At 49.4% G+C, this 136,548-nt stretch overlaps 10 protein-coding genes across 15 annotated transcripts; 8 read left to right on the plus strand and 2 right to left on the minus strand.

Annotated features, from left to right (window-relative positions):
* Positions 1-2,839: 2,839 nt before the first annotated feature.
* On the minus strand, positions 2,840-6,190 carry LOC309599201 (specifically androgen-regulated gene protein; the record flags this gene model as incomplete). Its single annotated transcript, XM_082330462.1, has 3 exons — positions 2,840-4,065; positions 4,557-4,734; positions 6,098-6,190. 3 exons carry the CDS (start codon positions 6,188-6,190, stop codon positions 2,840-2,842), a joined length of 1,497 nt encoding a protein of 498 aa, XP_082186588.1.
* An 8,515-nt stretch (positions 6,191-14,705) lies between these two features.
* Positions 14,706-18,584, minus strand: YOD1 (YOD1 deubiquitinase). The gene is made up of 2 exons (XM_082330105.1): positions 18,362-18,584; positions 14,706-17,848 (listed from the first exon to the last, which is right to left on the minus strand). The coding sequence occupies exons 1-2, from the start codon at positions 18,567-18,569 to the stop codon at positions 17,142-17,144; spliced, it is 915 nt and encodes a 304-aa protein (XP_082186231.1). The 5' UTR covers positions 18,570-18,584; the 3' UTR covers positions 14,706-17,141.
* Positions 18,585-18,781: 197 nt separating this feature from the next.
* Positions 18,782-35,955, plus strand: PFKFB2 (6-phosphofructo-2-kinase/fructose-2,6-biphosphatase 2). Of its 2 annotated transcripts, XM_082330179.1 has the most exons (15): positions 18,782-18,894; positions 19,569-19,694; positions 19,789-19,885; positions 20,294-20,360; positions 20,515-20,589; positions 20,729-20,785; positions 21,281-21,405; positions 21,777-21,984; positions 22,185-22,331; positions 22,917-23,021; positions 23,696-23,825; positions 24,657-24,719; positions 25,667-25,740; positions 27,471-27,662; positions 32,556-35,955. In XM_082330179.1, the coding sequence occupies exons 1-15, from the start codon at positions 18,819-18,821 to the stop codon at positions 32,577-32,579; spliced, it is 1,566 nt and encodes a 521-aa protein (XP_082186305.1). In that variant the 5' UTR covers positions 18,782-18,818; the 3' UTR covers positions 32,580-35,955. The 2 variants fall into 2 exon arrangements, with proteins under 2 accessions (XP_082186305.1, XP_082186306.1); XM_082330180.1 differs by lacking the exon at positions 27,471-27,662.
* Positions 35,956-38,949: 2,994 nt separating this feature from the next.
* Positions 38,950-46,663, plus strand: LOC309598896 (complement component receptor 1-like protein; the record flags this gene model as incomplete). The annotated part of the gene is made up of 13 exons (XM_082329923.1): positions 38,950-39,037; positions 39,555-39,746; positions 40,290-40,389; positions 40,931-41,016; positions 41,425-41,637; positions 42,237-42,419; positions 42,982-43,170; positions 43,659-43,856; positions 44,686-44,868; positions 45,273-45,461; positions 45,819-45,998; positions 46,153-46,322; positions 46,508-46,663. The coding sequence occupies 13 exons, from the start codon at positions 38,950-38,952 to the stop codon at positions 46,661-46,663; spliced, it is 2,127 nt and encodes a 708-aa protein (XP_082186049.1).
* Positions 46,664-47,883: 1,220 nt separating this feature from the next.
* LOC309598897 (membrane cofactor protein-like) lies at positions 47,884-53,440 on the plus strand (the record flags this gene model as incomplete). The annotated part of the gene is made up of 7 exons (XM_082329924.1): positions 47,884-47,959; positions 49,561-49,740; positions 50,919-51,101; positions 51,629-51,817; positions 52,127-52,306; positions 52,822-53,021; positions 53,276-53,440. 7 exons carry the CDS (start codon positions 47,884-47,886, stop codon positions 53,438-53,440), a joined length of 1,173 nt encoding a protein of 390 aa, XP_082186050.1.
* A 2,024-nt stretch (positions 53,441-55,464) lies between these two features.
* LOC309598898 (complement decay-accelerating factor-like) lies at positions 55,465-61,430 on the plus strand (the record flags this gene model as incomplete). Its single annotated transcript, XM_082329925.1, has 10 exons — positions 55,465-55,600; positions 55,869-56,057; positions 56,587-56,778; positions 57,444-57,543; positions 59,416-59,498; positions 60,001-60,195; positions 60,406-60,465; positions 60,588-60,716; positions 60,826-61,014; positions 61,339-61,430. 10 exons carry the CDS (start codon positions 55,465-55,467, stop codon positions 61,428-61,430), a joined length of 1,365 nt encoding a protein of 454 aa, XP_082186051.1.
* Positions 61,431-64,724: 3,294 nt separating this feature from the next.
* LOC309599062 (uncharacterized protein) lies at positions 64,725-74,573 on the plus strand. 3 transcript variants are annotated; one of them, XM_082330183.1, is made up of 15 exons: positions 64,725-65,590; positions 66,648-66,839; positions 67,486-67,677; positions 67,915-68,011; positions 68,181-68,266; positions 68,706-68,900; positions 69,494-69,565; positions 70,155-70,181; positions 70,888-70,951; positions 71,128-71,238; positions 71,521-71,712; positions 71,990-72,082; positions 72,812-72,928; positions 73,823-74,034; positions 74,195-74,573. In XM_082330183.1, the coding sequence occupies exons 2-15, from the start codon at positions 66,761-66,763 to the stop codon at positions 74,197-74,199; spliced, it is 1,542 nt and encodes a 513-aa protein (XP_082186309.1). In that variant the 5' UTR covers positions 64,725-65,590; positions 66,648-66,760; the 3' UTR covers positions 74,200-74,573. The 3 variants fall into 3 exon arrangements, with proteins under 3 accessions (XP_082186309.1, XP_082186310.1, XP_082186308.1); XM_082330184.1 differs by lacking the exon at positions 64,725-65,590 and adding an exon at positions 65,653-66,030; XM_082330182.1 differs by lacking the exon at positions 64,725-65,590 and adding an exon at positions 66,049-66,422.
* A 1,617-nt stretch (positions 74,574-76,190) lies between these two features.
* LOC309598986 (C4b-binding protein alpha chain-like) lies at positions 76,191-85,662 on the plus strand. Its single transcript, XM_082330030.1, has 12 exons — positions 76,191-76,299; positions 76,446-76,634; positions 77,325-77,421; positions 78,165-78,247; positions 79,017-79,208; positions 79,644-79,826; positions 80,389-80,574; positions 80,711-80,804; positions 81,164-81,249; positions 82,046-82,252; positions 82,648-82,671; positions 82,912-85,662. The coding sequence occupies exons 1-12, from the start codon at positions 76,239-76,241 to the stop codon at positions 82,953-82,955; spliced, it is 1,446 nt and encodes a 481-aa protein (XP_082186156.1). The 5' UTR covers positions 76,191-76,238; the 3' UTR covers positions 82,956-85,662.
* Positions 85,663-86,531: 869 nt separating this feature from the next.
* LOC309598900 (complement receptor type 1-like) lies at positions 86,532-112,693 on the plus strand (the record flags this gene model as incomplete). The annotated part of the gene is made up of 45 exons (XM_082329927.1): positions 86,532-86,604; positions 88,516-88,698; positions 89,416-89,598; positions 89,772-89,951; positions 90,143-90,325; positions 90,973-91,155; positions 91,329-91,508; positions 91,700-91,882; positions 92,174-92,398; positions 92,696-92,887; positions 93,142-93,241; positions 93,588-93,673; positions 94,644-94,838; positions 95,238-95,417; positions 95,522-95,713; positions 95,866-95,965; positions 96,132-96,217; positions 96,774-96,968; positions 97,218-97,400; positions 97,750-97,929; positions 98,447-98,629; positions 99,857-100,039; positions 101,017-101,208; positions 101,384-101,483; positions 102,184-102,275; positions 102,584-102,778; positions 103,178-103,267; positions 103,462-103,653; positions 103,806-103,905; positions 104,072-104,157; positions 104,714-104,908; positions 105,051-105,233; positions 105,469-105,660; positions 105,911-106,010; positions 106,582-106,667; positions 107,428-107,607; positions 108,034-108,081; positions 108,248-108,334; positions 109,434-109,556; positions 109,862-110,044; positions 111,348-111,527; positions 111,761-111,790; positions 111,955-112,030; positions 112,301-112,385; positions 112,682-112,693. 45 exons carry the CDS (start codon positions 86,532-86,534, stop codon positions 112,691-112,693), a joined length of 6,435 nt encoding a protein of 2,144 aa, XP_082186053.1.
* Positions 112,694-114,054: 1,361 nt separating this feature from the next.
* LOC309599082 (membrane cofactor protein-like) lies at positions 114,055-127,259 on the plus strand (the record flags this gene model as incomplete). Of its 3 annotated transcripts, XM_082330222.1 has the most annotated exons (12): positions 114,055-114,226; positions 115,327-115,512; positions 115,723-115,819; positions 116,590-116,675; positions 117,074-117,280; positions 118,094-118,273; positions 119,251-119,442; positions 120,070-120,246; positions 120,579-120,605; positions 121,317-121,383; positions 123,225-123,330; positions 125,244-127,259. In XM_082330222.1, the coding sequence occupies 11 exons, from the start codon at positions 114,055-114,057 to the stop codon at positions 123,313-123,315; spliced, it is 1,482 nt and encodes a 493-aa protein (XP_082186348.1). In that variant the 3' UTR covers positions 123,316-123,330; positions 125,244-127,259. The 3 variants fall into 3 exon arrangements, with proteins under 3 accessions (XP_082186348.1, XP_082186349.1, XP_082186350.1); XM_082330223.1 differs by lacking the exon at positions 123,225-123,330 and having other exon boundaries at positions 114,077-114,226; XM_082330224.1 differs by lacking the exon at positions 119,251-119,442 and having other exon boundaries at positions 114,077-114,226.
* Between the last annotated feature and the right edge of the window lie 9,289 nt (positions 127,260-136,548).

Genomic DNA, 136,548 nt, shown 5'->3' on the forward strand with positions numbered 1-136,548 from the left:
CGTTGCTGTTTAATCCTGCAGGCAAAATATGACGTTTTACAGGCTAGATATGTTTGCAGCCATTAGAAACGAAGGTGTTTACCCCCGCAGGCGGCGTGACTCCTGGGCTGGGACCTTACGAAAGAGCAGACACATGACTGTGCTTGGTGCCACCCAGAGGCAAGCCCTGCTGCCGATGGACGGATCCTGCTCTCGCAGAGAGCACGGCCACCTCTCAGCTTCGCGGAGCTTTTTGCAGCATCTGGGAGTGGTTTCCTAAAGCCAAGCTGCTCTTTCTGCCTCCTGCTTCAGCCAGGGTGGCCCCTGCCCCAGGCACAAGCAGGCAGCTGGGGAGGAGCGGGGCAGGACAGCGTGGATGCGAGAGCCCAGTTTGTAAGTGCGGAGCAGCCCCCTTGCTCTTTGGCCACGCGTTAGCCCAGAGGCACCTTCCCAAGGCCATGTGGACCAGGTTGCACAGGCGGGACCTCAGCTCTGGCCGTGTTTATTGTGACCCACTCGTGCTGGGACAGGCTCTCACCCAGACCGCGGCGTGGAGGGCAGTCTCTGCACCCTGCCCAGCTTTCAGTGCTGCCTTAATCCTGCCTAACCTCCGCAAACCCCTTAAACCACTGGCGATGCCCCAGGCTTCCCCAGCGGCGCTGGGTTAGAGCCATCCCCGTGCCTGGGGAAGGGGCTCCGGGCTGCGGTTATCGCCCACGGCGTGCAGCCACGCAGCAGCTTGCCAGTCCTGCCTGGCCGCTGCTGGCCCAGCTCCAGGCTTGAAATGAGGCGCTGGGCTCAGGCTGGGGGAGTTAATAATGACTTTCCAGGCTCCTTCTCCCTTTCGGAGCCAACGTACCTGCAACAAGGTGTTTGCTGAGCAACCTGCTGAGTTTTCGGTCAGACCTTAGCCCATGCGGCTTCTCCTGTTTTCCTCCCTGATCTACAGGTTTGCATTACTGCTGGCCAGCCCCAAATTAATTTACTTAATTGCTTAACTACAAAGAAGTATTTCCCTGCTTTCATGAAGTGTAGCTAATCAGACATCATTTTCTCATGTTCCTTGGATTCTTTACGTGGGTCAGTACTATTCCCTCCACTTGTGCACACCTTTATTACGTGAGGGTTTGAGAAATGATGCAGCTTTTGCAGAAGGATGCCCTCCCCTTCTTTCCATGCAAAAGCAAAGCTCTGCTGATGCCTGTTTGGAGAGGAATTAGAAGCCTGGCTCTGGGTTTTGTCAGTATGAGCCTGTTTAGTATTCACAACGCTGTCTTTAAAAGCTGATTGTACTGCAAGGTCAGTGATGAAAACAATTAAGTGCAACTGTATGGTAATGCTGCAAGCAGTTAATTAACACCAGTAAATTGTTTAGTGCAATTGCCTGCATGGGTCAGCCCCTCTCTCGAAAGCAAGCCGATGTTAGATTCCAAATTAAATTGCCTGTTAGGAACAAAGGCGCTTGCTTTATTAGCAGAGGCTCTCTCTAGATGTCCGACACTGAAAGCCGGGATTGCATGAAAGATTTTTTTTTTTCCTGGTGAAGAAATTAAAATGGTCCTTTCAAGCTAAGTTGTTAGCGTGGCTTTTCAACTAACGTGGCTGCTGGGGGAGATGTCCCCACAGACCCAGGAGATGGTGCAGGTTGGAAGGGATTGACTGGAGCAGCGGCAGGTCCCATGTCACCGGTTCCAGTTTGGCAGTGCCGTGGCAGACTTTGCTTCTGCTTATTGTACTGGAAGCACTTATATGAAATCCCATCTCGTGCGGCTCCTGGGTTGCAGGAGGCCCAAGTCTCTGGTTCAGACCTCATCATTTGCAATGCCTGGCTGCTGTCTGGGTCACTCACTCCTCAAATCAAGGTTATATTGAAGGTTAAAACTCACTATTTAGCTTTACCAGAGCTCTGACTCAACACAAGAGTAAATCTGTATTACACAGTCACTTTCTGATAATATACAAGTTTATTACAGAGATAAACCACCTCTGTTGTAAAAGGTGCACAGCATAAACATTGACAGCATCAGCTGGGTCTGAAAGATGCGATGAGAATTTGAAAGGGAATGAAATGGTGGTGTCTCAGATTTGCATCTCTCTCGTTTTGGGCAGCATTTCTGTTTTTCCCACCGAAACGCAGTCTATCGCTTCTTACCTGTCACTTCATGATAAACACGGATGCATGTATGTCTTAAGTGCTATATCCAGGCTGTCAGGGCTGGATGTGAGAGCAGTCTGGCGGAGGAGGCAGCGGGATGTCTGTGCAGCCATCCAGCCTCTCGCCTGCAGGTGCTGTACGAGGAGCACTTGTCCACGGAGGGAGCGTTGCTTGAGCCCCCTCCGGTTCCCATCAGCCTGGCAGTTTCGTATGTGGCAGTTGTGGCTTTTGGGAGGCACTTGCGTGGGCAAGTGAGTGCTCAGGCCTCACAGGCTTTGGATAAAGTTAACAAAAAACCATAAAAATCCTAAAGGAGCAGCAGAGTCTTGCAGTTCTTCCCAGAGAGGCTTTATCCACAGGCAACCCCTTTTAAAATAAGCCAAACCCCCAATTCCATGGCTTCCCCACTGTAATGAATCCACAAATGCATTAAAGACCTTGTAGGAGAATATGCCCCATCCACATGCTGAGTGATGCTTTATATAAATAGCTCATATACACTTGCTATATACAACATATTATGTACATGTGGCGTTACTTTATTTGGCGTGAAGCTCTGAATACTTCTCGTGGTACCCCTCCCAAGATGCTGGAGCAGGAGATCACAGCAGAAGATGCTTATGGTTGTGCTGCCTGAGGACAGAGAGTGAAGGCACCTGGATCCAGGATGAAAAGCCCCTTGTCTTGCAGCCCTGCCACCCGCAGTTATTCCTTCAGCAGACCGAGTTTCTTCAGTGCCTCTCGCCGGTTCTCATCGGTTGCGCCCTTGGGGGAAATCTTCACGCTGATGCAGGAGCGGGACGGCCTGGGGAAGCTCTGCAGCGGGTGGGATTGCCGCTTGCTGCTCTTCTCCTGCTCCACCTGCCCAGGCTCCTTCAGACCAGCAAAGTCCTTCCCTGCCCCGAGGGATGCCGGCCGGGGGCGGCTGCTCCTGAGGAAGCTTGGGGCAAGCCGCTCGATGAAGGACATCTTGCCCAGGGAGCTGCTGGTCTTGACGCTCTGCTCCTTGGCACTGCTCATGTAGCTGCTCAGCCCCACGCCGGAGCGCTCCAGGGTGTTGGATTTGAAGTTCATCTGCCGGATACCTGGCACCGACCTCTCTGCTGCCCCGCAGCATGCCTCAGGCTCCCCAGCGACGGGGAATGCCATCTCCCTTGGCTGGGGATGCACGGTAGGTTGAGGATGGGTGCTGGGCTCCCTCCTGTCCTGTGACAGTCCAAGCTTCTCCAACGCCTCCCGTCGGGCTTTCTCCCTCTCCTTGGGGTCGAGGTGCCCCGAATTTGTCTTTTCGGCAGCGGCATCACCGGCAGAGCCAGGCTGCGAGCCAGCTGAGGATGGAGGTGGTGCTTTTACCTTCTGGCCGGGCTCTGTGGTGAGTGGCACTGGGCTGTTTTTGCTGGTTTTCAGGATAATATTTGGTGGCAATTTTCGTGGTTTGGGGGCAGTTGGAGGCCCACGCTTGGCATCTGGGTCCTGAGGGGCCTCTTCTAATGTGGATTTCTCTGGCTGGCCCCATGAAGTCCAAGTTTTGGTCTCCTTGGCTGTTTCCCTCTTGGCATCTGAGCGATTGCTACGTGACCACTCATGGCTCACCGGGTCATCCTGGAAGGGATCTGGAGGTTGGATAATCGAAGACCCCAGGGGCTTATTCTGGCTTCTGGCATTGGCTTGGTCAAGCCTGTCCTCCTTGGCCATCTCCTGTGAAGATTTACTTACTGGGTCCTCCATTGTGCAGACAGTCGCTTTGCCATCAGAAGCTCTGTTTGATCTTTGTGCATTTGCTACAGTGATGCTCCTTGGAAGACTGTAATAGCCTGGGCTTGGAACCGCTGCAGGAGCCGAGCTTGAAAAGGCAGAGATGCTCTTACTGCTCTTCTGTTCAGCTGCATGCTGCTGACCTGCACTCGGAGGGGGAGCCCCATTTTCCAAATCTAAGCAAAGAGAGATGTGAAGTCATGCACTGTTCTGCAGACGGACACGGGACACCTTCCTGTTGAAAAGACTCACTTCTTCGTGCCTGCTGAACCAGTGCAGAGTACTTGCACCCAGAGAGTTTACCCTGACCCCAGCTAATATGCTGTCACAGCTAAGAAAGTCAGACACTTTGGATTTGACAAAGCACACAGTGAATGAGGAGTCTTGTTAATCTGAGCAAAGGTGCTCTGCCCTGCCCTGCGGTTCTGCTGACCTTGCTGGCAGCTGCTAGCAGCTCCTGCATGCGAGAACTGGGAAAATGCAGCTGGTGCCCTACCTATCTCGCTGCCTACAGCCACCTCTCAGCACAGAGTGACGAAAACAAGCTGGCTTTAGCTTACCACGTGCATAAAACTGGGGCAATGCTCCTTCCCTGCCTGCCACGGGAACGCACCCCAGCGAGAAAGCCCCTTTGCAAGCAAGGCTGGAGCACGGATTTCCAGCTTACCCCGGGGAATGGAGTCTCTCTTAGGCCACGTCCCGGGCAGCCTGGAGGGCTCCACGTAGTCGGTGTCGTCAGTAGAGACCCCGCTGTCTGCTTCTGCATCCAGTGAGCCAATAGTTTCTTCTAAGAACATCAAACACTCTTTCTCTTCCACAGATAAGTAGTCATAACTGTTATCACTCTGAAAAAAGAAAAAAAGCAGTACAGGTAGGAGACACAGGTGTATTACTGTTCACAGCCCTGGCAGTTAAGAGGAGACCTGTGACAGCTCCTGGCCAGGAGACTTGGCCAATGACTATTCAAAAATTGGTACTTACAGAAAACAAAACAATTTCCTTTAAAAAAAAATATATATACATAAGGCCATTTTTATATTACCCTACTATGACCATCAGAAGATGGGTTATTCTTAATTTGGAAACTTGGCCTCCACCTTTTAGTTCTTTAGCTTACTTTGTATGAGCAGATGGGTAACATGGGTGGTCTATAGGTACAGACGTCTGTACTGATCAGCAATGCTGGACCTTAGAAGCTTGTCTAAATATCATAACCACTGAAGGCTTATCTGTGGGTGGTGGTCCCTCTCCTTCTTCTCCCATTCGTACCCCAGCAAGATCCTGTTTAAATTTGGTTGTAGTTCAAGTATCATGAGATATGATTGCTGTGGAAGTGCCAAGTTAACAAGGTGATACATGGAAAATGTCATGAAAAAACTGACTCGGGAAAGGATGGAGTGTGCATCAGATCAACGAGCACAGAGGAGAAATTGTCCCAGGTGGAGCTGTTTTGCAGGGAGACTCCTATCCAAATCTTTTACCATGCAATATTGCAACCAGTTTTTCCATCCCTAATAAATTTCAGAGGGTTTGGTTCTGGTTTGCAATACATCAGATGGAAAACCTGTTCAGGACTGAGCGCTGCACTTACACATATCAATTATGCTCCAAGTCAGACAGGATGTAATTAGTCCATCAATCTTGGAATCAGTGTTTGGAGACAAACAAGCTTTAATGGACAGATAGTGAAAAATGACACATCTACACCCATGGTCCACACTCATCTCTGCCTTAATAGGAAACTAATCTCTTGTCAGCTGGGAGGAGTATGGTTCGCTGTCTTCTCCAGGTGAAGTCACCCTTGTTGGAGCCAGTCTGACCCAGTTATCCAACTGGTCTAATCCTCCACTGGGGAACTCGCCAGGCTCCTCCTGCCAAGTGCCTGCACTATTTGCCTCTGCATCTTCAGGCAATACAGGAGCCACTGGGCTCTCAGTATCGTTTCCCCGAGGAGGCCTTGGAGGAGCTCAGGCTCCTGATCGCTGCCACACACGTGGCAGGATGGAAAGTCTGGGAGTGCTTTGGGGCAGGAGTTAATTCGGTCCTTGTGCTGCCCTTAGCACGGTGCTGTATCAGGGCCCCCTGGTGCTTCCAAAGCACTGATGGAGAGTGGTTTCGAGCAGAGATCTGGCCAAAATCCTTCCTCAGCTGCCAAGAGGGGCGAGTTGAGCCTGCCGTGCCTGGACTGGGTGCAACAGGGGTACTTACATGCTGTGAGTGGTTGGAGGCCGTGCTGACCATGCTGTCGCAGCTCCCGGAGTTGCAGCCAGCCATCCCCAGCCCCAGCTCCTCCCTAGGCATATCACAGGCTGCTGCGGCGTCCGGCGCGGGGGGCAATATCCCGGCTGAAGCAGAAGAAAGGAGAGGCGTTAAGCTGCGAGCCCCCGCCGGGGTGATGCAAATGCGCTGGCTCAGCCGCAGCGAGGGCAGGCGGGCTGTGAAGCTGCCGGGTGGATGCAAACACGTTCGTTCTTAGGCGGCGCTCTCCAGGAGAAGGGGCAGCTGGGCTTTTTTAAAGCATCCTTGGAACTGAAGATTTCCGCAAAAGAACTGGAAATAGAGTAAGCTCTGGACCGCCTAACCACAGCCATCTCACGTTGGTGGTTATTTAATCATCTCGGAGGTGTGGATAAGGTGGTTCCTGAGTGAAGCAGGAGGCTGTAAGCCCACCGCAGCCTCGGAGCTCAGCAGCAGTGATCCCGTCCCAATGCGAGCCCCAGCCCAGCTCTGCCTTGTGGGACCTCTTCCCTCTGCCGCACCCACCGCTGCCAGCTACGCAGCTGAAGTTCTCTCAAACTTCTGAATGCGCTGACCCGAAACGCTGCCGGTTAGTCACAGCCTTGCCCTGCCGTGAGCTTCCTCCTGGCAAAGAGCTTCCTCGGGGGCCACGGAGGTGGCGTGGCCGTGGGGAGGTGCCCGGGTACCTTCGGGGCACGCCTGGGTGTGTTTGGGCACATGCCTGGCATCACTTGCGAGGAGCAGGGCAGTGCTGGGAGCTGTGCCCAGGCTGCAGCCGTGTACCAGGTCTCCAGCCACCCCGGGGGTGTTGCAAACAGCACCCAGTGTCCCCCCCTGCTCACAGCAATGCACCACTGCTGCTCTGGGTGCAGCCCGTACCCCCGACACCGGTGGGACCTGAACGCGGTAGCAGCTGCCTGACAAACAACCTGCCGTCGGGGTTCCCAACAGCCAGACCTTCCCAGGCGGCGGAGGGACCAGTTATGCTCGCAGGGTGCGTGGCCAAGAGAGCTCTGCCGCCGGCAGGGAGAGGCTGGGCAGCCTACAAAAGGCATAATTACTTATGGATGTAAAGCATTAAGCTTCCAAAATTTACTGACACCGCCAATTACGTGTTTTCTTCGTGCGCGCCGCCCATTCTTCCGGAGAGGAGGCTAATGAGAGCGGCAAAACAAACACCCCCTCCAACACACACGGACCCACGCAAGAGGATTTGCTCATCGGAAGACAGAGGAGCTCTTTGTGCTGTAACCTGGCTGTGGCACGCAGAAGCACACTGCTGCTTTTTTTTTTTTTTCTTGTAGCAGGATCAGGGAATTAGATCTAGCGATAAGTGAGCAGAACTGGCTGCTTGTTCAGAGTGTGAGACCCTGAAAGAATCCCTTTGTAATTGGAATATGCTGCAAAAATCAGATTTCAACACCCACGCCCTGACAGATCCGATCCTTCCATGCAGGAGGAATTTAATATTTCAGTCTCAGCTTTGCCTTATTTACTGCTTAAATTACATTTCAGTAAGTGGTGGTTTTGGAAGAGCAATACCCTTGATTCTTTGAATTTGGGTAACTTTATAGCCAGAGTTTTTAGCTGTCAGGAAGCAGAGACACCAGCTGAGTTTGGGGGTTTTTAGGCTTCCACAAGCCACACGGTTTTCCTGTGCACCCGAACGTTTGCAACATGAAATAGGAATCTACTTCTAAGCAGCAAGAGGCTACCGCCTGCTCGGTCAGGATTGCTGCAATGCTCCTCACTGCCTCCCGCCCTGCCGCACAGTCGAGAGAGCAAAACACTCCCAGGGAAGCGAAAGTCTTGCTCGAACTTGACGCCTGCAGCTTGAGCAGCCGGTCGGAGCCAGCGTCTGCTGTTGCAAGGCAGCCCCACGGGCGGGCGAGCAGCAGCGCGGCCCAGCTCTAATTAGGGGTCTCGACAGAGCTAATTTCTCCGTGAGGATGCCCACCATCGTCAGCCCATTGGAAGAAATAATTTGCTTTTGGTCAAACAGCGGTTGCAGAAACATAAAGCAGCTGCCAAGGCTTTGGCACCCGTTGAGCCCCAGCTCACGAAGAGGCAAAGTTCAGCCCGGAGCTCCTCGGACGCTGGAGAGGATCTACGCAAAAACAAGAAGTTCACTTTCCTGCTCACTAGTTCTCTGATGCGATTATGGCTCTACCGCGTTCATCTGACCCGGGAAAGGGGAAAAAATCAGTGTTGAAAAATCCCAGTTTTTACAATTCAGAAGGATTTTACAGTTCCTTCCTTTTGCTGAATAACACGGCGGTTCAGCCACAAACTAAAAATATGACTGAGCATTTAAATGAAAAGACATGATACTTGAAAAGCTGTTTTTCAACAGTGTATATATCTTCCCCCACTAAAAATGCTTTTAGAAGAAGCTATTTTTTATCTAAAATAAAAGGCCAGTTCACACAGCTTTTGTGACAGCTGCCATAACTGTCCCTTACAAAGCTCACCAAGCCCTCAAACATCAAAGAGGTGCTGGGTAGCAATTAATGCTAATTGCTGTATATGAAGAGGCTACTTTCTTTTAAGCCCAGTACTACTACAAGCACTCTATCGCAGCTCTCCAGCAATGTTAAAGAACCTTGGTATTTTTGCTGTCTAGGGTAGGGCAGCCAGACCCCCTCTGCCTTACAGCTGCTGGCAAAGCGCTTTGTCCTGGCCAGCTCAAAACACAAACCCAAGCAAAACCCCGTTTGCAGGTACCATCCCAGCTGCTCCCACTCTGCAGCGGCACAGCGGGACGGATCCCACCTCAAGGTGAAAGGAGACGATGGCAGCAGATCTATAGTTCCTCCTATTTAAACAAGTCAAGCGCACGTAGCAGTTGCCTGAGCCGATTGCTGTCCAGAGCACAGCTTTCCCAGCCTCTCCGCCGGCAGCAGCTGGAGCACCCCAGCTTTCCTCCCACCACCACCTTCAAACCACCTCGTCCATCTTTGCTGGTGCCACCTCCCGTGACACCTCCACACCTTTCCCCTTCCAAAGCAAAGCACGTCCGTAACCCCGCGGGTGCCCGGAGCCCCGCGTCCCACCCGGGCAGAGGCGCTCAGCCCCTTGCCCGCAGCCCATTCAGCAGGAAAAGGACAGAAAGCAAAGGACAAGAAGGAATAGAGATTTTTTTTTTTTTTTTCTTTTTTTACCAGGACGTCCGTCGTTCCACGCTGCTGAAATCCTTGTCCCGGCCGTGCCTATCCTAGGACTTCTTTACTTTTCTGGGCTAACCAAACAGAGCCGGGTTACACATTAACTTGCTTCCCCAGCAGAGATAAGGCTGCGCGGGTGCTTGGCAGGTGGGTGCTCGGCAGGTACGCGCTCGCGGGCGAGCCCCCGGCCCCTCACCTGCAGCCTCCTGCACCGGGGCGAGAGAAACTCATCTCGCACCCATGCAAGGCAGGTTCGTTACCGCTCCGGGCTGGGGTCACAGCACGGCCGAGCCCCTAAACCAGCTCCCTGTTCTGACCTGAAGCAGCCGGGTCCCCGCGTGCTGTGCTCTCTCGCAGCCCTGCCTGAGCAGCTTTGCTCCGAGCCAGCGCGGTGCAGGCAGCGCAGGCAGAGGCGCAGGCAGAGGTGCAGCTGCAGAGGCAGGCAGCAGCACCAGCACCCGGTGCCCGGGAGGCTGCGGGCAGCTCCGCTCGGTACCACCCAGCTCACTCACTTCCCGGCTTGGCTGGTGTCCTCTGATGTCCTCAGCACGGGTTTTGCCGGAGACTCCTTAATCCGACAGCCTGTTCTGCCGCATAGCTGCTCGCTGACATGCAGAGGAGCCGAACGCACAGCCCTGACCAAAGCGCCTTTGTACACAGTAATTAAGTCCTTTGCTGGGTGTTTGTGCCGTGTGCTGCTGAACACATTGCCCCACAACAGGTTTATTCTCTTAGGTGGTTTTGTGCATGAAGTCCTTCAGCTCAGGGTAGGACGCGGTTCCTTCTCGGCTCTAAAAACACAGATTGTTCCTAGAACAGGTATATACTTGCATATCACCAAAGCTTTCCCAGAGACTGAGAGTTTGCCACCTGCTGCTGTACGCTGTAAGGAGATTCTTGTAAGGACGGGTAAAAAACCATTTTAGATGGGAAGCTTCACCACTAAGCTTTATTTGCGTGCTAGAGGAGGGGGTGCCCAGGCTGTGCGCAGCTCTGGGGCTTGTTCTGCCCAGCCGCAGCTCCCCCTTCACCCCTCCTGGCATCGCTCCCTGCAGGCATGGAGCCCCTCTGCAGGTTCACTCCCCGGCTCTCTAATGCTGGAAACTCTTTCCTCCTCCCTAGGCAGCTTGAGGTTGAGTCCTAGAGCCTGGGTGAAGCTAAAGCCCCCGAGACGCCCATCACACCCCTCTTCACCGCAGCCGCCCTCCTCACTCACACCGAAACTGCTGCCGGGGCATTTCCTTCGGCAGCATCCCCTCCTCCGAGGACGAGGGTTTACCACCTCCGCCGCCTCTCTCCAGGGGAAGGTAAAGAACCCCCCAGTTATTCCACCTGCAGCACCCTGTGCAGCACTGGGTGACACCGACCCCCAGCACCCGATCTGCCCAGCTGGTGCTGCAGAAACAGCTGGAAGAGCTGCAGTGGCTCGTTATTACCCTGACTCTGGGGTCTCCTATTAAAATTACAGCTTTTCTCTCTGATAAACAATGCTTGGGCCATTGCTCCCCCTCCCACACACGCACAGCATAGACTTGTATCTGCTCTGCAAGGTGCTCCTCACCGAATAACTCGAAATATCCAAGGAGAAACCCTGCAGCAAGCTTCCAGAACTGATACAGCCACCAGATTCATTCAAGTTTTCATGCTTCAATGGTTTTATTTTTTTTTTTTTTTTAGAAAAAGATTGTGTTGCAATGTCTGTTCCCAGCTGCACAGAACAGGGAAGTGGAAACATCAGTTATTTAAAGCCATGGTAGGATGGAGAGAAAGCAGAGGAGCCAGGAAGCAGAGGTTCCTACCAGCGTCGCTGAGCCCCAGCTGTGCGGTGTTACGAAAGGCAACATGTGCCTTGGCGAGCAAACCAACAAGCCAGAGGCTCCCGGGAGCCCCAGCCAGCCCCGCTCGCCCAGGCTGGCCTGCAGCAGAGGTAGGAGATGCGAACGCGGCACGTTGCGAGCAGCAGCACCGGCCCCAGCCGCTGCCCGAGCATTGCAACAGCCGGGGACTGCAGAGCTGAGCGCAGGACTGGTGCAAGCGCTTCGGGAAGAGTTACCTGGCGGCGTGCTGGATGGTGCTGCAATTTAAATAGAGTCAGATTCATGCTAGTTTTGTCAAGTTGCACTTAGTTCTGAGCCTGCTTTAAAGGAGGGAGCAAATCAAACCCGGCGCGATTTCCTTATTGTACACACAAACCCAGTGGGAATGAGCAGCCAGCCCAGGACAGGGAACTGGGTCCCGAGAGCCCCGTGCCGACAGCACAGGGCCTGCAATCTGTGCAGTAGGTAGAGGTTGGTGCCTGCAGGGCTCTGTGTAGGTCAGGAAAATGTCATGATCCATTAAGGGAAGTCTTAAGCTTCTGTGAATCAGATGCCCAGAAAGAACCTGTTCTTTTTCCACATTCCTCTTCCTCCAACGAATATAAATAGCTACAACCCAAAATAAAGCGTGATTTCATATATATGGCACGAAGTATATGCAAGTAGTCAAATGATGCAGAGAAAACTACACAAAGCCGTGAAAGGACTTTGGCATGTTAACAGCCCTGTAGTGCCTCACCCTGTTCATAAACAAAAGAACACAACCGCTTTCGTCCGGGCCCTGAAGGAGACGCAGCCATACGGCGTCACCGATAAGATACCGGTTAACGTAACGACGTTTATTTGCCTCTGTAGGCCTGTTGGACACTTTCCTTAGACCAAATTGTCTGTACGGTATGTATGCTGACAAATCAATTATGAAAAATACCAGGTAGTTAATACCTAGTATTACACAGCAGTTTAGAGAAATAATTAAATGTTAATATGGCTGGGAACTAAGCAAGGAACCCTATTTATTATCCCTGGTTTACAGAAAGGAGGTAGAGAACTGAGGTGATCTGTTTCCATAGCTTGGTTAGCATCAACTTTACATCAGGAATGAGGAGTCAGCTCTCAAGGTATAATACAATTCCCCAACATTTCCCCCAAGGCTTTAATTACAAATAATAGACAAGGACACTGCAATCTTGGACAACCTAATTTTGTTAACTCCCCTATTGCATTCTTTTGTTACAGAAAGCATTCAGGTGCTCAGACTCAGAGGAGTAGAAAAACAATATTGATTTCAACCAATCTGAAGTCATTTTATTCCGCCCAGTCCAGAGCAGAGCAAAACCTGATGGCAGTTTGCAGCTGGATGCATAGCTTCATTTAAAACGCAGGCAGACATTTGATTTGTACAATAAAGAGCTGTAATTTTCAAAATAGCAAGCTGAATTTTTTTTGTTCTTCTTATTAAAGAGTTTCCCTGCCCGGGAGAGGTTTGCAGGGCTTACCCACGGCTGGGTTCGTGCAGGGCAGGAGCCAGCGCCACAGTGAAATCTGCCCGACGCAGATGCTTCAGCAGTTGTGTGTCAGTCTGATTTCTCAAAAACTCCATCGATACGTGGATATCGGTGTTTAAGGCAGAGAAATTCTGCGTTTTCTTCATTCGTGCCTGTCCCCTCCTCCTGCTTCCTCAAAAGTCGAGAAGGGCAAATAGATAATGCTGCTTAGGTCAAAAATGTGTATGAAAAAATGAATGCTGTGTTCCTGTGCGGGGCTCCGTCGCCCCAGGGCGGATCGCGATTGCAGCACTGTTAGATTCTTGAACAGGTCTCTGGAAAAAGCGGGCTGGGCAGAGGAGCCACCGCTCCCAAACTGTCCCAAGCGGCCTCTGCTGTGACCGCGCACACGACAAGGTGCAGATTTCAGAGGCTGATTCTGTACCGTGAAACAAGATGTTCCTTTTCTCAGTCCTCTCCCCAGCAATCGTTCTCTTTACGTACCTTTATCCAGAACCAAGGAATTAAGTTTTTCCTTCAGAAACTGCAGAATATTACCGGCTCACTACCGAGACCGGTCTTTCAGGCAACTGCATCCATGAAGCAGATACGCGTGCTACTGAACCCACCTCTCCTTAAAGTCTGGGTACTTCATGATTTATATCTTTAAATGCAGAAAAGATTCCGCAGGTATGTAAATCTCTTTAGAGTTGTTCCTCTTGAGACCTGACTCTAATTACACAGAGGAAATATTTTACTATTAAAAACAAAAGTTATTGTTGAACGAGTTGAAAGTGAAGCAGCTTCATCCCGAACAGGTTGGGAGGCCGCGTCCCTCTCGCCGTGACTGTCTCTTGGAGTCCAGGAAAAAAAGGGAATGAGAGAGAGGGAAAGCTGATGCAAACTGCTCAAAGACTGCATTGCATAGATGTGAAGACCTCGAAAACGCGCTGGTGAACAGCAGCAAATAGAGCACAAACCTGAAATTCAAGAAGCGAGGCACGGACTAGGCCAGACCAGTATGCGTGCACCGGTCACGTTTACTGGTGCATCAAAAATCTTCGCAATTCAGGGCACACATTTAAGGAAATACGTTACGGCAACTGCCCTGTACTGATGAGACGCAAAGCGAACGCTATGCCACCGAATTACACTGGTGCCCAAGGCTTTCAGAAGCCTTTGCTAACGCCGCTCGTTTTCCTGCGATGGGAGCACGCGCTGCCCGCGTCGGTGAAAATCCCTGCTCAACGGCTGTTCGGCGTGTGACGAGCTTCTGAAGTGCTGTTATAACCACGGGATGCGTATTTCTGCATACCATAGAACGTCTTTGTGAAAGGCCGCGATTGGAGTGTGTTAGGCTTTTCTTTAATTAAAGAAGGGATTTAGTGCTGGGGAAACGGCCAGACTGGCACCAGGAAACCGGAATTCCTTATTTCATTCAAGACCCAGAACTGCAGAGATGGATAAAACAATACCAGTAGCCCAGCTTTTAGTAAGCACACCTCCAAGGCAAAAATTTCAGTTTCTGGGGCCCATTTAGTTACCGACCTCTGTGCTGAAGTATTCAGCAGGGAAACGAGTGCTCATATTAAATGGGAATGGGAAGAAGTGGTAAGGCGTAACCCGTACCGTACAAGCTTTCTGCATTGGTCTGGAGAGGCGACGTTATTCCCTGCCAGTACCTGAGCCTCCGTCCCGCACCACCTCTACTCTGAAATACTTGCAGCTACCATCTTGCTGGATAATTAACGACAGGTGAGTGCAAATGTACTAGTGATGTTCAGCAGTTCATCCCACTAGTACCAGCATGCCATTTTTGTGATACTTCCGTAATTGTATCATTAAGGGCAGGCAAATGCTGGTAAAAAGATATTCAAAAAAACCCTAACGTTTACAACATTTAGAAAAAAGGGAGTTGTACTTTAAATGTATCCATATCTTACATTTTCAATAATGTAGACACTTTCTGTGTGGGAGAGTTGAGGAGAATCACAGGTTTTCCAGCTCACAGGCAACACCACGGGTTATTTGCTCTTTGAATGAGTTTGTCAGTGTGTAACGGTATCAGCTTTTACAAAGATGAATTACAGCAGTTCAGTTGACATTTTTTAAGCAAAGAGATTTTATTTTCTAGGCAACGAAAGAAAACATCCAAGCAGTGATTTTGACACGTTTCCCTCAAATGGAACGGATTCTCTGTTAGCAGATTTCCAATGCAAACATGATATAGCAAAGCTAAACACTCTGGATTAAATAAAGCCAATTTTCAAAATACTGCAACTGAGAAATACCAAAAAAAAAATATTTCTACACACTTTCAGAAATCCTTCCGGGATACAAAGCTAAAATCTAAGTGTTGCTCCCCAAAGTCAATGCATTTGCAAACATGGCAGACAATAAATATGTATCTTCCACTTCTGCTTCAAAGACACCCAAAGATAGTCGCCTCGTACACCTCTCTGAGGTAGGTATTATGTCCATTTTACAGATGGCAAACGGTGAGGATCGGCTTCTTGTCCAAGGCGTCTCACCGCTTCAGTGTGAAAGCTGAGAATACACTTAGGATCGACAGTCTCTTGGTCTCATTCCTAGACAGTATTTCATCTCAAGTAGTTATAACACAGTGTAATCTTCATGTTCCTTTGAACTGTCAGGTATTTCTTTAGGTTTATAAGCTTCCAGGGGGCTGGTTTTAATGTTGGGGTTTGTTATTTTTTTTTTTTTTCCTAATGATAGGCTAAAAGCAAAGTGGGGTTTAACACTGGAAGCTAAGTGGCTTTCTACAGGAAACTCCCAACAGTGCTAACGGGTATTTTAATACTGAACTAAAAAGAAACCTGGTCCATAGTGCTCGTGGTGATTCTATTCTTTATACTTAATTATTCATGCCTCAATTCAGCAAAGCACTTATGTAATTATGTTCCTTCTTCAATAAGACCCTCCTGTATTTCAAGGTCCAAGTGGGAGCCTCTGCTGAGAACTTACAGTGAAACGTGCTTTTTACAGAAAAGAAGTTTTTGCTGCATCAGGAGTTTAGCCAGATGCCTTAACGAACGGAGGCCTTTAAAACTGTATCTTAGGTTCCACTGGGGAAGCGGGTTTATTTCTGCCTCAGTCCGAAGATGCACGTTCTTGCTCCCCATTTGCAAAAGTGCAAGGAAGGTAACTCAAAACAGAGTAACAGAAGAGTAGCAGGCTAAGAACATTTTAAAATTCAGTAAAACAAGTATGTGTTGCAGGCATTTCAAAGAAAAAAAAAAAATCCCTTTCAGTAATATGCACCTTTACAGCACCTTTTAAAAGACCTCAAAAGCACTTACTGTTAAAGCCTCACAACCCCGCTGTGAGGTAAGATATATTAGACCAATTTCAACTTCCCTGATTCTGAACAGTACGAGAACTAGGGCAGTTTACGCAGCTTATTTTGTTCTGACAATTAAACTGCACCCTTCATTATCAGAATTAAAGTCTTGCTCCTGAACAGTCATCGGTGACAAATCAAACACATTAAGGCAGAATGCAGATGAAGAAACTTCAAGCCTCCCTTCTGGGTTAGCACTCTGTCCTTCCAAAAAGGGCAAAACTTTTCACCGGCAGAGAGTGAGAACTACACCTTAAAGTGCTAATTTACAGTATTTGGAATCTGGTACAGCTTAGTAACACTGTGGCCATGAGATGGGCTATACCCAAGTCAAGTCTGCTTAAATGTATTTAACAGATGCAAATTAAGTCACTTCCCTAACTACTGCATTTCCCTCTTGCCAGAATTTCAGATACTATTATGAAGAAGAATCCAAAGTATTTCAAGAAACATGCCTATGTTCTGATGCAGTGTAAACACCGGGGGGTTGATAGTTATTTTTCAAGCAACTAAAAACTACCTACAGAGGATTAATAAGTTTATTCAACACTTAACCATCTACTCATTAATTTAAAGAAGGCTATCTTAAAGCTTAGAGGCCATTTCTTTCTCTAAAGCCATGACTTCACACAAACAATACAGTCTACTTCTGATGGTAACAGTATAGGGCAGCTTTGGAGACACTCTTTCCGTTAAAAACTGTGCGCCAAACGAGCAGTTTCCCCTGCAAGGACTGCTTGTATGTGCAGCCTAATTCTTAGTATAAGTAATGCTGATACGTGTGTTTCCCAAATCCTTAGATTAATTTAATTACCCTGAAAACATAATCCAGAGAGATTAATTCAGCAACTTAGAGGCTAGATTTTACACTAATGTTGAACAAGCCTGATTTTGTATGTCCGCTCAGATCGCATATGCAAAGAGAAGATTATTTCAGGAATCAAGTTTTAGCTGCCAGTGTATACCACCTGCCAAAGTACTATAAATTAGCATGCGAGAAGATACCTATTTCAAATCCCTTGGAAAAGTCACTAACCATAACAAACCTGTGCGTCTTGGCCATCATTAAGTTAATATGCTTTTCAAGCTTTGTGAACGGAATTTTACGATTACATACAGCTTATCGGGAAATCCAGAATTTTATTCTGGATCAGTGAGGTAGTCGATGTAACCATCCTCATGCAGACGTCACACTTCTCCGAAGTTGGTGTGTCCGGTCTCCTTGGCGTGTTCTCTGGCTTCCAGTTGTCCAGTTAGTCCCTTCTGGCACACCATGCACCTCAGCGTAAAGCGATTCACATCGGTAAACTGCCTCTTCCGCCTGGCTTCGTCTGCCAGCTCCAATGCTTGCGCAAGAACAATATCATCAGTTGTGGAGAAAATGGTCTGGGGAGGAATGTCCGAGTCGGGGATTTTACGCTCAAGTGGATCGTAATGAATCCCATCATAAATTAAAAGGACCCGCTTAGTGTAACCGGCATCTTCCCCAAAACGGTCAATTCTGACGGTCTGCGTGTCCACCACGCAGATTTCGCACTGGTAAAATTTGGATAAAATGGACACTTCGATGGCTCCTCCCCAAGTCTCTTCTCTTCTGATCCAGTCACAATACTCCCTGTTAGTTTTCCCTAGAACTGCCTCACAGTAAGATTCAGGATCACTTGCTACTATCTGGGCTATAAGGCTGCGCATCTCTGGAGCGCAACCCGGGTCGTAAACGCCTCCCTCCACCACATAGTACACACTGGTGAAGAGGCAGGAGTTATCTGCCGGAACAACCCTCCTCGCAAGCACAGGCACGGCTTCCCTGACCGAGTTAGACATCGTTCTTTTTGCAACTACAGGCGAGTCGGTCTTGGGTTTGGACGTATCCTCTTCAACTATTAGCGTATCACCTGTCAAACAGAAAAGGAGGAAGAATTGAGAGAAATACGCAGGTGGGAGTTAAAGCTGATGCTCCTAAAACAGAAGAACGTGCTTGTATTGTTACTATTAAGGATCGCACTTCTTTTCCCCAGCAGCTCGGTATCCTGATGGAAAACGGCCTCAGCCAAAGCAGCCGGGAGCTCCACAACTCGCCGACCGAGCGTACGCGGCGGGCTCCGGCGTACTCACCTGCGCGTCCCGGGTCCCCGTCCCCTGCCAGCCCCGCCGAGCCCCCGCTTTTGCCTCCGCGGGCAAAGCCACCACCGGCGCTACCGGCGAGCAGGAGTCAGCCCAGCCGGCTGCTGACAGCTGCCCCCGGGAGGAGGAACCGGCCCGACAGCCGGCTGACGAGGGGCGTGCTGGGCCGCAGCCTCTTTTAATTAAGGTAATTGCAGCCGGCGGGGCAGCAGAGGCCATAAAGCGCCGGTGCCCGCCCCCCCCCCCCGCACCGCGCAGGCCCGGGTCGCCTTCCCGGCCCTCACCCGAGTGGATGCCGAGGTCGCCGAGCCGCCGTTCGCCGTCGCTGAGGTCCAGGCTCCTCGGCGGGAAACCCAGAAGGAGGCGCTGGGCCGGGGCGGGCACGCCGGTGAGGGCGGCCAGGGCGGCCTGCATGTCGCGGAGGCGGGAGTGGGCCGTGAGGCCGGGCAGCGGCTGGGTGCCGCTCCGGGCCTTGCAGCGCAGCCGCAGCATCCTCGGCGGGGCCGCGCCGCCGCCGCCGCCCGCCGCTTCCGCTTCCGCCCCGCCCGCTCTCGCGAGACCTCCCGCCGCGCCCCACCATTGGCCGAGCTGCGGCCAATCAGAGAGGCGGCGAGGGGGGCGCCGATCTCATTTGCATAGCGGAGCGCGCCTGTGACGTTGCGCCGTTCACCGGGGCGCGATTTGCGTGCGATTTGCATGCGATTTGCATGCGATTTGCATGTGGCGCGGCGGCGCGGAGCCATGTCGGCGGGTCCCCGGCACGGCGGCCCCCCCCGGGGCCGGAGCGGGGCCCTGCGCGGCGGCGAGAAGAAGTGCTGTGAGTAACCCCGGCCCGGGGCGGGGGGAGGGCGCTTAATATAGTTAAGAGAAAAAAAAATATACATATTTGGGGGGATAGCGCTGCTCGTGCCGCTTAAGAAGGCGCGTGTCTTCCTTAAAACGCCTTTCCATCCCGCAGGCTGCCCCCTCCCCGGCCGCCCGGCGCTGCTCACCCCCGCTCACCCCCGCCTCTCATTTCCCCAACTTCTGGATGCTGTCACCATCGTGCTTTTCCCCCCAAACCTGCCACCCCCCCCCCCCCCCCCCCGGGCGTTTTCTGAGCTGGCTTTGCCCTTTTTCTGAGAGAACGTGACCATTTTGTTAAAAACATCTTTCTTGTGTCCTTGACAGCTCCTGCCCGAGCGGTAAATGTTTTTAAGGCTAAAAGACGTGTATCAGTCCCATTAGGCACGGCGGGTGCGCCGTGGCTGATCCGCCTCATTAGCTGCCGCCCGGGAGACCGCAGAGTGGTCCAGCGGCTCCCGGCGCTTCGCTAACGGCGAGGACAGGGTAGCGAGCCCCTCGTGAGATGCGCGGTGGCGGTCTGTCCGTCTGGGAGATGGGGCACCTCTGCGTGGGGGATGGCTTTGCGTTGGGGCTGGCTCTTTGCTCCTAGCTGCCCTGCGATGCTGCTGATGCTCCTTGTTTCGGTTTTTTTGTTTTATTTCACAGCATGGGCTTCCTACATGACCAACTCCCCGACCCTGATCGTGATGATCGGTCTCCCCGCGCGTGGCAAGACCTACGTGTCCAAGAAGCTCACCCGCTACCTCAACTGGATCGGGGTGCCCACCAAAGGTGTGTGCGGGGACGGCTCTGCCCTTCCCCGAAAGCGCTGTGAGATCTCTGCGAAACGCCGTCAGTCTCACGCGCTTGTCTCTTGTGTGTCAAGTGTTTAATTTAGGGGTGTATCGCCGGGAAGCGGTGAAGTCTTACAAGTCCTATGACTTCTTCAGGCATGATAACAAAGAAGCCATGGAAATCCGCAAGTAAGTTGGCGTAACGGGACCCAGCTGATCCGCGGCGGTCTGGTTAGTCTCAGGTCTTGGCAGCCTCTGCATCTGAGAAGCACAAAATAACATTTAATGCCTGGGAAACCAGGGGAGGAGGGAGGCAGCGCAGCCGGTGTGGGGTGAGGGGCTGTGCGTGGGAGCTTTGCCATTGACTTTGGGCTGGCACAAAGAACAGAGTCTGTGAACGCCCGGTGATGAATGAAATACGAAGCAAGTTGTAGATACAGATGCCTTCTGACCTCTGCAGAGGCTCTTGGTAAGACGGAGGGGTGGGTGCCCCGTGGGCAGAGCGAGAAGGTGTTTAAATCTCTCCCCAGTGGCTCAGAAGCCTTGCCGGCTGAATGCTTTCTGCCAGCTCTGACAATGCCCGTTTCTCTCCTGCAGACGATGTGCCTTAGTGGCTCTAGAAGACGTGAAGGCTTATCTCCTGGAGGAGTGCGGGCAAATAGCTGTAAGACTTTTCTGGACTAAACCTGGTTTTACATCTGGGTAGTTCAAAGCTGCCCAGGGCATTTGGGGACCTAATTGGAATCCCAAATGATTTGGGGCTGGTTTCAAAGTCTTAGCTAAACTTGCTTATTGCTACTTATTCATTTTTCTGGTAGGTGTTTGATGCAACCAACACAACTCGAGAAAGACGGGACCTGATCTTAAATTTTGCTAAAGAAAATGCTTTCAAGGTAGCGCTCCTGTATTTAATTTGTAGTTGGAGTTGTTGCACCGAGGGGCATTACTGCTCCCTTGGGCAGGAGCTCTCGAGTTTTGATTCACGGCAGAGATCTTGCCTCTCTGAAACATGCTTCCTTGCCTTCTTTGTAGGTGTTTTTTGTGGAGTCTGTCTGTGACGATCCAGAAGTCATTGCTGCCAACATCCTGGTGCGTGCCGCATTTTCCAGGCTCGGCTGCCAGTGCTTACCGTGGGAGCTGGGGTGCTCGGTGCATGGTCGCCTCCTGCAATAGCTTATGGCAGCGTCTGCAAGTGCCTTGCTCTTACGTTTCACCTTGGAAAAAAGCAGCTAAGGTTTGCAGGTTTATAAAAGCTGGAGATGCAGTTAGTTATGGGAGAAGGTGGAAATCAAATGAAGCTGAGAAACGTTTGACCTTGAAGCGTGTGCTCTTGTCAAGGGAAGGCAGGCAGCGAGTGGCTCGCGGGGACAGCTAAAAGCGAGCCAGCTGTGTCTGTCGCGGGGCCAAGCGCTACAGCGCCTTCAGAGCTGCCCTTTGTTTCCTCTCCAGGAGCAGGTTTTTCCACAGGGCGGCATTAAACAATGCTCATTTGTTTCAAAAGGGAAGAATAATGTTATTCAGCATTGCTTTTGCTCCCTGTCGAGTTTGCTTAACTCTCACAAAGCATCGCTGTCTGTTGATCAGGAGGTGAAAGTTTCCAGCCCCGACTACCCAGAGAGAAACAGGGAGAATGTGATGGATGATTTCCTGAAGAGGATTGAGTGCTACAAGGTCACTTACCAGCCTCTTGATCCTGATGCGTATGACAAGTAAGCAAAGCCCTGGGGTGCATTTTGTCCTTGCAGACATGAGCTGCTTTGCTTTGTCGCTGCTGTTCTCTGGCTCAGGATGCTGCAACGCGTCTACTGCAGCCTCTGCTCCCCCAAAGCGCAATTGCTCGTGTGAAGGTGATATCCTCGGGTCCCAAGTGATTTGAAAGGATTTTTCTCTAGTGTACCACAGTGTAATGCCGCTCCGTGTTTACGCACGGCAGTTCAGTGTCTCATCTGTCTGCTGGAGCGACCCCGTGGTAGTGCTGATGCCTTTACTAGAGGATAACTAGCTAGATTACACCCGCAGATGCACGTGCTTCATTTTTAAAACCAGTCGTGTGGGTGTTCTTATTTTATGTTGACTCCAGAGATCTTTCCTTCATTAAAGTGATCAATGTGGGACAGCGGTTCCTAGTAAACAGAGTCCAAGATTACATCCAGAGTAAAATCGTCTATTACCTAATGAACATTCATGTCCAGCCGCGTACCATCTACCTTTGCCGACATGGTGAGAGTGAATATAATCTTGTTGGCAAGATTGGTGGGGATTCTGGTCTGTCACCACGCGGGAAGCAGGTATGTGTTTGGCAGCACCTGGGTTGCTGTATTTGTAAAGTGTTGTGTGACCAGGGTCAGAGCCGGGCTCTGCATCCGACTCCTGCGAGGCGCAGCCCCGCAGCTGGATCTTGCTGCGACAGCCACAGCCCTTGAAATGATGCTTTTAACGGCGGCGGCAGCTCCTGCTCCCTCCTAACCTCCCCTGGCTTTTTTTCCAGTTTGCTCAGGCGCTGAAGAAGTTCATCGAAGAGCAGGAGATTGTTGATCTGAAGGTGTGGACGAGCCAGCTGAAAAGGACGATCCAGACGGCCGAGTCCCTGGGGGTCACGTACGAGCAGTGGAAGATTCTCAATGAGATCGATGCCGTGAGTGAAATGCTGATTGAAGCCTTTAGCTTTTCTAGATGGAAAATAATGCTTAAAAATAAATTCATCACGATAAACTTGACTATTTCCTGTTAATTTATAACCATGTCCACGTATAATGTACTCCAGCCATCACCATGAGGTTTAGGATGGTTTGGTACAGGGCTGACAATGCCAGGAGCTGGTAGACCTTGCTGTGAACGTATCCAGCTGCTGTCGAGAAAGAAAATAACACTGAACATCCCAGGCGTTTGTCCGCCCGGCTGTAACACCGTCCTGGGTGGACAAGGGTTCCTGCTCCTGCTCTGGTTCTTTCAGGCAAAAGAAATTGCAGGGTTGTTGCTGTGGAAATGAACGCTCGTTTTCATCCCTGGCAAACAAGGGGTTTGAAATAAAACCAAAAGCTCATCCTTTGCAAACCACCCTGGACGTGCAGTGCACAAATGCTGGTGTTTGGCTGTGTCAGTTATGATACCTAAAATTTTCGCCAGATGAAGAGATTACTGATCTCAACCACTTGCTGGTTTTGCGTTGTTGTACCTCTGTTGAAAGGAAGTCTGGTGTAACAAGTTCTTCTTTCCGCAGGGGGTATGTGAAGAAATGACCTATGCAGAAATCGAAGCCAAGTATCCAGATGAGTTTGCCTTGAGGGATCAAGAGAAGTATCTTTATCGCTATCCTGGAGGCGAGGTGAAGACCCTTAAGAAATAACAATAAGATATAGTGCATGTAAAACAAATAGAATGTGTAGAATTTTTTGTAAGACTTTACTTAATTTTAACTTTTTCTGCCAATATTCGTATAAGAAACTGAAAACATCAGGATCCCCAATTCTGAAAACGTTGGGATCCCCAATTCTCTTGTAGAGGAAAGGTTTATTGATTTCCTTTATTGTGCTGTGCAAATGATGCCTTTCGGCCATGTTAATTGGGCCACTCGCCGAGCCCCTTGGTGCTCCCCTCAGACAGAGGGGTTTCTGCCTCGTGTTCGTACGGCCGAGGCCTGAATTGTCACTATGAAAAAACATCTTGGAAAGAAAATGACTGTGGGTGTGGTATGGAGTCATTTCTGGTTTTACTTCACAACCTTGTTGAAACATATAATTTACTATTTTATTTGTTTTTCTTACTGCACTCGTTAAGAGTTACCAGTAATCTGAATCCTCCTGTAATCTGAGGGTTGCTGACATTAAATTTCACCTTCTGCTGTTTGTTTTTTTCCTTGTATTTACTGGATCATCCGTAACTTCTGCATTTTGATATTTTAACTGATATTTTCCTGAGTGTGAAGCTGTGGTAATTGCTACTTCTGCTTTAGGCCTCTGTTTACAAAACCCCTTGAAAAATTCCTGTTTTGTTTTTCAGTCCTACCAGGACTTGGTCCAGCGCCTGGAACCGGTAATTATGGAGCTGGAACGGCAAGGCAACGTCCTCGTTATCTCCCACCAGGCGGTTATGAGGTGCCTGTTGGCTTATTTTCTTGACAAGAGTGCAGGTACAAAAATAAATGTATGATGTTAGGGGCTGGCTTCTCTTGCTGCTTCCTTTACAGAGCTTTTGGGAGGGTGGCTTGTAATTACTGTTTTGATTTTTCACAAGGGAAGAGCTGCTTAAAAAAGAAAAAAAGAAAACATTTCTGAAACACGTTAACCATTGCATTTCAGCGGTGCACGGAGCTTAGCAAGAGGCTCTCGTTGCGAGAAATGCAGATGCGTGCGCTGCTGGTTTTCGGCTCAGCCATTGTTTCTGGAGCTGTTTCCACCAGTAGCATTTACGTGATCTCTAGGGGATCATTTTTTAATGTAAATAACAAGTTTTCTGATGCATCGGTAGCCTGGGAAAGGTTGGCAGTAGTGCTGCATCTCAGCGAAACGCTGATCCCTTGCATGGCATGCTGGCCTGGAAGCGAGTTCCAGCCTGCTGCAAGCTCCTTTAGGAAACTCCAGCGAGTGGTACGGGAGTTCAATAAAACTTCTAATGAAGTTAATAAACTTTTAGTAAAGTTTTAAATAAAACTCCCATGGGTCCGTGGCAGCTGTTGCTGCAGCGCTTTCGCACCCGTTTGCTGCTGGAGAGGTTTCCTCTGGCCGGCCCCGTGCGTTGGAAATGGTGGGGATGGTCCCGTCCCACTGCTCCTGGGCCGGGGAGGGCGGTCGGGGGGTCCGGGGGGGCTGCGGCACCGCCTGCAAGGGCCCCAGGCGCTTGTGCGGTTGGTGCCCGATATTTGCGATGGGAAAGGTCCCACCTGAAGCCTGGGGGGGGGTGGCTGGCGCGGGCAGCCCCAGCGCAGCCGTAACGCGCCCCGTAACGCCTGCCTCTCTCCTAGACGAGCTGCCCTACCTGCGCTGTCCCCTCCACACCATTCTCAAGCTCACGCCTGTGGCGTATGGTAAATATGGTCTTTTTTTTTTTTTTTCCTGGTTTGTGTTTGCGTAAATCTGATGTGCAAGTTCGTGTCCATGTGCGGCAGCAACTGGGCTTGCTGTAAATGCTTCTGGTAATATTTTTGACATATAAAAAGGTTCTGGAGAGCGGGAGGGTTTTGGGGGAACAGCGGGAGGGGAGATGTGGAGCAGAGGAGGCTGAGGGGAGCCCTCATCACTCCCTACAACTGCCTGAAAGGAGGCTGGAGCCGGGGGGGTCGGTCTCTGCTCCCCAGGAACAAGCGATGGGACGAGAGGGAACGGCCTCAAGCTGCGCCAGGGCAGGGTTGGGTTGGATATTAGGAAAAATTTCTTCCCCGAAAGGGCTGTCAGGGCCTGGCCCAGGCTGCCCGGGGCAGGGGCTGAGTCCCCATCCCTGGGGGGATTTAAAAGCCGGGGAGATGTGGTGCTGAGGGACATGGGTTAGTGGTGGCCTTGGCAGTGCTGGGTTAACGGTTGGACTCGATGATCTTAAGGGTCTTTTCCAACCCAAACGATTCTGTGATTCTATGTCTGGGTGCAGGGGTGTTCTCCCGTGGCCTCTTTTAAACACGAGAGAATTGGCTGTGGGTTTCCCCTGGTGATGGAGAAGGCTCTTTGTGCCGCCAAACTGGGATTTGGCTCTGGGGTGCAGTGCATTAAAAATGGCTTTTCTGTGTAGACCTGTATTCCACATAACACAGGGCTGCACTTCTGCAGTGAAGGTCAAAGCCAGAAAGTAGTTAAAGTGTAAAATGCTGTTAATAGGGTGAACTGTTTATTTATGAGCTGTTTTATTTTTAAAAAAATAAAAAAAATAACAAATTTATTCCTGCTCACTTTCCATGCTGTTTTCAATATTTAAAAAAAAAAAAAAAAGGCGATTTAGTAAATTACCCTTCCTCATGTAAACTTCTCTTTCTTTTTGGTAAAGGTTGTAAAGTGGAGACTATTACCCTGAACGTGGAAGCAGTGAACACCCACCGCGACAAACCCTCCCTGAACTCAGTAGGTCTTGCTGCCTAGCTCTGGCTTTTTCCCTTTTCAAAACGAAGTACCTAAACCGAAACACTCTTAAATACCTGCTAGAAATGGCCGATTGCATTCAGTGACCAGAAAGACTTGCTTCAGAAATAATCCCCAAAAGCAGAATTAATTGTAGGTTGAATTAGTGTGCTTCCCAGGCCCAGGGGGGGATATTTTTCAGAGCTATTCTAGGAAGCAGAATGGGCAAATTTAGGACATAGATTTAAAATTCCCGGTCTTGTTCTCAGTTTTCAATTAAGTATTTGTTGTTGATGCTCGTTTGCATTAATTGCGATAATTTTGAGAAGACTTGCCAAAACGTTTACAGTGAATTTTTCTCATTATCTTGATGAGCTTTCTCTTTCTGGAGCTGCAGCCAGGGCAAGGCCGGGCTCTGGGGCGGGTTCTGGGTGGCCCTCGCGGGGCCTGGCTGCCCTGTGCCGGTGGCTGGCAGGAGTGGCGGCTTTTCCCTTGCCTCCGCAGATTTCATGTGCGTTTTACAAGTATTTGGTGCAAGGCAAGACTGCGGCATTCCTAAACTTTGTATATATCAGAGGGGAAGGAGAGGAGTCCAATTTACCTCCCTTGCACTGGGCATTTCGTACGGGAGCAATGGAAACGCTTCAGACTTTGACTAGCTTTATTTATGAAATCCTGTCTCTCCCGTGACTTAGATAACTGGCCATCTACCTTTTTCAGCAGAGCACATAACTGTGTGCTAAATCCATGGAAGTTGCTGCTACTTCAGGTGCTAGCTTTTGCAAACGCTGTTTTGCAGAGGGACTGATGTGTCGGGGAACGCTGCGTAGCGATTGCCTGCAATTAACTCCCCCAATTTAAAAACCAACTCTCCACTTTCCTAGCTCATGGCAAATCTAAGTGCATTGCATTTTAAGTTCTTTTGGTACGTTTAGGCTTTTAGCTGCCTCTTGTCATTGGATTTTATAGACAGCTATTGGCTGATTGCCTGCGATGTGGTTATTTTTGTGTCCCAACGTAAAGGAGTCCCTATGCTGAGGGACCATAAACACGGGGTGGAGAAACTGGGTACCTGCATCTGTGGCAGGAGGGTTTGCGGAGCTAAATCCGGCTGACTGTAAAATGCTAAACTGAGGATATTCGGCAAGATTTTTGTGGCTGGTCCCATTCTGGTGGTTTCCAGTCGGGCATTTATTGCTTGCGACTTCTGTGCGATGCCTGCGTTGAAATCGTTGCTGCCCACTCAGAGAAGCTGGAGGCCGTTTCTGTTGTTCTTTGCTTTACTTGGGCAGAACGGCTGCTTTGGAGGAGAAACACAAAGAAGGGAAAGTTTTCTATTTGATTATTATTCCCCCCCCCCCCCCCCAATTGATTGCGGGGAGAAAAAAAAAAAATTAAAAAAAATAAAAACCAAAAACAAACAAACAAAGCCACCTAAGCAAAAAAATCGCAAAGGGAAGTAAAACTGCTAAAAAAGCAGACTTTTTCGTGGACTCTGAGCCAGATTAACCGACAGAGCGGGTCATTTCCCACCACTGGTGCTCAGCCAGGGAAGGCACGGAGCGGTCGTGCCGGCACGGACCGACGCGGGGTTCACCGAGCCGCAGCCCCGGCTGCCGGGAGCTTGGGGGTGCCCACGGGTGGGGATGCCGGTGGTGTGCGCTGGTGTGCGATGTGGTTTTAAACTGTGGTTCCCCTTTTCGTTCCTTGCGATACCCTCCGCCTGGGATCAGAACAACCTTCCCACCAGCCAAACCCCTGTAAGGATGAGAAGAAACAGCTTTACGCCGCGGGCCAGCGCGGACACAGTAAAGCGCCCACGACATTACAGCGTTGGGAGCAAACCTCTCGACCTGCTGGGGCCTTTCCCATCCCTGGAAGCTCGAGATGGGGCCGACCGACCGCAGCTGCAAGTCGGTGTCCAGGTGGTACCTTCCCTACACTCCCCATCCCCACCATCACCCGTGGTTGTCAGTAGTCCTCTCTGAAATACAGACGCTTCCCAGGGTCTTAATCATCATCTCTGTTCCCACAGGAAAACCATTCTGGATTAGATTCCCTTAAAAAAAATGAAAAGAAGGGGGGAGAAAAAACCCACCCCATAAAAAACCTCCCCAGTAACCAAAATCTGTCCCGTTAAACTAGAATTGTGGTGCCAGAGGCTTTCAAAAATCAGGCTCCATGCAGGCGAGTTTCCATCAGTGCAATAGGATTTTGGTAGGGTGGTTAATTCTGGGTGACATCTTGCTTTCCAGCAAAAAACTGATTGGAAAGAGTTTACAAATACCCTCTTTGTCCTAATTTGATGCTGCAGCCAAGTGTTGCTCTAGCTCCAGAGCGACTGGGTAGGAAATCTTTGCGTCCATGATTTTGTTGGTGCCCTTTTCCCTGCAGATCCCAACGTCAGCAGCTGGTTGAACAAAGTTTGGGCTCTTTGGGTGCCCAAATTAAAGCAGCTTGGGTTTTGGTGCTTGGTGTTTCTTTTAGCTTAGAAGCACGTAGGTCCTCATCAGTGTTGGATGCGAAGCCCCGTTTGTTTCTTTGCTCATTTAAAATTGTTTCTCTGCTAAATTAGGAGTTTTTCTGTGCCTGGGAGACCGCAGGCAGAGCGGGCTGCACGCTGCTGCCTGTCAGCGAGGCGGAGGGGAGGTGTGTGGTGGGCTTCGAGGAGGTCTTGGCTGGGCTCCTCGTGCAGAGACAGCCATCGTTACCAAACCTGTTTAAAAATAAAATAATCTTGGATACTTTAGAGGTTAATGTTTTCCAAGTTTTTCAGTGAGCCCAGCTTCTTCTTCTCCTCCTCCCTGTTAGCAGAGTAAGTGGCCAGAGAGTAAAAGAAGGGGCGATGCAGCACAGGTGAACGTCGCTGGTGTTTTCATACTCAGTGAAGGAGCACGAGGCTTAGGCATCCCCAAAATCCCAGGGCTCCAGTGGGAACCAAACCAGGCAGGGCTTTGCCTTGGGGTGGGTTTGGCCTGCAGCAGTTCTGGATGACTCTTCATCAGCTGGAGAGGACCCTGACTGCCCGAGGTCTTGATTTGTGGGTGTCTCCAGCTGGGCAGCCCCAGGACGGGGATCCCCACCCTGACTGCTCCCTGTTTGTACCTTCATAATCATAATGTCGAAGCACTGACAGCTCTGGGATGAAGGAGCATTTGGAAACCCTGGGTGCTGGGGCCGTGCGGGCGGTAGGGAATCGTGCTGTCCTGAGTCCTCACCCGAATGGAGCCCTTGAGATGAGCGGCAGTAGAGGAGGTGGCCGGGCACCGCAGCACGCGATGTCCATGCCTTGTATCAGCTCCTGCTGTGATACAAGCCTGTCCTGAGCTCCCTACCATGAAATCTTTGGGGTTGCTTCACTTCTTTCCTCGCTTGCTTTGCTGCTTTTACTATTATTTTAAAAACTCCTCTGAAATGCACTATGAGCTATCCTGTGCTCTTTCTTTTTCCTTTGCAGCCTCAAGGGGGAAATGCTTGCCTGTGAGTACCACTGACAGCAGCTTGTATGTACTCTCTTTTGGTTTAGTAAGTAGGACTTCTCTTGATTAATGTTGCATGGAAACTACTTTGGGGAAAGACAAACGCATGGAGCAGAAGGAAGTCTTTTGCTGGATAATAACCTGTCATTAAGGGGGACCTCAGTGGGGGAGGAATATGTTACCAGGCTGAGCCCACTGATCCAGGGGCTCTAGCTGGACTTACTGGCGACCGTGCTTCTGCTGGCTGTCCACAAAAGTGCGTTTCACCCCGAGCTTGCTCCGTCCCTGGACTGGGACGTGGGAGTGCTCTGTGCTGGTGCTGCTGGGCTGAGCCATGTAGCTTGTACTGAGCGGGTCCCACTTATGTCTCCTCTCCGCCTGGGATGGGGTGCGGTGACGATACTTATCGCAGGGATTTTGCAGGAGTCATTGGATCCACAGCCTGGATGGGAGTGGAGCTGCTCAGCCCCAGCTCCTGGTGACTTGAGGGAGCTGGGTGGGTTTAGCACGTGCTTAGAAAGCAGCTGGGGGGGGTAAACCTTTCTGTGTTGGTGGCACTTGTCACCAAGTCCTCACCATCACGTCCCCTTGGAGGCATCTTTGAATGGGGGCAAAGAGAGCAGGACTGTCTTTCTCCCACCCTAAGGGGAGAACATGTCCTTGTCTGTCCCCCTCTCCAGGGAGCCAGCAGCCAGCATCACCCCCGAGACCTTGGCCTCCCTCTCGGCCTCTGAGTAGGGGCTCGGATGAGACCTTGGCTGCCGCCCCGCGCAGAAAGGCCAGAGACGCCCTCGCTTCACCGTGCTCCTGCCGGCCCCGAGGCCCATCCCTGCGCCCCTGCTCTGCCGGTGGCTGTGGCAGACCCTGCTGCAACCCCTCGCTTGGCTTATCGGGTGTTTCGCCTCATGTCGCCTCAACAACGCTGATGTTTTTTGCCTTGTAAAAGACTTTGCAATTTAGATGCTCTGTCTGGGGGCCCGGCTGTACGGCACAGTGCCTGTGCCGCATCCTCCGCGCGGTGCCGTGCTCGTCCCCGTGCGCCAGGGTGACCCCCAGCACCCGCCTGCTTCCACCCACCTTTGGGAACACGGTGGTCTCCCCCTGCGGAGCAGCAGGCTGTGCCAGGGAGCACCCAAGGGTGGCGGTGCCTAAGGGTGGGCTCAGAGGTGGCACAAGCTGCGTCCTTGGAGGCTTCGGTCACTGTGTGTGGGCTGCCGGGGTTGTTACTGACCTGCTCTGGCTCTCAGTAAAGCTCTGCTCCCTCCTTGCCTCTGCCCTGGGGCTTTGGGCAAATCCTCTTGCTCCTGGTGCTCTGGCATCAAAGGGAGAGCTGGGTTTAGTGCCAGGCAAGTAAAGCAGTAGTTCAGTTTCCAGATGCCGAGTGTTAAGAGAGGATTCAGGTTTGGGTGGGGAGCTGGCTCCCGTTTCGCTGCGGCAGGGTGGTCCCCGCAGGTCTCACCGCCGTAGGATGCGGCTCATCTCTTCAGGTGGGGAAGGCGCAGCTCCCACCTCTGCCTGGGCAGCAGAGGTCCTCCAGGCCTGAGAAACTCCTGCCTGAATGTATTTAGCAATTTGGATGTGCAGCTTTTTACTTTAATTGCACTTTATCCTTGAGTGAAGCTCTTGCAACAATTTTCTCAATGAAGCTGCCCTGTCTTTCTACATCACCGACATTTACGCACATTTCGTAGGATATAAAGGTATGGGATTGATCCTAAAGTTACATGTCTCTGTCTCCTGTTCTCTAGTTTGTGATAGCATTTTTAATAATGCTGCGGAGTTTTCTTACTGACAAAGCAGCGTGACTCCTGCCGAAGCTGCGGAAGCGCACAAAGCATCCAGCTCGGATCTTGCTGTAGCGCATTTCCCACGTCGGGATGGCCGACTTGGGAATGGTCCGACCAGCAGCAGTGCAAAAAGGGCACGTTTCTCCTAAAGCTGCTCATGGGTTTCAGGGGCCTTAATGTTCAAGATGAGGGGAAAAGGAGAAAGAACCTGAGCCGGGGGAGCTTGTGATAAATCTGATAAATCGTTATTCCTATACTGGGTAATATTAATTTAGAATCAAATCAGAGGAAAATTATCCACAGGCTAAAAATCAAAGCCTTGCCCCTTTGGATTTGCCTTTACTCTGAGCCGAAAGGAGCTGTGTGTTTAGAAAATGCATGTATGTGCCAGCTTTGCAAAAGTACTTTTCTAATGCTGTGCTTCAAGTGTTTCTTTTTTCCCCTATGTTTAAACAAATAACACAGAATTCGTAGGAGGGTTTGCAGATAAACGAAGGGAACTTGGTCCAACTTCCTTGATTCCGGTACAAACCTTTCTTAGTGCTGGTGTTTTGCTGGACGCAGTAGCATGTGAGCAGCTATTATGCATTACCTCTGTCTGATGATAGTTACTTTTTAAGTGTCATTGTCAGGAAAGCTGTTTAGATTTTTTTTTTTTTTTTAATTAAAAATGGAAAATGTGTAGGGTTTGGATTTCCTGACTGTTGGATTTTAAGTGTTGATGCCTACTGTTAATTGTCAGCAAATTGGCTCGGTAGCTGTACCATTTTCTTATTGCAAAACAGTGCTGGTTAGGTAACGGCGCGTTGCACAGATGTGCAATCATTACACGTCCGTTTGCAGTCTCCAAAAGGGCCGCAGCTGAGCAGAGCGGGCACCAAGCACCGCGCAACTCGGAGCCCTTCCGAGCGTTTCTGTGCTCTGAGACATTGCATGAACGCAGCTGTAGGAAATCCTGGCTGTCAGGTTTTGACTTTTGTGTATGTGCATTTGTAAATACGTAATTCACTTGTACTGACCTGAGTGTGCTCCTGTCATCTGTCGGACCCTCGGTGGGGCAATGGAAGGAGTTTTGTCAAAACTATAAGTATTTATTGTGGTTAATATGCAAAATGTTACTGTAATCTTTCTCGTGTTTGTCCTGGAAGTGTACTTTCCTATGGAGAAGATAAATAAAAGCGCGTAACCCTGAGTAACCAGCCTGCTTTGTTATCGCCTGCCGTCCTATGAGACACTCCAGTAATGCTGAGCTCGCGTGGTCTCAGGCTGAGGCTGGGAAAGCCTTCGTGCGGGGCTTGGCAAGAGGCTAAAGGACGATGCAAAATGTGAAGCAGCTCAGTATTTGCTCAGGGAGCGGTAAATAAGCGAATCCTCAGATGGTTACTGTCACATACACCAACTCTGTGGAGCTGGTTGTAACCTCCTGCCGCTGGCTGCTGCAAAGCGTCTGTCTGTCTGTCCCCCAGCACTGAGCTGAGCTCTGCTGTCCCCTGCTTTACCATCTCCTGACTTACCCGTGTTATAACCTGTACCATTTATCTCTTATTTGTAGAGGATGGCCGGTTTAACGGTGTAGAGGTTTGTGCTCTCTGGAATTCAGCTGGGATTTCCGTGGCCGGGAGGAGCCCTGCGGATGGGACTCGAGCATCCCCGGAGCAGAGTGAGCCGCGCACCGCTTTGGCCAGTACTCTCCTCTGAAATGTGTTTTTAGAGTCTGTCTGTGTCTTTTCTTTCTGAATGCTGAAATGTCTGTCAATGAGATTGGAGAAAATTTATTATGGCGATTTTTCAACCTGCTTTTAATACGTGTGAGCTAAAGTATCCTTGGTCTTTCTGAGGCGCTAAAATAGTGTCTCACGCCTTTCTTCCCGGTTAGATGGCACAATTAACCGCAGCGTATGCGAGGACAAAATGGTCATATCCGTACTCGCTGAAGCAGCTTTTCTTTGGAAGACATGTTATCAGACCAAATCCCCAAGTTTTTATTTAACTGTTACCATTTCCAGGTTCAAGTGCAGTTATTGTGTTATTTAACCATCGAAAGAGCTCCAGGTATCATTTGACTTTGCTTTCATGACTGCTGATCTGAATCCCCCGATCGGAGCCTGTTGCTTTGCTCTGGGAAGGCTTTTGCACATGGTGTAAGACAAGGCAGGTCAGCAAATCCTGCGGGACGGCTCCTGCGAGGGGCAGAAGGGAATAAAAGCTCCTGTGCTGGGAACAGCGTAGCTACCAGTGCTGTTGAATCTGAACTCAAGTCCTGCTTTAGCTTTGCACCCTGATCTAAGCCTCCTCCTCTCACTGATTTTTTTTTTTTTTTTTTCCCCCTGGGTTTTATGGACACTTTTCTCTATTATAACAGAAAAAATCAGAGCACCGCTTCGCTCGGTGTCTGGGAACAATGGGGCCGTGTGTGCAGGATTTGCAAGAAGCACATGATTTTTACCAGTTGTCTTTTTAACGTACCAAATTTTAGGCCCACAAGAAGTTTTTAAAGTTGCCTATAAATAAGCTGTGAATGTTACTGATGTATAATGCTGCCTTGAATAGAGTTTAAGCTGCTTTAGTATTTAGTGCATAGACTGTGAAACTCCCCGGTGGGGCAGCTCGTGTGATGGCTGTGCGTTACTTAAATCCCCACCGAACCCCCAAACTTAGTTTTCTTCCACAAGTCTCGACTTGTGTTTTGTCCAACTCCATTTTAGCCCACTCCTGTTCTTGCAATGAGGGCAAAATCCTCAGGTTGGGTGAAGAAAGGAGCATTTAGGTACGAAGCAGGAGGCTGTTCTGGACCTGCTGTTTCCAGTGACTCCAGGATTTATACGAGCAACTTCTGGAACCCAAGTTGCTTATTTTAAATGTGTAAATAAATGTTGGCCATGCCTGCAGTAGGGATCTGTGCTTGAGAAACATCAGTGCCCTGGCCCTGGCTGCAGAGGAGCTCAGCAGCCCTGAAGCCTGAGGTTTACTTGGGATTTTGGGCTCAAACCCAGTTGTTTTAAACACTCCCAGAGCTTTAATTTGATAAAGCTGAGACAGAGACGTGCATGGCGAAGGCCCCGGCTCTAATGCTAAGCCTTTAGGGGTTATGCGGAGCAGAAGTGTGTGTTGATCTATAGCAATTGCGCCACAGAAGGAGGAAATTCAGTGGGTGAGAAACTGCGTTTTATCAGTTTTGTTCCTTGGGCTTTTCCCACCGGGGCGCAGGTTTGCTGCAGGCTTCTGTAAGAGCAGCACCATCTTTTCTTTGGTTTTAAATTTTACAGTGCTTAGAAATAAGCTAGAAAAAAAAAAAGGGGGGGGGGGGAAATGTTGAAGGAAGCGATTGATAGCCTGTTGCGTGTTAACACTCACTGTCACTCTCCAGTAATGCTCTGAACGCACAAACCTGCACCGCATCGGGCTGGCGGCTCCTGCCGAGAAACCTCCTGCTCCGCGGGGGAAAAGGAGTACAAATGTACTGTAGGACGTTTACGCACACTATGCTGTAATTACTTGCTAAGGAGTTAATTATATTTGTATCATTGGGTAGTTAATGGTTGTAAGGAGATAAAATATATATTTTTACCTACTGGGATTCATGAATGTAGCTGCTAATATGTTGGCGGTCGTAATTTTTTAATCACTGCTAAAAATCAGGTCTGCAGTTTTGGATCACTGACTGGGGGTCCCTTGTTCCTCTTGAGCGGGTCCTTGCTTTGGCTGCGGTCTGCTGGGTCGTGGGATGGAGCCTCTCAGCCGTCTCTGCAGACGGCAGCATTTGCGCCTCGGTGCTTTAATCAAAGCCCGACTATAGCCTTTTCCTCCTGCGTTTTAACTTTCAAAAGGTGTCGATACATGTGTCTAGAGCAGAGCAGCAGCAATTTTGTGATCATCATCGTTGCCGTGCGGGCGAATCGTACCTGATGCGACAGGTCCCGGGGTCCCGCCGAGCCCCGAGCTCTCGGGGGTGGCCGGGCTGGGGCGATGCCAGCGAGCCCACGCATCTCCCCAGCCCCAGCCAGGCTGGTTGGCCCCTGTGCCAGGTATTTCCTTGAAATCACCTGATTTGCCTTGGCAACCTGCGCGCAAATACCCCAGAATAAACAACGATTGCACAACGTACCTCAGCTGAGGATTAGCAGTGGCTTGTGCTGTCGGTTGTACGGAGCCACCGTCGGGCTGAGCAGGCAGAGGTGGTGAATTTGGAGGTGTGGAAGTGGGCTTGGTGCCTTCGTGACCATTGCACCACGAGTCGGGGGGGGGGCTGTATTTCCCTGACTTTCTCTCTGTTTCTGTCGGCAGAGGTGGTGGTGGCTGCTGTCACCTGCAGTGAGCGGTGGCAGGGCCACCCATGGGACCTGCATCGCTGTCCCTGAGCTGCGGTACAGAGGCTGGCTGCCCCATCAGCATTACGGGTCGTTTTCGAGAAAAATGATTGCTCAGGCAAAATCTGTTCCATCTCTGCTGCCAGCGATGGGGAAAACTGGAAAATGAGGGAAAAGGCTTAAAACCAGGGTAGGTAGCTTGAGTTTGTGTACCCTGGCTGTGACATTGGAGCTGCCACCTCTCTGTAAGGCGTCCCCTTCCCGGCAGCTCGGCGGTGACTGATGGGGAAGCCCAGTCCAGCCGCCGCAGGGCCGGGGAGCGGCCTTGGGAGGAGAGGCATCACCGCCAGCGCTTCCAGGAGCCGCCTGCCCCGCGGTTACGGCCCCAGTTCTCACCCTTGCTCCTCCGAAGGGCGCTGGGTGAGCGCTGCCGTGCCACCTCCACCTCTCCCGCTGCTCCTCTGCCTCCCTGAACACTGTTTGCAAACTGCATCTCTGTATTTAGTGTTTACTAAGATGGATGTTACATGTCTACTTGCAATTTTGTTACTCTACTGCTTTCTAATGTTTTTTTTAGGTTTAAAAAAAATGCAGTGTATGTAAACTTGTGCTGTATGTTGTGTACTCCCTGCACTTGAGCGTAAATATCCCATGAGCATTTATTTACAATAAAGAGATTAAAAAAAAAAAACAAACTAGTTTCTTCTGTTACTTTCCATTATTGTTTGCTACAACTATCTATTGTGTGCTGGTTTTGTGAGATAATGGTGAATTCAGGGAATCTGTGGAAAGCGTTTGGAGGAAGAGGGTCTGCAGGGGAGGGCAGGCGTCCCTGGCGCTTGGGAGTTGGGCTGGAAATGGTGAATCCTGCACCGCGGAGCTGCTGCTGTTCCCCTTCCCCCCTCAGTTTTAAGGGTGTTCTTATTGGAGCTATTGGAATTTGGATTTTCAGGTTTTCTGTGGAGCTGTTAGGGTAGGAACACTTTGTTTTTTTTAAAGAGCATCTCTTTTTCTAGTGTGTGGGGGGGGATTCAAGAGGAGCGACTGGTGTGACTTGTAACTGTGACTTCCAGCATCTGCAGCTGGAAACCAGCTGGTCCCGAAGGGACTCACCAGCCACAGCCTGAAGAGAAAGGGACCTTGCATGTGGTCAAGGAAAACCCTTTTTATCCTGTTTATCCTGCTACAAGCTGTGGGTTGAGGAGGTCTTCAGGCTGTTCAGCAGCCATCGGAGCAGGAGGTGGCTTTCGGTGTGGCTGTGCCCTGGCTGATGCTCATGGCTGCAAGCACCCTGTGCTAAATAACCTCCTGGGTGCCTGCGAGGAAGCTGCTGATTTTTTGGTATGCATATCTGCTTGTTCTGAGTCATCTGGGAAAAAAGAAATCTAGAAAGCCTCTGTTTGTGTTTGAGAATAGCTGGATTCTTGTAAATATTTAGTGGAGGTCAGTGCCTGCTCAGGAGTGACGAGGGGCCTGTTGCGGGCAAGCCCCTGCTCGTGGGGTGAGGATGGGCAGCCTTTTGCTGTGTTTTACAGGGTAAGAACTAAATCTCTTTTACTGCATTTTGGCATGGACTCAGGTGAACTTCAGAAAGGTAATATATCCTAGTCAGTGTAGGGATGTGGTAAATTTTTCTGGCAAAACCCCTTAGATTTGGCAGAACAAATGAATACCTGTGAGAAGCACAACCCGGGGTAAAAAGGCCATTGCCAGGTTCTTGATGGTGTTTGAAGCCTGGATGAAACTGTGCAAAGTGTAAAAGGAGCAAATGGCTACAACTTCTCCCAAAACTCTTGTTACTGGAAAATGACCCGCCAGCGACAGCCGGATTTGGGAACAGCTTTCAATGAGAGCAAGAGCAGCTGGGTTTCCCATCATGGACCTGGGTGTTCAGCTCTGAGCAATGCTCCTTGGCTGGTGTTGCTTTAATGGGATTAGGTGGAGCTGATTGAAGAAACCATATTTTGAATTTTGGCCATAGGCTTTTGAGGTCAGAGGGGATAAGGTCGTGGCTGACATGGCCCGGGGTGAAGCAGTCCTCTTGCGGAGGCCCCCATAGCGAGCCCGAGGTCCCTGGGCATCGCCTGGGGACCAGCACCGGCTGGGTGCTGTTGCTGCAGGGTGGAACAGGCAGCGTCCTGCTCAGCAAGGATCATTTCAGTAAAGAGTTGGCATCTCCACACAGAAAACAAACAATTTCAACATCTGCTTGGGTTGCATTCGGTTTTCTAGTATTTCGCTTTGTGGGTTGAATAAACTACTTCCTTCTTGCTCAGAGGAGCAGTTAATGATTCATGGGTGAACTGGCACAACTCTGGTTCAAACTTTGCTGCACGGAGCCATATCTGAGCATGTAGGCGTATCGTAACTCCTCCTTCAGCGCTGCGGTGCCTGGAGCCGGGGGGACTGGACAAGGACAGTCGTCGCTTCGTCTTGCGAGAGCGGAATGCATCGGGTCTCCATCTCCTGCTGCCAGACCTCCAGGTAAGATGACTCGAGCTATACAGCTTTAGGTGATGTTGCTCTCGGGAACTGGATTGGAGCCTTCTTGCAACTCTAGCAGGCACAAAGATTAGTAAATTAAATCAAATTAAACCAAGAGCTGTAACAAGGACTGAAGGAAAGCCAGAGGAATGAGACAGCTGCGAGAAGTGTTAGGTTTAGGGCAGAAAGCATCAGGACAGACTCGTTTCCAGGAGGAAGAGAGGCACTTGGAGCGTGCATACAGTTGGGAGGGTTTAGGCTCATACATGGTTATCCTGGATAACAAAGTCAGAGAGGACTCTTGCTGATCTCTAGGGGTGCGAGGTTAGTCCAAACTGCGCTTAAATTCCATTTTGTAAAGCGATTCGGTCTCCTGAACGTCCAGTTGATGTTATTTGCACAAAACCGTTGTATCTTTCTGGGTAGATACTTCTCTCTCTCTCTGCATGTAATTCATTGTTAGGCGACTGTATTGACTCCAGCAGGATTTCATCTGACTATGAATTTGCTTCCAAGAGATTTATTACTAAAATAACATGTTTAACCCATAAGAAAAGTGTCAGGAGATTTTTTTCCAGAAGGCATAGATAAACTCACGGCCCTGCAGGTACTAATTTGGCTGGTTGGCCGGGAAGAACACGATGTTGGCAGTATAGTGGTTTTAAGTCGAACCTGACAAGCTACAAAGTATTTATGTTATGGTTTGAGTGGAGCTGTTAGTCTTTCTTTTTGCATTCTCAAAAATGTAAATAAATGAGACTAGTGGAATAAAGCCTATGGGAATTGCTTAGGATCTACAATCAGTTGTCCTGTTTACATTGTATTTTCATGTCTCTGGGTCTGGTCTGCTGGAGCCAGCCTTCCTCACCCAAATCCAGCTCCTCCGCGCTGGGTCTCGGTCCCGTCGGCCGGAGAGGAGCCAGCAGAGGAGCTGCTCCGCTCTCTCGCAGGGTATTGCAATAGCTCCTGCAGCTTCTGGTCCCCAGCCACGACGGTGGGAGCTGCTTAGGGATGGAGAAATGAGACCTGTCTGTATGAGCTACGATTATCCTGACTGTAAATACCTGCCCTGCTATTTTTACAGATATTTGGCCTAGAAAAAGAATGTGATAACTTCTGAGTGATCTCTGGACAGGGAGGCTGGAATAAAGAAAGATGCCAGCTTTGGAGCCGGGGAGGCAGAGGGATCGCACTGCTGTCCTTGCCTTATTCCTCACCGCTGCTCTTGTTGTGGCTGTCCAGAGTAAGTGAACACAAGGAGGGAGCGAGTCTGTCGGGATGAACTAAGATCCCTCTAAGGAAAACCTTCTCCTGGGGTCCACAAAGCTTGCATCCTTCGCTTTTCCTCGTTGCCTTTGCATTTCAAGAACACTGTAAATTTTTGTGGTTAGACTCCATCTCCCTCTGCCTTTTTTTTCATTTCTTTGTAAAACCGCCATAAAATTATTCCAGCTGAAAAAGGTGCAATGATTTATATTAACTGGGGAGAGGAAATGGTTAATCGGGACTTTGCGACCAGCCTTTGAAACTGCTGGACGAGGTGTGAGGAGCAAACAGGACCTCGTGGGGTGCTGCTCCTCCCCTGTCCCCCCCCAGCCTCAGCCACCCCCGGTCACCGGCTGCGCTTCTCCTCTTGGTTTCTAGCTTTAAGGAGTTTCAAGGCCACCGAAGTGTCCTCACCTGGACCTTCAGAGGAAATCAGGCCTGAACTCCCACTGCTTTTCCTCCCAGCGTCTTTCTGATGGAGTTTCTGTCGGTAGGTGTCTGCAACGCTCCGCCACGTCTCCCATCTGCAGAACTCAAAGAGCAATACCATGGCATTACCGCATTTTCCTATAGATCAGTGGTGGAATACGTCTGTCGTCCAGGTTACACAAGAAATATTGATGCCACAAACACCCTTGTTTGTGGAAGGAACGGTAACTGGCACGGAGTAACGGAGATTTGTATACGTGAGTATATTTTGGGTTGACTTTTGATTTTGCTGTTTATTCGCTGATGCTATCAGCTCAGTTTGTTGGAGCAGTATGCAAAGCGACCTCATGGGATGGTGGGAGATGAGTGACCTGACATGAAGGACCGGTTGTATTTCACTAAGTACTGGCAATGATGGCAAAAGCCAAAATCTGCTTCGATGCTGGCTGTGTTTGATTGCTGACTCAAAGGATGTTCTGCTCAGGCACTTTGTAACTCTTGGTTCAAAAAAAGTATTTCAAACTTGCAGTAGGAGAATCCTGTAGCTGTGAAGAAATGCTGTCGCGCTTGCCAGGGTTATTACAAAACCCCCCTTAGACTGCAGAGGCTGGCTGCAGGTCACGATGCAAGTCTTATTCCGTGATTCATGATGCTGTTAATTTAGGCTTGGAGGGGAAATCTGGAGGTCTCTGGTCCATCCCCTTGCTCAGTATTGGAGGAGTCTTCTGCTTTCCTGCTGCATTTTCCCGATTCTTCAAGAAACTGAAATAAGAACTAACTCCAGCCCTGTTGTCCCCCAGCAAAGCTGTGCACCTACCCTGGAGAGCCGGCCAACGGCAGACTCATCCTAACAGAAAAGTTCGCTTTTGGTTCAGCAGTGAACTTCACCTGCAACACCGGGTAAGCCAGGAGGACTCAGGGCTCAGGTCCTCTTCTTCCCCAGTGATTTTTCTGAAGTCTTCTCCCTCTAGATTAAAGCCCGTGCTGTCAGAAGCCTTACCAATGTAGGTAACTGCAGACTGTGACTGAAATATCTTCTAAGCTTTCCTTTGAGAGCTTTAAGACTGACTGAGTTTTCTGAATCTTATACTTCGAGGCAGTTCTTCCTGAACTCAGGTTCACTCTCTTGGCCCTTTCCTAAACCATTTCCAATGGTTCAGTATCTTTTTTGAAGAAAAGGCATCAATACTGAACTCAGAGCTGTAGTGATAGCTACAGCTGGATGATAAGTAGACGTTTTTCCTTAGAAACCATGTAATTTTTTTATTTAAAAAATGGTTTTGTCAAAAAACAGTGTGTCATTGAAAAAATTACATTGATGGCAAATTTCTGATCAGCTGTGGTTATGATAAGGAAGCCAAAACCATCCTGATGGTGATGTTATAGGTAATACATCAAAACTGAGTTTGTCGAGTAATTCTCTCTACCCTGTTTCACACAGGTACAGACTGGTTGGAAATCCTCAAATTCAATGTGTGATTAAAAATGGGGTTGTTACATGGGACAGAGATATTCCCATCTGTGAGCGTAAGTAGAGTTCTTCATTTGATCTACCACTTAAATGTTATTGCGGATGGATAAAGAAGCAGTCGTGTCGCCCTGCTGAGGATTTCAGCAGTTCGATGCATGGTAGAGCCTGGAAAGACATTATTTCTTTGTGTTTTTCTTCCTGCATCATCCTGCAGAAAAAATTGTTTGCTGTCTGGGAGTAAGGCAGCTGCATGTAAGACTGGTATATCCCAAAACTACCCGGCTCGGAGCTCTGCTGCCTGTGGGCTGGTGGGCAACTCCCTTGAGACCTGCCCTTAACTTCTGACCCTGCTGGCACCTCGTGTTTCAATTTTTTTTCTTACCAGACCTTTGGTTCAAAATGAATTAAGTTCTTTCTCTCTTGTTCTTCCCTCCTTCTACCATTTCTCCGCCTTCCCTCCCCAGCAATACCGTGTTCACCCCCTCCAAAAATAGCTAATGGAGAGCACAGTGATGTTGACAAAGAGCTCTTTGAATACGGAGCATCTGTCACTTACCGGTGCCACGCTGTCAGAAGGGGAGAGAGACCTTTCTTGCTGGTGGGAGATGCCTCTATCTACTGTACAACCACAGATAACATAAACGGTGTCTGGAACAAGCCGGCCCCGGAGTGCAAAGGTGAGCTGCTCCCACGCATGGGGCGAGGTGCGCGCTTGCAAGCTCAGCGGGGCACTGCAGCAGCACCAGCCTTAGCCCCTTCTCTGCTGCCTATGGGTCTGCTAATGCCGTTTTCCTCCTTGCAGCCATCTCTCTCCTTTATGTTGCTAGAATTGCCTCTTGCAGATGAGACCCTTTGGGTTTGGTAGCAGCAACAGGATTTAGGGTCTCCCCTCGCAGGGACCATGACTGCTCGTGGTCACCAAGTCAGCAGGGACATGGGAGCGGGATTTCATTAGCGTTCGCAGACCAGATGATGCATCTTGTCTGTCAGCCTGTGTAAAACATAATGTCTGCAAAGAATTCAGCAACCTGCTGTGATACCTGCTGCCTTCCCTGCGTTCTTTTTATGCTTTGCCTTAATAAAAAGCGTGAAATAAAAAAAATGCTGTGAAATGGAGTAAGGTGTACAAAAATATCACGTCAGCCTGATATTGTCATGTCCATTTTCAGCCTTTTTGGTGAACACATCTTATGCTACGAGAATGTTTTTAATACCCCAATCTCCCCTCTTGAGCATAACTGCTAATTTCCTAAGTGATGGCATTTCCCTGATGCAGTGGTCAAGTGTGAGCAGCCGAGCGTGGAGAATGGGAAGCTGGTGAGCGGGTACCGGCCCGATTACACCTACAGAGACACCGTCATGTTCGACTGCAACGTCCGCTACACCATGACGGGCAGCGATACCTCCACCTGCAAAGACAACGGCCTCTGGGACCCTCCGCTGCCGCTCTGTCAGCTCAGTAAGTGCGGTGGACCCAGCGCTGCTCCGCCTGGCCCAGCAGCTTGGCTTCAGCGAAGTTCCCACCCAACTGAGAAAGCGCTAGGTCCTGAAAGTGATGGCTCCAAGATTTAACTTTGGGGATTTTTTTTTTTTTTGCTAATCTCTGTTAGCACTAACGTGACTTTAGGAATTTATGACTTGGGGCCATAGAGACTAAAGCTTTGTCCCATTCAAGCTGATGAGCGTTTCTTGCTAGAATTCATAGGGTCTAAATTAAGCTTTCTATACTTAATATTTTTAAAGTTTGTTGGAAGAGCTTCAAATAGTATGAACTCTACTAGAAATTACATCTTGTTGTAACAGTGAAAATTACCATGCAGTCCAAAATTATTCATTTGTTTTCATTTGTCTCCTTTGCATTCACTCTTTAGCGTTACCAAACTCAGATGATTAAGTGCATCTCAGAAAGAACAATGTGAGCCCGAGATTTTTCCCCAAAATCTCTCTGTTACATTACGTACCGTTATGGGCCTCGCTGATTTATCACTGGCAATGTCCCTAAATTGCTATTTCATTCCTAGGCAGCTGTGATGACCCTCCAGATGTGTATAATGCTGCTAAAACAAAACTCGCTGGCAATTTGTTTCCTGTGGACACTGTCATTACCTACGAGTGCAGGGAGGGCCACCAGTTCAGCCCGGGAGAAACCACGCGGCACATTAAGTGTCTGCCGGATTTTACGTGGACCGAAATTCCACAGCCTTGTGAAAGTAAGTGTATGTTCCTTTGGCTTACTTAGCCTTGTGATTTGGCAAAATTATCACCAAATGAAGAAACTGTAGGTGGTCTGCTGTTGTGCAGATCGCAGGGTGGGGGAGAAAGGGGAGATGCTCCAGGTGCCCAGCTCGGCGTGTCTCTGGTCTTTGCTGTGACTCTTGAACTCCTTTGATTTGTTCCCCAGCCACGGGTTTTTTTCTGCTTTATTTACCAGCTATGCTTTCTAGTCCCTTGAACCCTTGTGGAAAAAGTCATTTCAGTGTCAAGGGCCCCTTGCTCCATCCAAGGGGAGGCTTCAGCTGCAGAGTTCCTTGCAAACACCCCGTCCCCCAGGAGCACCCAGGGATGGTGTTGGCGCAGATTTAATGTTGTGATGTGTCTTTGTCTTAGAAAGCATTCATCCTTCTGTTTACAATAAATCTGCTGTCATCCAGGCGGCTTTGCTGTGCTTTCAGACTTGCTAATGTTCGGCATTTCTCAGGAATTCGTTGCCCAAATCCAGACGTCAAGAACGGAAAGTTATTAAATGTATGGGAAGCGAAAGACAATTATGTGTATGGAGACAGCCTGGAAATTACATGTAATGATGGCTATGCTTTCAAAGGTCATAGCAATAGCGTTGTGCTTCGGTGTACAAGTGATGGTAGATGGGATCCAGCAGTACCGGAGTGCACGCCAGGTAGGCGAGAGCGGGTGAAGCATGTTCACTTGGCAACTACTTATTTTTGACTGCAAAGGTTCGGGTCACTCTGTACAGTGTAGTTGTCTGCTGACATTCACAGAAAAATCTACCTGTGGCTATGTAGATGATGGTAGTAGCAGCCAAGGAGATTTTTGCTCTTCTGCTGTGTATCCCCAGATCTAGTCCTCCTGCGTTAACTTGGAAGAAATGGGCAGCAAAAGATCCAGCTGGATCATTATATTGCCTGGGGATTGCTGTGGAAAAAGTACGGGGGTTTGGCAGGGGGCTGAGCTAGCGTCTGGGGAGGTGAGATGCGAAGGGTTGGGTGTTGGTAGCTTTTCGAGGCTTAGGAGGTTCCTAAGAAGCCTGGGAGACATTTAGCCAGCTGGAAGGGGATGTGGTTTGTGCTTTGGACGCCAGCTGGGCTGGTTTGCTGACATGAGGCTTGGGAGCAGAGGATGTTCTCAATGCATTTCCCCTCTCAGAAGAAAATGCAACAGCATAAATAACTGACGCTGCTGAAACTGATAACCTAGCAATGGGACGCCATAGCAATATCAGCGAGCTGCTGCCCCGGGGGGAGGCTCGGTCAGGCACGGATCCAGCTCTGCAGCGTGTGCCTTTCCCAACAGCCTCGGAAAAAATCTGACTGTAGAAGCAGAAACTCCTTTAGATACAAAGGAAGCGTTGAGACCTGCATCTGGGTGACAGTCACCTTTTTTTTCAGGGTTCAGATGTTCTTGCTAACTGTCTTCTCCATAGAAAGCATCTTCACTGGAGTTCTTTCTGAAAATACATGACATCCTCTATTTTCCATTGTTTCTAGAACCTCGTTGCCCAAGGCCAGATGCTGCTCATAGAAGAGAGATTCATAAAAGCAAAAATGACTACTCAGTTGGGACCCAACTGACGCTGGCGTGTGATTTGGGCTATGCCCTCAGGGGCCAGGACTCGACCGTGTGTCAGGCTGATATGAGCTGGGCTCCCCCGTTACCATTTTGTGATAAAGGTATGTGAAACGCGGTGCTGAGAAATCACCTCGTGCATCAGTGTTCAGAAACAGCAGTCAGTATGTGACCTGCCTTCAGCATCTGCTTCTGGGGAATGGGACGATGATCACCGGCTCATGGGCTGAAAGTGTTGAGGTGTCTTCTCCCTGGAGATGTGACCCAGGTGGGAGCTGAGCGAGAAGCGGGAGCCTTGAGCTGGTGTAAGAGGCAAGAAGCCAGGCAGCAACTCCATGGGTCCCTTCCAACTCAGGATATTCTATGATTCTGTGATTCTATGATGTGAATTTGCCACGCTACAAACATGAAGTTAACTCTTGTACTGATTTCCCAGAAGCAATTTTTATTATCGCCTGAATATGATAATCATGCACTTTTTTTCTTATCAATTCCCTTTATTTCATAGCCTGTGACCCCCCTCCGCAAATCACCAACGGGCAGCACTCTGGCTTGGGACAGAAGCAGTTCCCCTACGGTGCAGAGGTGACGTACAGCTGTCTGGAGGGTCTGTCCCTCATTGGGGACGAGTCCATCTACTGCACCTCCGATGACGGGGTGAACATGGCGTGGAGCGGACCTGCCCCGGAGTGCAGGCGTGAGTCGTTTCTCCTGTACGGGATCAGACTGAAGCCAGGACCTGGGTTCAATGCTGGAGCTAAGCCCCTGCCCTGGTCCAGGAGCTCCAAACCCAGAGCGGCTTAATGACCGTGCAGCTCCTCCAGCTCCTGTGCGAAGGTCTCGGCACCACGAGCTGTTCAGTAACACCAGGGACTGGCAGGGTTTCCCTGGGGGCTGCTGCAGGCAGCTGGGGGTCGATTCTTGCATTTGAGTATAAAACTGAAGAGAGCAGCATCAGGAAGAGCGGCTGTGCCCCGCCTGACCTCGTTCCCCGTTGTCCCTGGGGAAGGGCAGCAGCCAAACCCACCGCTCCACCTCTGCTCTCTTCCCGCAGTGGTTCGGTGCCCCAAGCCCGCAGTCGAGAGGGGAAGGATGACTCCGCAGAGGTTCACGTTTCCCTACGGAGCGGCCGTGCGGTTCTCCTGTGACGAAGGTTTCGTGCTGCGGGGCGATGCCGAGAGCCGGTGCCTGGCCGACGGCGCCTGGCACCCTCCCCTGCCCACCTGCCAGCCAGGTGGGTACCAGAGCCAGGCAGATGCCCCGCGGCTGGTCCGCACAGGCCAGGGGTGCTGCTCCTTTGAATCACCAGTAACGGGTGGCATTTGCAGGGAGTTTTCTCCTCAGTCTCCTCCCGTTCCATTCTTTTTTGGCATGCATTTTCCTTTTAGTTCGGTGTCCCCAGCCCTCGCCACAGGAGGACCTAGTGATTCGCTCTCCTAAATTGTGGTACGAGGTGAATGAAACTCTGCTGTTCTACTGCAGACGTGATAGCTATCGAACAATAAATTCACAAACTGTCTGCTCAGCTAAGGGCACTTGGATACCACCGCTCACGTGTGTAAGTACCACCATCTGCCCAGGCTTTGTCTGTATCTTGCCCCATTTATAGCCTGGGACAGCACCGGTCCGACGTTACGATCGGGCTGGCCTGATGGAGGGGCTGCAGGAGAAGGGGGGTGCTCAGCACGTAGGTCCTTGCAGCAGAGTCTCATGCCCTCTGTCTTTGTTTTGGTTCTTTTAAAGAAAAGTCCTGGTACCTGTGAGAAGATTCTTCGCAACAGGGAAACTTTCCAGTGTGGAGTTCCTCTGACAGAACTGAAAACTCTGCTGGAAGTCCAGAAACTGTACCTGGAGATCCAGAAACTTGAAAGGGAGCTAAAAGCCACAGCATACGGCTGACTGTCGTCACTGGTATCATAAGAACTGTCCTCTTTGCGTGTTGAATAATCGCGATGGCTGTGGATTTTTCATGACTTCGTAATTTGTGCTAATACTTAGGTAGCCAGAACCAGATTTACCAATCAGTCAGGAACAGATCTGGTCATATGGGGAGTCAGAAAGCGACTTCTGGCTCATTCTGTTAGAGCTCACTGGGTTAGGACTGCACATCACTTTATGCTTTTTAACGCTTCACATGTAGGTATGTTTGTTATACTGACAAGTGCGCAGTTAGAAAGGAACTGAATGGAAAGTAAATTTTTGTCAGAGCCGAGCAGACGCCGTACAGACGGGCATGAACGTGGTAAGAGCCACCAGCCCGCGCTCGCCCCACGACCGCTGCACCGCTTCAGCTGCAGGCCAGTAGAGCCCGTTGCCACTCTGTTCATATATGTTGCATTCATTATTGTGAACAAGCACTTAGCTGCCTAATTAGCTGTGACCTTCAGAGCAGGCACAATGAAGAAAACTTCCGAGCCTGTCTTCTAGCAAAACAAAAATACCAGGTTTTCTTCCCAAGCAGGACAGATGTATCTGAGGCCACAGCAGTGCCACTCACTGCGTCTGTGCGTGCACCAAGAGCAGTTGCTGGAAAGAAAAGTGTAAAGAAAGAAACAGCTGAATTTTTTTCTGCAACGTCCAGTAAAGAGGAAGAGCTCTTTTAGCACGCATCTTGTGATCGGACCAGTACTCCTTCACCACGAGATTATAATAAAGCTGCAGTTGTAATGACAGCTGTGTCTGGCTTTTAATAATTCTGTCCTATCTATAGTAAAGAGGTGCTTCAATGATCATTGCTTGATTAGGCACGGAGGGCTGCTATTCCCTGAGCGCAGTGGAGGCCAAGTGAATGCGCAGCGCTGCCCAGCACATCGATCAGCGCTCCCTGCACTTCAGAAATGAGGCCAGGATGCTGCAGAGCGATTCTAGCTGTAAATTAGCTTTATTCCCGCTGTCCCCACTGGGGAAGAAGGCAGAGCAGCGTTCCATCCCAGGGCACATCCTTGCTGGAGAGCTGGGGGGGGGCAGCCCTCGCTGGGGGGTGGCAGCGTCAGCGTGGCTCGTCTGGCCTGTCCCCAACTTCCCACAGCCGCTTCCCCTTCCCCGGCGCGCTGCAGCGGGCTCTCGGCAGGGAGAGGCTCTCGCCTTCCCACGGCGCTGGCCCGGCAGCTGCCCGCACCATGCGGGTGCTTCTCCGCCGGCCGGGGCAGCTCCTGGCAGTGGTGGTGCTTGTGCTGCAGCCGGCTGGGAGTCTCGGTGAGTGTCGCTCCCCTGCTCGTTTTCTTTGCTTCTGGGGCTCAGCTTTGCTTACGGATCAAATATGTAAAGATTGGCTTAGTAAAACTCAGTGGGAGACCTTCCTCTAGCTGAAGTTGCTGCTAACCTCTTGCCGTGCCTGATGTTCTTGTAAGGATGATCTGGGCTCAGTGGCTGCTGCTCATTGCCCATTTCTCCTCTTCAGCTGCACCTCTAGATCCTTGCAAAGGGCCACCCAAAATTCCCAATGCTTTTCAAAAGTCTCACGTTGGGGTACGGATGCCCCCCCGGGACCGATGTTAAGTACGGCTGGCTTAGAGGCTATGAGCTTGTCCCTGGGGCAGCCCGGGGCCAGGGCTCGTGTCTGCAGAACTTCTCCTGGTCGGGAGCTCCGAACGGGTGTCGCGGGGAGTATGTCAGCCTTTGCCTCGGTCACCCCTGCAGCAGCTGAGAAGTTGTTCCCAGGGTCGGAGGATGTCCGTGCGTCTGGGGATCGAAGACACAAATGGTGGTAAGATGGGGAGAGTCAATTAGACATGAAATAGGTTTTACCATTTAATTGAAAGGGTCATCGTTAGCAATTTGTGTGGTACCAGGTTGATACCAAAGTTGATGCTTAAGCACTGAGGCAGCCTGTAGACATCTTGAAGGCAGCTGGTGATGCATCCCACAGGCTAGCTTCAGTACAGGAGGAGTGGGGCTTTGCTGACTGATGTCTCTAGGAAGGGGAATAACTCGCAGTTTCTGCCTGGAAGTTGACAGTTCCTTTAAAAACAGGCCTTTGGGGAACTTCCCTACTGCGCTCCCCAGCCCCCGCCTGCAGGGGCATCTGCTGCCCCCCGGCTGCCAGCACCACCTTTACAACCTTTTGGGTTTTTCTTTTTTCTTTTTTTTTTTTAATTCGCGGTGCTTCTCAGTCCATTTTCCAAATCCAAACCTTAGCAACAGGGTGCTGATACCTAAGCTGGGGCCTGGGGAAGACATACGAGTCTTTCCATGGGTATTGGTATCAAAGGCAGCTGTACCAGGGTGTGAACCAGGTATGATTTTAACAGAGACACACTGTGTCTTGGTGACCTGCCAGCATCTATTATAAGGCATGAGGAAATCCCAGTTATAGCTGCCTTTAGTTCAGTTTTCTCTCTTATTACAGTTTGTGACCAGCCCCAAAATGTTTCTTATTGGAGATACGGTAGCTGGACAAAAGTTTTTTGTTGGGGCATCAGTGATGTACATGTGTGACAGAGGCGATGCAGTTGTTGGAGAGCCTCTTGCTTGTGGTAAAGCTGGAGGTGGGGTGCCAGCACCCTGGAGTCACCCCAGATGAGTTGTTCTGCAGCCTGCTAGAGCAAGCGCTATTAGGAAAGGGCAGAAATAGTGTTTAATTTTGTGCGATGGAAGTGCTACACATTTGGAGTCCTACTGACGATGGCTGCTCAAGCATGCTTATTAACCCCTAATCTCTCTGCCTCAATTGCTGCATTTGTTAAACTGATTTGTCTTCGCTTACTTACCAGACGGAGCTGCAGTGGCAGTTGCTCACCGTAGCTGCATTCAGTAAGGATACCCCTGAAAAGCCCTGTTTGTTTGGTGACCCACAGGGGTTCAGTGTCCCGTCCCAGATATCGCACACGGACAGCTGAAACCTGCGCAGAACTTCACCTCCGGCAGCATGGCCATGCTCCAGTGCGACGCTGGCTACGTCCCCGTGGGTGCCACCACCACCGTGCGGTGCCTGGGAAACGGCAGATGGTATCCGCGGGTGCTCGCCTGCACCCTAGGTATGCACAGGTCTCTCTGCTCCTTGCTTTGTCTCCCATGGGTAAGTGCCTGCTTGTACTTCACCAGAAGCAGGTGCAGCATTCGGAGGGTGGGCACCACAGCGAGCTGCACCGTCCGACATTTGGTGGCAGGATTCCTTCTGCTCTTTCATCGCCCCTGGGTAACGCGGCAGGGCTGCCCTGAGTAGGCCGTCCTGCCTTACTGCGGGGTACACCCAAGGAGATGCAAAGTGTACAAGAATAAAGCCTCTCATTAGGCACACATCATTTGATGAAGCTGTCACCATTATTTTTTTCCATTTCAGTTCACCCCCCCCACCCCACAGCGACACTCAGGGTGGCTGCTGTCCCTTGCTTCTTTCTGGGGTTTCTACCCTTGCCCAAGGGGCAGGCTGGGTTCCCCCAAAGGCAGCACTCAGCTTTGTCCCCAGTGGGTCTCTGGTGGGGACTGCCCAGCTCTGAGAGTCCGTGTTGTCCCCTGCTCTGGCACCAGGTCACTGTCCCTACCCTCCTGCCATCGACTATGCAGACCGAAACCCTCATCAGCACGAGTTTCCAGTCGGGACAACCGTGACCTACCTCTGCAGAGCCGGATACACTTTGCTCCCCGAAGTATCTCCAATAGCTACTTGTCTTAACAATTTCACGTGGTCCGTAATCCCAAAGCTTTGCCAGAGTAAGTATGCCATTTCCTTTGCTTTGCCAATAAAACATCAATTTAATGATGTGGAAATAACATCGTTTTCAAAATACCCACTAGTGGTGCTGTGCCATGAGGCCTTTATTGAGCAGTGCTTTGGCTCTCACTAATAATAATTTTGCTGTTCAAAGGGTAGCATGGCTGAAAGGAAATAGCTGTAACTCACATCGAATATTTAGCTGTTCAAACAACGATGCAGCGATGCAGCTAGCAACATACCATCCGTTCAGCACAATTTATAGCTAATCACAGGGCTCAGATCATTCTGCCTTTCAAGAGAAATGGTTGTTATCACATAATTACCATCCCCGAGCATGCCAGCTCTGGTTAGAGACATTTGTCAGCATGAACAGGCTGCCTGGTGGGTTCCCTGGGTCAGCAAGCCACCACCATGGGAAAACACCCCTGTGCAAATGTCTCCTGCTCTCCCCTCCTGACCCAAACCATGGAAGCTCTTTCTGATGCTGATGTTCCTCAGAGACGCAGTGTCCCAGCCCGGTTCTCCGCCACGGGAGAGAGGTCAGCCCCAGGAAAGCTGAATACACCTTTGGGCACCAGGTGGAATTTCAGTGTGACCCCGGCTATGTGCTGAGGGGCAGCCAGAGGATCCAGTGCTGGTCTGACGGGACGTGGAGACCCCCCGTGCCGTACTGCGACCAGGGTGAGCGTGAGCGCGGCGGGTGATGGGAATTGCATCTCCGCAGTGGGTAGGAACAGCAGTGAGAAAATCGCGTAACCTGAGCATCGCTTCTTGGAGGAGGTGGTGTTAGGAGAAGGGGTCCAAGTCACGGCATTAAATGGCTTTAATGTTTTCATCTTCTGTCAAAACTGTAATTGATTAAACGTGTTGAGTAATGGGACTTGCAGGCACTTCTCAGAGGGCTGTTCAAGGGGTTTATGATACAGTTCCCTGGCAGGATAATTTCTCATGGAAAAGAGGAGGGGATAAGGAGAGGTCAGCTGAAGGGGAGGGGATGGAGGTACATGCCGTGCCGGGGTGGTTAGCTGGGTCGGTCTGGGAACACTGGCAGAGCCAGGGCCAAACCTGGCAAGAAGCAAGGAGGACTTTGAGGAGAGCAACCCTAAGTATAAACATCGAGAACTGGCTTCTCCTGTTACTTCCCTGCACTTCTCTGTCTCCCTGACTGAATGAAGAAAATAATTTTCCCTTTCTCTATTCTCTTGAAGTTTGTGGTCCCCCTCCAAAAATCACCAACGGGCAGCACTCTGGCTTGAGAATGGAGCAGTTCCCCTACGGCTTAGAAGTAAAGTACAGCTGTCTGGAGGGTCTGTCCCTCATTGGGGACGAGTCCATCTACTGCACCGCTGATGACGGGGAGAACCTGACGTGGAGCGGACCTGCCCCGGAGTGCAGGCGTGAGTCGTTTCTCCTGTACGGGATCAGACTGAAGCCAGGACCTGGGTGCAATATTAGTGCTCAGCACAACGGGATTAGAAGCAAGCAGCGCTGCCGGGAGATCCTGCTTCCTTTGCGGCTGCTTCGCAGGCTTGATAGCTCCGGAGTGGGGGTGATCCATGTGGAAGTATGAGACTCTGGTTCTCCTACATTGATGGCCATCAGGCGGTCAGGAAGAGCGGCTGTGCCCCGCCTGACCTCGTTCCCCGTTGTCCCTGGGGAAGGGCAGCAGCCAAACCCACCGCTCCACCTCTGCTCTCTTCCCGCAGTGGTTCGGTGCCCCAAGCCCGCAGTCGAGAGGGGAAGGATGACTCCGCAGAGGTTCACGTTTCCCTACGGAGCGGCCGTGCGGTTCTCCTGTGACGAAGGCTTCGTGCTGCGGGGCGATGCCGAGAGCCGGTGCCTGGCCGACGGCGCCTGGCACCCTCCCCTGCCCACCTGCCAGCCAGGTGGGTGCCAGCTGGGAGCTGAGCCAGTGGCCCCTGCGACGGTGCAGAGAGGTTGGGGTGCAGCACTGCGTAGCTGTGTCTGTCCTCGGGGCTCCCCAGCGCCTTCCCCTCTTTGCAGAAGAAACAGCTGATGTTCACCAGGCAATAGCTGGATTTCTCTTGACAGTCCTGTATACATGAGGCCCTAAGACAGGTCAGGAGACACCATCGTTATTGACTTTCTCTTCAGTGTACATTTTTACTGACAAATGTCAATCTGCAGGCTCTTGCACAGGGATTGAGACATTGTCAGAAAACAGCAATCACGTAACACCTCTCAGGGGCTGTTCGGACCCTCACCCTTCCCTCTTGAAGGGCCTGGGCAAGTAACGTTGCTTTAACGTTTGGTTTCAGAGCTGCACAGATTTAAGTTCCCCCGCACTGACTCAGTCTTCACAAACGTCGTAGGCTCTTTCCTACCTCCGTAACGATGACCCTCTTGCTGAGCTGCCTTCTGCTGTGGGTTTTCCTTTCAGTTCTGTGTCCACAACCACAAGTGGCCAACGGAAGACTGAAAAGCACGTCAGATGGTAAAACGTGGTACCAAACAAATGCAACTGTTACTTTTGAATGCCTTCATGGATACCACTTTTCAGACGATGAGGACATGTCTTCAGAAGACTCTTGGACAGCCACATGCTTGCCTGATGGCAACTGGACACCGCTGCCCAAGTGTGTAAGTACCATAGTCTGGCTGAGTTCCTGGATGGAGACTGCCTGATTTCTAATACGAAAAATAACTGCTTGAACTTCTTAAATGCTTTTGGTTTATGGTACCAATGGGGGATGCAGACTGCGTTGGGGCAGCACATGGCGAACGGGACAAAAGTTCAGGCTCCGAGCTGAGGCGTGGGTGGCTCCCCATCTGCTGCAGTGCAATCTTACATGCTGTTTTCTGGGTTTTGTTTGTTTTGTTTTACTTTTTCACAGAAGAAAGAAGGTCATGCTGATGATGTATGTGAAGAGATTCATCATATTAAAACGGTCTTTGAATGCAATGTGCCTATGGCAGAACTGAAAACTCTGCTGGAAATACAAAAACTGTTTCTGGAGATTAAAAAACTAAAGATGGAACTAGAAAAGTTGAATGAGTGAGTCCTGTAACAATCACCTTTGGTGAACGTGCAGTTCGTGCGGTCACAGTCTCTATAAGAAGGCTCTCGGTGACTTTATGGTTCATGCTTGCATGCATATAGCCAGAGAAACAGTAACCAATGTATAGGAGACTGCTTTTGCCATGCTAGATGCTAGAGCATAGAGGGTTTTTGCTCTTTTCCTTAAGTCTGACAAGCTTGATTCGCTATTGAACAAATGTGTTGTTTCACATTGTATTTTAGGAAGCATAGTAAGAAATGAAATTGAGCTTCTTTGAGCATAAGCTGTGCTAAGCCGAGAGGAGGGGGACTGAAGTCCACAGAAGTAACCCGCTAGCCGAGATGAGTGTCTGGCGCTCTGAAGGTGCTTCTGCTGTAATCTTCCAGCCGGCGATTTGCGCAATGCTGCGTCCTCTGCCCATACCAAACTCAGCCTGTCATAGCATTGGCATACTTACCCTACCTTGAAATAGTAGTGAAGTGAGCATTTAACTACATGATTTCCTGTTAATCTAGCTTGTGATTTCCATTCATCTAGTTAAAGGCAGTTACATACAACAAGTGCATTTTTAAAGGCTTCCATTCCCTTATCCCTGGATTTAAAACAGGCAACAGGTTTCTGGCCCAGCACTGTGCTTGACAGATATCTGTAGTGGTGTCATCTTCCATGTCCCTATTTCCAGCAAGCACATCCTAAGAATAGATGTTGTAAGTTTAAGCGTAGAGAATCAGACAGCAAAGATTGTTCTTATTGCTTAATAAATGATGACGAGTTTATGCAGCTCTGTGATGCAGCAATTACTCCTTCCCTTCAGGATCACAATAAAGATGCAGGTGTAACCACGGGTGTCTTGTAATCTGTCACACTGGCTGTAAATCAGGCAGATTTCCAGTGTGGTCCAGTGGTTGTTCTGAGTGAGAGCTGAGCCCTGGCAGCCCGGGTCGGTGCTCGGGGCGCTCGGGGAGCTGCGGTGGGCACGGCACGGCACGGCAGGCAGCCACGGGACTGAGGGCACCGCTGCTGCCTGGGCTCAGTGGGAGAAGGGCGAGCACTCGTCTCCTGCACAAGCAATTTGCAGCAGTATATTATTGCTAGATGTATGCTTTTATGAGTTATTAGAGTTGCTTTAAATGTTACTAGAGCCTAAAGCACAACACCCAGGGAAGAGATGGTGTCTCGCATCTTTACACAGAGAGATGCTTGATAATGCACCCTGTGCTTCACCGCGTCCCGGTGAGGAGATCGGCAATGAGAGGCACCCTCAGACCCACTCCAGTTCTCCTTGTGCCCCAAGGAGAGCAGGGCTGCACCCTCCGGGTGCGACACCTCGCTCTCCTCCGCGTTGTGCTCACCTGGGGCTGCAAACAGAAAGCATGCAAGGCTTGAAACTCATAAGCATGAATAAGAACTGGGTGTTACATCCCAGGTGCATCTTAAACTGTGAGTATTCACTGACGTCAGACGGGATATTTCAGAGGGTTAGTCAGTGTGCAGATGTATTCGCTCACACCCGTTCCTAATTACAAATGAGTCAGGCAATCGAGAAAAAAATTAACAAACAAAAAGGATGATGTTTTTATTTTTTGTTTCACTTAGTCTGCTTATAGAAGATCTGTGTTGTGTTACCTGCCAGCAAATGACTAAGTAGGCATTTTCCTACCCTGGATACAGCTTGGGGCTGGGTGGGGGGCTTTTCTGCTCTGGTAGCATTTGGTTTTGGTAAACCTGTGCTAGTCAGTGCTCGCTGCCAGTCTCGGGTCAAATAAAAGGGTTAAGTTATTCCCCCGTTCCTTACAGTGGGGCAGGAGGACCGGGAGGCTTTACCCAAGCTGTGGATGACAGTTGTCCCCACCCCTGGCTGCTCCCCAGGTCCCTGCAGGAGGGTTTAGCTCCATGGGTGTTCTGGAAAGGTTTCCACGGCTCCAGAGGCTTGGCTGCATCTGCTGTGCTGCCTCTCCTCCCAGCTTCAGAAACAGCCGCTTGGAGACAACGGTGCTCGACAGAGGAGCACAGAAATTGCTGCAATGAAGTCTGGAGAACCAGGACGGGGGAAGCACCCAGGCACGCTGAGCTGCAGGGCACCTGCTGGGCCACGGGGGTCCGGCCACCCCGCGCTGCTCCTGGCCTTGCTGGGGCTCCTAGGCATGCCGGTGGCTCGCGGTGAGTACGGATATGCGGGATGTGTGGGGAGGACCAGCAAGACCTGCCCAGGTCCCACCTTGCTGCTCAGGGGCTGGGGAGGGTGATGCCACCACCCCCAAGCCTGGGGACCCATTGCTTGATGCTCTCATGGATGCAGCCCTGCCCAGTGCCTTTGCCCGGAGGGGAAGCCTGGGCCAGCCCAGCCGCACTCCTGGGATGCTCGCTGGGGCTGCGGAAGGGGCCAGGGAACTGGGTCCTCACCTGAGGAGGTCTTCTCCTGCTGCAGGTGACTGTGGGCCCCCACCTCTCATGAATTACTCCAGACCATCCAGCGACGAGCACGCCAGCAGCTTCCCCACTGGATCCAGGGTGACATACACATGCCTCGAAGGCGCCATCAAAATCCCCGGGAGGTCGGACACGGTGGAATGCCTGCCCGGCGCACGGTGGTCAAAGCTGCCCGAGCCCTGCGGCCGTAAATACCTCCTTTCTCTGAAACACAGCTCCTTCGCCTGTCTCTCGCTTGGCTTAAAGTTTCTGCCCCTTACGGCGGCTGCTCTGCAATGGTACCAGCCATCCTGGCAAGGTACAAACCTGCTTCCCTTAGCTGCTGTTCATCAGAGCTGCTGATGGTCGCAGGATCGGTGCCCGTCGCTGCGGGGTGAGTCGGACGGTGGCTGGAGCCCCGGACCTCACGCGCCTCCCGAGCCCTGTCTGGCAGAAGCTGTGCCAGCGGCCGCAGCGTGCGCCGCCCCACGGCACCTGCGTGTGACTGCTTATCTCCTACTAACAGCTTTGCCTGTGCGCTTACTGCACCTTCATCTGCGCTTTGCAAAAGATGCTCTCAGCAGAGTAGCAGCCTGGTATGAAAACAGAAGTAACCTGCGATGAACGTGAGGAGCTTTCCAAAAGCACCGCAGTGAGAGCATTTCTGTGATTCCAAGGTTTATTTTGCATGCCTCCCGGCGGGCGGCTCTTTCAGGCCCGCTTTCCTTGACTGCCAGGGAGCTGTGCTGCCCCGACAAGGTTGCGGTTTGCGGCCCTGTCCAAGGCGGACGAGAGGATTAATTTCTTTCCTGTTGGGACCAACGTGAGCTACGTCTGCCGCCCCGGCTACGAAAACACCTCGGAAAGTTCCCCCACCAGCACTTGCCTTGAAAACCTGGCGTGGTCGGAAGCCGCTGAGCTGTGCAGGAGTGAGTATCTCTGCTCCGCTCCGCTTGCCGAAAAGCGGCTGTGTTGTTCGGAGCAGGTCAGGTATCTGTGAGCTGAAATGCAGCTGGGTTGTTACCGTCCCAACAGCTGCACGCTTCATACAAAATTAGGTGGATATTCCTTGACATTCATATTTAAGTGAACAGCAGGAGTATCAATAGTGTGCTTTCTTTTCTGCTGGCATGAACAGATCTGTTTTGATTTTCATGTTAGGAAATACGTTTGCATCTGCACACGGCATACGCACAGGGCGAATGCCAATTTGCAATTATAGCATTGAACTTCAAAATGAAGACAAGGCATGTTTCTTGGTGAAATCCATGTAATATCAAGACTGATGATGTGGCAGCAATACGTTTTTCCCAGTCGAGTAACTTACTGCCAATCTGTTGAGATGGAAATACCTCTGCAAATATTCTCCTCTGCCCTCCTGCGAGATGCTCACCACTGTGAGCGTGGAGCCCTTACGGGGATCCGCGCCGTGACCTACAGCTGATTCTGGCACCTGCCAGCTCGGCTGTCACACAGGGGAAGCAAAATGCTTTGGTACCTTTGGGTATAACCCTCTAAGTCTGTCCCTTACTCAGCCTTTTTTATTTCTCCATCACTGTGCGTCACCACTAACGCTGGCCTCGTTGTCCGGCAGGGAAATCCTGCGGCGACCCGGGAGCGCTGCCCGGGGGCAGGATGGTCGTTCTCACAGATTTGCAGTTCGGTGCAAGAGTGAACGTGTTCTGCGAAGACGGGTGAGTCGCGGGGCAATGCTCCGAGCTCCAGTACACCAGTGCTGAAGCTGGAATACAAACTCCGGTCCAGTGCAGTGAACTTGCAGGCACGGGCTGGGCTGCTGCTTCACAATACAGCGCTCCTACGGTGTTGCTCCCAGTGCAGGGCATGGGGCTGCTTTTTCCACTTGAATTACAGCTTTGGGCTGGGAAGGAAAAAAACACAGCTGGAGGGAAGGGACTGGGGTCTGAATTCAAGTGTCATCCAGAGGAAATTTAACTGCCCCAGGGTATCTATCCCAACAGAGCTGGTTGTACCATCGGTTTATAACTATAGACTTCAAAACAGGTTACTTAAAATATTTCAATTTAACATATTTGAGGTATATTGAATAAAAAGGGGTTATGCTTGAATTTTAAAAATTCAATGATGTTCAGCTAGAAAACTGCAGTGAAGCACACTTTCCATCAGTCAATGAGCTGACTCACTCTTTCTGCCTGCTTTCAATCAGGGCACATATGCAGTAGATTGACTTGCAAAATTAAGCTCTTAAGACTCCAGCTAGTATTCCTCCCTCCCTGTCCCGAGCTAGCTGGTATGATCTGGCTTGTTCTGTCAGCCTTTGCAGCTGCTTCATGGGTAACAGAGCGTTTTTTTCCCCAGATATTCCCTTAGGATGGACTTTTGGGAAAGGACAGCATTTCCCACCCTTCTGGGGTTCAGTTAATCTTCAGCAATACACGTCAGGGTGGAGGGATAACGTTATCCATCTAAGCGAGATCAGATACTATCAATCATGTCCAAACAATGAATTTTTTTGAACGGGAGGACGCAATTCAGAGATTGGGGAAGGTGTTGGTGCTGTCAGAACAAGATGTATTAACTTCCAGCAAGCCAACCTGAAAGGCACTTTAATGAAATGTAGATCCCTCTTGCCCCTCACTGGTCCCTGCTGTGTGTAGGGGATGCACTGGAATATTTGCAGAGACCAGCCGAGAAGGTACACCAGCAGTCTGCTGTCATTTGCTTTTCTGGCAAAACTTTAGCAAAACGCTACACCCTTACAACCCAAAAGCAACGTCCTAGGGAGAAGGTGGCACTGCAGGTGGCTGGGTGCCCTACCCTCTGCCGCCAGCACTGAGGTCTGCAGCAGATGCAGCTAACTGACCTCGGGCACGCAGCACCGCCGGGCAGCGCAGCAGCACTCGGGCTGAGCCACAGCCTGTAGAGATGCTTTAGAGAAGTTGTGGATGCCCCATCCCTGGAAATGTTCAAGGCCAGGTTGGACGGGGCTTTGAGAAACCTGGTCTGGTGGAAGGGGTCCCTGCCCATGACAGGGGGCTTGGAACCAGATGATCTTTAAGGTCCCTTCCAACCCCAACCGTTCTGTGACACTATTCTATGCTGTGTGTGCTCAGGAGGGAGCTCCTCACCTCGTCCTGGTGGGGGACAGCAGCGTGGGAAAGGTGCTGGATGCCAGCAGCCTGAATCCCAGCACTGCTCTCCATCAGGAAGCAGGCAGGGAGAAATAGTCCCTGATTCAGCAAATCCGAGCCCGATGCATCCATGTGGGAATATACACCTAACCTCAGCGCTGTCTGGCATTCCCTGCATGCTCTGCTGGCCGCCAGCTATGACTTCTCCCATCCTTGCGATGCGCTATGTGCCCTGCAGTGAGTCAAAGGAGAGAATTGCTTAAAAATAGATTAACAAGGATCCTGGCAGAGAGCAAGGCGAAGGAGCTCTCCTGTTAACCAGCTTGTATCTGCACATCTGCTTGCTTTAAAACTGCCTTTTCTACACTCCTAATCATACTGGTACTGGGGGAAAAAAATTGTTCTCAGTTTCTGAATAGTTACACAATTTTTTTTTTCTTGTGTATTTTCGCTTAGGTACAAATTAGATGGGAGTAATTTCATCCACTGTCAGCTTAAAGGAAACGATGTTGAATGGAGTAAACTTCCAACTTGCGAACGTAAGATCAATCCAACCTTACTTTTGACTTCTCTCCAGCAGATCCTGCATACTAACGCCTAGTCTAAACCTGTCTCTGTACCTCATTTGTTTTTGTTGATATTATGTGGCAGATCTGCCACCAACCCTGCAGCTGAGAAACACCCATTTCGCTGCTGGCACTGTATTTCAGCAGTTTTGTTCCCACAAGATCAACATCTTTTCTCATGAGTTAAGGTTGCAGTGATGATGGGAAGAGGTTTTGAGGAATCACAAGCCAGGGCACGGCAAGTTGCCTGTTTATTTTTGTGACCCTTGGAGTGAAAGGGAGAAAGATGTGACAACAGAAACACTTCAGAAAGAAAAGAGAGACGATCGAGACAGAAGGCAGCGCTAGTTACCCATCTGCAGTTGTCCAAAAGGTTTATTGTCTTCAAGAATCTTAGGTGGACTCAGGAAACATTTTGCATTTTCATTATTACTGAAGCTTTTTGCAATACTCATGTTGACCTTCTTTCCTGCAGTAATTACCTGCTCTTCACCTCCTCAAATTAGCAACGGAAAGCACGATGGCGAAGGTGTAGAAAAGTTTGCTTATAACTCAACAGTGACTTACAGCTGTGACTCTGGCTTCCAACTAGTTGGAAATGTGAGCATCCGTTGTACGAGTATGGACAAAACAAACGGAGTCTGGAGCGGAGCTGCGCCTGAATGCACAGGTGATTTCATCTGAGTTTAGTATTTATTAGGAGTTCAGTATTTAATATGCACCAGCTTAACATATTGTGATTGCTTAGTACAGGACATGTCGAGTGTAAGTCATATTCTAATTTTAAAGAGAAAAAATGCAGTGCTGCTGAAGTAAGGAACGAACGGTCTGTGCAAGAAAGGCGTAGTGCTCGTAGCAATACTTATTCTTTATACCCTAGAGAAAAGCACATCTGTCAAACTTGGAGCAAAAGAAATGGAAAAGAGTCCTCCTTCCCAAAGTGAGTGGAAATGATTCTACACTGAATCAAGTCCCACATTTCCCAACTTAATTTGCTCCTTTATCACATTTCTACAAAAAGGCCATTAGATTAATTTCGCACCGTGATTTTCGTTCTTTCAGGTGCCCGTGGAAATGCCATCCAGCCGCCTAAGAAGGCTTCCAGGCAGGAGATGAAGCTCAGCCTTTATAAAAAGTCACTCCAAAATACCATCTCCTTCTCCCATTCTTCTCCTTTCTCCAGGACACCAGGTCAGTCCTGGCCGCTCATGTGGAGTTCAGGGGAACCCATCAATGGGACTCCCCGGTTACTCCCCATCCTATACCCGAAGTTTTCATTTTTTCCTGTGTTTCTCTTCAGTGTCAAGGGGCTGTGTTACCTCAGCGGTCAGATTTGTTGTACCTTTGTACAAAACCCGAAAGTACTATTCTCCTGGGACCAGCCAACGATCCATGTGTCCTCCAAAGTACATGGGGATCTCTGGCATCCTCCCCCAAGCTGGCTGCTTGGAAAACTTAAAATGGTCTAAAGTTGCATCATTTTGTGGAAGTGAGTGATTTTTTTGTCATGCTCTTTTCTTCTATAAGTTTTCTGTGTATAATTTATATTTTTTGCTGGTTGGGCATCTGGTTCGAAGCTCAGGTTTGACTACACTGACCTCCTCCTCTTAAAAAAGCTTTGCTTCATATGAAATGTATTTTCATGTGTCAATTGCTTCCTTGCCCTCGAGTTATTAGAAATTTTGTTTAACCCATTGAAAAGCAAGAAATAACTTTATACCACGTAGCCTTTAAGAGTGCTGGGGCTTCTGTCCGTCTGTCCTTGTTCTGGCAGCGAGGGCGATGCACTAACGCTAACCTTGTTCCACGCCAGCGAGGTCGTGGGCAGCCAGGCGAAGCCGGACGTGGCAGAAGTGCTGCTACAGCAGATTTCCCATCCGCTGCAAAGGATTATTTTACCCATAACAAGGGTGAGTGTCAGTTGTGTCAGAAAGGGTGTCTGGGTAGGAACCATACACACGTAATTGTAAGTAATAAAGACCAAACACCCACCGGAGGGTCTAGCTACCCAACCGGAGACTGGATGAAAAGCATTTCTCTGGTGTCAGGGTCAAGCTGAACTTGCCCATCCATCCCTGAGCCATGGCTCTTGTGTCAAAACCAGAAAATCTGTCACCCCGGTCGTGGTGGATTTTGTGCATGAACCTGCGCAGCCCGGGGCTGTTACACGAATGTGACGAGGCTGGTGCTTAAGCCCAGGTCCAGAAATGCTCCCGTGCAGGTGCAGCATGGCCAGGAGGGATTTTTCCCCATCGCTGCATCATTTCTCGAAGGTGGGGTTTGTTCCAACCTGCTAGCATTGCCCGGCTGACGGCTGTGACCAAAACCCCAAGGTATTTGTCTGGACTGTTAAACGAGGAATCAAAGAATCCCACTTGCAGGGTTAAAGGGAGGGTAACGGGGCTGCACAGCTGGGCACTTGTGGACGTGTATGTAAAAAAGATGTTGCAGTGGTATCAGTGTATGAAAAGGGCTCCAAGAGGGGCTTTGCAGGCCTTAAAGGAGATGAAGTTTGGGGATGTTGGGCCCCTGGTAGGAACAAATGAAGGCAAGAAGCATCGTAGATCATACAATACAGAAGGAAAGGGGAAAACATTGTCCTTTTTTTTTTTTTCCTAAAAGTTTCTACTTTGCTCTGTGTAACTTCAGAATGAAGATTGTTAAAAGTCTCTTCCTATTGGTTTTTCTTTTTTTTACTCTTTTGTCATTCTTGGCACTTCTTCGGGAGACCGTGTCAAAGCAGCAGCTTGACACGCGGTCTAACAGGTGAGAAACGCTGCTTTGCCTCGTACTTCAGGACCTTGGCCCTCCTGCCCCAAAACACGGGTCCTGTAAAATCAGCCCCTGGGTGCCGGATGGCTGGAGCGAGGGATGAGCTGGGGGAAAGTGGAACGATGCCTGAAAACAGCCTCCAGTGTTTGAAGGAGGAATTGGTTTGGACCTTTCTAAAGTGCAGTGCTAAAATTCACCCCCAAACTGGGTGGGTTTTTAAAAATCTGGGCAGAAAGCTTAATTCTCCTTGAAACTACAGCTGGGCTAACCTTCATGTGAACGTTTCCTCCCCCAGGCTGAGTGTACGGCCCATGGGAAGTGCACGGAAAGATTTCTCTGTAGCTTTGAAGCAGTTTATTTCTGATGGGGTTGCTCTCCTCCAGTGACACCGTGACAAAGGGACCCCCGTGGAAGAAACCCTGGAAGGAGGCATTTGCACTTTCCTTGCATGGCTGCAAAGACAACTGGAACTGCTGCTCTTTCTGCCATCTCACTGCAGATGTAGACAAGACAGGCGGTTAAATGGGATCCCACCTATCTAAATATGCTGCTACCTTTTCAAACAAAAAGAGCTCTGTAAGCATAATGCCTGCAAACCCTTCACTGGGTTCTGTTCCTAAAGTGCCCCATGCAATGGTCGTACTTGTTAGGATTCTTCCACTTTGCTTTAAAACAAAGAATAAGCTAGATCAGGTCTGTCCCATGTCCACATGCAGAATGTATTTTTTTAATTGTCATATGTTTTAATGTTCCGAGAAATCGATTGAAAATTACTTATGCAACAGTTGGCTGATTGCCATAGTTGCTTCTCCCATCCGAGTTTTTCTCTCTTTCAGCAATTTCTTCCTAGCATCCCGAACGCAGTCGCACTTCCCTGCCGATCTGCCCAGCCTTTCTTCAGGCTGGGCGTGGGAAGCCGCAGTTTCTCAGAAACCCCTCAGGCCTTCTGCAGAATTTCAGACGGAGCTCGGTCATGTCACAACTGTTCGACTCGGTGTTTCCACAACCGCACGTTTCCTTGCTAGCAACGCTGACCTGCTGCCACAACAGTCACCACAAATACAGGCCCGCAGGCCAGGCTGTAGAAGACCCAAGCCTCTCTGCTGGGCTGAGCTGCTCCCTTCACTTATCAGGAATTTCTGGCTGCGGAACGGTCCGGCTGCAGATACACCCATGCTAGCTGCCAGCAGGGTTGTGCTGAAAGCAAAGTACTGACTTCCCTCTCTTGCAAAGTTATATGCTTATTTATTTTAGGAAATCATAGTACTTTACAGGCTAAATTGAATGTTGATCTTTATATCTTCAGTAGTTTAAGCACCTGCTTTAGCAAAAACTTTTTTTGTACCAGACATAAATTCTTTGCAGTTTGTATTTCCGTTCAGACTACATGAAAGAGAAGAGCCACGAGTGGTTTGTGTCTCTGATCTCATATTGTAAAGGAGCTACTTCTGCTTTCCAGACGGAGGAAGGCGGCTGCAGGCTGTGAGCACATCGACTACGCGCAGACCCAGAAGTAACTGCGAAACACGCTCTCCAGCGTTGTCCCACTGCAGCAGAGAAACTGGAAATGTCAGGTTGATGTTGTTGGCCGCTTACCATCTTTGTCCTATACAGAACACTAACTGCCTTATATTTAGGTGCCTTTCTGGGGTTTTATTTACATTTAGTAATAAATGGTAATTGTTTATAAAGGATAGCCTGTGAATTCAGCTGCCTGCTGTTCGCTTTTCATATTTTATGCTTTTTCCAGGAAGGTACCAGCTTTTAGAGGTATCTTGGTAATGGTCAGACTTGCTGTTCAGTCAGTCCTTTATCAGCGCTTTTAGTCATTTATTTTCTAAATGGCCTCCTATGTAAATTTAACTTGGTTTTAAAAAAAAAAAAAAAAAAAAAAAGGGAAGAAAATCCATGCAGTAATGTTTGGGAATGTGAATGTTTCTAGTAAGCGGTCTGAAAAAGAAAGCTGGAGCGATGCATACCTGCCCTTAACCCTATTTAGGCGTCCCGGTGCCGAGCTCTGCGGCCCCTCCGCTGCAGCTCCCCGGCTCAGCCCGGGCAGACCCAGGGGCTCAGTCCCAGAACGGCTTTGGGTGCTGTGAGCGACCTCCCCGGCTGCTGCCCTGCCCGGGGGTGGCAGGAGCGTGCGGGAGCGGGCAGGGAGCTGAGGGCGTGTTTCCATGGAAAGCCAAGAGCAACCCTGGCAGCTCAACCCCGCTTTTTGCTGGCTGGTTTTGCTGGAAATCTCATGTTGTTCCAGTCCGAGCCTGGCAGCGTGGGTGCGTAGAGCAGCACGGGTCAGGCTCCCCTCTGTACATGCGTTCACTTCCGCCGTCACCATCTGCTCGGCCTGATCCCTGCAGCACGGGGGAGGGATGTCGGAGCAAGATAAAGCAAGTCGCCCTCGGCGGCACCAGCTGAGCAGGCGCAGACCCACTATCGCAGGGCTCAGCTGCTGGGGCAGCTCCTGCGCGGGAGGTTTTGGTGCTCGGTTGGTTACTGGGGCAATACAGGGCAAAATGGGACAGCAAGCGTGGGTGGCAGAGAGGCAGAGGGACGGGCTGGTCTGAGCCTGATGGTCTTGGCAGGTACGGATGCCTCCTGCACGGCCTCAGGTAGAAAAGCAGCCTGGTTCAAGGCATTAATCTGAACTCTGTTAGCAAGGGGATTTCACTGAGTTGAAACTACAGCAGGTCCTTCTTCTGGTGTAAAATAAAAAAAAAAAAAAAAAAAAGATAACTTTGAGCTTCTCGGTGGAAACTTTGCTGTTTCCTGGATAACAAAGGCAGGCAGGAAGGTGCAGGAAGGTGCAGGCAGGCGGGCAGGCTGCTGCTGGCTGCCCTTTCCCCGGGTGGGGTGACAGAGGCCCCCTCACCGGCAGCGCTGCTCAGCAGAGCGGGACGGAGCAGCCGATACAGCCACAACCTTTCCTTTGGCTCTTCCCGCACGCCCTGCGGGCAGGGATCCCAGAGCAGCTCTGCTTTCGCAGGCGGGCACGGAGCTGAGGCAAACTGCTCGGGTGCCCGGCAGGGCCCCAGGACGTCCCTGAGCCTCCGTGGGCAGCGCAGCATCTCGTTCAGAGTTTTGTGTCTAACTGGGAAAGTTACAGTGGAAATGCTGGTATCCCCGCTGCCTTGTTTTGTGCATAGGTGTTAACAGAAGCATCTCAAGTAGCAGCTTCACAGTGAGGCTGATTTACAGCCCGCTGGTCTCCCGTGCACCCCTTGGGCTGGAGAAAATCCCTCTCTTCTTGCAGAAAAACCTCTCCGCGGAGGCCACTTCCCAGGGACAGGCAGGTGACGTTTGAAGGCGGTTTGGGGGCCTGGTGGGGGGCTGGCGTCGCCGAGCTGCGCTGGGCTGGGCTCCCTGGGAGCAGCCTTGGGCCAGGCGCTGCCGGAGAGGGCAGGAGGCACCCGATGAAGATGCAGCTCTCGTCCCCGCAGGCAGCAGAGCCAGGGCCGGGGGATGAACGGGACCTTCCCTACCCCTCCCAGCTTCGGGGCGTGCTGAAGGCTTCACAGCTGGAGCTGGCAAGACCCGCATGCTGCTTTTTTGCGTTTTTTTCTCTTTTCCTTTGGGACTTGATAGCTTTGGAGAGAGGGGTGTCTTTACTGGAAGGTGCAGAGAAACGATTTGGAGGAGAGCCCCGCTGCATTCCTCTGGCTGCCAAGCTGCCTCCTGGAGCAGACGCGAGGAGCAGCGCCTGCTCCGCACCCGCTGCCGCTGCCAGCCGCAGGTCCGACTTCCAGCAGAGAACTTCCCAGCGCCGAGGTGGCAGGGAGGGACCGGAGCGGCGGGGGTCGGACCCAGGGGCGCGGCGCTGCTTTCGGCTGCCCGTCCCCCAGCCGAGGCTGCTGCTGCCGGCCCAGGGCTGCGGGCAGCACCCACGGGTGCTCTTGAGCAAACCCTTCCCCACCCTGCGGCTCCGGGAGTGGCCCCGCTCCCCCTCCGCTCCCCGCCCTGCGGGGCTGCCCGCCCCCGGCTCCCGGCGCCCCGAGGCAGCCATGGGCTCCGGGCAGCGCCGCCGGCTCCTGCCCGCGCTGCTGCTGCCGCTGCCGCTGCCCCTGCTGCTGCCGCTGCTGCTGCTGCCGCTGCTGCTGCTGCTGCTGCTGCCGCCCGCGGCGTGGGGTGAGCCCGCGGGGGGGGATGGGGTGATGGAGGGCGGGGGGGGCGCTGAGCCCCGTCACCCCGCGCCTGTGCTCCGCGGTGGGTGGGTGTCGCGGGTGTCGCGGGTGTCGCGGGTGCGTGTGCCGCGCTCCCCTGCGGATTCGTATGCGCGTGGGCGCTTGTGCCGTGTCCTGCTCGGGGAGCTGTAGTAGAAGCCCCACTGAGTCCGGGTTTATTTTGCCACAGGTGACTGTGGGCCGTTGCCAGATATAAGCCACGCGGAGCCGCCAGAGGATGTTAAACATGAGGAGAGCTTCAAAGTCGGCTTCAAAGTAACGTACAGATGCGTTACCGGTTATATGAAACGCCCCTTGCTATTAGATACGATACAGTGCCTCAGAAACTCCCAGTGGTCCAACCTCGCCGAGTTTTGCGGTCGTAAGTATTTCGCTTTCTCTGAAATGAGTTGCTTAGACGTGCACGCTGCTTGTGCAAACGTTTACGGCTTTAGCAATTGCTGTTTCGAGGGTTTCCCCATCCAAAGTGACACAGGATGCAGTTGCTTGTCAGAGAATCTCTTACTGCCCCTTTTTCCTGACCCTGCTGAGTCTGTTGGAGCCATGCGCTGGAGCTTGTGTGTTAATAAAAATAGCTGGCTGGCCTGGGGAAGCAGAGGAAGGAGGGGCAGGACTAGAGCGGCGAAGCGCTGGCAGAGCTGGGTGCTGACACAAGAGTTAACTAAGGGGGAGAAGGTTTGGCTTTGGGGATTTGCAAACCTCCGCTGCGCTTCCCCACCTCAAACGCTTCAGCTGTGGAACTGGTGAGGGAGGTAAGCACTGCGCTTGTGAATGATTGTAAGAGGGCAAATTTTAACGTTTAAAATCTTCTTCCGTTAAATAGTCGTCTAGGGATATTTTTGAATTATGCAAATTGCCAATCACCATCTTAAAAATATTTGTGGTATCCATATTCTTAGGGAGGCTTGTGCATTACCACCTGGATTTATGTTTATACATAGTTGAATGCAAAAGATTGTTATTTTTGCTCTCTAACTGTACACTTTGGTTGTCTTTGTTGTCACTAGGTAGCTGTCCCAGCCCGCTGCGTGTGCATTTTGCTAAAGTATCAGAAGAAGATGAAATGCAGAATTTTTATCCTGTTAATATGACGGTGAAGTACATTTGTCGCCCAGGCTACGAGAACACCACAGAGCAGCTCCCCACCAGCACTTGTCGTGATAATTTGACGTGGTCAGAGGTTCCCAAGCTATGTCAGAGTGAGTGTCTCCGTGTCGTTTCGTTTTCTCCAACATCCTCCCACGGCCGCACCCGCAGCGCTGTGCTCTGCGTGCCGCGTCTGATTTGTATTTTAGGATTGCCTTTTTTTTAATGACGTTTCGCATGAACTACTATCAGATGCCTGGTTTGACGTTGCTATACTGTTATGAAAAGCATGCCTGGGGGTTTTTTCCCCATCCTTGTAGTGTCCTAAGGATAATCTTATTCTTTTTTAGTGAAATCTTGTGGCGTTCCAGCAAATCCAGAACACGGCAAAGTTGTTACAAACAATTATATGCTCAATGCAGAAGCAGATGTAGTTTGTGACCCTGGGTGAGTGTGAAGCCAGGTGCCCACTGCATCCCAGTCGCCTGGCCAGAGTCACTGGTGTGCGAGCTGGGACGAGGGGCTCTGCCTGTCGAGTCCTCGGCACCTGTCCGGGGTGACATGTTCTTGGTTGGTGACAACAAACTGATTTGTTGCTGTGCCTTTTACCCCGCAGGTACACGTTAAAGGGAGAGTCACCTCGCATCCACTGTTACCTAATGGGAGATAAAGTTGCCTGGAGTCATATTCCAGCTTGTCAGGGTAAGTGAAGTTGTCCGGTGCTTGACTGGAAATAACAAATAATCCAACTCAGAAATACTGAATCATGTGTTAATTTTACTAAATGAAGTCAGGTAAGCGTCTCTGGAAAGGAGCCAGCTGGCGCGATGAAAGCAGGGACTGGCCAGCAGCATCGCTGGTGCCTTCTGCACGTGAAAGACCGACCTAAACGAGCAACGCGGTGGCCTCGGTGTCCCCGCGGGCTGCCGCTGCCCCTGCGTACGCAGCACAGCAGGCTGGGAGGCACCGCAAAGTAACTGCGCGCCGAGAGGGTGGCCAGGGCTCCCGTTTCGGCCCCTGCTCCTGCAACGGGTGCAATGCGAGCCTGTGTGCAAGCGGCCCTTGGGTTTTCCTCTCTTCACATCGTGGGGAAGAGCATCCCAGGGGTCACCTCCCAAACTCTTTTCTTTTTCTCCCCCAGCTACTTTTTGCCCTCCGCCTCCAGCTGTTCCCGATGGGAAGCACAACGGCAGCGGTACAAAGGAGTTCATGTACGGCTCGGTCGTGATGTACACGTGTGGCCCTGGGCTCCAGCTCGTGGGAAATGAAACTCTTCGTTGTACAACGGAGAACAGCATCGATGGCGTCTGGAGCGGGTCTCCTCCCGAATGCAGGGGTGAGCGTTGCTGGATAATTGTCCTGTTCTCAGGTAGTTTTTCTTGCTGTGCATTAGTCCAAATGCCCTTCTCTCAGAAAGGGAAGGACCCCAGTCTGGACGGGCGTTCCCGTGGGGTTTGTTTCCAAGGGAGCAGCATCCCTGCACAGCGGTGATGGTTAGCAAGTCTGTGCTTTGCAAGGTGCCAAGCTGTGCTGAAGAACAACATGAGCACGGTCGTACACAGTTTTATGTTTTTCCCTTCGAGAGGAACAGGCAGAATTTTAATCAACAATGTGTTAAGTGTATCAGTAACTGCAAAGCTGATGGACTAAATCTGGGAATGGATTCATATCTAGTGTCTAACAACACTTGGGCAGTAAAGCCAAGTGGGACAGCAGGCTCCCCGCTGTCCGTAAGGCGTGTAGTGTCACTGAGGTCCCTGGGTCACTCTGCCACTGTTCTTGCTGTCGTAGCCACAGATGCACAGGTCAGAGGCCACCTGCCCATGCTACATTTACTCCTCACTGAAGGATTTTATATATTATGTATAAATGGAGAATTATCTAAAATATGATTTTGAGTAGTTTTCCTTCATTTTTTTCTCTCTACAGTTAGCACTACGGCAGCGACAAACCAAACTGAACCCTTGGAAGAGAAGACAGCAGAGAATCCTTACTGGCTGGGTAAGAGTTCAGGAGAGGCTTTCTGCCTCAGGGTCATTTTAATTGCTATAATTGCACCCATGTTGGGTGCCTGTGACTCCACGTGCGGTGGGATTTCTGCTCTCACTATGCCTTCTTCATTTCTTTTGGCGGGTCCATCTTCCAGTTTCTAAGGGGTTCACACAGGCTTATTCCCTGGTCTGACCCCCTTTTCTCTCTGCTCCCAGCTGTGTGACTCCTTAGCTGACGTGCTACGGAGTAGGATTTCTCATGCTTGAGTCTCCCTCCGTGCAGCTGAGCATCTCAGTAGAAAGCACGGGTGTTATCTTGGCTGTATTTGGACGTTGCTGAGGGTGGAGGTGGCCTGGAGCTACGGACCTCAGCTCCGTCAGTGGAGAGCGGTGGGGTGAGGGACTCGAGAAGAGCGTAATGATGTGTGTAGTAGGGAATGACAGAGTGGTTTATAGTATTTTGTCTTCTCAGCAGTGTTAAGGTTAACTGGGTTTGAGTAATACTGTTCTGTGGGCATAGATTAAGGAACTTCCCTGTTTAGTTATCAGCATTGTTGGCTTCATTTTTTTAACATCAGCTTCATTATTTTCTTCTCTAGCAAGTATCCTCATCCCTGCTTGCATTGGTAAGTAGTTTAAAATTAAAAATATAGTTTCCTAACCCAAAGTTGTTATTTGCTATTAAATTCCTGGAGTGGGTGTTTTTGGTTTACTCGTTTCACTCCCCCTAGTCCTGAGTGTCTCTGGTCAGGGTTCAGGGGTTTCTCTGCTGTTGGGTAATGCAGCAGCATTGCAAGCGACTGGGCGGATGGTCTGCGTCTTAGTAGAAAACATTACATCAATTGAGGATGAAATGACAGAAGACAAAGAAGCCAGGGTAAGAAGCCAACCAAAAACTGTATGCCCTGTCATTCTTTAATTGATAAAGTTGCTTTAAAATGCCTTGGCCGACACTGAAAGATAAGAGATCAGTGAAGCTTGGAACATCCTTGTTGCAAAAGAGATCAAGTACTAAAACCGGTGCGTATGTTTAAAATGCAAAAGAAACAGGAGGCTGTCTATAAAAGCACTAAATAAGCGAGGATCCCACCCTTAAGAAATCAGCATGGCACCACACTTAGCCGTGGCTTCTCTGCTCCGCGTCCCGAGGCCCAGGAGGGGTTTGGCATTATTCTGGCTGAGAGGGAGCCTCTGGGTGGCGACAGCAGCCCCAGAGCGGAGAATTTTGCTGCCAGTCTTTTACCAAACTGCAGTATTTCACTTAAATTACACACCAAATTTGTTGTTTATTTTGGGTTCGGTTTTTTTTTTTTTTTTCTTCTTTGTTGTTAGCTCTCCTAGTAGCCCTGGGAATTCTAGCTGGGATCATCACAAGACGGAAAGGCACGAAAAAGCAGTAAGTGAGCCTAAGCTGCCCCTCACGAATCATAACTTTCCCTAAGGATAACTGGGTATTTTCTCTTAAGCTCTGAGTGATAGTAATTACCTTCAGTATATACTTGCATGGTTAGTTCTATCTTTCCATGTTGCTAAGTTGCTTTTTATTCTATGAATTTTCTCCTTTCTCTTCAGCTCTTATAATATGCATTTCCAAAAGGGCGAGGTGAAGGGAAGGGATCCACCGATGCACCCCAAGATAACAGATGGCGAGAAGCAGCCCGTGCCGTGGCATTCCTATTTTTGGTAGGTTTGCTTGTTCATCTGCCCAAAAACTTGTGCCACTCTTCCGACTATACCCACGGATCTCAGCGGTGTTATTCCTAGCCACAAACCTTGCCGTGCCTGACCACACCGCTACAGCACATCTTTATGCAGTTTTTGACTCTAAAATGCCAACACCTCTGCCTCTGCGATGAACACGCCGCTCGCCAAAGAGGCGACGGCTGCTTCACGGGAGGGTTTGGTGTTCGCCAGCTGCTCTCGGGGCTGAGCAGGAGGGGTTCCCCCCGTCTTTCTCGTCCGCAGCCACACGACAAGTTGCCACGTGTGTCCCACCTGCGAAGAGCGGCTGCACGCTGCCCTGGCCCCCTGCGCCGAGCCCGTGCGCCACGGCTGCGCCGCCTGCGAGGACTGGCTGCGCGCCCAGCCCGGCACACCGCGCACCTACTCGGTCTCCAGCATCGGCAGCGGGGAGAGCCGAAGCCCCGCAGGCACGAGGTACCGCGGCCGACCGGGCGCTTGCTCCTGCTCCCCTTGCACGGGTCCGTGTAAAGCAAAAGAGGGAGAAAGGGGTGCTTCTCGTGGGGGAGAAAGCATCTATCCACGGATAGAGCAGGTTTTGCAGCTTGAATTCCTTTGCTTCCTTTAAGTTGTTTTAGCAGCAGAAAGTACTCGCTATTTAGAAAAAAGTGGTTCCGCAGGGCAGTAGTCGTTCTGGGAAAGCCATGCATCCAGGTGGGTTCAGGTTGTCTTCTCTCCCTTTCTCTGCCCTCAGCTCTCCTGCCAAAGCTGCAGATGTGCAGGGTGACGGCACAGCAGAAGCTGTTCCGGAGCGGAGTGAGGCTGAGCAGCCCGTGGACGACGAAAGGTCTGTCTTCCACTTAAAAATACACAAGTGCCATGGTGGGCTTGAATAAAAATCATTTCAGAGTAGAGTAGACCTGTATTTATTCAATCAGAGGAGAAAATAAGGGTATTCTGCACCTCCTTGTTTGTTCCCACCTCGTTCCTGTCTCGATACTGTGCTGCGTAATACAGCATTTCATTCCTTTTAAAACGCTAATCTCTCTGCTTTTTTCCCCCCTAACACAAAGGCGCTCTGGACAATTTTTGTGCTTTGTGCTTTCTGTGCTTTTAAAAAGCATGCAGCCCGTGCACGTGTGTCTCCTATTTCCTCGCTCGTGTTGCGCTCTGGCAGTCGCACCGTACACCGCGATGCCCGGGCGCTCGCCGCAGCGCTCGGCGTGCAGGGCCGACACGGAGCTGCCCTCTCCGCTCCCCCTCTCTGCTCTGGGAGAGAAACGCTGAACTGGAGCCTAACTGGGTTTGCAGGTTTGGTGGGGTGAGGTTGGGAGGTGGGGGGCTAGCTAGAAGGAGAGTATGGATTTACGAAGCAGTGTGTTTCAGAACAGACATAGAAACATCTCACACATTTTAGCAAAGTGGGGGAGGTTTGTGCTAGAGCTAATTCCAGGTTTTCATCCCGCTTGGGACGGTTCCTCAGCACCAGGGAAGCTGGAGGTGCCCAGCTTCACGGGTGATTTTTGAGTCTCCATAGAGAGACTCGATGCACGTCCTCAACGGTGCTTCTCCACAGCAACCATCACATCTGTCCCACCTGTGAGAACTGGCTGCGCGCCCACCTCGGCCAGTGCGAAAGCCATCCTGCGGCGCCCGGGGAGCGGCCGGGGGAGCCCCGCCGGCGGGACGAGGGGTGAGTGCGGTGCGGCCGGGGCAGGCGGCTCCTCTCCGCAGCGGGCACTGCGGTGTGCGCCGAGCGTCCGCAAACCTGAGAGTTAACCGCGTAACTTAAAATAAAAAAATGATGGGGGGGGTAAATGTTGGTTCTGCTTGCTTATAGCTCGGTATCAGGGTAAACGTGTGGTGCCTGCTTGCGAGCAAAGAGAGGTGAAGCTGGTGTGAGGTTTATTTGGACAACGCTTGTGTGGTTTCCTTTGGTGTCTCTGAGTCAGGCTGTGCTCCTCAGCTGTCCTCACTTGGCTCGGCCTCGTGTCTTCTTTGGCCTGGGATGGAGCTTTGTCTTTTATTAAGCAGCAAAGAGCCTGAGTGCTGTGAGAGACCCTGCAGCGTGGGCCTTCTGTTCACGTCGCTGCCAAGTGCTTTTTCCACCTCTAGGCACGGTTAGTTTGTTTGGGGCAGAGCAGCGACGAGCTGAGCGAGGTCATCTTGTTGCTCAGTTTATTTTTTGGCATCTGCCCGTGGGAGTCTTGTGCTCTCTCAGGTCCACAAAGCTTCCTCTGTCATTGACAGAGGCAAATTCAAATAAACTTTTGGTTAAAACAAACATGGTTTGACGTGTGCATCCGCCTGCTTTAGCTTTTGTAAGTATGAACTTCTTTTTACCAGTCATTTATTTCATGCTGTTCCTACGAGCGCTTGTTCCACTTGCTATTAGCCCTAACCCTGGAGGAGCCGTTTCAGTTCTGCACTTGTGAGTCACTACTTGTTTGGGTTTAAAAAGTTAATATCTTTGAAATTGTTACTGAAACTAGCTTTTGTAGGTGCCAGAGCCTGCATGGTGTGGCTTGGCGAGGAGCAGTTCCCGACATGAACCCGTCAGGGCTCACCTTTGGCTCTCTCTCCACAGCCCGCAGGGTCCCGTCTGCCCTCCCTGCGCCGACCAGCTGCACCTCTCCCTTGTCCACAGCGACACGGCGGGCTGCCCCGTGTGTCCCCTGGCCGCGGAGGGGACCCTGGCTCACCTCGTCCCCCACCGCAGCCCCGGCTGCCACGTCTGCCCCGTCTGCGCCGCGCCCACCCACGCGCACCTGTGCCAGCGCCGGCGCCAGGCACCCGACGGTAGGGACCTGCGCGGGGGCACCCGAAACGTCCTTCGGGTCACCGCGGCTCGGGGCTAAGGTGCCGCGAACCAGAGGCTGCAAAGGTCACTCCTGCCAAAGCCAAGGGGCTGCAGCACGCAGCAGCTAACCCCGATTAACTGCTTGTTTCCCTGTTGCAGGATAAATGCCGATGGCTGTGGCATCCTTAGCGGCACGAAGCCGGTTGGAGAGAAGGTGGAGTTGCTACGCTAACTCCTGACCTTGTCGGGGTGAAGTTCTAAGTGCAGTAAGGCAACCTGATATCAAGCGTCTGACTCCACACTCAAGAATTTCTTTGTAAAGCCGGAAAATCAAACATATTTCAAAGCCAGCTCCGTGTTGGTTCAGTGCCTACTTTTTTGTTTGTGTCAGTATGAAAAAAATATTTTTGCAACTCTTAAAGTGAGGCTTTAAAAATTCAGTAAACGTTTCTTTCCACTAGGAAAGTAATTTCGTAGTAAACACCTTCTTTGCACAATTTTGCAAGATTTACTCGTATTTTTTTAAATGACTTTTTTACTGAGGTTCCTTTACTAGTGTGCAGATACAAGTGTGCAAATTGCAGTATTTATAGTAAAGCTGTTTGTAAGAAAAAGGAATATAAAATAAGCAATACTAGTACCCTGGCTTTTTATTTATTTATTTATTTATTAACTAAACCTTCTCATAGAGCCCTTGAAATGGTTTTGCAGTCTCATTGTTTGGCGGATGTAATCAGCTGCTCGGGTAATTGCTGCTGCTGAGGTTGCGCCGCTGTCCCCAGCAGCGTGCCGGGCCTTTCCTGGGAACTGCGATGACGCAGGCGAGGTGCCGCCGCTGGAGCAGGGCCCGTTGCCACCCCGGGCGGTACCAGGGCAGCCTTGGGGCAGGTGCGTGCCCCTCTCCAGGTATAACCTTCCCTCGGCCGACCCGAGTATTCCTGCACCGGTCATATTCTCTACCCAAAAAACCCGGCTGCAGCTCCAGCAAGGAGTTCAGAGGATTAAACTTACTGCTCCCTCCTTGGCGTTTGAGGGCTTGTACTCCTTGTTTTGTTTTGACATGGGTGCAAAATTCATAGTGATAATACGGAAGCTGTAAAAATTGCCTTTCTGCTTAACTGGTGCTTGCCAAGAGGTTGAACTTCTTGGTGTTCTGGCAAAAGACAGGCAGTGATACGGGCAGGGTGGAAAGGTGCCACAGAGTTATCTGATTCTGCTGTTGGGTTTGTTTCTGATTCTGCTGTTGTATTTGTTATGCAACTGGGGCGCGGGACGTTTCTGTGGGCTTGTGCTGACGGCTGCAATCCTGGTATTGCTGTGAGGAGAGGGAGAGGCAGGGGCCACCTGAGCGCCTGCGCTGCCCCGTGCCCTGGCTGCCGTCCCTTGCTGTCCCCCGTCCATCGTCCCTTCGCCCACGGGGCTGGAGGCAGCAGGGGCTGTGCAGGGGTGCCGAGCGGTACCCCGGCGTGCCCAAAGCCTCGCCTAGCTGACGCAGAGGGAGCGGTGCAACGACGAGAAGGTGTAGGCATGGTGCAACGTGGCGTGGCAGCAGGACAAGTGCTCTTCAAGGGGGAGCCTGGGGTGGCCTCGGGCTGCCCTGGAGCGGGGGACCAAGGGCAGGGCAATGGGGTGGACCCACCAAGGCCAAGCAACCTCCCAAGGCGGACACTCCCATCCGCTTACAGCATTCCTTAGAAGTCATGCGGATTGCGTGCTGGGTTACTCATCCCTCAGGTAAAATCCTGTCGGGATTTACCGTGTCGGGAGCGCTCAGCCCTGCGAGGAGTCGGGCAGGAGAGGCCACGGGGGAAATACGGGAGAGAGACCTCACCCCAGCGCCCGCCGCCTGTGTTGTGCCGTTTCTCGGCTGTTAAGCGGCATCATTTCATAGCCGGCAGCGGAGGAAGCGGCCGCGCCGTGGAAAGGACCGCGGGAGCGGCGGCGCCGGTGCCCGCCGCGGGGAGCTGCGTCCCGGCGCCCCGGCGGAGCCAAAGCCCCCGCTTCCCTCCGCGACCTGGAAAAAAAAACCAAACCAATCAAAGCCACAAAACCAACGCGGCCGTGCTGCTGCCGTGACGCAGAGCCCGGGGAGGGCCCGGCCCCGCCCGCCCCGGAAAAGGCCGCGCCGCTGCGCATCGCGGGAGCGGCACCGGCAGCGGCACCGGCAGCGGCACCGGCACCGGGAGCGGCACCGGGAGCGGCCATGGCGCTGCGCTGGCTCTGCGCGGTGCTGCTGGCGCTGCCGGCGCTGCCCGGCGCCTGGGGTGAGCGGGGCTGCGTGGGGATGGGGCTCGGCGGGGACGGGGCCGCGTGGGAAAGGGGGCCCGGGCGGCGGGGGGAAGGGGCTGGGGCGGCGTGGGGAAGGGCTAAGGCGAGCCCCAACCCTCCATCATCCTCCCCCTGCCCGCAGGTGAGTGCGGGCCGCCGCCGAGGTTTGCCTTCGCGGAGCCCCCCACGCCCCTGATGGATTCCTACGCCGTGGGGACCAAGCTGATCTACAGGTGCCGGCCGGGGTACACGATGGCCAGTGGCAAGTCCCCCGTGGTCATCTGCCACTCCAACTCCAGCTGGTCGGAGGTGAACCCCAACTTCTGCATCGGTGGGTTCCCCCCTCGGGGGCTCCTGGGATCGGGGCGGGGGGGGGGCACGTCCCCTGCTGCACCCCAGGCCCCGCGGGCGGTTCGGCGGCCTTGGAAGGATGCTCCCCGGGTCACTGGTTTTAGCGCAGTTGAGAACAAGCGCTCGCCCTGCGTGCGTGCCTGCCTGGGGTGGCCCTTTCTGCTTCGAAACGTTAATCTCTGGGAGATGATCTCTGCCCTTTTTAATTACTTTACCATCTGGTGATACAGCGTAAATGCTATAATATATTTGCAGAGAAACAAGGTACAGCGTGGAAAAGGCCGTGGGAGTCTGTTGTGCCCATGGTAATCACCTGTACTGGCCCTGGGGTGGTCAACGCGTCCCCCCATCCCCTTCTCCTTCGTGCTGTTTCCCTACAGACCGGGACCTCTGCCCTGAGCCCACTGCTCTCAGTTTGCTTTCTCATTAAGCATATAAACCTTGGCTTTTTTTTATTTGTCCTTAGCTTTATTTGTGGTTTTATTGGCTTTTTATTTGTGTTTTAACTTTCAGTTCGTCAGAAGTTAACGTGGATCTTCTGTCTTTTCTGAAAGTGCTGGTACTTGCTCATGAGGGAAGTTAGGTCTGTGATAACACTGAACAGCACTGTCACCCGTGTTTCACCATCATGCTATAAAATAAAGCTAATGCTGATCGCTTGCCCTTCCAGGAAAATCGTGCGGTCTCCCAGAAATCATGAATGGCAACATTAACTACACGACGGACCTCCTGTTCGGGGCGACGATAACCTTCAACTGTAACATGGGGTAAGCTCGCGCTGACCCAGGCTCCTGGTGAGTCGACGGAGCTGAGGCTGGGAGGCAGCGCCTGCGGGAGACTCGGAGGCTTTTAATATCTGGGGGCTGTTACCTTGGCAAGCACGGGCACGGCGGGAGGTGTTCGGAGCGGGGAGCCATGGGGGTCAGGCTCTCTCCTGCTCTTGCTGTTAAAACAGATTATCTTCTGGGCACGAGAGTGTCGTCTTTGCAGATTGCTTTTCAGCCGCTTTGCAAAGAATTTTGTTCCTTTCCTGTTGGTGCTGGTTAGTAATTCAGCGTTCGCTGTTGTGCAATGGGTCCGGCTGTGCGCGTCTTAGCTAAGGGGTCTCGGGAAAAGAGGGCTGCGGTGGCCTGGGGATGCCGGGAGCGGGGCGAGTGGGAAAGCGAGCGGTTAGGGTACGTCGGTGACACCTAGCTCTGCTCAGAAAATAAGTCGCTGTTTGGATCTACCACAGCACAGCGCAGGGCTGAACAGACTCGGGGTGGGGATGCCGTCTTGCTCGCGCTCCTGTGAGCTTGTATCCACCTGCTGCAAGTATTGAATTTCCTCCTACTGCATCATATATTGCATTTCTTTCGGTATTGAGAAAACTGTATTTTATAGGAAGGCTAGCTGCGTTTCCCCTAGGGTTCAGCTCCTCCAGAGAATACCACTAGAGACGGTACAACTTTCTGAATTTCCCAAGTTTTTTTCACTTTTTTCAAAGACATTCAACCTTTTCTTTTCTTAGGTACCGATTAGTTGGGGAGCCGTCTGCACAATGTATACTTAAAGACAATGAAGTTACTTGGAATAGCATTCCACTCTGTGACAGTAAGGAGATCTTAAATGTTTTGTGTACATCTCTTCCTCGAAGATATTACAATATAGCTAGTAGTTTGGGGAACGGCAGGTGGATGCTCTCTTCTTGGCACCTAATACAAATTATATTAGCCTTTAATGAGACTGACTCCTTACCTCTCCCCCAAACAAGCATTCTCGGTGGAGCTGGGAATGAAAATGAAATACTAAGGAGGATCTGTGGATGTTGGCAGCAGCTCTGTAGGCAGATCGGTGAGAAAAGCAGCTCCCCAGGCTGTTTGTTGGTATTGCCCAGCACAGGCACACAGCAAGATTTTTGTCGGGCTGGTGCGGACGTTGCATCCCTCGTGTTGTGTTTTCCATCAGGCAACCATTGCTGAATGGTTTATCAAGAGCTGGGCTTGACCAGGACTGGGATGCCTTCAGACATGACTGCACATCCAAAAATCTCAATTTTCAAAGGGGAAATAAATTCCAAGAGTTGCATTGGTGCTATTTGGGCTTTTTTTAGCATCCTGTGGGATGGGCCTGCCCATCGGCTGCTGATAGTTTAGACGGTTTGCTGCTATAGCAGGTATTCTGGCCTCGTCCTCATTAGCACAAGGAAGGTAGGAAGCTGCTTCCCTGTTTTTTCTTTGGCTTTTATTATTTTTTTATTTGGGTTGGTTTTGGGGGGGGGTGTTTGTTGTTGTTTGGGGTTTTTTTTTTTAAGTAGTTAGACTTGAGTTTCCTATTCGATAGAAATGTTCTTGCGTTTTCTTGCTGTTGCTTTCCCACGCAGTTATTCACTGTTTACCACCTCCTGAGATCATGAACGGGCAGTTCAGCAACAGGGACAGCGAATTCACCGTTGGCATGGCTGTAACTTACTACTGTAAGGAAGGTTTTACTCTTATTGGAAATAACACGATTGACTGTACGACGGATGATAACATCGTGGGAAAATGGAGCAGTCCACCCCCTGAATGCAAAGGTAAATGTTTTCTCTCTCTCCTTATTCTTTTGGCTTTGTTTCTCATCCCTCTCCCAATCTGTACTTTCCCAATGGGCTGCCAAACACGAGGAGGTTGATTTGAGTCTAAAATGATTCCCAGAAAGCTTAAGGCAGTGATCTCTCAAGTTGCGGTCAGAGGCAGGGCTTGGTTTAATGGACTCTTCAGCGCACAGAAAGCCTCCCTCTCCCTGCCCATGCCCAGGGCTTCCTGCAAATGAAAAATGAAGCTCTCGCGTGTGCAGGTGCTTAATGACGCCTCTGTTCATGGAGTGATTGCACCCCACTGGGGACCTGCTTCTCAGAGTGAAAGGATGGCAGTTCTCTTAGTAAGCTGCTCGTGTAATGCCTCTGGTGTCACTGCAGGGCTTTTCCTTCTTCTAATACATATTCTTATTGTCTTATCTTCACTTCCAGTGGTCCGCTGTAAAAATCCAGAAGTGAAAAATGGGAAAAGGGTGTCTGGCTTTGGCACTGTGCACACGTATAGAGATACGGTGACCTTTGAGTGCAATCCTGGTCATTTATTGAACGGTAGTAGCGTAGTTACTTGTGAAGCAGACAGTACCTGGAAGCCACCTCTGCCAACATGTGACCCAAGTGAGTACAAACAAATTTATTTCCTTGAGCAATGGGACTGAAGCAGGGCTAAGAGCTGTTGAGCAGATCAGCTTCCAAACCTCGTGCACTTGTAGCCATGCCCTCTCAGAGCATGATGGCTTGGGTCCTCAGCGTGGCAGCTCAGGCCAATTATATATTTAGACCTGAAGCTATTTATTTGTGAACTGCAATGGATCCAAAAGCATGCTGAAAGAAGAGACAAAACTGCCGTCTACACGTGACAGGCTTGCTTCACCAGCTTCCAGACATGCTGGGGATGTTTGGCTTCTGAGCTCAGCTGGTCCCGCACGTTGCGGTGGTGGTCAGTGAAGAAGCATCTCTGATGCAGCGATGCTACGCGATCTCCATCTTTTCTCTGGTTAAGCAAACTGTGATATATGTTGTTGTTTGCTAAACAGGTTGGATGCGAACTGTATGCCAGACACTGACAGTCAGACAGGTTAAAGTGGCGGGTGCTCCAAAACATGCAGTTCGCTGTTGTTATTGCAGACCCTTTGGGTGCTCTTCTGTAGCTAACCTTGCTTTTATCTCCAATTGTTAGTTTACTGTGGCCCTGCCCCACACTTCCCTTTCGCTGAGGGTGAAACGGCGGTGGGTGACCGCTCTCTTGCTGGAACTGAGCTGAGGTATCGGTGTAAACCGGGTTATGCTGCAGCACATGGAAAGTCCTCTGTTGTCACTTGTCTGAGGAATGCAACGTGGTCTGCAGACCCAGATTTCTGTATACGTGAGTATCTCTGTTCCTCTCCTGTCTTGACTGACTGTATGAGGGATCTGTACATGCTTGAGACATTACTCTGAAATTTGGGTCATGCCCGTCTCTGGGTTTGAAGTAGTTCCCACGCTGCTTTCTTTTCCTCTAGGACAGCAATGTGCTGCTCCCAAGATCGAGAACGGGGATGTGATTGGAGACAGTTTCCTGTTTGAGGCAGTTGTGACGTTCACCTGTCACCCTGGGTGAGTGGATCGCTGCTTAAAAGGGACCGACTCGGGGGTCAGAAGACAGGGATCACAGGCAGTAACATCCACCGCCTCCCTCCCTCCCTGGTTTCCCAGTGCAAGTCTCCAGTGAAACCGTATATTATGTCTTCAGTGAGATGAGCATGTGGCAACACGCATGTGCTTGGTAATGCAGCGAACTGCTTCAGTTCGGCTCATATTAGTGCCCTTATTTAGTGGCTTTGATGTGGCCAGATCCCATTTCATAGCGGGGGCAACTTCTGGTTAATAACTTGCCTGCATGCAGCGGTGGGGAGGTGGGGGAAGAACCCTTTCTGTGTTGTCTTCTGGAAAGTACTAAACTTCTCTTTCTTTAGCTTTAAATTAAAGGAGCCATCTTCTGCCAAATGTGTGGTATCAGGAAATGGAGTTGATTGGGATACAGCACCTCCATACTGTGAAAGTAAGAGGGGAAAAACCTGCACAGAGCCATTAAGATAATAGTTGGGACTGCGCTGGTGTAGCTGCCTTGCTGGTGGGCTTGGGCTGCTCTTACTTGCGCTTCTTAATTCAATCAATTGTAAAATTCATGATTTCAATACTAACTCGTGCTGTGAAGCCTTAGGTGCAATACTCTCATACAGTTGTCTCAACAATCATTGTGGATGCCCCCTCCCTGGCAGTGTTCAAGGCCAGGTCGGATGGGGCTTTGAGCAGCCTGGTCTGGTGGAAGGTGTCTCTTCCCATGGCAGGGCGTTGGAACCAGATGATCTTTAAGGTCTCTTCCAACCCAACCCATTCGATGCTTCTATGAATTCAGAAGTTATGCTGACAAAGTGGAAGGAGCGAGGGAAGAGCAGAAATTACAGAAAAAAACAGTCACAGGAGGAAAGTTTTCTTTCTCTAGTTACCAGGGAAAGACAAAGATAATTGGATGTTAGAAGTTTGTCCACTCGATTTGGTGTAATGCTGAAATCAGGTGTTATGAAGTCAGTGTATCATGTTACGTGAAGCTAGAAATGGGTGAAACATTTCTTCTAGCCTGATTAGGCACTTCTGTGGCTTATGTCATGGGCTGAGATCCTGGAGTTGTGGCTAACGGGCAGTCACTGAGGTCCAGTACCAAGCAAGAAATTTGACGTGTTTTCAGTTGCTGCTGGATGCATGGCGTTTGGCTGTGCCTCCTGCTCCCCGTACACCTCTTCACCTTTTCAGTTAGGAGAAGTACTCAGACACTCTTGCTGATGTTCCTCCTGTAGGACAGGTCCCCGACGTTCTCTGCAAAGAGCCCCCCACGATTGACAATGGGATGCACAATGGCACAAAGGGCACCAACTATGTCCAAGGCTCCACTGTAGTTTATAAATGCAAGGATGGCTTCACCCTTGCTGGGGCAGCCTCTATTCGCTGTGAAGCAGATCATCAATACCATGGAGTCTGGAGCAAGCCTACTCCTGAATGCAGAGGTGACGATCTCCTGTGTCTGTCTTGCTGCCTTCTCTCTGTCTTCAGGATGCCTATTTTTTCCTTCCTCTGTGAATCCTCAAATCAGATAATTCTGCTAGGGAGTAAGCCTTAGATGCTTCCTGAAACAGCTTCAGTTAAAATCTAGTGCCAAAAGAGCATGGCTAGGTTGCGGCATGGACTAACATGCTAGTGGCTAGTATCCTGGTAAATACATCGGTGTTTTAACAGACAAACATCTGTGGAGCTGGGCTGTGCAGGGGTCCCGTTCCGTGTGTTGCTGGGAGCATCTTGATGTGCATCGGCTCTGATTTGAGATACTGCATGTTCTGTAGTTTGATGAATTACCGTGCTGAATGGGTCCAGAGTTTCATGTTTTGGCTCGCTTCCTTTCCAGGTGGAGCGAACGTGATCATCGTTGGTAAGTAATACATATTCCTGAACCCCTGTACCGTGCTCTTGCCTATCTTTATATTATTGTCTCCTGTGTGTTCTGCTTGAAATAAGCTTAAAAGCCTTCCACTACGGTCTGTCGTCAGATTTGTGGTGTTGTTGCTTTAAGATCATGCTGTGAAAAGGTGGGGGGAAGGTAAAGGGGACCAGGGAGGGAAAAGATAGTTGAATATGTTTGGCGTGAAGACTTCTTATTTGTCTCTTGTAGGACTCTTCCCCCTCCTCCTGGCAATGCTGGTTATGAACATCTAGATTAGGGAACGAGAACAGCGAGGTGGCACTTGTAGACGTGTTGGACTTGATCGCGCTCTGCTCTGCTTTTCCCTCCTGTGAAACTGGCCCTGAATCTGCAGCCAGCTGACCTTGGATGACAAAGCCCAGACGCTCCCTGCCGCTGCCCGCGAAGCACTGGCGCATTTGGCTGCGGCTGCGCGTTGTGTTGGACACAGCAGCTCGTGCATGGCGCTTGGCTGGGCGGCTCTTTGCCACCCAGCTGAGAACGCTGTTCAGAAATCACAGAATCATAGAATGCTTTGGGATGGAAGGGACCTTTAAAGGTCATCTTGTCCATCCCCTCTGCAACTGGCAGGGCCATCTATCAAATCAAATGCTGTTATCCCCGTCTTAAGTCGCAATGATGCCAAAGACCTTCGCGCTGCAAGAGTAGACTCAAGAAAATCGTGAGCTTTGGGTACCTCCACATGTTCAACTTTTCAGCCCCACTAAGGTTGTGTTGTGCCTCATCCTGATCAGGATTCAGGGGTTTCTTAAGCGTCCTGAGGTGGGACATGCTCCTGCTGCCGAGAGGATTAACGGTGAATGCCTTCATGTGTGTGATACATGCTTGAAAAAAATAAGTTTGATACAAATAGGATGCATAAGTCAAGTGTTACCTGTGGGTACTGAAAGCATTGAAAGTGTTCATATGAAAGCACAGTTGTAGTTATTACTTCAAGGCAAGTCTGAACCGTTGTGCAAATAACAATCCTTACAGATCAGTAATTTCACCGGAGAGAAAAAAATTGAAATGCCTTAATACAAAGACCTACTATTCTGACTCTTCCTGTATGTACTAAAATTAGTTTTAAACTTCAGCTGAAGGCCTCTGCCCTGGCGCTATCTCTGTATCATGTCGAGGCTTTTCTGCGAGTATCTTGTGGTAACGCCCTTCCTCTCCCTGCCGTGACACAACGCTTCTCTAGAAGTGAAGCTTTCGGTGGCTGAAAGCCCCGGGAGGAACGCAGCTGCGTGGGCATTCGGGGGCAGCGGAGCTCATCCGCAGGCAGGTGGTGTCCGGGCCAAATGCAGAACTTGCAGGTGTCTCGGCAGATGCCACCAAGCATCAGAAAGTTGCTGTGTGTGAACCTTTTCACTTTCTGCTCAAATGCCGCCTGCCTGGGGTGACTGATGGCTGTCTGAATTTGCACTTCAAAGGCTTTTTCAGGTGGTGCTGTGCACCCTGAACCCAGCTTAGCCCCAGGGGCTGCTGTGACACTGGAGAGGAAAAGCGGGTTTCTGGCCCCTTGCTCCGCTGGCGGCAGGGCTGCTCCGGCCGCGCAGGGCGACTGTTGCTCTGCCGCTGCCCCCAAAGTAGGCAGAGATGCAGGTAGAATCACAGAATCGTTTAGGTTGGAAAAGACCTTTAAGGTCATCAAGTCCAACTGCTAAGCCAGCAGTGCCAAGGCCACCACTAAACCATGTCCTTAAGCACCACGTCTACCCATCTTTTAAATCCCTCCAGGGATGGGGACTCCACCACTGCCCTGGGCAGCCTGGGCCAGGGCCTGACAACCCTGTCGGTGAAGAATATTTCCTAATATCCAACTTAAACCTGCCCTGGCGCAGCTTGAGGCCGTTCCTTCTCGTCCCATCGCTTGTCCCTTGGGAGAAGAGACCGACGCTTTGTGAGGGGGGTAGAGGTGAGGGAGGGAGCGTGCTGTCCCCAGCTGGATTCAGGCTTTGGCGGTGCCACGAGGACAGCTCAGATGATGGGACCTCACTCGCCTTGTCTAAACCGAAGACACAGGCAAAAGCGTGTTTTGATTTATTTGGCTGATAGAAAAGCCACATCGTGGTGTTGGTGTCCTTTCCTAGTTTTAACTCAGCCTTGCTAAATGCTCATTTAATAAGCTAAAGAGGTATGTAGCATCTTGTAAAATGAAGTAAAGATTTGAAGGCTTCCTGGGAATCCTATTTATAAGGGAAACAAAACTGTGGCAGGATTTAAACTAGTATTCAGCTATTGCCTGAATCCCGCTTGAGATGCTAGGACTTTTAACTGCTGATAAAGCAAGATTTTGAGGTTCGGGGTTTTGTCTGATGCGGTGGTAAATGACCCATCTGTGAGCTTCTCGTGATGCGCAGTTGGGAACAGGAAGTATTCAAAATGCGTCTACTACGTACTTTTGGTTTCTGCATTTTCACCAGTGCTTTCTTGTTAACAGGAACATGCATCTAATTAGAGGGAAAACAACAAATAGCCATTTCCATCAACGCGTTAGTCTTGTTCCATATAGACCCGCAAAGTTCTCCCTTCCCATCAGAGCACTATCCTGCTCAGCTGTCACTGGGGCACCGTGAGATGCTGTTTTCGGAAGCCAGTCTTGCAGAACAAGCACTTGCCGATTGTTGGTTATTTTTATATATCTCTTACCATAAGCCAGGAGATTGACTAGATAAGCAAAACACAAATGTAAAGCCTCGTAGCTTAGTGTTGTGTTCTGTTTTGTTATTTTAATCCCAACACAATTGGTCCTACTGCATAGTCCAGAGTGGTTTTTCCAAATGATTTAACACCTGATTTGGGATCAGCTTGAAATGATCTCCCCGCAACCAAATGGAAGGAACTCTGAATGCTGTGACATAGCGTACGGGTGGGGTCACCAAAATTTACTGTTGAAGAGGGCTTATCTGCTGTGTTTGTAATTGAGTTGTACATAATTATACTTGATAATCTCAGTGTAACCAATCAAGTGCAATTCTGAAGTATAAATGTTGGATATGTAAATATTGGAAGCTCTCTGTCAATAAAAGGGATAAAAAGACTTGAGTAACGCATGTCTTGCTGCTTGTTTTAGGCTTAGAAAGATCCTCTGCTATGTGAGCTGGGGAGCTGGAGGTTGCTGCGGCTGCTCCTACAGCAAAAAGTCCCATCTGTGGATTTTTATTCTTCCAGCCAGCGGCGAGGGATGACACCAGCTTGGATGAATCCTAGAGGAGCCAGGGTCGGGTCAGGAGGGTTCGGGTCCACAGCTGCAGGGCGGTGTGCGGGCTGGGCTGCACGCTGCGCCGCCCGGCCCGAGCGCCCACGGCCCGAGGGACAGACGTGTCCCCAGTTGCTGCTGGTCCCACGTGTGTGGGAAGAGGGAATGCCCCGCTCTGCCCTTCCCGTAGCCGGGCAGGCAAGCCGTGCCCCTTCAGCTGGTTCATGGGAAGGGCTGCCATCACTGCCTGGGGACTTGGGGCAGAGCCTGGGCCACTCCCCCGAGCTGAGGATGCTCTCCATCGAGGGCACGGTTTGGGTAAGAGCACCTCTGTGCCTGCGCTCACCCCGCTTTCACAGATGCCCGTGGGCCACGTGGTGGGTCCCAGGGGCCCATCCTCCCCTGCCAAAACTAGCAGCAGAAGCAGCGTGTGGGACTTACAGCCTCCCCGAGGGTGGTGGCTGTGCCTGCCTCGTGCTGGGGAGCCCACGGGTTCCTGTCCCACAGCCTCGGGAAGCCCCACAGCTGTGGCTCCTTCCGCATGCGGGGGGCGGTGGGGGGAACTGGGCTGCCCATATCTTCCTGCAGCCCACCGGGAGCTGTAGTCTGCGCCGGAGACGGGAGCATGGTGCTCGCCTTCGCCCTCCGCCTCCTGGGCAGCTCCGCTTTGCTCCTGGCCGCCGCAGCTGGGGCTTCAGGTAAGGGAGACCGGCAGGTCTGCGCCTCTGGGGCCTTCCTCCCACGACCCTCCTCTTCCTCCTTGCTGCTCCTCTCCTCGCTGATCCTTTTGCTTTTCCCTGCGGAGGCAGCTGGGAGCCCTGTGGTGGTCCCGGGTGGACCTTGGCTCGCCAGACCCTGAGCATCACAGAGCCTCTGAGCTGCTCTGCTAACAACAAAGACTCTCTGGGCTAGCGCTGGGGCCAGCCCATGCCCTTCAGCAGCTGGGGGAAAGGGAGTTACAACCTCACTACGGGAGGCTATGAGAGTCTTTCACAACCTGCCCAGCTCCTTGTAACAAGGGACTTGACCCGTGTGTTTAAACTGCCAAAGTAAAGCTGGTTATGGATACGGCATCTTACATCAGTGAGACGAGGAGCCTGTTCCAGTAATAGATTGTGTTTGAGCTCTGTCAAGTTGACACTTGCTGTGATGTATAGAAAGGCATTGGGACTGTGCTGTTTGGCACGTTTGGTCTGAAAGCCCACAGGGCACAAAAACCTGGCAGGTGGCTACCTGCCCTCTCGTTTGGGACAGCCAAAACCTACAGAAACTTGGCTCCATCACTGCAGTATGGTTTTGTTTACCCCTTCTCATCTTGTAGGCGTAGGAGCTGCAACCTGGCTGCTCTGGCAAGGTTTGAAAAGTGTTTTCGTACTGTATGGAGAAGACTGCTGCCTATATCCTCAATCAGGCTAATTATTCACTGGCATCTTGAGGGGCTGAAGGCTGACCCTTCTGCCTTAGCTGGCTGCGGTGGCTCAGTGGCAGCCTGGGAGTCAAGCATCAGTAGCTGCAAAGGGTTGGGTTATGTTTTAAAAAAAAGTTAAAAAAAAAAGGATTATCACTAATTTAACACTTTGTGAAAAGGTTAAGTTGTATTTTCTTCTGTTATACTTGGTTTTCTATATGTTCAGCTGATGTACGTGCACTTGGTTTGCCAGCCTTGTGGATAACTGTCGTTGCTCACATGTGCTGTCTGATGCCGGAGAGCTGTGATTCTCCAGCAAACCAACCTCAGAGCTGCGGGAAGGGGTGTGAAGGGTGCAGCGAAGACAGGCTGCACCTGAACAGCTCAGAGGGACGGAGCTGGGGCCCTTTGCTCGGCAACCGAAAGGATATTACCAGCGAGAGGCATCTCTTTGACCTTCTTTCTACATTCCCATACCTAGTGCAAATATTTGTCTAGAGAACAAAAAGCTGCTTCCCTACGGTTTTGGTTCTGAACTGCCTGCATGCCTGCCTGCCTGCCTGCCTCTCTGCCTGCCTGCCTCTGCCTCTTTCTCTCTCTCTCTTTCAATGCAAGCAACCCCCAGGTACGCCCGGGAGCACACCAGCAGGTTCACGGGTGGGTCCCTTGTAAGGAGAAGCAGAGGCTTCGCCCTCGCCGGCGCGGGTCCGCTCCCACACTGTCATGGTGGTGCCATGGGCAGCGTGGCACGGCACCCCCAGCCCTGCTGCGCAGCCCCTGCCCGGCTCGCTCACACGGCTGCGTGCCCCTGCTAGCGCAGACCCCTGGAGTGCGGTTCGGTCGGCCCTGGAGGGTCCTGCCAGCATTTCCCCGGGCTGGATCGGACCCAGGGGGAGTGCGTCCCAGCCCATGGGTTAGAAGCATGCAGAAAGGCCATGAAAGGCTTTGACCTCACCAGGCGATTGACGTGAGATCCTGGACGCCCAGGTCTTGCCAGCTGAGGAAGCAGCGGGGTCCCCTGGCAGCGCAGGGAGGAGCCCCGCAGCCCCGGGGGCACTCGCCCCGGCTGCGGCCTCCGCTGCGTCCCATCACTCAGGGATCAACAGGCTGCATGGACACCATCCACACGGCAGCCATCACAAGCAGGAACAGCTTGAGAGCTGTGTAGGTAAACAACGTTTTATTTCTTTCCCTTTTCCAGCTACCCAATGCCTGTTCCCACGTGTCCGGTATGGGAGGATTGTATCCATTGCTCGCTATGTCTACAGGACCGGGGACACCGTAAGCTTTGTGTGCAACAGAGGGTATACCTTGCAGGGCTCCCACACAAGCACGTGCCAAGCTAACTTCAGATGGAGCCCACCTCTGCCAGTGTGCAAAAAAGGCAAGTGTCCCAGCACGCAGAGCGAGCGGTGACAGCCGCAGGGGAAAGTCCCTCTTGTGTCCTCTCAAATTCAGTGGGAAAGCAAAGCCAGGATGCATCTGTCCTCCCCTCTTCTCTTCTCAAACCAAAGTCCTGCCAGCTTGGCTCTCAGAGAGACAGAAACAGCTCGGAAGAAAGGAGCTGGGGTGGGACATGGGGCTGGCTGCAGCCCGCCCTGTCTTGGGCCCCAAGAGCCATGGGGAAAAGTTGACCCTGGGGCTGAGCTGCGGTGCAGCAGGAGGCTGTAACCTCCCCAGCACGCTCAGGAGCCGCAGGCGAGCTGCGGGAATGGCCGTATCTGCTGCCCCAGGGGGATTTTTGTGACACTGCTTCTGGTCAGATGTGGGACATTTTCATCTTCCTTCTGGAATGGGAAGTAATCACAACTTCTTGCTGCTTTTGCTGCTTCCATGACCATGTGCATCTTTTGCCAAATCCCATGATGTGCCTGTGAGTTCTCCTGTCAGGACTGTCCTTATTATTAGTAATTTCCTCCAGCCGCAATGCAATTGTAATCTTGGTGCTGCTGTTCCTGTTGTTAACTAATACTTTGGTCCAGCAAACGGAACAAAGACTGAGCAGAATTCAGGATATTACTCTGATATTACCCAAACAGTCCTAGTAGCACACAAAGCAGCAAACAGCTGACCCACACGGCGATTTCTTTTCCCTCTCCAGAGCTGATGTGTCCTCGGCCACCAAACATCGCCAACGGGCAGCACAGCGGAGAGACCTTGCACAGGTTTTCCCGGGGAGTGACGGTGTACTACAGCTGCAAGGACGGCTACGAGCTGGTCGGGAACGTGTCCATCAACTGCATGGAGACTGGGGTGTGGAGCAGGCCCGTGCCCCGCTGCGAAGGTGGGTAGATGCTTCCTTGCTAGGTGTGAGGGCTCAGCAGAGAGGATGCTGGATGTCCTGGTTGCAGGAACAGTGCAGACAGGTTTATGGCAGTGATGAGAAGGGACGGGCTGTGTGTGCAGGATCTGGCCCATGCATTGAAGGTTAAAGGATGCTGTCCATCTTCCCTGCAGCAATTGGCTGCACGGTACCCAAGGTGCAGAATGGGGAGGTCCATAGGCCGCAAAGCACCTACAAAGCTGGAGAGACTCTTCACTTTGGCTGCAACGCCGGTTACGCTGCAGAGGACACCTACGAGGCTCGGTGCCAGCCGGGGGGCACCTGGGATCCGCCGGCGCTCATCTGCGAGAAGGGTGAGTGTGGGTGCCCGCTGCTTCCCCGCGGGCAGCCCTGCCCGCCGGGTGCTCCTTGCAGGCGACCAGCGTGTGCAGGCTGAGCCGTTCCTGCGACGGGCCTTAACCCATCGACGCAGCATCACGCCGACTCCCTGCCCCTTGCATGCTGTTCTCTCACCGAGTTAAGACTTTCTGTCTCCCTCTTGCAGTCCGACCATGCCCCATGCCTCCGGAGATCACCAACGGAAATCACAATGGCCAGGGCAAATCCGTTTTTACCATGGGAATGTCTGTAACATACACCTGCAATCCTGGCTACCACCTGGTTGGAAACGCCGTTGTGTTTTGCAGAGTGTCTGGGAACTGGAGCCAGCCAGGCGCTCGCTGTGAAGGTGCGTCTGTGGTCTGTTCCTTTGGGAGCGAAGCTCATAGTGTGGCTCTGAGCACAGGGGAGACCCTGACCGTTGTCTCTGAGACCTTCAGTGAAGGATTCAATTCCCCTTTAATGAAGTATATGGTTTTATAATATGTAAAGAATAAGCTTACATCCGTGGATCTGGAGCTAGGTATTTCTGTAACCGTGGCTGCACGTGCCGTACCTCTCGCACTGGGGCTGGGTGCTGGTGACCCTGCAGTGTATGTCCAAGAACTGGCACATCACTTAATGTGAGACCAAGTGCAAAGGGGTCTCCAGAGCCAGCAGCCCCTCCCAGTGCTCCGGCTGCAGCATGCCTACGAAGAGCCGGCCAGCGACGGTGCTAGGGACCAGGCACAGGCATGGGGCTCAACCCAGCCTTTGGGGGGAGACGAGATGTTTTTTTATGAATCAGTTCAACATTCTTTGTCCAGAGAAGTCAGAGGAGAGATGTGGCACCCAAGGGCTGGCTGTCAGGACAGACCTGGCAGTACCTGGGGTGGGAGTCCTCTGCCATCCCCTTCACCTTCCCCCATGTCTGACGTGCAGGAGGTTTGAGTTGAGCTGTCTCTCAGGCATCGCCTCTCCCAGACGCTCTCATGGGCTTTTCCCCTCCCTCTCCAGAGCTGATGTGTTCTCGGCCACCAAACATCGCCAACGGGCAGCACAGCGGAGAGACCTTGCACAGGTTTTCCCGGGGAGTGACGGTGTACTACAGCTGCAAGGACGGCTACGAGCTGGTCGGGAACGTGTCCATCAACTGCATGGAGACTGGGGTGTGGAGCAGGCCCGTGCCCCGCTGCGAAGGTGGGTAGATGCTTCCTTGCTAGGTGTGAGGGCTCAGCAGAGAGGATGCTGGATGTCCTGGTTGCAGGAACAGTGCAGACAGGTTTATGGCAGTGATGAGAAGGGACGGGCTGTGTGTGCAGGATCTGGCCCATGCATTGAAGGTTAAAGGATGCTGTCCATCTTCCCTGCAGCAATTGGCTGCACGGTACCCAAGGTGCAGAATGGGGAGGTCCATAGGCCGCAAAGCACCTACAAAGCTGGAGAGACTCTTCACTTTGGCTGCAACGCCGGTTACGCTGCAGAGGACACCTACGAGGCTCGGTGCCAGCCGGGGGGCACCTGGGATCCGCCGGCGCTCATCTGTGAGAAGGGTGAGTGTGGGTGCCCGCTGCTTCCCCGCGGGCAGCCCTGCCCGCCGGGTGCTCCTTGCAGGCGACCAGCGTGTGCAGGCTGAGCCGTTCCTGCGACGGGCCTTAACCCATCGACGCAGCATCACGCCGACTCCCTGCCCCTTGCATGCTGTTCTCTCACCGAGTTAAGACTTTCTGTCTCCCTCTTGCAGTCCGACCATGCCCCATGCCTCCGGAGGTCCGCAACGGAAATCACAATGGCCAGGGCAAATCCTTTTTTACCATGGGAATGTCTGTAACATACACCTGCAATCCTGGCTACTACCTGGTTGGAAATGCCGTTGCATATTGCAGGGCGTCTGGGAACTGGAGCCAGCCAGGCGCTCGCTGTGAAGGTGCGTCTGTGGTCTGTTCCTTCGGGCGAGAAGCTCATAGTGTGGCTCTGAGCACAGGGGAGACTCTGACCATTGCAACCAGATCCTCAGAGAAGGTTAATCCCATGTAATCCCTTGTGAGGTGATGCATGGTATAAATTAATTTCAAGCCCTTCTATTGTGGAGGTGGGGCTGGGGAGGTTTATGTAGATGCCACGTAGGTTTTGTTGTTGCAACATTAACAGCATGTGGGGTTTTTGTTTTGCTTTGTTCTGACTCTTGCACATCACTTCTGTACATTATCATTTCCAGTGACCATCTGCATAAATCCAGATATAGAGAACGGAAGGCAAGTCGATGGTCAAGGACTTATCTCCGCACCTGGGCAAACGGTGACATTTCAGTGTCACAATGGTTACAGCCTGCAAGGCAGTGCTAAAATCTTCTGCCAGGAGGATGGCAGCTGGCACCCTCCTGTTCCCGTCTGTGACAGGCTGTACCACTACCAGGAGCTCTCAAACAGGCCTGAACTTCCAGGTAAATAGTGACGTAGCTGCCTTGGGCTACACTACTATTTTGTGTCCCCTAACTCCATTAAAAAATGTGGTTAAACCCTGTGAGTGGAAGATTGAAATATATCCTGGGAATAAGAACCTGATCCTCTGGAATCCTTCGGGAAAATATGTTGTGTTTGTTTAATAATGGCTATATTAATTAAAATAAACAATTTGGCAAGGCAAATCAAACACCTTTCCTTGTAACAGTGTTCTTTCTCTGCTTGCACCCAGCATGCCTGTCCTGCCTGATTCTCATGTCTCTCTTCTTTCTCAATAGGTGGTTGTGGTGCTCCTACAAGGTTACACTTTGCTGAGCTAAATGAGGAGCATAAAAATGAGATTGATTTTTCTGTTGGGAAGACTGTGCAATACACTTGCCTACCTGGATATGCTAAACAGCCAGGAATGTCACCTACTATTACATGCCTTGAGAGCGGAGTGTGGTCCGAAGCACTAGAGTTCTGTAAAAGTGAATAGCTCCTTGATTTGGTGTCCGTTATTCAAGAAGGAACAGGCATTAGGTTCTGTCCATGCTGCAAAAACCTTAACCTTATTCTGGTGTTCAAATAGTATGTGACTAGTAAAGCCATGTAATTTCATACGATTCGAAACCCGGTTTGGGGGTAACTGGAAATGTGGACAGATTATTGGAGTAATAGTTGCATCTGTTGTACCGTGGAATAGACAGAGAGAAGCCTAAAATGAGGTTTTTTCCTCCCCCAGGGAAACAATGCAGTCATCCTGGTGAACCTGTGAATGGGAAAATTATTTTCCTAACAGACCTCCTGTTTGGCTCAACAGTGGTCTACAGCTGTGAAGAAGGGTAAGTCCTGGTTTTGGCTACTGCTTAAAACAGCAAGGAGAGATGTATTAGGTAAGTCTCCCTTTTTTCCTCCTATTCGTTCATTCCCAGTAAATGGATTATACACAGAAGCCACTCTTATATAGAGTTCTGCACCTGTATGAACGCATAAGGTGTTCCCTGTCTTATATATACACGCATATACTGTGACATTGGTAAGGTGGTGCTGAGCAAGGAGGGGAACTCCTCCTTCAGGGCCACAGCTTTGCGGTCAGTGGGGCTGATCACGCCTGTTGGGGTGCTGAGGAGGAGGTAGTAACTTACGCTGAAATGACTTGGGATGAACGTTCAATCCTCTTAACACCAGGCACAGGTTGATTGGACAACCCAGCAGACGATGTGAGATTTCTGGTGGACGTGTTGCATGGAGCGGTGACATTCCCACTTGTCAGCGTAAGTAGCTTACAGCGCCGGGGGGGTTGCATGGATCCGGTAAATATTTTCCAGCAGAGATTGCCAAATCTTTCCAATCACAGCTTTCATGGGGAATTTCTCTGCTCTGTGGGCATGAAAAATATCAGAAGGTTTTGATGTCACAAGAAAATGTTCTGGGAAAAGGTACAAGATCTCAAAGCTTAATGGATTATAGAAAGCAAAGCCTCAGCTGGCGCTTTTTCAGCAGTGCGTAGGTATCCTGTCTCCGACTAACCTCACAAGCCCATTACAAGCAAGGAAGGGAAAGCATTATTTTCAGCGGAAGGGTTGTTATTGCTGGACACCGAGAGACCAGGCACAACCCTAAGAAGAGGCAGAGCGCCGTGGGAGGGCCAGAAGTGGAATCCCAAAGTCCCAAACCGCGGGCTCCCTCTTTCACTACGAGCACGGATAACTGATGTGTCCCCAAAGAGCTGCCGTGCTGCACCTCAGCAATTACACCCGCGTGTTGCTCTGCTGATTAAGTACTGTTGCTGATTAGGTGACAGTTTCATATAAGTAAGAAACATTTACTGGCACGTTCTGGGATTTTAAAGCATTTTACAGATTCTCCAGGTACATATTAACCTAAGGTGGCATACAAATTTCTGCCTGTGCGTACCTTTGCACTGCGTGCAGCTGAAAAACCATGATTTTACACAAGTGATACAAAAGAAATATTTGGGTTTTTATTTCTTAAACAGTAGAAAAGGTAAAGCATGTTGGTGCTTCCTCCATAGAGGTTTGTCTTACTGGTCTGCTTTCTAACTGTCATAGAAATAGCTGACCAGGGAGATGAGATCCAGTTGCCTACAAGGCCTCAACTAGAAGGACACTTCACTGAGGATACTCCATCTCTAGGACAAGTGTTTATGCCCCACAGACTGAGGGATTTAAAGTACTTTGGTGCTGCTGTTGAATTTAGAAGCCTTGTTCTGCACCTCTGCAGGTATCCCTTGTGAGCCGCCGCCCGACATTCCCAACGGGAAGCACACGGGCAAGCTGCTGGATGAATTCCTCTTCGGCACATCTGTAACGTACAGCTGCAAGCCCGGGTACCCGCTCCACGGAGAGCCCTCCATCTACTGCACCACCTGGGATGGGGAAAACGGCGTGTGGAGCGGGCCCCCCCCGCACTGCGGAGGTAGGCTTCTGTCTGCATGTCCCGAGACTCGCGTGCAATCCTCCCGGCCCTGCTGCTTGGTACTCGGAAAGCCCAGGAAACCTCCAGGCAATTGCACTTCTTGCCCGAGAGCCCGCGAGGGCAGGGTCTGCACGGGCTGGTTTGCAGCTGTGGCCAGGCAGAGGGGAGGAGGCTGGAGGAGCACCCCACCGCCTCCAGCACCCCCAGCCTCACCTTCCCGTTTGGGTGCCGCCCTCCATGTTTGACATCGCTGCACGCAGGCAGCACGGCATCTATAGGAAAAGGACTTTCAGACTCGGGCCTAAAAAGGGATTGCAAGTCTTCAGCGGCTTTGCAGCTGCACGGCTCTGCACGCTGCTGCGTAAGTGCCCGTTTTGAGGACCCGCGCTTCTTTTCCAGAGGCAACGTGTCCTGTCCCGCGCGTCCCGAATGGGAGAATAGTGTCTCCTAGGACTGCCTACGCACACAAGGACACCATTGCCTTTGAGTGTGAGCCAGGCTATGTTCTACGCGGCCACAGAGTGGTACAATGCCAACTGAATAACACCTGGGAGCCACCCGTGCCAGTCTGCGAGCAGGGCAAGTGTTCAAACCGGGCTCTGGCTGTTAGCCTTCCCCCGCTCTCCCAAACCTGCTTTCTCCGGACTCCTTTCACAACTGCGCTGGCTTATCTTTCCTGGCAGCTGGCTGCAATGCACCTACCAGCCTGGCGTTTGCTGAGCTGAAGGAGCCGTACAGCAACCAGACCGTCTTTCCCGTGGGGAGGACGGTGGAATACGTGTGCCGGCCTGGGTACGCCCAGCACCTGGGGATGCCGCCGGCCATCACATGCCTCAGGAATCGGACGTGGTCTGCGGCACTGGAGTTCTGTAAAAGTGCGTCCTGCAAGGGCTGAAACGCCTGAAGCGTCCGGCTTGCCTGGATCTTCACGTTTCTCTGGCTTTATGGCCCGCTCGCTGGGTCAGCATCCCTGGGTGGGATGCGAGTGAGCAGCTGAGGGCTCACGGGGGCCGACGTTCCCTTCCAGGGAAACAATGTGCTAACCCCGGGGATCCGCAGAACGGCAGAGCTATTGTCCTGACCGACCTCCTCTTCGGGTCCAAAGTGAATTACACGTGCGAGACAGGGTGAGTCTTGCGCCGAGCTGGATTCAGCTGCCAAGTGAAAGTAAAGCAGGCTTTTAGATGTACGTGAAGGCACGTAGTTCCCAAGTCTTGGCTGCCACTTACAAGGCTTCCAAAGAAATCTCGAGTCTCCGAACGTAAATTAATAAATCCTTCCGTGTGACTCCAGGTACAAGTTGGTTGGAGGCTCTCAGAGAACATGCGAGGTCTCTGGCACGCACGTCTCGTGGAGTGGAGATGCTCCTGTCTGCCAGCGTAAGTAGGCCACAACAACCGGCCCTTGGGGATGGCTTGCAAGAGACAGTGGCACATCTTTCAGGACAAAGATTTCATTGCAAAAATGCACTGTATGTGTAAAATCTTTCCTTTCTCTTTTCATTTTGGTTTGGTTTGGACGTTTCTGACAAGGTTTCCAAAGGTCTTTTGTTTATCCTGGTCCAAACTGGGAAAACGGTTAATATTTTAAACGCTCTTTTACTGGGGTAAGTACTTCCCACTGGTCATGGGGAGGAATGGCGTGGCCAGTCTCTCTCTGCATGCGTCACCAGTGGTTATGGAAAGGGAGGTAAGAATCGTCCCACCACCTCCAGACGTGGGCAGCAGGGAAGTGCCTCACGGGAGGGCGCAGGTTTTCCTTCCCACATGGGATTTTTTCCATACAAGGTTTGTCTCCGGTCATCGTATCCAGAGAGCATCACCGCTGAGACGGGTTCATCCCCATCGGTTCCCTGCCTGGGCAGCGTGGGTGTCCTGCAGAGCCTGGGTGCTGCTGCAGCGCTGATGCTGAAAGCCACCTTGTGCGCGCCCACAGGTATCACCTGCGATCCGCCTCCGGACATCCCCCACGGGAGACACAGTGGGAACTTGACGGACACCTTCTCCTACGCGGACGTGGTCACCTACACCTGCGAGGCCGGCCACCCGCTGTCTGGAGAGCCCTCCATCTTCTGCACCACGGCGGACGGGGAGCACGGCGAGTGGAGCGGGCCGCCGCCGCGGTGCGGAGGTAGGGCTCTGCGGTGCGCGGGCGTCCGTCCCTGCCAGCGAGAGTTGGTTGTGAGTGGCAAAAGGAATGACCGTGGCTGCGGCGGGGGCTGCACCCACTGATAGGAAGACCGCTAACATGACAGATATTTATTCAAAGGACTTAATGGAATTAATTTTCTTCCCCCTTTGGTTTTTGAAGGTTGGATTTTTTAATTTTTTTTTCTTGTCCTGTCCATATTTCTTATCTGCCTTTCCTTCTCCTTCACAGAGGTGAAGTGTCCTCCCCCTCCAGCCATCGCCAACGGGAAGCACAGCGGCCAGCCCTCGGCCACCCACCTTCCAGGCTCGGCTGTGCAGTACACCTGCAGGGATGGCTACTCCCTCATTGGGAATGCCTCCATCAGCTGTACCGCCGGGGGAACGTGGAGCCGGCCCCGGCCCCGATGTGAAGGTGTGTTTGTGTTGGCTTCTTCTACCCTTCTCCAGGCCCTTTCTTCCTTCTTGGCTCTTGGTCTAATCGGTGCAGACCAAATCTCCAGTGAGAGGCAGAGGCCAAAGGTCCCACAGGCAGAAGGAGCTTCACCTGCCTCTGTGGATTTCCCTTTTTGCCCCCCCAGTAAGGGCAGACTACACGTGCAGTTGAATAATGATATTTTGTGTAAGAATAAGAGTCAATAATGTTGACATGCCCATGACAGTGATGGCAAGGTTCGGCAGCAGAGACTGCCCCTGGTCAGTGCCCCTCCGCACCCGGGATGGGCTTCCCGTCCCCAGCGGTGCCTCCTGCTCTTCACTTCCAGCAACCGGCTGCAAAAGACCAGAGATCAAGAACGGAAGAACGACTGGGCTGGAGACCGTGTACAGACTCGCAGAGATTGTTGTCTTCGAATGCGATTTCGGTTACGCCTTGAAGGGCTCTCAAGAGTCTCAGTGCCAGTTTGGGGGCACGTGGGCCCCTCCTGTCCCCATCTGTGAAAAAAGTAAGTGTAAATGAGGCGGTGGGAGGTAGCTGATTTCTTCTGAACCACTGTGTGAGTGCACCTGGCAGGGTGCAACTGCCTCACCTGGGAGGTTAAGGGGCCACTCTCCAGGACTGGAAAGCAAAAACATGCAAATATCTGTCCTCCCATCTTCATAATACCCGTTCAGACTCTTGTTACGTAGGGCTTTCATCTCCTTAAATGAATCCACAAAGAGAGAGATCTAGGCTGGTGTCTGATCTGGTTGACAACCACGGAAAGGCCAGAGCAAGCTGTTAGGGAGACTGTAAATGCCTAAATAGTGAGAAAAGATCATTCTTGATGTCAATAAGCTCAAAAAGCATCAAGGCTGGAAGATCAGTGAGGGTAGGATGGAAGTATAATTCATACATTGACATCCCTAGCTATTTGGGAAAAGTTAATGGGAAAGAAAGAAGTGAAAAGGCTGCCTTATCCTACAGTGGGTGTTTCTGGTACCTGCTCTTCACCAGTTATGACTTTTTTCTCCTCCTTGTAGTGCTACAGTGTCCTTCCCCTCCAAATATCAAAAATGGCAAGCCTGAGAGCAAGGATGTGAAAGTGTTCATCCCTGGAACATCAGTGAAGTACCACTGTGACCCGGGGTATGTCCTCACTGGGAAAACAACAGTTTCTTGTTTGACGTCTGGAACCTGGAGCATCCCCTACCCCCGGTGTGAAGGTGAGCTGGGAACGCTGGTCCCCAGAATCAGAAGGGAGACCATCGTGGGAGCACGGTCTTCCCTGAATTTTGAACTCCCAAAAAGAAAGGGGGAACCCCCAGCTCCGGCACCCGCTTCCCCAGCCCACGCTCTGCTGCTTTTCCCTTCCAGCGATCACCTGCACAAGCCCCAGCATCCAGAATGGAGATGTGGCTGAAGGACAGAGCGCTGGGTACCGTCCCGGGGCCAACGTCACCTTCCAGTGCCGGCCGGGCTACGTGCTGCGGGGCAGCCGCAAAGCCAAGTGCCAGCCCGATGGCCGCTGGGCGCCGGCTGTCCCCACCTGCGAGCCAGGTGAGCGTGGGCACATGGGGCTTTAGAAAGAGGACGCTTAGGGCCATCCTCGTGCTGCTGGAGGGGCCCTGAGGTCGTGCTTTCTGTCTCACTCGGTCACCTCAGGTGTGACAGTGTTTTGCTGTGGTACATGTGCTCCTACGGCAGGCAAAATCACTAAAATGCCATTCTTTGCTCCTGCAACTTCAGTGCTGCCCTGTCCTCCACCTCCCGTCATCGCCCACGCCACGCACAGCGCGGAGCTCGGGGCAAACTTCACCAGCGGCATGTCCGTGAGCTACGCCTGCGATCCCGGCTACGTTCTTGTTGGAGAGGCACAGCTTAACTGTACTTCTTCTGGAGCTTGGAGCGTCCCTGCCCCTCGGTGTGAAGGTGCATTCCCCTGCCTTTTCCACTTGTGGATATGCCAGTGATACAAAGGGATTATGGGAGGAAAGAAGGGGAGAAAAGTGAAAATCCACATACTTAGAGAGACTCGCTTCCCTAGTGGTAAGTGGGAAAACAAAACAGACAACCCAAAAGCCCATCCCGTTCTCAGTGAAGGTTTCCTTCCCTGTAGGGCGGCTGTGTCCCTCCCCGCCAGCCATTGCCCACGGCCAGCACGACGGCACGGATGTGGCAGTGTTCATCCCCGGCAAGTCTGTAAATTACAGCTGTGACCCCGGCTATTCTCTTATTGGAAAAACAACTGTGGACTGTATGGGCAATGGAACCTGGAGCATCCCTTACCCGCGGTGTGAAGGTGAGCTGGGAACGCTGGTCCCCAGAATCAGAAGGGAGACCATCGTGGGAGCACGGTCTTCCCTGAATTTTGAACTCCCAAAAAGAAAGGGGGAACCCCCAGCTCCGGCACCCGCTTCCCCAGCCCACGCTCTGCTGCTTTTCCCTTCCAGCGATCACCTGCACAAGCCCCAGCATCCAGAATGGAGATGTGGCTGAAGGACAGAGCGCTGGGTACCGTCCCGGGGCCAACGTCACCTTCCAGTGCCGGCCGGGCTACGTGCTGCGGGGCAGCCGCAAAGCCAAGTGCCAGCCCGATGGCCGCTGGGCGCCGGCTGTCCCCACCTGCGAGCCAGGTGAGCGTGGGCACATGGGGCTTTAGAAAGAGGACGCTTAGGGCCATCCTCGTGCTGCTGGAGGGGCCCTGAGGTCGTGCTTTCTGTCTCACTCGGTCACCTCAGGTGTGACGGTGTTTTGCTGTGGTACATGTGCTCCTACGGCAGGCAAAATCACTAAAATGCCATTCTTTGCTCCTGCAACTTCAGTGCTGCCTTGTCCTCCACCTCCCGTCATCGCCCACGCCACGCACAGTGCGGAGCTCGGGGCAAACTTCACCAGTGGCATGTCCGTGAGCTACGCCTGCGATCCCGGCTTCTCCCTCCTCGGAGACCCCTCTGTCTCGTGCACGGCCTCGGGGAACTGGAGCCTCCCGTACCCACGCTGCGCAGGTGGGGCCGGCTGCCGCCGCGGCTCCCTGTGGCCGCCTGAGCATCCGTCCCGTGCACGGCTGATCCTGGAGCAGGCAAACCTGCCAACCTGCAGAATTGGGGGGGGGCGGGGGGTGTGTGAAGTGCACATCCAGCGACACCCACGGGTCTGAGCGTGCTTCCAGCACATGCAGGACGCTGTGTTCATTTTGGTGGCACTGGCAATAACCCGGTGGCATTGCTAAAGCCCATGGCTTCCCGCGAGGAGATGGTCTTGGCTGGCCTAAGCTCTGAAATTGCAGAATCCCGCACTCTGCGGCCCACAGACAACACGCTGTATGGTGGCAGCGCTGCGGTGTAGGATGTGCAGAGTGTGGAAACACCAAACTGGCTAAACTGGTTTGCGGGGGGCGGTGATTTGTTTCATTTTTTTAAGAACGTATAAATGGGGTGCATGTGTCCTTCCATGCTAAGTAAGCGTTAATTTCTGTCGGTAAATGTCAGACTACATAGAAGAGATATCAACACCTTGGGGTTCGTAACAGTGCCTCCCAATGCGCTTGTTTCTCTTTAGCTGCGTTTCACAGCCAGCGGGTATTTCTCATGTGTATTTTGTTTCTTGGCAGCTGGCTGCGGGACACCAACAACGTTACTGTTTGCTGAGCTAAACAAGGAGTATAAAAATCAGACGGAGTTTCCTGTTGGGAAGACTGTGAAGTACACTTGTCGGCCTGGATATGCAAAACATCCACAGATATCACCAACTCTTACGTGTCTTGAAAATCAAACGTGGTCTGAAGCCCAGGAGTTTTGCAAACGTATGTTTTGCAGATGCTTCTAGTTTGTTTAAATTGCAGCCTGACGACTGAAGCCTTGGCATTTCTCCCTTTCGGTTCCCTCCTCCCTGGGGCTTGGGCAGACTCCCAGAATTAGTGACCCTTTCCCTACGGCATTGAGTTAACGCAGCTTAAACCCAGGTCTTCTTCTGCCCAGGGAGAAAGTGTAATCATCCAGGAGAACCGGTGAACGGCAGACTTATTGTTACAACGGATCTCTTCTTTGGGTCAACAGTGACTTACACCTGCAATGAAGGGTGAGCCCCAGCCGAGCTCCTTCGCCGCACTGCGATGAAACCAGCAATGCTTCTGCTCTCCCTGCAACCGGCGGGCACCGCGTGTCTTCCCACAAGAGGCCGGTGCTCGTGTCTCTGAGCTCAGAGCACCCCAGTGTTGCCTGCACAAGGCGATGCTGGAGGAGAAACCGGAGCTCTTGGGTGCTGAGGGAAAAGAGAAATCATCCAAACGATCAGGGAAAACCTCAGAATCCTTTGGGTGGTTTACAACAGTTTTGGCACTAAACAATTCTGGTCATCGCAAGGGTCTATTTCTAGTCTAATTTCTCGTCCCAATGGCACCGGCAACTGGAGAAGGGGATTTCTTTATACATTTCTAAGTGCCAGTTAGAGGGCACGGCCACCTGAGTCTGCTTGCGTGGAGCATATGAGGGGAAAAGGGGGGTTTATTTTGGAGGCTTTGCCTTAAACCAGAAGTCGTTAAAGTGGACTTTTCTAGAGGACAGAAGGAAGAGGAGAGGGCACGGCAGCTCCCTGAGCCCCCCAGGGATGTACTGCCTGTGCTGACCGAGGGGACCGGGGGGAGTCCCCATGCGACCTAAGGGTCATAGCTTTAAAATGGCAGCATTAGATGGCAACTAAGGCAATACTTGGTTGCTGTGGGAGATGCAACCTCCAAAGACAGTCCTGTAGTGACAAGAGTGTCTTTGTGTGACCCCAGGCACAGGCTGGTTGGAGTGTCCCAGCGGCAGTGTGTGATTTCGAGCTCTGGGACGCGAGTGAGGTGGAGCGGTGACGTTCCCATCTGCCAGAGTAAGTACACTGTGGCGGGAGTTGAGCAGAGCGCGATGAGAAACCAATCACACCACAAAGAGATTCAGCTGGGCGCTTTCCTTGGAAAAGATCTTCCAAGGCAAAGACAGAGAGCATCACCACTGAGATGGGTTCATCCCTGTCGGTTCCCTTCCTGGGAAGCGTGGGTGTCCTGCAGACCCCCGCTGCTGCTGCTTCATTGCCATTACTCCATCTCTAGGACAAGCGTTTATGCCCCACAGACTGAGGGATTTAAAGTACTTTGGTGCTGCTGTTGAATTTAGAAGCCTTGTTCTGCACCTCTGCAGGTATCCCTTGTGAGCCGCCGCCCGACATTCCCAACGGGAAGCACACGGGCAAGCTGCTGGATGAATTCCTCTTCGGCACATCTGTAACGTACAGCTGCAAGCCCGGGTACCCGCTCCACGGAGAGCCCTCCATCTACTGCACCACCTGGGATGGGGAAAACGGCGTGTGGAGCGGGCCCCCCCCGCACTGCGGAGGTAGGCTTCTGTCTGCATGTCCCGAGACTCGCGTGCAATCCTCCCGGCCCTGCTGCTTGGTACTCGGAAAGCCCAGGAAACCTCCAGGCAATTGCACTTCTTGCCCGAGAGCCCGCGAGGGCAGGGTCTGCACGGGCTGGTTTGCAGCTGTGGCCAGGCAGAGGGGAGGAGGCTGGAGGAGCACCCCACCGCCTCCAGCACCCCCAGCCTCACCTTCCCGTTTGGGTGCCGCCCTCCATGTTTGACATCGCTGCACGCAGGCAGCACGGCGTCTATAGGAAAAGGACTTTCAGACTCGGGCCTAAAAAGGGATTGCAAGTCTTCAGCGGCTTTGCAGCTGCACGGCTCTGCACGCTGCTGCGTAAGTGCCCGTTTTGAGGACCCGCGCTTCTTTTCCAGAGGCAACGTGTCCTGTCCCGCGCGTCCCGAATGGGAGAGTAGTGTCTCCTAGGACTGCCTACGCACACAAGGACACCATTGCCTTTGAGTGTGAGCCAGGCTATGTTCTACGCGGCCACAGAGTGGTACAATGCCAACTGAATAACACCTGGGAGCCACCCGTGCCAGTCTGCGAGCAGGGCAAGTGTTCAAACCGGGCTCTGGCTGTTAGCCTTCCCCCGCTCTCCCAAACCTGCTTTCTCCGGACTCCTTTCACAACTGCGCTGGCTTATCTTTCCTGGCAGCTGGCTGCAATGCACCTACCAGCCTGGCGTTTGCTGAGCTGAAGGAGCCGTACAGCAACCAGACCGTCTTTCCCGTGGGGAGGACGGTGGAATACGTGTGCCGGCCTGGGTACGCCCAGCACCTGGGGATGCCGCCGGCCATCACATGCCTCAGGAATCGGACGTGGTCTGCGGCACTGGAGTTCTGTAAAAGTGCGTCCTGCAAGGGCTGAAACGCCTGAAGCGTCCGGCTTGCCTGGATCTTCACGTTTCTCTGGCTTTATGGCCCGCTCGCTGGGTCAGCATCCCTGGGTGGGATGCGAGTGAGCAGCTGAGGGCTCACGGGGGCCGACGTTCCCTTCCAGGGAAACAATGTGCTAACCCCGGGGATCCGCAGAACGGCAGAGCTATTGTCCTGACCGACCTCCTCTTCGGGTCCAAAGTGAATTACACGTGCGAGACAGGGTGAGTCTTGCGCCGAGCTGGATTCAGCTGCCAAGTGAAAGTAAAGCAGGCTTTTAGATGTACGTGAAGGCACGTAGTTCCCAAGTCTTGGCTGCCACTTACAAGGCTTCCAAAGAAATCTCGAGTCTCCGAACGTAAATTAATAAATCCTTCCGTGTGACTCCAGGTACAAGTTGGTTGGAGGCTCTCAGAGAACATGCGAGGTCTCTGGCACGCACGTCTCGTGGAGTGGAGATGCTCCTGTCTGCCAGCGTAAGTAGGCCACAACAACCGGCCCTTGGGGATGGCTTGCAAGAGACAGTGGCACATCTTTCAGGACAAAGATTTCATTGCAAAAATGCACTGTATGTGTAAAATCTTTCCTTTCTCTTTTCATTTTGGTTTGGTTTGGACGTTTCTGACAAGGTTTCCAAAGGTCTTTTGTTTATCCTGGTCCAAACTGGGAAAACGGTTAATATTTTAAACCCTCTTTTACTGGGGTAAGTACTTCCCACTGGTCATGGGGAGGAATGGCATGGCCAGTCTCTCTCTGCATGCGTCACCAGTGGTTATGGAAAGGGAGGTAAGAATCGTCCCACCACCTCCAGACGTGGGCAGCAGGGAAGTGCCTCACGGGAGGGCGCAGGTTTTCCTTCCCACATGGGATTTTTTCCATACAAGGTTTGTCTCCGGTCATCGTATCCAGAGAGCATCACCGCTGAGACGGGTTCATCCCCATCGGTTCCCTGCCTGGGCAGCGTGGGTGTCCTGCAGAGCCTGGGTGCTGCTGCAGCGCTGATGCTGAAAGCCACCTTGTGCGCGCCCACAGGTATCACCTGCGATCCGCCTCCGGACATCCCCCACGGGAGACACAGTGGGAACTTGACGGACACCTTCTCCTACGCGGACGTGGTCACCTACACCTGCGAGGCCGGCCACCCGCTGTCTGGAGAGCCCTCCATCTTCTGCACCACGGCGGACGGGGAGCACGGCGAGTGGAGCGGGCCACCGCCGCGGTGCGGAGGTAGGGCTCTGTGGTGCGCGGGCGTCCGTCCCCACTGGCACGGCTGCGGGCAGGGCAGGGCACACACAGGGACGTGCATGCGTCCTTCCTCCATGTTACCTTGTCCATCCCCTTTTTTCATTTTGTTTTTTCCTCCCTCTAGTGCCGCAATGTCCTTCACCTCCAAACATTGACAAAGGAAATCACAACAGCCAGGACTTGGAAGTTTTCACTACTGGGATGGTGGTAAATTACAGCTGTGACCCTGGCTACAGCCTCCTGGGAGAGGCATCGATTTACTGCACCGACTCTGGAAACTGGAGCCTCCCTCTTCCTCAGTGTGCAGGTACTCAGTGGTTCCAAGCTAATGGCTGGAGTTATGGATAGTCTGGGAATTTCTGCCTTCAAAAGCCTGTAGGACTCATCCTTTCCCTCACTCTTCCCAAAATGTTGAATCCTTCAGTCCTTCCCTGTTGTCAGTTTTGCTTGTAAACTTTTATCTGTGCATAGTCAATATACATTTTAAAACAACTTTGTGTAGTTGATATCCTTATTTTTCCCTGTGTTTTCTTTCCTGATAGGTGGCTGTGGAGCACCTCCAAACTTAACCTTTGCTGAGCTAACTGAGGAATACGAACACCTGACGGAGTTTGCTGTTGGGGACACCGTGCGATACAGCTGCCGGCCGGGATACATGAGATACCCCAGAGCACCCCCAACCCTGACATGCCTCAAAAACCACACGTGGTCTGAAGCGCTAGCGTTCTGTAAAAGTGAATAGCTCAATCAGTTTGGTGTTCGTTGTTGAAAATTGTCTAAGTTACTTTTGTGGGTTTCTTAAAGGAATTCTTTAAAAAACAATTCATACATGGCTTCACTAGTCACATAGTTTGGGCAGCTATTGGCCTTTAAAAATCACGTCTTTATTGGTGTCTGAATGTGGACAGATCCTTAAGATACCTTCTCATAGTGCATCGCAAAACTGTAAGAGAGGAGTTTAAACTCAGCCTTGTTCTTTCCCAGGGAAGCAATGTAAATACCCAGAAACACCAAAGAATGGCAGAGTTGTTGTTCTGACAGATCTCCTTTTTGGGTCAACTGTGAGCTACACGTGTGAAGAAGGGTGAGTCCCACGCTGCCTTTGCTGACTCCATTTCTGAGCTCGGTGTTGGGCGACTTACAGTAAAGGCTCAGAGCCCACTCCTCTGCGCAGGCCGTTCTCCCACAGCAAGCCAGAATTTGTATTTTGGTTCCAATTGTGCCATAGTTGCCTGCTCAGGAAAGGGAGAAGTCTCCCATTTTTCCCTGCCTGTGCTCAATAGATTACTTTGCAAACTCCAGTTTCAGTCTGCCTTCTCAGATGGAGAAGAGAGTTGCAAGGAGCTGAGAGTGCAAGCAAGCACATGCTGCAAGGAGGCTCCAGCGGTTTGGAAATCACTTGGGTCTGAGTCCTGATTTAGCACCTGACCGATCTAACCCAGAGTAATTTGGGATCGTTGCTGCTCCTCTTGGATCGGGAAGGAGGAACTTGGTGTCCTTCATTCCCATGTGTCAAACCAACAGAAACACCTCGGTGACCAGCCAGAATCAGGAGGATGCAGAAGGAAACCTCTGGGAGCAGTGTCAGAGCGGGAGTGCAAAATCCAAGCTGAATGACTGGGTATCAGCTGATATTTCTTTCTCTGTAACTCCAGGCACCGACTGGTCGGACAGTCTCATAGGCGATGTGAGATTTTTGGACCAGATGTCGCATGGAGTGGTGTTCTTCCCATTTGTCAGAGTAAGTAGGTCACCACTAGATCTGGCCCAGAATTGCCAAATTAAGTCCTTAAAATTAAAAAGTGGCATTTCCTTAAAATAAATAGAGCTTTGAGGAATAAGACTTTTTAAGCATAATATTCCTCTCGGATTTTTTTGGTTTGTTTGCTTGTTTGGTTTCTTCTAAAAATCTTCCAGACGCTAGCTTGCATCTTTCAGAGTTATGTAGAATGAAGAGTTGTGAGATGCCTGCAGGGATTTGTCCCTTTTGTTTCGCAAACATAAATAATAAATTAAGGAAGAAATGTGCCTTGCAGTAGAAGAGTGGGATATTGAGTAAAATTGAACCGGGCTCTTCCAAATACTGTACTGTTATCCAAACCACAAGGCTGTTTCGCAGGGGTTGATCATTGCAATTAGTCTTTCCTTCAGATGGAATTGCTTTGGAAGGCATGAGCTTGGTATAGTAAAGCAATCATGAGAATGACTAACAGCACTTATGGATTTCTACACCATTTAATATATTTATTGGAATGTATTTGCATTATTCTGCTTGTAGGCACAAAACTATGTTTATGTATACAATAATGTGGTAAACCTAGGGTACCTAAAGGAACTAAAAAGCCCTCAATCCTTGAAATTATTCTTCTGTGAGTCTCCAAGCACTAAGCACTACCTGTGAAACTCCTCTGAGCAGTGGCACGTTAAGGACAGACTTTATATATGCATCGATTATAGCATACATATGGCTTCCTCTCTGAGATAACGAATTTCTTTTTCAGAGGTGGCATGTCCAGTCCCACAGATCCAGAATGGGAGAGTATCTGTTCTTAAACATCGCTACACATACAAAGATACAGTTAGCTTTAAGTGCCATAAAGGCTTCACCTTGCGAGGCCATCGCACAGCCCAGTGCCAAGCTGATAAAACATGGGACCCACCCGTACCAGTCTGCGAGCAGGGTAAGTGTCCGCGCTCCGACTCGTTAGCATTGCAGATTCCTCCCCGACTGCTCCTACCCACTCACTGAAGCCAAGGCTGGCTTCATTTCTCCTGTTTGCTCCAACTACTTTAAGGAGAAACCAGAAATTGTTCCTTTTATTTATGCCTCTCTTCTCACACAGGAGATAAGCCAGGTTTTGGGTAATGCTGTAAGTATACGCATGATTTGCACTTTTCTCACGCTGCTTGTTGCAATCCATAATCCGTGTTCTCTTCACTTCCTGAAAGTGGGAAATTTGGTAGCTTCATGGCAGGACACTGGCTATCAGAGAGGAGTGGAATTTTTGCTGGAAATATAAAGGCGGGATGATGGAAAATGAAGGTAAATTTGTGCATTGTATTTGCTCGACCAAATGTGTATTTTAAACTCTTAATGCTGCATCTAGATGGAGTGGCAGAACACTATCATCATCCTGATACCACAACGAAGCCAGGTAGGTCTACTATAAAAAGAGGCAAGATTTACTAAACGCTACATCCTCTTCCCAACCTGTCCTGCTTTTTGCAGTGAAGAGGGTTAATTGCACTTTTTTATTCTCTTGTTATAACTTTTTTTACACTTTAATGTCACCTTCTCACCTTCGCCCTTTCCTCTTTCAGTAGTGAAGTGTCGGCCCCCTCCAAGCATCGCTAATGGGGAACCCAGCAGTCCTTTATCAGACACTTTTGATGTAGGAACACTTGTGCGTTACCACTGCAAACGCGGCTTCTCCCTCATTGGGAATAAGTCTGTTCGTTGTACAACATACGGAGTCTGGAGCCATCCCCCTCCTCGGTGCGAAGGTCTGTTTGTGCTCTCTCCACGGAATCTTCTCAACTTTCTAAATGCATTAAACACGTAGTGGTATTTGGTTAAGGACTTGCTGAAACGAGCTGTTGCTTCAACAAACTCCACCACTAAAGAAAGAATGAGGTCTCTGTGGCCAAGAATGAGGACTCTGTGGACTCTGTGGTCTCTATCCCACACAAGCTCACAGTCTAAAGGGTTCTTTACACCCTCGCTGTCCACAGTTGGCTGTGAGCCCAAGAGTTGGGAATGCAAAAGCAATGAGATTGGAGTCCCTCTGTAGGCCTGGAGACATCATTACAATTGAATGCAAGACTGCTAATGTCCCAAAAGACCTCCACAAGTCCCAGTGCCAGCCTGGGGGCACATGGGATCCTCCACTCCCCATCTGTGAAAGAGGAAAGCATGTGTTATCTGTCCTCAGATGGCTGTCCTTGTGGACTTTATCGCTCTTGGTAGTGTGTTGTAACATGTTTAGGAGGCGAGGGAATCCGGCGTCTAGTGTTCAGATCCAAATATCCATCTATCCTAATTTTTCCCAGTCTAATCGCTGCAGTATCCGGTGCCTCAGTTTCTCAGTATGAACGCCTTAAAAATGAGCTTAGGCCAGCTTTGCCAGCTGTAAGGAACCTGTATGGATGTTGTAATAAGATGGTCTTACAAGTGTGGAATTCCCATTATAGATATGAACTAATCACTCTTCTTATCTGATATACCGGGAAAGATGATGCTGGGCAATATTCCTTTGTGTAAGAAGAAATGTGTGAGACGCCATGTGCTTTATAGAGGATTTGGGGTGAAGTGAGCGCAGAGGGTTGGGCAGGGCTGGCTCTCTGCGTTGGATTCAGTGCTGTGGCAGTGAGCGTACAGCTGTCCACAGGTGCTCAAAAGTTTCCCCTCTTGCCTGTCTGAGCTCTGTTTTGATCTGCACTTCTTTCTTTTCAGTGCTGCACTGTTCCAAGCCTGCAGATATCGCCCATGGGTCTCTCAGTGGCCCAGCATTTTTCACTCTTGGAACATCTGTAAGATACACCTGTGAGCCCGGCTTCTCTCTCATTGGGACTGCATCCATTTCTTGCACAGAGTCTGGAGCCTGGAGCCATCCTTCTCCGGTCTGTCAAGGTGTGTTTTTGTTGTAGAGAGCTAAGAAGAAAGGACATTTAACATGACTTGCCTTAGGGAAAGGTTTGTATAAGGAGTAAATCCGAGTCCTCTACTACAGAATGAGTGATAAGAACAAGACCAAGTTCATGCCCATTTCCAAAGCCTGATGGAGTTACAGGGTTACAAAATCAGTTATTTAGCCTAGGTGAGGAAATTAAAAGGGAACAATCAAGGCTGCAAGGGTACGGTGCCTTAGCTACTCTCTGGCCGTCCATCAGGATCCTCGTGTCAACACTTTCATTTGTCTCTCCCTGCCTTTGCAGTTGTGAGGTGTCTCCATCCTCCAAACATCACCAACGGGAAGCTCAAAGGCAACATCTCTGACTCTTTTTCCTATGGAGCATCTGTATCCTACAGCTGTAATCCTGGTTATTCGCTTGTTGGGAATGCTTTCATCAACTGCACGGTGTCAGGAACCTGGAGCCAGCCTGCTCCTCGGTGCAAAGGTGTGTTAGTGCTTAATTTGCCCATGTTGTTTGGAATTCTGGAAGGCAATTTTAATTCTTGGATGTTTTCCATCTCTGCTCTTGTTGCTATGAATGAGTTGTATAGTAACTTTCCTCCATTAAAACCTTTTTACTTTTAATAGAAGAGTAGAAATTTTTTCCCTTCCCTTTTTGTGTCTCTCACTCCCCAGTTATCACTAACAGGAAACAAAGGAAATTATTATATCAGAGCATTTGTCTCTGAGGGGCGGTCTGTAGATTACACATGAGCCTGACTATTCCCTTCTTGGAAAATGCCTCTGTATCTGTGACCTGGCACTTGTGTGTAGCTCCCTGCGAAGGTCAGTCATCGGGCAAACTTGACTAAAGGCAATTTCACGAAAGTCACAAGATTCCTAGCGCGGGTGTTCCTGCACGGAAAACTGGACATTCACCAGAATAAATGCATTACCCACACAGGGTGCCTTCCTTGGTGGAGCTGCTCCCACCTCAGTGACTCAAGACTTGAAACAAGTTTGGATAACAAAGAGAGGAAATCCCGTACCAAATAAGTCAGAGGCTCTTCAAAGGAAGCAGTGCCACAGAGAAATTCTCCCTGACATTCCACATTCTTGTGGTTTTGAAGTGTCCTTAGTAACGATTACGTGTGGAAGTAAAAATAAATATTAGAAAAAAGACATGAAACAAAGGTTAAAAGTTACACATTGATCTCTTTGGTCTCCACTGAGAACCTTCTCCTCTAGAATTCCTGGGCTTGGACTGTCAAAGGTGATTAGACACTTAAACTGAAGCAACTAACTCACTTAATTGAAATCAGTGGTATAAATAGCTTAGATGGTTGGACTAATTAATAAATTAATTATTGATAAGTAATATGGCTGGTGACATCTTTTAAGGGCAAGGGACTTCTACAGACTAGAAGTGGGCTATAGGCAGTTGGCTCTAAAGCTCCCACAGAATTCTTCCCTGCTACACCTTTCTTCTCCAAATGTTTTGGTAGCCCAGTATCAGAAAAATCTCTTTCTCTGGCAGGCTTCTCCCAAGGTACCCCTACTACACCCGACTTGCATGTGCAGTATCAGTGTGGAGTAGCTGATCTGTACAAATATTCACAGGTGAGAGTGAGAGGCCTACCCTCTTCTGCAGCCACAAAGAAAGGAATTTACCCCGTGGAATACAAATGAATTCCTGGTTACATTCAGAAAGAATTCAAGAACAATGTCTTAAATAACCCACAGTTGTATTTCTCATATTTTATGTTCCTTCTCATTAAATGTCCTTTTTTTGTTACTTCTAATTTCAGAGATCAGATGTGTATTCCCAGAAGTTCAAGGTGTTAAGAAAGCCATAAAAGGAAATACTTATCGCTCTGGGACTAACATCACTCTTGAATGTGATGATGGGTACACCTTGGAAGGCACCAGTCAGATTCAGTGCCAAGAGGACTTCAGCTGGGACCCTCCCGTACCGGCCTGCAAACTGAGTGAGTGAAATGTGAATGAAGCAAAGATCAAACAGAAACATGCAAATGCATTTTAAACATGCAAATGTCTTTCTGTAGATATAAAAAAAAAGTATATAAGTGTGGTTTTTAAGAAATCCTGTATTATAGGCCTTAGCAGTAAAAGCTTTATTGATAAAGTGATTAACTACAGTTGAGAAACACCGTATTTTGTTAGAATAGTTTGCTGATTTTTGTTCTTCTCTTCCCTTCAGCATCACGCAAGTCTGGCTCAGTAGGCCTAGGTAAGTAGATCAGAACCATTTTTGTGGCCAGATCTTTAGCTTTATGCAGTGGCCTCAGTGGCCCCGTTTCCCCCTCCTTACTTTGAAGATGTGCCTCGTTATGTGTTTTGTGCTGATATGCTTTAAAACATACAGTGAGAATAATACGCCCTCTTCCCTCTCAGGAGTCGCAGCTGCGGGAGTCCTGCTTCTCCTGGGGGCAGGCATTGTCTGGAAAATTATTTCTAAGCAGAAGGAAGGGTAAGGCGGCCTTCTGGATGTTCATTCATGTCCTTTGTTGCCAAGTCCCAAGTTTTATACACGTTATACACTTCAAATATTCCCCTGAGTGTGGCTGGGTTTTCTAATTCTGTATCTTCAGCTCGCTTGCAAACTGTACAAGGCACAGCAACCTGGAATCGATGGTGTGGTTATGTTGTTTTATTTCAAGACTCTCTTCCTAAGAGGAAACCAATCTGAGTCTTCTTTTACAAACCAATACAGTTCACTGTTTTCTTCTTTTTCACTTAGCTATTATCACACATATGAAAACTACAATTACCAAACCCCTCCAAACGAGATAACTGAACAGAAATGTTCATGTCTTCCACAGAAGGTATGGATTTATATTCCTCAACATAAAATATCAGTTATAGCTGCAAACTTGAGTTGTTCTAACATAGTCATTCAAGTAGAAAACTCTTTCCCCTCAATCTTCTGGTAAGATGCCTGCTTTTGCTGAATAAAAGAGACTGGTTTAAACATACTTTTTTTTTTAAAACATCCTATTTTTCTTTCTGACATCACCCTCGATGTGTGTGTTTCCTTTCCCATAATCTGAAGAGAGACATTCATGGGTCAGACTTTCAGGCTATGCCTTGCTTCTGACATAAACTTGCTTTTGTTTGTAAGGATTACTCGTAATTTTAGAGAGCTTGCTCCTAAAAAACTACCTTAACAGCACTAGCATAAGAAAAGGACACTGAACTGGGCCTTTGGGGTTTTTTGCTTGCTTTTACATTTGACTGCAATGCCATTTTTACTTACAGGTAAATCTACTTTCTCTGCTGAATCTATTGCAGAGAACAATGAATTTAGCAGCACTCTGAACATAATCAGCTTTGACTACAAAATGGCACTTGTAAACATTAGCTCTTTTTTTTTTTTTTAAAGGCTTTTCCCCCTTTGAAACAATGCATTTCCCAGAAGTTCTCTCCTCCCCCCCGAGTTACGATGTACTCTCTAGCCATCAGTGTGAAAGCAGGAAAGGCCTCATTTTAACACCAGCATGTCATCTTTTTCCTAGGCTGGGCATCCGTGCCACCAGTAACCAGGCGTTGGACTCGTCCTCCGTACAGAGAGCGGCTGCAGGTTGCACGGAAGCGTTGCTCATGTTGGGACTGAAATTCTGTGGCAAAAAAAGGCACTTTACTGTGAATCAGTTAATGCTCTTTCTGCTCTCATTAATTACTGTAAGGATCTAACAAAGTTCAAACTGCACTCGGTACGGACGCTGTTTCAGAGGGCCTTCTGTGTCCTGCTGCCGTCAGCTGAAGAACATTTCTGTATTTGCAAACGCTGCGATAAGCAAGATCCACAAAAGCATTCCCGTGCGTGTGTGGAAGCAACAATTTGTTAAACCAGACTGTCTTAATAGCAACTGTATTCACGTCTGCAGCGGCAACAGATGCTGCTGTTTTCTTACAGGAACGCTTATTTGCAGTGTTCCTCTACGAATGCTTAACCTAATAAAAGCTGAACGTGGGACAATAATTGCTTTAGGTTTTGCGTCTCCTTTTGTGTCCATCTAGAGTTTTAGGTGGGTTTGGTTTTTTTTTTTTTGTTACTGCTCAGCAACACACGCGGTTTGTCTTTCAAAGGAGCAGCAGCCCTGCACAGGGCTGTTCTTTCCGGGCTGGCGCGCAGGCGCCTTTATTTTTAATGAGGCTTTGCGCAGGGGCTGCGCAACTGAACACGCTTTGAAGCTCTTCCTCTCTGCCCGAGACGTGGGCGGCTCGCTGGGGACCCTGCCCAGGAAAGCGCCCGGGCTCCCCAGGCCGGGGCCTCTCCCCAGGCCGGGGCCTCTCCCCACACCCGGTTTCCTCAGGCCGGGGACGGGCAAGCCCCGGCTCGGGGCGGCGGCTGCGGGGCGAGGCGCCGGCCCCGTGGCCGCCCAGTAACGGGCCGCGCCGGCCGCCGCCCCGCCCTGCCCCAGGGGCTGGAGGGCCCCGCCATGGCGACGGCGGCGGCCGCCGAGGGAAGGGGCGGGCCGCGCCGCGCCGCGCATGCGCCTCGGCCCCGCGCTGCGTCTCGGCCGTCGCCTGAGTGAGGGGCGCGGAGCGGCCGCTGCTGCCGGGGCCGCCGCGGTCATGGGGCCGCCGCGCCGCCCGCTCCTTCGCGGCCCGGGCCTCCTGCTGGCGCTGGCGCTGTCGTGGCTCGGTGGAACACGGGCTGGGGGTGAGGAACGGGCGCTCGCTCCCCCTCCCCGGCCCGCCATGGCGGGGGGGCGAGCTGAGGGCCTGGGGGGGGGGGCACGCCGAGCCCCCGAGGGCGACCGGGAGGAGGGAGAGAGCTCGTCCTCCCCTGCCCTGGCCCCGAGGGTGCCGCTGGGCTGAGGGGGGCCCCCGGGGCCCGCTCGGGGAGGCGGTGGGCAGGGAGAGGGAGGCGGCCTGCGGCGGTGGCGGAAGCAGCGGCCCGGCGGCCTCGGTGGGGTCTGGGGCGGAAAAGTGAAAGCCAGCCCGTGTTGCAAAAACAGGCGTGCTGGCTTTGGTGCTAGTGGGTGCTGGTTCTGACCCCGAGCTTGAGGTTTAAATTTCTTTTGTGGTTTGGTAAATCTCTAAACCGTGATATAAATAGATCGGAGAGGAAATTAACAGGTATCGTCGAAGAGGTGATGGCCTCTGTCGTGTGTAAGTCCTGCGGAGGCTGGGCGGATCTGACATTTGCGTCTGGGTTGTAAGATCTTGAATGTGTTTTTCTGAGTCCTCTAGCACGGAGGAGTTTTACATTTTCAGCATTAACTGCACCTCGGCATGTCCCCGGGTCTGTGGGTCTCTGTTGGGTTGCGTAGCTGGTTTTAAACTTACCTTTATGATCTGCCTGGCCTTTTGCCTTAGGAAGGGAAGCGAACGATGCGAGTATGGTTGGCTGGCTTGTTTTTCCTGCAGCAAGCTAAATAGGCATTTTACTGCAGATGGGTGTACAGTGAATTAAGTCATGCATTTGACTACAAGAATAAGGCAAACAGACAAAAAATATGAACTGGAAGGAAACGCATTGTCTCGGTAGAATGCTAAAGAAGAACTTGAGAAAACAAATGAATAACCTCTACTAATGTAGAGTTGGACAATGGATGCTATTAAAATATAAATTAAAAAACTGAAGCCTAGTTAAATATGCAGGTAGCTCTGGCTCTTAAGAACGTCACCTCTTTCATTTACCGATGAGTCCTTAAAACCTACTGAATGAGCCTAGCTTTTATGCTGTTATGCCTCAACTTGTATCTCTTCTTGTTGACAAGATTGTGTATTGCTTTTTCCTTCCTCTTACTCTGACAGACACGTGTATGCCTCCAGAGAGGCTGCAATATGCAGAGCTTGAGGAGAGCACGGTGGAGAGCTTTCCTGTTGGAACCACGGTGTCGTATATCTGCCGGCCGGGGTATACAAGAATCCCTGGAAAATCGTTAACTCGTACATGTGGTGAAGACTTACAGTGGTCACCCACAGAGCAGTTCTGTACAGGTAATGTGTGCATGAGCTCTTTTGCTTTTTCCTTTTAATATTTAACAATTTTAGTTGTTTTTCAAGTGAAAATTAGTATTCTGTAATATTTTAAGTGAAGCTTGAAAAATGCTAATGACAATAAGAGCAGTATATGCCAAAGACTTAGTCTTTGTGTATAACTACAAAGGTGTAGATTCTTTTTTTTCTTTTCTTTCTGACTCTCCCTAGAGAGAAGATGTAACCACCCAGGACAATTAGAACATGGTTTTATTAATGTGACAGATCTTACATTTGGTTCAAAAGCTACTCTTTCTTGTGAAGGAGGGTAAGTATTTTGGTGAAGCTAATGAATTCTTTTTCACTTTTTTCTGTTTAGACCAAATTTAAAAAAACAAACAAACAAAACCCACAAAAAAACCCAAAACAAACAAACAAAAACACCACAAAAAAAAAAACCCAACAAGTTTCCTTATGCAGGTTCCATTCCAGTTCTGACTTGAAATGTCTCCTGAATTCTACCTGGAGCAAATGAAATTAAAGTTAAAATTGATTTGATTTGCTGGTTTTACTTGCTGTTTGCATCAACCAAGGCTTAAGCTTTTTAGTGAGACTCTGCAGAGTGAAAACTAGAGGGTTACCTCTAATGACTTCTTTCAATGCTCCTGTGGCAGAGGGAATAAATACATATATTTATCATCCTTCATTATTATATTGAATAATGGCCCGCTTGTCTGCGTATAGCAAATTAAGTCAAAAGCACTAAGCTCTCGCAAGGTTTTTTCCTCCCTTTCCTTTTAAGAGCTTATTTCTTTAGTATTAGTCACTTTAGAGCATTAGTATGACAGGGTACACAAAATGGCAAGACTTCCAGCAGTTCCTTCAGTGATGTCTCATTTCCTTCTCTTTTGTTTTCAAAGTTGAGACTGTTAGCAAAATTAAAAAAAAAAAAAAAAAAAAGATACCATTCCCATTACACCAAACACTCGGTATGTTATGTCCCCATAATCACAGAACAGAATTATATAAACAAGGTGCTTGTTGGAGAAATGAGAGATTTCTTAAGTTTCACCTCTTTAAAAATTTTTGCCTGTCTAGGTTCAGGTTACGTGGAAATGATGAAATTTCCTGTGTAATTAAGGATAAAGGCGTTGGCTGGAATAGAGATCTTCCTTTGTGTGAAAGTAAGTAAATTACTACCGTGTTTAAGTTTATATTCAGATGGTGGTAGTTCATTTAAAAACAGCTCTGCCATAAACTTGCCAGTATAAGAAATGGTGGTAAAATAAGACTGATTTTTATCGTTTTGGAACTACTTGGGATGTGCCTGAGGAATGACGACTGCAAAGTATCAGTTATTGTGGTAATTAGCTCATAGTAGTTAAAGTCAACCTCTTCTTGAATTTGAGACTCCCTATAATAAATGCCCATCAGTAACTCTCAGTTATAACTGTAGCTTGTGTTAGAAATAGCTATGTGTCAGATTTTAAATAAAATTACTTGAAAATCAAGGCTCGCTATTTCTGAGATGAACAAGATAACAGGAAAATTCTGTCAACTAATTTGTGTGATTTATTTCTAGGAATTCCTTGTGAACCGCCTCCAAGCATAGCCAACGGGCACTTCACGGAAGCAGCTAGCTATGTTTATCAAACAGCAGTAACCTATACGTGTGATAATGTACCAAAAGGCGCAGATCCCTTCTCGCTGATTGGCCCAGCTACTATTTTCTGCACGTACGATGCGCAGTCAAATGGAGTTTGGAGTGAACCACCTCCACAATGTAGAGGTTGTTGGGATTTTTAATATGCTTCTTTATTATAGCCTATGTGACTCCAAAACTTCAATATCTGTCCCTTTTTTTTCGGGGCGGGGGGGGGGGGGGGGGGCGGGAATGGACCTCCCTATAGAAAAGAAGAAACAGATCCTCTGGTACTAAATTTGATGTAGTTCCAGTGGAGATCAGATTAACTGTGTTACGGATATTGATTGATTATGACACAGAATATGACTAAAATTTAAGTTAAAACTTTAAAAACATATGTATGAGCGTGCTGTTGGTAGAAGTGACAAGGACAAAATGAAGGAACTGAGAGACCATAAAGCCTGGGTAGCTGAAGAAAAATTGTGTAAAGAGCAAGAATGTGTAAGCTAGGTTATAAATAGTAAAAAGGTAAGGAAGAACTCTTTCTAAACACAGCTACTATGCAAGTGCAGAAGTAAACGCCAGGCCCAGCAAGCACAAAGTCTTGCTCTGCAGATGTAGGGAGAAACACCAGATGCTTGCATGTTGTCATTTGAACCCTAATCATTATCACTTTGTTTTCTGAAATTCTGCCACTGTACAGGAGTGTGTCTTTTGGAAGTGGAACGCAATTATATCAATTATTATAATTTCTTATTTGACTGTGTACTGTTACAACTCAGTAGCTTAAAACAAGGACCTTCTCCACCTTCAAGAGAATAACCTTTTTACAAAGCCTTTCCAAAACAATTTGAGGAGCTAGATAAGGAAACTTAGAAGTAGTAAAAGGGTGTTGTGTCTGTTGCAAAGATACTGTTAACAAATGTTTCAAAGCTGTTTTTCTTTTACCTATTTCAGTGGTCAAATGTGATAACCCGAAAGTCGAAAATGGAAAAAAAAAATCTGGATTTGGACCTTCCTATAGCTATAGGGACTCAGTCATGTTTGAGTGTGATCCAGGCTATTTCATGAACGGACCAGAGGTAATTACCTGTGGAGAAGATAACACCTGGTCTTCAAAACCAACTTGTGAAAAAAGTAAGGCTTTAAATAAGAATCCAACTTGTCTTGTATGTTGAGAATGTTGTAAGTCTGTCTTAACTGAATTTTAAAATCATAACACTGTAGTTGGAAATCGGAAGCTAAGGAGGTTGACATGGAGCCTCATCTATGGGCAACCATTTTAGGCGTTTGAGTGACTCCTAACTCCGAAGAGTTTTCGGATGAGAGTGAGTTGAGTTACAGGCGTGCGTCTGGAAGTTGTGATGTGGACATACTGTGACGCTGCTGCATCGTAATAGCATCATGGTGTTTGTTCTAGTGATTTCATGTGTAAATAACAGGAGAAAAGATGTGTTTCTGAATTCTGATAGAAAGGAGTATGCACAATGAGGAAACCTATGGTGTCCTTCTAGAGTAATCAAAATCATTACGTGTCTATGTTCTCTTGTGCAGCTCTTCACCTCTTATTTTCCAGGAGTCTTGTATAGTGTGTAGTATGTTGTTAGATTTTGACCAGGCAAATTAAGTCAGGACTAATTTGCAGGGCTGGGGACATTGCAGAGGTTTTTCTGTAACCTTCCTCCTTCCTCTTTGTGCTAGAGGGAGAGGGAATGTTGTACAGTGAGAGAATTTTTTACATGCATGTTCTAATAATGAGTTCCCCAAAATGACAACCATTTCTGCAAAGAGTGTGTTTGGGTGTTCCATAATGAAGGAGTCTGATAAGGCACTGGGAAATGATTCTAGAGCTTACGAAAATAATTGACCAACAAATACAAATTTCTTAGCTACCGCATCATAAGATCATATTACTTTAATGAATATCTACAGTGATGTTTCATTTAAGTCTTCTAAAGGAAACATCTGTACTTAAAATTGTAATAAAGTTGAACTATTCAGATACGCTGATCTATTTTTCTCATACAAAGGCAATGTATATTTGTGGAGTGAGTTAATGAATTATGAAATATTTGAAGTTTATTATCACTAAACTTACTTTTAAATTCATGTAGTGGTTACTGAAGGTGTATGTGGTGCCCCAAAGATCACAGATGGAGTAGTGATTCCAGTGAAATCTGTATATGCAGAAGGAGACACTGTTCAGTTAAAGTGCAATACTTACTGTACTTTCCCTGATGGTCCTGAAGAGATGACAGTAACTTGTCGCGGCCAGGATACATGGAGTTCTTTACAAAACTGTACATGTGAGTAAAAATCATAATTGATAAAATGAAGGGCAGAGCGACAAGTTCCGAACGTCGGATGTACCAATGTGCAGACCCTGAAAGTCAGAGGTCTGTCAGCAGGGCACAGACAGGTTATGTTCGTAGGGTTGTGAGTGTTGTGGGGTGGAGTTTCAGCAGCTGAGGAAAGTTTTTGGCAGAGTTGGAGTCCTTGTTCAGTCTTAGTTTTGTTTATGGAAATTGGTAAAGTTCAAAAGCCAGGGTGAAAGATCTCTTCTGGGAGTGTTTTCTGAAGATTCTTCCTTTGGTGATGGCAGACTTTATTCTCGCTTCACTTTGCACCATGTGAGCACTTGTTATAATATAAATGGAGGGTGTCATTACTTTGCAACTGTTTCTCCTAATGAAGCTGAGACGTGTATTTCTGTTAATGTGTCTGAAGCATGTCCGTCAGCAGAAGTATCTGCAGCCTCTAGAAAGCAGGAGGCCTTTGCATATAAAATATTTTAAGGATTGACTGAGCTTCTGATATTTACGCAAATGTAGAGGCTTCTTGATGCCAATTTCTTGAATCTGCTTCATGTACCAGCTCTGTTCTTGCACTTCATTTCCTTTCCTTTTTTCTCCTCCTGCCCCGTCTCTTTCCAGGTGATGTCACGCCAAACATAAATTATGGTAGAGTAATTGAAGGACAAAAACCTTCATATTCTGTCGGGGATTTTATTGTGATTGAATGTTACGCAGGCTACACATTACATGGTGAAGCTCGTATTCAGTATGCTGGAGGAAACCAGTGGGTTCCTGGAGTGCCAACTTGCCAGTTAAGTAAGTATGATCTGCAAGAATCTCCACTAGAATGAAAATACATGTAACAGCAGCATAACTTCTCAGGGACATTCTTTTGTATTCAGGAGAAATCGTTTAATGCAAACTTCCTTCTTTATTTTGACATAAGAAAAATGGGTTTTGGTAAAATCCATTTAAAAATAGGAATATTTTAAGTTAAATAACTCTGGTGATATAAACTGTCCTGCTGCAAAGATTGTGTTGGCAGAAGTGCTTGATCTATTTGAAATAACTTTGTGAATATTTTATAATAATGTTTGAATAAGAAGCACATGTGTTCCTTTTGTGATACTGATTCACTCTCTTTTTAGGTGCGTATATTACGGCCATCATCTGTGGTAAGTATCCTATAAAACCTGAACAAGATAGGATGTGGATTATATTTTATATGTGGAATTGATATTCTGGTCATCACCCGTGACTGCAGTAATATAACATGATTTTGGAGTTCGGGTTATTTTAAACATGCTTGTCTACTCCTAAAGCTGCATATTTCAAGAAAAGTTAAGATTACTTAGCAATTATAGATGAATTTCATGTAAAATGTGTATTTTCTCGTCTGTGTGAGGCATCAGATTTCAAAGGCAGTCTTCCACAACTTAGCCACTTTCATAAACTCTTCAGAGCTTGGGTTTACTGGAAGTGTGAATAAATAACTGTGCCAGTGAACAAAAGCGCTTAGTCCGTCTTCTGTCCTTGCGTTTGTTACCCACTTTTGTAAGCCTACCGCTTTCTTATAAACTTGTTGTAAAAAGCAGTATTAGGATGTTGACCTGTTTGTTTTGATGTTACTGAGCTGGTGGGGTTTTGCCATCTTGGTGGTCACTGTTTTTGAGCTCTCAGCTGTCTTGAAGAGTCTTGAGTAAAGCATCAAATACGTATTTGTGAAATAAGCCATGCAAATTTTAAGTTGGGTTGGGGGGGGGTGGTGTATAGGACTGTGGATGAAGACAGCGGTGCTATTTCTGCTAAAAATTTTTGAGGCTTTTTTGTGAGCTAGAGGTGATCTTTATCACTCTAAGGCTTTTTTTTTTTAATTCTTCCTAAAGTGATTGTGGCAATTGTGGTGTTCCTGGCAGCCTTCTGGGTCTGTAAGAAATTCTTTTCACAAAATGGGTGAGTAAGCCTACTTTTTTTATTATTATTATTATTGCAAATTTCTAAATGACTGAGCAAAAGCAGCGCTAACGTGTATGTAACTTTCTTGAGCTTTATCTGCCCTGTCTTTTTCAAATACCTGATGATTATATGTGAGCTTATCACAGCAGCTGATGGGAAGCTAAAGTGCCTAACAATATATTTGACTTTGGTTTTGTATCTGCTATTCGGATAAGCTGCTAATTAACACTTGCATTAATTTCAAGGAAGGAAGAACCCTGTTCTTAAGCTTGTATTTGGCATAGGTACACTTGCCAAAGGGAGTACTGTTTGCATCTGCTCTAAAACACGTCAGTTTACCTCTTAAAACCAGTGGTAGCATTGGCTTGTGTGGGCTTGTGTTATTTTATTGCTTGGGTACCCTCTGGCATCACTAGGTCTCAGGCTTTAGGAGCCAGAATGGTTTACGTGAACTGGACGCCTTGGAGGTGAACTGAGGAGCGTCCTCTCTTCTACATAAGATGTACCAATTGTAGTGGAGGGTAACTGGAGAACCACTGTGTTTTTGTGTTTTGGACCAGAAACACCTTGAATAAAATAATACGGGCTTAGTTACAAGGAAAACGTGAAAAAAATTTGACCTAAACCAGTGCTCCTGTGCTGTTTGAAAAAGCAAATAGTCAACTTTGCTGCTGGAATGTTTCATGTGTGGATCCACTTCAGTTTTTTCTCCTGCAGCAGCAATGATTGGTGTCCCTGTGTTAAAGACTTGCAAAATCAACTGTAAAATATTAGATGCATAAGTAGTAGTGTTTTTAACGAGACATATAGGGCCTTTTCAACTTTATCTTCAGAACAACTGATTGTTATGTATCGTTTTTCATGGAGGGGTGGCAGGAGATTTAAATGCCTCTGTGCATTGCTGCTTGCAGTGATGTCCTATTTTTATCTTCTTGAAAAAGGCCTGCCTTGTTGGAGAAATAGGTTGTAACACACAATACTGAAAATTCAGAGCAAGTTAGGTGGTACACATAGAACGTTATGATAAGCATATCATCAAAACTGACTTAACTGTTAACAGAATCTGTTGGAATTTATCTGGGGTACGTGAAGCAAAGGAAGGGATGTTACAAATAAAGCAAACCAGAGGAAATACTCCTGCGGTTCGTATTTGTAAGGAAGTACACACAGTACAACTTGGGAGAACCCTGAAGCTAGCTTATATCCAGTGAGGTTCTAGCCTTCGTATCTTCCACATAGGCAGTATGGTATCGTTACAAGGGCCAGAGTGGCCCTGCAAGCAGGGTGGCTGTGTACCTGTGTGCTGCTAAGGAATTCAGTGCTTTTGAGCAATTGCTTTTCATCCATGGCTTGGATAATCTGCAATCTGGATGGTCCAAATAAGAGTACATGGGAGTTAGTAGTATTAGGGCAGGTCTTTCTGTCTTCATCTGTGCAGAGACTTCTCAGGGTGTAGAAAGGAGGAGGGATCTAAAGCAACATCATCAAAAATTAAAGAATGTTATATTCCTGAAAATTTTACAACGTGAAAAGTCTTATTGCGCCCAATGCTTTCCTTAAGCTTCCTCACTGTGAACATCTGACTATTAAACCTCTTTCTGGTCTGAAAATCCTGATCTAATCTCCTTTTATTAAGGCCTAGATCTCCCTGTTTAGTTTTCTGCGTTCCTGATGTAGCTGAGCCTTTGTGAACTCTTGTGCTTCCAGTACCTCATACTTGCTGGGTTGTAGTCTTCAAATTAGAGCAAACATCTTTTCTTGCCCTCTCTTTCTTGTGTGTTTAATCTGCCAGTTCTATAGGACATTCAATTAGACCTCTTTCCCCTTCTGCTCTTCAGCTCGTATGCAGTTGATGAGAGTTGCAAGGAAACATGTATTTTAAAAACTAATGTACCAGCTGAGATGGAAGAAGCTACACAAATGAATTAATTGAATCTTAAAAAGGTATACACTTTCCACTTAATTTGGACTTTTGCAATGAAGCTTAAGTGTTTGGTTTTGTTTTTTTTTTTATTATGGCTTACTGAGGATTTCAGGAGAAGTGTGGAATACTAGCTAGCTGGGAACTTCACTTTCGTGTAGGAAAGACTATAATAACCATTCATTCATTTTGGAAGAATAGGATTACATGAAAAAATTATCATTCAGTGTCATGAATGATAGCTTCCAGTGATTGCATATCGCATAGCTTAGTTTCGGGTAGTCTTTAAAGAATGAGTAACATATTTTTCTGTACTATATACATACTCAGTGGAATGTTGCACCTGTTTCAGTATTGTGAAATGGATTCCAATGGTGTGTTACTTTTGTTAGCCAATAGTTTAATTCCCTATAATTAGAAGACCGTTGGAGCTGGAAACTACCTTTGCTGCATTACACGGACACTAGAATTATAAAGGTAGTGCGCATCCCTTCAGAGAAAACAAGATTGCATGTCTCTCAGAATTACTGACTCATGTGCATTTTCAGCTTTCTGGAAGAAAAATAAAATAAATGAAGGTGCAAACAAGATCTTCTTTTTAAACCTTTTTATAAAAAGATGATTTCTTTTTCAAATTCAGAGTTCTGTAGCCTTAAAAAGGGTCAGAATATAGTTGCTTGTTTGGAATCAATTTCCTCTCCTGTGTTTTGAACTAATGCTTAGTCCAGTAGTCAGATGCATTTCACGATAGTTACGATTGCTCTTGCACTTGTGTTAGGGTCAAATTAGCTCTTTCAAAAACCTGACTCTTCAGACCTTGTTTTTAAGACGGGACAGCTTAGTTTGACTGTTCCTTGTCAGTATTTGTCATTACTACCTTAACAACTAGAGTTTGCACTACATATACTTTTGTAAACAAGTATCTTCATTTGTGTCGCTTTTCTCCATTGCGGAGATTCTGGGAAGGTAATGGTTGAAACGTTATGTCTCTTATTCTAACTTAATGCAAAGGTCTTTTCAAATGCATAGTCTTGGCTTTATTTACTTTTAAAGAACAAGTGACTTTCCAGTATTTTTTAATAAGTTTGAGATGGCATATATGAAAACTAAGCTTGGAGTTTCCTCCAAAATAATGTATGGATTAAGGAATATCATCTTTACCTCTGAAGATGTTTCTAATTAAGCTAGGATTAGTGTTCTGGGTTAGTTGGAGAAAGGGGAAAAAAGGAATCGAGTTCTTATGTCCAATTTTACCTTTTGCACACGGGAATGATAAGACACATTAATGATCTGGTATGTGTACACACTGTTAACCCCTGAGTTTTTTCTTACGGTATCTAGAACTCCTTAGAGGCCAAGAGTAATAGTGCAGAGGTTTGATATGTTTTTGTTTTTTTTTTTTCTATGAAGCAAAACAGGAGTTCAAGAACTTCAAAATACATATATGTGGATGTAATTATGAATTTTAATCCTCATATGTTTAAGTATTGTAAATTTGCTGTTAGTGGACTACAAAATCAAAATTCTCACAAACTAATACTCAGCTTCTGGTTATAAAATATGTACTAAACAACATACTGTATTTAAAATAAATTATAAGGGATGCTCCTGATGTAGTCTCCAAATTAGTTAGGAATCCTGAAACTGTTCTGTCTGTTTTCAGTTTTTGGTAGGCACAGTCAGTGCATCACTTGAAATGATCCATTTGGATCAAATGCTCTTCTACTCCCTGGGTCATTCTTAGCAGTCTAGTGGATGAAATGCAGCAAAAAAATCTCTTCGCTAGCAGTTGCTTAGTAAGAAGAGGACAAATAATGATTTAGTTTCAAGACTTTGCCTGTTAATTTAATAATAAAACTAAGGATGTGCTTTCAGAATAAATGTAAAAACTATTTAAATGTAAAATCTCTGATTTGACTTGTTTTTTTGTTTGTAGGAAACGTGACAGCACTCCATGTACTGCCGAATATAAGATCTGTAAAGCATGAATAACCTGTTTTGGGGGTGGGAGGGAATTTGCAGTTGAATATACCTATCAGAAATGGAAAATGATTGCACTTGCATTGAGTTTCTGTAGATGAATATCTTGTACCATGTCTTATACTACTGATCAACTGTAGTAGAATATCATTAATAGGGTAAAAATTATATATATATATATATATATGTATATATATATACACATATATATATATACATACACACACACACATATATCTGCTTTTCCTTACGGGCCGCTCATATTGTCTCTTCTGTGTATGTGAAATGGTCTCAAAGGCACATACCTGTAGCACGCAAGAGTGTCTGTGTCGGCGGGAGTACGGGACGTATCCCTGTCATAGACCAGCTGCTGCTGCCTGCTGCCTTCAGTGCTACCTCTTTTCTTACAGAAGACTATCCACTGTTAGTTCTGCTCACTAAAATCCGAATGTGCTTCTCGTTCATTTTTGCGGTTGAGGTGGTATAAATGATTATGTTCTCTTGTATTCTGAAATGTTTTATTATTAATTTCCTGAAGAGATTGGTGCCATTTAAGGCTATGTCTTTTTGAAACTATCACAGTGTAGATCTTATATACGCTACCTTTTTGTTTGCCAAAGTTGGTATTTTGTTCTAATGAATTAAAATGTGTCTTTAAATCAGAGTTTTATAGCTTTTTCATTGCCTTTAAGAAGGAAAAAAGCCATATGTATTTCTGGCTCTTTGATCTAGTCCCGGAAAGCCTACAGTAGATTTGTTGGAATGGAAAACTGAAGGTTTCTATAGCAAAGGTGTCCCTTGCCTTTGAATTTGTTGGCCTATTGACAGAAGGTACCTAATTAAAGGAACTGCTGAGAAATCTGTCGTAGCCATCTCCTATCAGGAGCACAGTGCAAGTTCCTTAGGACGCTTGATTTTTCTTGAGCCTTGATGTCAGTTTTGGAGATAATTCTGTTGATTTTCAGGATAGAAAGGGTGCTGTATGGATCTAGCTTCCTTGCTTTTTTTTTTTTTTTACTTGAAATCATGTATTCCACATATAGCATTTCAAATCTCTGTATACAGACTATGATGCTAAATCTAGCTCTCTAAGGCTAGATTTAGCATCAGATAGCTGTTGAGAAACAGAAGCCTTTCCCTGTCTGACTCCCTTCGCTTTTCATGGTGAAGGAAGACCAAACCAGTTTAGTTGCGGGAGTGAAGGAATGGGTGTGCTGGCAGTGGCGGTAGATGCGGTCTCTCTTTAGGTAGCTGCTTGCTTCATGAAGTGTTTTAGTCAAGACTGTGACTCCAGGAGCTCCCATCGCAGCATTTGCCGTGAATTGAGACTTGGACGTGCATGGATAGCTGTTACTTTAAATGCATCCTTGATATTTCTTATTAAAATTCCTTATTAAAACCAAAAGCTTAATTAGGACAGGTCTTAGCTGTGTGAATCTCTGAGTTTGCTATCAACATACAGGCAGCTTATAAGAACCAGTTTTTTCCCAAAAAAACCCAAATTGCCTTGCTTCACATGGCTGAGGCAGCATTTAAACTATTCTTGCTTGCCTGTGTTGGATTGGCACGGCTCTCCACTGTCGTGACCAGACTGAATAACACAGAACTATTTAGGGCTTTATAGGGCTTTTTGGGACAATCCCAGCAGTTGTATTGTCAGAGTTCGTAATAGTCTGTGGTTATTAAAAAGGGGTTTTGGCTACACAGAATGACTTGCTGTTCACTGCCTAGCTGATACCTAGTTTGATAATTGTTTGTAAATGCTATGATAATACTCTGGGAATTGAGTGTGTTGGTCACTAGCTAGCTTGATTATTTATGGCATCTTCAATGTTTTTAAAATATACTGAAAAGCCCTTAATGCTAAAGTGAAATAACTGTAAAAAATGGCCTTATTTTTACACTTTTTTCCAGATGTAAAGACTAGCGATGACTTGTAAAATTACAAATAAAAATGTTAAATTATTTAGCAGTAAGTGTTTGTCTTTCATTCGTCATGTGGTAAGCAGCTATTTTCCCATCATTAAGATGATTTTTCATGTACCAAACTTGCGTTAGGTGGTAACTGTTGAGATCGAAGTTTGCGGTTTGCGCGCAGAATGACTTAATGGTAGTGTAGAGAATGTGTTTTAATTCGCTGAGCAGTCTCGTAGCCTTTTGGTTTTCTTTTGGAAGTGCAGAGAATGTCCCAGAACCTCCAAAACCTTGCAGTGTTCGCTCCTGAAAAATGTGGTAAAAACTTGATGGAGAAGAGGCAGATTATCACGTGGCTGTTCTGATGTGACACCGAGTCAAGAGCAAAGCCCAGAGTGTCCTGGCACTTTGGTCCAGTGTGACAGGTGTAATCCTTAGGGAATATAGGTTAGGCATTTTTAAGTAAAATGTTAAGTAGAATGTGATTATTTTTAATTGTATGAGGTTCACACTCAAAATGTACTTAATTTTCTTTGCGAAGAAATGTGTGGAGTCAGCTGCCTTATAGAATGAAGCCTTTCAGAGGGTGGAATAGAAAAATAACTAAAATGCTGTGTTTTTTTTAATTTGTGGTTGTGATACTAAAAATCAGTTGGTCTGGACTGCAAACGATGGCAGTATGTAGACTGCACAGCTTTACAATCTGTGAGGTTTTGGCATTGCAGTAAGCATTGATGGGATAGGCAGCCACTAGGCTATTTGACTTAAACAGTACAAATTAATTCGTCCTAACTGTCACGAATTCTGTACCATCTTTCTAAAACTCAGTCCCACGTGAATTATTTCATTTTAGAATCTGGAACTGATAATTAAGAGTCATGAACACATGAACTTTGTGCTAAGAAAGAGGCTGGATGTAATAAAAACGCGTTGTTGCCATCTACTGGTAAAACAAGCTATGTTCTCACAGTGGGAGTAACAAAAGATAAGTACAGTATTACCTGGCTTAACGTTACGTTGAGTAGTGTGATGTGTCAGCGGTTGGTAGGGTAAAATCAGCGTAAATGCTCACTTTTGAGCATGGTTCATACGGGGCGGTGAAATGGAGCTGGGGACTGAAATAAAGAGACTTGCAGCAATTTGATACTGTCCAGCAGGGAAACATGTAATCTGTCTACCTGAGACAGAGCCCAATACCAAGTAGCACACAATTTTATTTAAAAGAAAAAAAAAAATCTGAGTAAATAACAGGTTAAGGCAAACAAATAGCACATGGAGTATCACTGGTCAGAAGGTTAGGTGGCTGTGCTCTCGAGAACACATGGGCCCTGGCTTGCTTGACTTGAAGAACCTTAGTTAGGTGTTTGAACAGATGCTTCGCTTTCTCTGTAAGCACCCCTCCTAGTTGAACGTGATGCTGACTGTCCTCCTTTTGTGCAGGATGTTCGGCCTGTAGGTGTAACTTCAGGTCAGAGAACAGAAGAGCATACCGTACGTGTTTGTGAAGCAAGATCGTGCTTTTGATGGTGTTTATTTATAAGGACTTTGGGGGGCGGGGGAATGAAGTTTTCCATTACTGTTGCTTTTCCCCCTACATCATAACCGATTTCAAATGGTGCTAGACAAAAACTGAGACTCTGAACACCAAGAGAAATCGGTCAGCCTGTGTAAGAGACATTTTCCTGGCTCAGAGAAGAATCCTCTTCTAGATGACAGCTATGCATTCTTTAAAGACGACTATTCAGTGGTCTGATCAAACGCTTCATCCACACAGCGATCGTCTTTTCTGTGTATAATCACGTTTGACAACAGTGAGGTCAAGCAAAAATAGTTAGCTTCGCTTTAGTGGTTTGGATGCAAGGGTATAGAAGTCATCTGCAACATTACTAGAAGTTACCAGCAATAAACTTAAATAATTCTAGAAAAAGGAGTGGATTCTGTGTGCACCAGTGTGACATCATCATGATTGCTGAAGGCACTTTTGTGTTTAACTGTTGAGATCAAATAGTTGGAGGGAATTTTTGTGTTTGCAGGGCAAGTCTCTGGGAGCTACGGGATGGTAATTCTCTGGCGATGGAGTCCCCAAGCGCAGAGCGGAAATACGTTTGCTCTAGGTTAGTAAATTAAATGTTAGGGTCCTGGTGACTGGAGAATAAAGGAAACGTATTCTGCCTGTCAAGATGCAAGGAGGACTGTGTTGGTTCTCATGCAACTCTCGGATCACTTTACTCTGGACAACTTTAACTTAATAGCCATTGTTTATTAAGTAGAAATACATTTGAAGGAAGCTGTTCGTGTTGTGGCCCTAGCTTGAGAGGGTGTATACAGTGCTTGTATAAGTGTCTAGAAATCAGATGATGTTACAAAGTGGATGGCTGGCACAAAAATAACCATTGGAAAAAGTGCTGGTTTAAGGAGTAGAGGCCGTCGGTGAAGTTAGCAGCTCCTTGATCTCCTCCCACGCTGTAATTCTTGCTCCTAGAACACTGATTTCAAATGGTGCTAGATGCAAAGTGGGAAAATCTAAGCCACCATGTGAAACCAGCTTCCAGAGGAAGACATCTCGTGCATGGCTGCAGGCTGAGAGAGAAAATCCTTCAGCTCCACCGTACCTAGAGAAAAATTCATTTATTTAATTTTATTAGCAAGTAAGACAGTGAACTTCGGGACAGTTATTTTATTGACACTTTTTTTTTTTTTGGCATCTTGTGAATAGTTGAGGCTGATGTAGGAGAAATGAAATAATGTGATGAAGAAACCCACCACTCTGGCAATGACTGCGATTTCCTTTCATAGCCAGGTGGAATATACTGAAGCTCTTACCAGCAAGTAGTGAAAAAGGTCTGACTTCTTGGTAGTGCAGAGCATGCTGCTGATGGGGGGAGAGTTTGTGTTGTGCAGGAACGCTTTTTTCATGCCTTTGCAGATAGAACCAGGCTATAAAGCTCCTTCTGTCCGAAGTAGTGTTCTGACTTTCCATCACGTACTGATCTCGGCATCATCAGGGAGGACAGATCAGGTGCTTTTTGTGACAGGGCAAGGAAATGTGACTCGTGATGGAACTTCCTCTGTCGGCTGTGTCACACAGCCTGTAAATAGCACGCGTTTCATATGCACGGAGTTGCAGATTTTTGTGAGACAAGTTTTAAATTCTGTAGGGACAATGAAAATAAATTGCATAGGAACTACTTTGAGTGTGGGTCAGAACGAAACCTAAAAAGGGAACATTTGCACATCTAACTGTAAATGGTTCAACGAAAGTTGTCAAGGAAGTAGGAGAGTGTGAAAATGAGTGGCTGACGGTTATTGGAAATGGAATAGGTCTGAGCAGTGCTGTAGTGCGGCACAGGCGTGGTGGTTAACCTGCAGCGTACATGGCTCAGTACAGCGGGAATAGATGGGGTGTCTGGAAGCATGTGAATGACTACACACATGCATAATTCAGGAACTGTCAAACCCTGCCCACTGTGTCTAACCTGTGCTGATGCAGAAGCTGATGTAAAATGGAATAAAGTGCAGCAGAAGTGGAGTGGGGAGTTTCGTTTATCGATGCCCTGGGTTTTTTGGCAACTCTTTACATTAGTTTTGTAAGCAGATCCAAGAATCTGTTTCAGTGCCTACGTCCTAATGCACACCCACAGGCAGCAGAGGAAAAGCTCAGAGAAAAGAGCATGTCCTTCCAAGAAAGGGGAGTGGAGGAAGGGGAAAGAGCTGTACTAGATTACTGTGTCTGGATATTTGCTGTAGTTTCTAAATCCATTAACTGGGGCAACAGGGTGAAAGACAAGTGGAAAGCAGGTTCCCTCCCCAGTGCCTGTCTTGCTGGCACAGTTATTTATGAGGCACCCTGTATTATCAGCGTGAAGATTTACCGCTGAAAAGCTGGACCGAGAGTTACTGCTGACTGGAGGTCAGCTGCAGCACAGATAAAGTAGCACAGCAGCATCTTTCAGAAACAGGCTCAAAGTGAGGGTTGCTTTGGTTTTTTCTTCTCTTAGTAGCAAGTATTTGCCTTAACAGTAAAAAGAAATCTTTATTAGGGTTTTCAAAAAGAGTTGGTGGAAATGTCACTTATGTTTGTGCTGCTGAAAATGAGAGCTTCTGCAGAGGTACGAGACTTCCAGAGTCTGAACTGGGTCTGAACACCTATGCACACCTTCCGCTCCCCTCTCCAAAGCAAACTAACCTTTCCAGAAATACCATGCAGCAGTTGAAGACCGATGGCTCATTCATTACTTATAGTTTGATAAAACCAGGTTTCACTTCAGCATAATTAAGATTACTCCAGGCTACCTGAAGATTGTCCTATGGCCTTAACAAGCTCCCCTTCCCTCCAGGCAGCCAGAAGGTGTCAGCCCTTTCTCCCAAACTGCAGGTACACCTTTTATGAAGGATACATCTGTGACAGTGTATGCTGTTCTTTCCAAACCTAACAGCATGCTTGGGCAGGCAGCATGCAGAGGGGAGGAGGAAAAAGAGAGCAGTTCAAGATGCTGTGATACACAGCACTCAACTATTAATATGCACACACGCAGGAAAATAAACCAGTGCTTGTCTCAAGCATTTGCTGGGTGTGTTGAATGTGTACATATGGACACACACATGTGTGGAGACAAGCAAATACTATCAGCTAGAGTTGGCTTTGGCAAAGTGTTCTGGAGTTTTCAATAAATAATAGCAGAAGAAGTACAATATTATCATTCTGGTTTTTTCCTCCTTTTTCAGACATGTTTTAGTAGCAGTACTGTTCGGTAGCTTCTTTCAGAGGAACATCTCAAAAGCCTTTCACGGATTTCACACTGCTTTATACCTTCTACATGAGACAAAGGCAAAAAGGGAAGAAGTCCCTGCCTCCCCCATGAAAGGGAGCTTCCTCCCTAGCCCAAGACCTTTAATCCAGTCTGCAGGAACAAGGCAAGCCTGGGTGTCACGGACGTGATTTCTCACAACCTCCAGGTTATAAATTAAGGCACTTCTGGGGCTTCCACAGTAAGCAAAACAGATCTCTGCATGACCCCGTGTGCATCATAAATTTTTTCCTCCATTTTCAAATCACGGAGTGGAACTCGTGGTTCGCCAGACTCTGGTCTCCCCTGGAGAAAACGTTCCCATTTTACATGCAGAAAATCTGAGCTCGATGCCTCATCCCCACAGTAAAGGAATGAGTCAGACCAGGGCCAGGTGCAGGACAGAGGGGTGTGACAGCGCAAGTGGTGACCTGTAAGGGGAATTGAAATGAGTGAACTTCTAAGGTTTCAAAAAAGCTTCCTCAGCTCGGGGGAGCGTGTAACTGCATCTGTTTGTTGTGCAGTTCTGTTACTGTGTGGTGTTGCGTAGGTCAGGTATGGACAAATGTGCCCTAACTTGCAGCCTGAGCCGGTTGTTGGGGTGTAAAGCTTTCTGTGTCAGCAGGAGCACTGACCTAGGCTGAGTAAAGGTAGCGTAGATGCTGCATTGCTTAGTGGAGTTGATGACTGCGACTGGAAGATGGCTCTAGAGATGCTACTGCTATTATGGGCAGCAAAAACACGTATTTCCCTTATGAGTTTAAGCATAATGGAGATTTTTTTCCCTCGATTAGGACCAGAATAAAAACTCCAGATCCCATTCCTGAGTGAGCATGGTCTATTCCATTAGTCCTACTACTGTAGCCTTACAATTGCAGTATAAATAGTAAAGTTCAAAGCCAGGTACTCTGGGTCTGCAAACCTTGTGCTGTCTGCCCCTCCACCCCCAAAACCCAGAGGCAGTCCGAACACCGGACTGTGGCACGCTGCGGGTAAAAGCCTGTAGAGCCTTTTGTCCCATTTAGCTCTGCTTGAGCAATAGGACAGTCAGGCCTGCTTGACATCTGAGTCACTAATTTCAACTTCTATTAAGGGTAATCTGTCAGAGCACTCACTAGCATTTGTCTAACCGAGCTGTCAACAAGCTGCCTATCATGCTAATCCATTTTTTAAAATGGTCCAAGGGTTTGGGGGTGAGAGGAAGGTGAGGTTTTTGTTTGCTCGTTTAAGGTAGGGAGAAGCAGCTCTTTCCCAGATAATTTAGGGCCCGCCAGGTGATCGGCAGTGTTGGCCACGGCTGCAGTTTGGCTTGTGATGAGGTCCGAGGGTGCATCTTGGCCTCTTCTCTTTGCACGGTGGCCTCACTGAAGGCACACTAGTGTATGGTTAACTCTTGCTGCTTCGCGTGAGTTTTGATAGAGCTCGTTCCCAGCCTGGGTTTGGTGCCAACCAGGATTCTCCTAAACAATGCTGAGCCACGGTCTGGCAGTCAGCACTGGCAAACAGGCGTCGGTGGTTTGGATGCAGCGAACCTCATTTCGGGGCAAGATAATTCAGTGCTAGCATTGACCCAGGCACGCTGGGTGATGCGATCGGCCGTACCAGCCTTCATTTTATGGTTCTGCCATACTGATCCACATTTTCTGTGGTGCTTGGGTCTAACAAAGTAGGCTAAAAAAAGTGCAAGAGACCTTTAATTTGCAGATTACAGTTCTTTTGGAGAAACTTGGAGATAGTTCATAACAGCACAACATCACTAAAATAATGAGGATTTATTCACAGGATGTGTGTTTTTTTTAAATCCAGAACTTGGTTTCAGACTGCTAAGTAAAATACAACACTTATGTGCTATCGCTTGCCCCAAAGCTATTCTGAACTGAAGGAAGCGGTTTTAGCACAGTGATCATTCTAAGAGTGCTAGATATTAGGGCTACAGTGTCTCATCTTCTGCTTCCCGCCTGCTCATCTGAAATCGCTTTGACTTGCCTGGAGTCACACACTTTTCTTCCACCTTTGCTTTCATGAGAGTTCCTAGGCAAAACCGCAGCCTGTTTGGAGGGCACAGGAACTACTGAACCACTGAATCCTATTGAGGATTTCACATTTCACAAGGAACGATGAGGTGAAACCGGGAAAACTTAGACAGGGGAAGAAAAGCATCGCACTTACATGACCCGGGTCATGGAAGAGCAGTAGGAAGGTGCAGCACTGAAAACTCGTCAAATTTAGCCATACACAGCTTGACTGAACGCCACATTACAAAACTAACTACGCTAAAAAAAAATTATCCACCAAAGTAGCTGAAACCAGAAAAGTAATTTTCTGTTCCGAACTTCTGTACCTAAGCATCACCTTAGAATATAAAGTATTGATTGCAGGTCTTGAAGGCAGTCACGGGGAGATTATTGTTGTGATTTGTATAGTCAGTTCAGGAACGTGGTGTTCCCCCAACGCTACCATTCCAGCTACTTTAGGGAATGTCAAGGGAAGTCATATTTTTCTTTGTGTCATTCAAGAGACAAAAGAATATCCTGTGCCAGTGAAGAGCATAAGGAAACAAATACTGCCAGATGTTCGCTGAAGTATAACCTGCCCTTAAACCGGGCATTTGAAAGCATGCCTTCAGTGCCCCGCCATACCTTAACACTGTCCGCAGTAGGAGGGCCTGCCAAAAAAGCTGGAGAAAAGCATTGACCAAACTCCTGGATGAGTCCCCTGAGCACATGAGCTGTTTGGTTTGTACCTGTTCCCAGGATTTCCATCCTTCTGTCTATCAATGAAATTTTACTGTATGTTTGAGAGCCATCGTCAATGTGTAAGGAGCATTTGAGCTGTATATCCAAATACAAAAGCAGTGGCTGCTGTTGGACACCTACTATGCACCATTTGCACTGGATAAAGAGTGTTTGTGTGGGGAGCTGAAGAGATGTGCCTAACTCAGAAATAGCTCTCTTCCTTGGAAAGCTTAAGGTCTGAATCACACTGTGTTGGCTCAGTTTTTAGCAGACAAGCTATCACATATGCCTCCCTGTAGGCGAAGAGTCGTCACTGGCATCAGGATTAGCAGCCAGGTTCTTTCCCTTTGAAAACTAGAGAATAATGGTACCGAAGGCTAAGGCTGACTTCAAGCGTGGTCAGGGCAGGAGGCTGCGCAGGGCTGGAGGCCTGGGGAGGTGGGCTAGCAAAACTGGGAGCAGGAAGGGTCCACTCGCATCCGTGCTTGGCCTGCACTGGTCCCCATGTTCCTCTGTGTTCAAAAGGAGCCAGATAACGTGCCCCTAAATTGAACTTCATTATTGCAAAGATGGGGACAAAGTTAGTTATTTTGCTCAAGATCCTTGAGGTATTAATCACTCCACTGCTGCCTGTGAAGCTGAGAAGACTAGAGCCAGCCCTAAAATACCCATGGTTGATGTTGCCCTGAGTCAACTGAGAATACTGGTGACATGGACAAATAGGAACACCAGAGAAAAATGTGGAAACCTGGGAGGGGACGAGACAGCTATTGAACTGAGGTACCTGAAACCGAAAGCTCATGAGAGACAACACTAGCTTCACAGACACTGGTGAACTCAGAGCAGCCTGCAGAGTCCACCTGATAATGACTACAGGAACAGAAATGCAGATGCTTTTTTCTTTTTTTCCTGGAACGCAGTGTAAGTTGATGCCTAGTCCTTAAATACGTGCCACTCCTGATTCCCAGCAGTCCAGAGGAAGTCTTGGGGGAAAAGGCGATGAGGGAACAAGTACAAAGTTCTTGTAGTTAGCTCAAGAAACAAATTATAGATAGGGATTTTAAAATGCTTTAGAGATGCAGGATTTTTTGAGTCTACGCTTTTGGACTCAGTGGCCCATTACTGCAGTAGCGTTAATTTTCAAGCCTCACCTCCAGGCTCAGGACTCAAGCACTGCCACAGTTGTAAGAAATATGGATTGGGAGTTCCTGAACCAACTGGTCGCTGACAATGAGTCAGGGGAATGACCTTGCAGCAGGCAGCTCACGGTACCTCTCTCGGAGCCGTGCCAGTATAAACGGCACTGGCATCTCTGAATGCTGTTGAAACCATTTTGTGAGGTTCCCATGTTGGACATTTCTACTGCCGCCTTTGCACCAAAGCTTTTGGGTGGGTGAGAACAGAATAGACTACTCCCTTCTTGTTCCATAACAAGGCCATCTTCGCAACCTAGGCTTGGGACTCTCTGTATCTATATAGAGATATATAGAGGATATGGGCAACTCATCTCTTGCCTACATCTCTGTCCATTAGCACCAGTGATACAGACACTTAACCGACTTAAATCTTACCCTTCCGTCCCAGCCACACCCATATTAAACTGTAAGAAAACACCATGAACAAGCTGTAGAAAAAATACACGGCAGCAGTGAATTTTCTGGATAGGTCTGGAAGTGATTTGTGAGAGGAGTGAGGGTAGAATACTTGGCATTTAGACATTTTAATGAATTTTCCCAAATAAGAAAAGAAAAACATTTGCTCGTAGACTTTAAGCTTCTCACAGCATCAGTAAAGCTCCTGACACAGAGCCCAACGCTGTATTTGT

The sequence above is a fragment of the Platalea leucorodia genome (assembly GCF_965183815.1).
Source record: "Platalea leucorodia genome assembly, chromosome: 19".
NCBI classification, from domain to species: Eukaryota; Metazoa; Chordata; class Aves; order Pelecaniformes; family Threskiornithidae; genus Platalea; species Platalea leucorodia.

Bases quoted from the DNA above. Each gene is read 5' to 3' on its own strand.
- YOD1 (XM_082330105.1), bottom strand. From the start codon at position 18,569: ATGCTGCGGCTGCGCTGCAAGGCCCGGAGCGGCACCCAGCCGCTGCCC. The intron at 17,849-18,361 runs GTGAGGGCCGGG...TCTGTTTGACAG, and splicing joins CGACCTCGGCATCCACTCGG to GTGATACGCTAATAGTTGAA.
- PFKFB2 (XM_082330179.1), top strand. From the start codon at position 18,819: ATGTCGGCGGGTCCCCGGCACGGCGGCCCCCCCCGGGGCCGGAGCGGG. The intron at 20,786-21,280 runs GTGCGTGCCGCA...TCTGTTGATCAG, and splicing joins TCATTGCTGCCAACATCCTG to GAGGTGAAAGTTTCCAGCCC. The intron at 21,985-22,184 runs GTATGTGTTTGG...CTTTTTTTCCAG, and splicing joins TGTCACCACGCGGGAAGCAG to TTTGCTCAGGCGCTGAAGAA.
- LOC309599062 (XM_082330182.1), top strand. From the start codon at position 66,299: ATGGGCTCCGGGCAGCGCCGCCGGCTCCTGCCCGCGCTGCTGCTGCCG. The intron at 70,182-70,887 runs GTAAGTAGTTTA...CTTTGTTGTTAG, and splicing joins CCTCATCCCTGCTTGCATTG to CTCTCCTAGTAGCCCTGGGA. The intron at 70,952-71,127 runs GTAAGTGAGCCT...CTTTCTCTTCAG, and splicing joins CGGAAAGGCACGAAAAAGCA to CTCTTATAATATGCATTTCC.
- LOC309598986 (XM_082330030.1), top strand. From the start codon at position 76,239: ATGGCGCTGCGCTGGCTCTGCGCGGTGCTGCTGGCGCTGCCGGCGCTG. The intron at 76,635-77,324 runs GTGGGTTCCCCC...TTGCCCTTCCAG, and splicing joins GAACCCCAACTTCTGCATCG to GAAAATCGTGCGGTCTCCCA. The intron at 82,672-82,911 runs GTAAGTAATACA...TGTCTCTTGTAG, and splicing joins AGCGAACGTGATCATCGTTG to GACTCTTCCCCCTCCTCCTG.